At 32.8% G+C, this 144,179-nt stretch overlaps 4 protein-coding genes across 4 annotated transcripts in view; 2 read left to right on the top strand and 2 right to left on the bottom strand.

The window, feature by feature from the left end:
- Positions 1–4,736: 4,736 nt before the first annotated feature.
- LOC129227266 (mediator of RNA polymerase II transcription subunit 12-like protein) lies at positions 4,737–93,084 on the top strand. Its single transcript, XM_054861784.1, has 40 exons — positions 4,737–4,832; positions 20,293–20,355; positions 20,487–20,525; positions 20,854–20,961; positions 25,677–25,760; positions 25,857–26,016; positions 30,199–30,467; positions 34,891–35,001; positions 35,832–35,971; positions 37,092–37,212; positions 39,567–39,713; positions 42,182–42,281; positions 43,631–43,920; positions 44,037–44,163; positions 44,612–45,000; positions 45,607–45,715; positions 47,025–47,614; positions 48,592–48,755; positions 50,549–50,657; positions 54,217–54,347; positions 56,476–56,586; positions 57,480–57,621; positions 58,859–58,985; positions 61,049–61,303; positions 61,563–61,662; positions 65,475–65,685; positions 66,605–66,709; positions 68,770–68,969; positions 70,197–70,388; positions 72,264–72,396; positions 73,546–73,727; positions 76,352–76,481; positions 78,935–79,096; positions 80,052–80,306; positions 82,151–82,267; positions 83,366–83,504; positions 87,931–88,271; positions 91,833–91,917; positions 92,012–92,204; positions 92,552–93,084. Exons 1-40 carry the CDS (start codon positions 4,737–4,739, stop codon positions 92,940–92,942), a joined length of 6,918 nt encoding a protein of 2,305 aa, XP_054717759.1. The 3' UTR covers positions 92,943–93,084.
- Positions 93,085–104,355: 11,271 nt separating this feature from the next.
- On the bottom strand, positions 104,356–106,139 carry LOC129227510 (3-oxoacyl-[acyl-carrier-protein] synthase, mitochondrial-like). Its single transcript, XM_054862087.1, has one exon. It carries the CDS (start codon positions 105,804–105,806, stop codon positions 104,511–104,513), a length of 1,296 nt encoding a protein of 431 aa, XP_054718062.1. The 5' UTR covers positions 105,807–106,139; the 3' UTR covers positions 104,356–104,510.
- Positions 106,140–106,402: 263 nt separating this feature from the next.
- On the top strand, positions 106,403–115,532 carry LOC129227511 (transmembrane protein 17-like). Its single transcript, XM_054862088.1, has 4 exons — positions 106,403–106,838; positions 107,094–107,194; positions 114,843–114,956; positions 115,089–115,532. Exons 1-4 carry the CDS (start codon positions 106,745–106,747, stop codon positions 115,347–115,349), a joined length of 570 nt encoding a protein of 189 aa, XP_054718063.1. The 5' UTR covers positions 106,403–106,744; the 3' UTR covers positions 115,350–115,532.
- A 4,263-nt stretch (positions 115,533–119,795) lies between these two features.
- The window catches only part of LOC129227472 (ataxin-2-like protein), a gene marked incomplete at its 5' end in the record, with an annotated part of 50,814 nt that continues 26,430 nt past the window's right edge, over positions 119,796–144,179 (bottom strand). Inside the window, 6 exon segments of the mRNA XM_054862040.1 lie at positions 119,796–120,075; positions 122,266–122,344; positions 132,029–132,592; positions 133,767–133,869; positions 135,868–136,103; positions 139,752–139,983. Coding sequence (XP_054718015.1) covers positions 122,292–122,344; positions 132,029–132,592; positions 133,767–133,869; positions 135,868–136,103; positions 139,752–139,983 — 1,188 coding nt within the window. The 3' untranslated portion in view covers positions 119,796–120,075; positions 122,266–122,291.

The following is a 144,179-nucleotide window of genomic DNA, read 5'->3' on the forward strand; positions in this document are numbered from 1 at the left end:
TCAGAGCTTGCTCTCAGCAGGAAACTGTACGATAGTGTAATGATGAAAACAATCAAAACTAGTATGTTGTGGCCATCACGAAACTTTCTTCTATATTTTTCCTTTTTCTGATCCCTCCCCATGCTTGACGAAGAAGCAATATTCCTAACAAAAACAAAATTACACATGCAAAAACTTGACGACCATCCCAATGTCTGAATTATTGCAAAAGCAAAGCAAAGAGCGAAAATTGAAAGTTATTTTAAAAGCCTTGCTTGAATTAATTACAAATATTTTATTTGTTAACAAACATAAGATGGCAACAGTTAAAATTTTTAAATCATTGAGATAATATTTCCTATCATTTCCATACAATTAAAATCACGAGAAATACGCAGACGACAATCTATTACGATTTATCTTTCTTATTGTTGCATTAATAAAGCTATTTTTATTCGCAAAAAATAAATAAATAAATAAAAATCTGTGACCTACTTCCCCCAATTAATTCTAATTTGAATTCCGAAAACTTTGAATTCAAATTATGTTTTTCGCAATCACGAGTTGCGACAAGACCCTACTGATTAGAGTTATTGTTTCTAGAAACGGCTCCCCCCCCCCAAGCATGTCCCTCCTCCTGGGTGGTCACGTGTGTATAGTTGTGTGTGTAGGCTTACGTGTGTGCACGTAGGCGTGTGTATGTGTGTAAAGGCGTGCGCACGTAGGGGAGTGTATATGACCATGCGTGTGTAGGACATGGACGCCACCGCCCAGCAAAAATGGATTCCGGTGGACAGTGCTCAGGACCAGCCGCGCCGCCGCCGGTGGACGGTGGTGCTGCAGCCCTGGTCCAAGCTGAAAAAGGAACCGTAACATCAAGGACAGTCAAATGAAAGCAATAAGCAATCGTGATTGCTCAAAAAAAAAAAAAAAAAAATCAACACCGCTTGGAGCGATTGGCGTCAAAATTGAACCAAAGCCTGTTTACGTATGGATTCACATATATTCCAAATTTCAACTTGAACGTAGCATTACTTCTTGAGATAGGGCACTCACAATGGAAAAAAGGAGCGGGCGATTGCGCTACCCCCTTTTTAGCTGTTGACACCAAAATAAAATCAGCTCTTATACCCACTAAGGGCTACTTGTCTAAAAATTTTTGTTTGATTCCGTTCGTTATTTCTTGAGATACAGCAGTCGCAATTGACGACAAAAAACGTTCTATAACTCAACCCTCGTTTGAGCTACTGACACCAAAATTAAATCAGCACCTGCTCCTGTTAGGGGCAACATGTGTACTAAATTTTGTTTGATTCCGCCAGTTACTTCCTGAGGAATAGCAAGTACGCGTAACTCAAAAAACGTCCCATTGCTCCACCCCCTTGGAGGAATTCGCGCCAAAAACCAATGGGCACAAGTTCACATAGGGGCACATATGTGTACCAAATTTAGTTCAATTTCATGCGGTAGTTTTTGCTGTAGAGCGGCCACAAAAAACTGGTCACACACAGACGTGACACACATACACACACACACACACACACACACATACAGACATTTTCCAGAAATAGTCGAAATGGACTCAGCACACCTCAAAACGTTCGAATCCGTCAAAATTCGAAAATTTGCACGAATCCAATACTTTCTTCTATATATTAGATATAGAAGAAAGTAAAAATCAAAAGAGCATAGTACTGTCCGTTCTCGAAAGCAAAGATTACCATTCAGGACAGATCCCATTTCAAAAAGGGGTGATAGGTTGAGAATGAGCACTTTCAGCCCGCACTTGCTATCTAAAAATCGCTCTTGCCGCACTAAAAAAGTGTAAATCAAGTTTTTGGACGCATAAATTATTTGTCCCCATGTCCCCGTTATCGAAACATAAAGTCTGAAAGTCTGCCAAAATTTTGAGAAAAGTCGCCAAATAAGCCCGGTTGGGTGACTAATGGGAAGATATCTTTCACACGCTTTGCAGATTGAAATTTGGCACTTTTCGGAAAATTTCGGCAGATTTTAAGTCCTTACATCTCAATAATGAGGGAAAATCATTTTTGCGTCAAAATATATCTCAATATACTCTTTCACTTTCTACCTATTTTTTAATTCATTTGAAATATTTATTTATTTATTTCATTATCTACACTGTAAAAACGATTCAGAAACATTCTTGGAAATTAATAGGCAGCTGATGTGCCCAATTTTTGCCAGTAACATATCTTGCAAAAACCAGGAACATTTTCCGCTGAAATTCAGTAACCTTCCTGAAAAATCCAGAAATCTTTCCGTTTAATTCCAGTCGCGTCTCTGGAACTTCAGAGTAATCTTAGGTGGGCATAACATAACAGCTGGGCACCTTCCTGAGTTATCAAGACAATTCCAGCTCCTTATCTGAATGCAGTATAGCAAACATGGCCAAAGCTAAGACAGAGTTGCAAGTAAGTATTTCACTTGATTGCAATTCTTGTAAAGCTACGTAGTCCGTACTGATTCGCTCCCTTTGGGGTATTTAATCGGCATAGACGTGCCGCAACAGAACTGAAGCCGATACGCCTTATAAATAATCTCAGTTAATCTTTAAACTGGAAGCTAAGCATATTTTTTACAACAGAGAGGAGTCTGCATTCAGATAACTTGTAGCAATTCAGGAAACTTTTTGACAATGATACTTGATATTTCCAGGAAGTGGATAAAAACCATTGAAATCGCGAAACGTGACACGGAAATACTCAGTAACGTTTCGGAATTTTTTTACAGTGTAACTATTTGTGTGGTTCCCTGCACTGTGGCGGAGTGGGAAGGAAAATGATCGACAGAGATTAAAATATTAATTCCTTTTATGAAATTTTATCGTACTTTATTGCAAACAAGGGATGCGTACAACCTTAGAAATTCAATTTGAAAATCAAATTTTCAAACAGTTGTGATTTTTGAAGTAAGACCACCCAAAAATGTCATTTTTTTAATTTTAAAAAAGGATTAATTTGTTCCCCTGTAATGTTGAGCAAAATAGACGTCTATTAAATTTGGTGCTTTCAAATTTGGAGGCTAAAAAAAGCTTCCTTTCAAGTTCAACAGATTTCTTACTAGGGGGCTGCCCAGCTCGAGTGAAACCCATCCATATAGGGTTGACATCCTAAGTTAATTTAAGAGTTTATAAAACATATAAATACTTTATTTCTGAAATTGTTTCCCAATAAATAATCTTAAGGTAGAATCCATGCCAATTCAACCTTGATACTGTCTGACCACGGGTTGTATGGAAATAAGGCAAACATCCGGTTTACAGGCGGAAGTGGACGCATCTATAAATTTTTAGGAATGTCAGCTTTTGCAGATGTATGTTAGCCTCTAAATTAATCAGAGTCACATTCAAATAAGCTGAACACGCGCATCAAATTTTTACCTTTTCCCCTTTTCCAGATAGATTCGCCTTAACTGGACGTTTGCCAATTCCATACAATCCGTGGTTGGGCTGTAGTCTTGGAGCTTTTGTTTTTTATCTTAGGATCGGTACTGTGTACAACCCTCCTCCAATTTTTTTCGAGTCTAAATCTGACTCTATAGGAGTTTATTTTCTAACACTTTATCTTACGGAATCAGTAAAAAACGGTCTACGATACAACTCGAGCAGGAAAATAAATTTTATTACTATTGTTGCTATTAATGCCATAAACCCCAAACGCGTAGTGAGCATAGATTCTAGGCAAGTAGAACGGTTCTTGTTAAATTGAAGCTCCCGATTGAGGAGGAGTCAGACTTTAATCACGATAGATAGCAGCACCACCTCTACAGTTACAATACAAATACAAAAGTGACGACCAGCAACAGGCTCTGGGCCCAGTTAGGCTGGTCCTAGTCAATTTGCAATCCCAAGTGAAGATCAATGGCCCTCTTAAAACTATCTATTCCCTTGCTCATTACCACCTCTTCCGGTAAGCTGTTCCAAAGTTCTATGCTGTAAAAGGGAGGGAAAGTCTCCAACTCCGTCCTCATCGTACCTGCTTGCGACTGACCTCAGGACTTTGACTTACTGCTAAATGAGCACATGCCCAACGCGTACTCTATGGGTACATTCGGAAACAGGCACCGGTCGCACCGGTGCCACCGCAAGCGGTCGAAATGGTTGAGTACCTGATTGAAAACGTACTGCGAATCGATCGTTTCCGAACGCTAGCCGTGGCACCGGTGCGACCGGTGTCTGTTTCCGAATGTAGCCTATGTGAGTATTTTGGTGGCGTCGTCGGGTGGCTCCGAACTCGGAGCCCTGCCTTGAGCTATCGCGTTCCTAGCCATTCACTAGGTTCTAATCTTTTTCCAGTTCGAGTTTTCATCATGCTTCTGATAAGGAACCAAAGAGGCTTTTAGACTCATGAAAATACGATAATAACGATAGTATTTCGTATCAAATGAACTGTTAATCATTCTTTTACAATGTGTTTCTTAGTTAAAAACTTAAAAAATCTCTCATTTTCAAATAGAAAGAAGAGTTTATAAGCCGCACAAAAGCAAGTGTTATTAAACGCTGTAGAACCGGATTTTCGTCTGCTACAGTTCCCACAATACACTGCAGTGACGATCTTGACCCGCAGTGACGTCAGGTGAATACTGTCCATTAAAATTGTACAAAGGATAAGCCACATACTGCAGTATTTAAATGTTCTCAACTTAGTAACTGTAACTGTGACTTCCATTAAAAATGGCCACCACCAAGTATTGGTTATAAAATTTATACCCTATATTTTAATTAATTTGACAGAATGGCTGTGTCTTCTTGGCTTTTCGAAAAAAGGCCTCTAAAAAGAGCCAAGTTGGGACCGCCGGACGTCTATCCCCAAGATCCTAAACAAAAAGAGGTACTGGAAGAGATTTAATGTAACCAAAACATCTGTATACTCTTAAAACTGCGATCGCCGAATGTGTTTTATACTGTAGTGTCATGAAAATACGCTGAGTTTTGAAATCGTTTTTGAATTCTAAAACGATCAATCATAAAGCTCACCTCATTCTGACACTATTTGCTCTCATCAAAAACATGATTTTATTTTCATCATTTGTTGACATTCTAATTATCACCAAAGATGTGTTACTTCTTTACAAAATTATGACATCGTACTGTGCATATCCAACTAAATTGATTAAAATCTTGAATTTTATCCTACTTTTTCTAAACTTTTCTTTCCTTGCTAGATTTCCAATTGTGAATAAATGCCTTTTAGGATGTATTAATGGTAGTCTTGTCCGGAGGGGGGAAAATCTCATGGATCACAAATCTGGAATGGATCCTCTTGGCACAGTTTATTATTTAGTTAATTTTTTAGACAGAGGCTACTTTTTTTAAGGTTAAAATAATGGGAAAACTATCAGTAATTTTCTCACAATGCATTAAAGCTCATTTTTAACACATTTTTTATTAACTTCGCATCCTATGTATCTTGCTAACTCCAATTTCACCCACTTCCTTCAATCAGATTCTTTTAAAAATTTTCGTGCGACCTCAAACCCAATGACAATACCATATTCGATCTGATTAAGTAACTAATAATTATTAGTTTATTCTAATTTTAATCAATATTTTTCAATAAACACTAATATGAGGACAAAAAATGCTCGCAAAAATTAGAATTATATATCGATAAAAGCCCCTGATTTTTCTGCATCGGGTAAAATTTGTTCCAATGTTACAAAGTAATTAGAATATGATTTATAATTGTTTATAACTATTTTCATGCCAAAATGTAATGTAAGCATTCAAATGAAAATTAATTGTTGATCAGGGTCATTGTTGAACAATGATTTTATTAAAATGTATCTCAAATTGTTAAATTAATATTTATATGATTTCCACACACATACATTGATGACATAGACATACATAGCCGGATTAGACAATTCTTCGACAGGCAGTTTATTAACAGTTGAACATTTTTAAAGCCCCACTCTTATTTTAAAAAATTTTTTAGACAGAGCTTCTATATATTTTTAAAGTGAAAATAACACTAAAACTATCAATAATTTTCTCACAATGAATTAAAGCCAATTTTTATTTGTAAATTGCGCACTTTATGAATGTCAGTTATTTTGCAAGATTGATTGAATATTGCCAGCACAGCATGAGTGCTATATTTGGTGCAATATTTCTTCTCTTGTAGTAAGGAATAAATTCTATTAAGCAGTAAGCTTCTGGGAAGGGAAATCATACAATAGTGTATTATAATGATTTTTTTTTATAAGTAGCATTCAAAAGGGTATCAGTAAAGCATGTTTTTGAATGCTTAAATTATCTTCCCTTGTGTCACAATTATCGAAATTTGAGGTTTAGAAATCGGCGGAAGTTTTACAAAGCTTCTTTAAGTTTCAGCTGATTTGAAGACCTTAGGAGCCATTCATTAATTACCTAAGGGTCCTGAGGGAGAGGGGGGGTGGGTGGAAAAATCTCTATGTACCCTTACTTGAGGGGGGGAGGTCAGATCCATTCTTACATAATATTTTCCAAGTCGATATTTTATATAAGATATCACGCAGTCAAGTGGTTTAGCAGGGATCATATTTTATGGGCTACTGGAAGGTAAAAAACTTATTAAAAACATGTTAGGATGAGCTGATTTTTACTTGTTTTTCAAAGAATGAATAGTGTAAAATATAATAAAAGAATCGCACTGTGTATGGCATGTACTATTTTTAATTAGTATCGCCTTATATGCAAAAAATATTTGTTGATAAAACATGCCATCTAGATTCCTTTTGGTAAATATTTCTTGGCACAAAAAGGTTTTTAAAAAATAATTAATAATAGGGAATTTAATAACGATTTCACTGATGTGAGATTCGTTATTTTTTTTTTAAAAGGAAATGAAAACTTACGTAAGATAGATGGGGGGAGGGGGCTTTGAAAAATCGTACTTACCCTTACATAAGGGGAGGGGGGTCGAAATTTCCCAAAATCATCCTTACGTAATTAATGAATAGCCCTTATATCTCAATAAAGGAAACATGAGGGCAAATATTTTTTTTGTCCAAACCAATATCTCAATATGCTCCTTCAATTGTTATTTATTTCAACATTCTCTGTTTCTAACTTGGTAGCATTAAACTTTCTCGTCTCACGGAAAAGTAAAAAAAAAAAAAAACTTGTATTTTCGTAAAATTAACAAATATCTTAAGAGTATTTATTATCTTCTTGCCCCTGATATATCCAAAGTTGACTTATATTTAATTCAGCATTTTATTTGGCAACATCTAAAGCATCTTTATATTTAATTTATTTTATTTTTAGACTAACTACTAGCTACTACAGAGGTATCACTTGGCATGGTGACTTGTTTATATTTTGCCTTCACAAAAATTGAAAAATTACTTGTGCATCTTCGCATATTTGGTCCACTTTTTCTAAATTTTATATTTTAAAGGAACTAATAATATTTGTTTATGACTCAATGTATGAGCATTTCGCTGATATTCAGTAAGTTACTGCCCTATAGCCAGGGGTAAGGCGGAAATACATGAAATACACCGCCAGCTCAGTCAATTCCAGCCAAGGACTGCAGTTTCGTGCAATTCGTTCGAAACTGCAGTCCTCGGCTGGAATTGACTGAGCTGGCGGTGTATTTCATGTATTTAGCTGATAATTTGGCATGTAAAATGAAGTATTAAAAGTTAATTTTGGCAAATTATTTTGATAGGGTTTTTTTTTATGTTGTGTTTGATAACTTTTTTTTTTTTTAAATTTAGCTGATTATTTTATTTTTAATGATTTTTAAAATTTTTTTAGAGGCTTGTTTTGCTCATATGTGTTAAAAAGACAAAATAATGTATGATATCCCCTAAAAAGTAGTTTCTATATAATTTTGACCAAACATGGCAGCAATAATATTGTATCAAATATAGTTGCCAAGATTAAAAAAGTGACTTTCAGGGATGGAGTAACCCACAATAATTTTTATCTAAAGAATTAATTTTAGGGTTGATTTTAACAAATAGGAATGCTGTTTGATATTTTTATTTTTGTTTGTTAGTTGTATGATAGCTGTTATTGTTATTTTTTTTTAATTTCATTTTTTTAAATTTAAATGTTTACTTTTTACTGTCACATCAATCAGTTATCTATGGTTTTAAACACCATTTCAAATTTTTGATTTCTCCTATTCATATGAGTGGATGCATCTGAAAGCATTCAAAAGAACAAGTTAAAAAAAATGATTCATTAAAAAAAAGCTCTATGCAAAAAACAACAATTAAAAATGTATAAAAATTTTGAAAAATAAGCTCATTGTAATGATAACAGTAATTCTTAGTTTGTAATTTTCTTTCTGATATTATGTAGAAAAAACTTAACTATATTTGAGTGTTATACCAGCCCTCTCTAAAGATTCGTTTTGATATCAGGTGTGGTTCTTGGATAATAAGAAGTTTTTCCCTGCTGCATAGAAATGTGCAAAATTGCTTCTAAAATGTAAATGCTGTAGACCCTCGTTTTACAAGGGTTTATTTTATGTGGTTTTAATTATACACAGTTTAAGATTTGACACCTTTATTTGATGTGGCAATACAACAAATGAAATTTTCTTCTCTTTCAAAATCCTAACTCCTGAGATTGCAAAATTACACATAATAACTGCATTTTGGCGAGCTAATAATCGAGCTTGAACCACTGGCCCACTGCAGACATTTCATGCAATTGGTTCCAATGCATGAATGCATCTTTCCAAAAGTAAAGTTATTAAACTCACATAATGCAGAATTAGTTAGAAGAAAAGCTTTTAAAGGTGGCAAAACCATTGAGGATACCGTAAAGGTCAAGATTCACAGTCGCCGCTCGCCATGTGGCGACCTAGTTTGAAAAAGTGGCGACCTAAAAATATGTCCTCAGTCGCCATTTCACCCACTGTTGTTCTTTAAAAAAAAAATCTTGGGATGAACAGGAATTATGCACAAACTCAAGAGGGTGGAAGAAAATAAATCGCTTTGGAAGCATGCACCTGAGGATAAACATATCAAGGAAGATCGTTTTTTGACCAGAACGGCAATACTTTTCAGTTACGTTTGAAACATAGACGCCATATTTGGTCACTCACACGATGGAAGTAGGCAAAGTACTTACGTGGTTAAGTTTGCAAAAACAAAGCAGAATTTGATGTTTATTCAAATGCAAACTAATGAAAATGATGCAAAATTTGCTGTAAAGCATTTCATTTATTTATATATTTTTATTTAAAACAGTTTTCTTAAGAAATGAAAAATTTTGTATTCAAAATTTCATTTTATCCTTATTGCATTGGACGGTAATGTGCTAATAGCTATAACGGTTCAATTAAATTGATGTTTAATGAGGATTTTACATTTTATAATTATTTTTATGCTACAAATTCAAAAACCTAAATCTATATTTTTAGCGCAGTTGCCATATTCGGTCACTTCCAAGATGGAAGTAGACAAGATTCTTTAAGTGCCTAAGTTTCCAAAAATAGAATTGGATGTGTATTGCAATACAATGCAAACTATTGAACGTTCCACAAAATGTGCTGTATCCCCCCCCCCCCCCCCAATCCTGGATAATGAATTATTTTCTTGAAAAATGCAAAGTTTTTCCCTTCAAATTTTATCTTCAGAATATTATTTAATCCATATTGCTTTAGACGCTAATGTGCTAAAAACTGACTCTTTCATCGAAATTATTGTTTTTTGAGGGTTTTTAATTATTAAAATTACTTTCATATCTTAAATTATCTCGCCATGTTTGGTCGTTAGTAAAATGGAAGCACACAATTTAATTGCCTAAGTTTCCAGAAAGCAGAATTGGATGCCATCTCAGTGCAAACTACTGAAAAAAGCATAATAAGGGCCAGAAATTATGTCTAAAAAAAATAGTTATTTTCTAGAAAAGTGAAATTTTATCAGCAAAATTGTATTTTTTGTAAATTTCATCTAAAATGCAGTTTTTTGCCAACTTTTCATTGATTTATTTTTCTATTTATTTTGAAAAAAAAAAAGCATGTTTATAGCTTTTAAAATGTAATTCTGTAAAATTCTATTTATTTGTTTTTTCATGAAAGTAGTAAAAACTCCTCTCCCACACTGGTGGCCACCAAGCTTTTTGGGTCTAGTGGCCTTTGATAGAGGTCGAGTTGTAGCCTACCGGGATTGCGGTTTATTCTATGTTGCTGCTCACGTCGGTCGAGATCCAATGACGGTTAGTAGAATATGAATTCGATGGGTTCAGGAAGGTAATACAGATCGCCGTGCTGGTTCCCAACGGCTAGTATTCACTAGCGTCCGAGAGGACAGGCATGTTATCTGCATGACCTTAATGGATTGTACAGCCACGTCACGAGCCGGGCAATTCTTTGGTAACGGAATTACACATCAGAGCAAATTTATAAGTTTTGATTGGAATTAGACTAAGTTATTATTTTTTTTAATTTATCATACTATGCATGCATAACAAGTGTATGCACAGTAAACAAAATTTGCATTTGAAATAGTTCACAAACAATCCATACATTTTTTAGAATTTTTTTAATACTTGGTAACGGAATTACAGAAAAAAGACAAAGTTAAAAGTGATGCTAAGTCAAACTTGAATTACTGTGAATTTAAAACATGATTTTATTTATTTTTTCTGTGGTTCAATTGACCACATGTGATATTATAAAAAATATTTGTCGTTGAAAATATACTCATTAGTTAATCTTTTTATTTGGAATTTAAATGGAAGTAACGGAATTACATCAACAGTAACGGAATTACATCTTATTAAGCTTTTACTTTTTAATTCAGAATTTTATTTTTAATGAGAAATATGCAGCATAAATATTGATTACATTTTACTTTACATTGTATAATTTTACAAACTGATCATTTGTGAAGGATAAATGACCCCTGCGATCCATTTGTGGTTCAGAAATTGTCATCAAAACATCTTTTTCTTGAATATTATCATAGTCATCTTGTGGAGGCCAGATGAAAGTGTCCCCATTTCGCTTTACAAATTTTACAAGTAGCCCAGAAGATTTTGTGGTCATCACTTGTCCTACGTAATGATGTATAGTTTCCTTTTTTTTGCTTGAAGAAGCAGGCGTATATTTAACTAAGACTCACTGGCCATTACAAATTGGTAGATTAAGTTCACTCGTCGGCTCACAGAAACTTTTGGGATTAAAATTGTGATATGTATAATCACTTGAAAGCGACATATTTTTTATTTCCATGACACCTTCGCTCATAGCTTTAGCATAATGCACATTACGCACATTAGGAATGGGTAAAATATTTTCCCATATTTTATTATACTCTTGCATATTTTTTTCTATTTCCTTTGTTTCACAGTATAACACGGTAATTTTTTCACATTTTGCTTTAGCTACACGATAAAAATCTGCAGCACTTTGTACTTGCTCTTCTTTGGACAAACTGCGGTTGACACAGTTCTTTTAACAATCCCACCAATCCCATCAACAGCACCCTTACCATGGCTCGTGGCGAAAAACTCCCAAGTGATGTTTCTCTTCAGATGGGTGAGAGCACAAAGCAAGTACTTCTGCTTGAATTGACTTGATGCTCCATCGGAAAAAAATACTAACTCATCATATTGTTGTTTTATGTCTAACTTCTAGTTCCTTAATTATTATTTTTAAAAATGTTATTACTGCATATTTGTCATGGGACATATAATCGGACACGATAACAAAGGAGTGTACATTTTCTGCTTCCCAAGCACAAACAGTAAACAGAGTAACTTGATTGTGGGACCAATAAGAAGATTGAATCTCATTTTGATTTATTGTTGTAAAATTCTCTGCAAAATCAACCTGGATAATTACTTTGGAGCTGTTGTTTTGGACATCTAGTTTCTGAAATTTGAAAGATTCTGCTTGTCTCCTCTTAATGTATGTGTGACGGAGAAAATTTGGCACTTGTTCTTCTAATGCAGCAAAGCAGTTCTCAACAGTCCCGTTTTCAACTGTCTTAAGCACTTTGGCATTATCTGTTGTCCACTGATACCATTCTATTTTCAAATCTTTGACTTCCTCAAAAGCATCACAGGCTTTAATAAAGGAAAGCTGAGGGCAATTGTTACATTCAGAGAACATACATTTTTCATTGTCTTGATTGCAAGTAATAACAGAACAAAATTCTTTGAATGATACTGGGACTTGAGGTAAAACTTTTTCTAAAGCAAGTAATAACAACCTTACATTTTCGTGGTTCTTACATAAGCAAGTATTGTGAGGAACATCCTGCTGTAGCAAAACTTGCTTTGGGCGTAACATTGCAAATTTTGAAAAACTTATTTTCACATCATTATTTTGCTGCAGGAACATACTATGTGCTTCTTTTAAAGTTGAAAGCATGAATTGGTTTTGCATTTTCATTTTCTTTTTATCATTTTGTACAGTTACATAGTCTTTTTTCCCAGGACAAACCCATGATGTTTCAAGAAAAAACATTTTTACTTTACTTTTGATTTCAGAACTTAATGCAAGAGTATTTGTTTGTTTTGTCTCCCTTTGCTTACAAAGTAATCCAACATCAGAGGCAAGTTCTTTTATTACATTAATTTTTTTCCTTGGAGATCTTGGTAAATGCATCTTGACACGCTGTTTTGCTTTTCCTATTGACTGAGGTGTCATCAAATTTGTCACAGACATTTTTGCTGAACTGGGATTGTTTGTGTCATTTTCTGAAGATTTTTTCTTTCTCATTCTGTGCTCTTGAACACGCATTCTGTTTTTCACTCTTTCACTAGCCAATTTCTTCTTACCCATTCTCAATTTTGCCATTTTCTTTCTTTGTCTGTCTTTAAATTTTATTCTTTCAATTTTTTCAGGATTACTTTTTAATTTTTCTCTGTACCTCTTCATCTTTTCCTTAGCAGTTAAAGCCATTTTCAAGTTATTGTGATTTACAAAATATAATACTAAACTTACTTAGAATTGAAACACTGTATAACTAAGAACAACATCCAGGCAAAGCTCACCTTGTTAAAAAAACATGCGTGTTCTTTTTATTGCAAAACAAAAACAAACAAGTTGAGTTGTTTTGCAACAACTTTTTATTAAAACAGCTTAACTTTTTAAAGTTTAGTTCTTTGTTTTACTTCCCAAGAAGCAGTTGTATATTAAACTAAATATAGTTTTATGTTTGCACAACTTATAATGTCCGTTTTATTTTTATTTTTGAAAGAACAAATGAAACTGAATAATTATTTCAGATACAAAAAAACTTAACCACAACAAGAAATGAACTAAATTTGTTTACATATATGACATTACAACTACCTGGAGTTAATTAATGCATAAAAAAGTTCAATGTAATTCCGTTACCGTAATTCCGTTACCTATTTTGTAATTCCGTTACCGTTAATTTTACCACTAATTAAAAACATATTACAAATTTTTTTGCATCACTTTACTTCTTCAGTGTGCCACTAAGAAAAAACAGAACATCTAGTTTTTAACTACATTATTCTTAGAATAAGGAAAACTTTAATATCATTATGGTAACGGAATTACATTAAAAATTCCCATCATTATAATTTATTAATAAATACAATTAGAACATATATATTTTTAATTTTAACAATATTTCTACTAAAAGTAATCTCTTTGGTATTGAGCAGATAACAAACAAGTAAAAATTAAGCATATTTTATTATACATGAGCTTAAACTGTTTGCTCAATATGTATTTATGTAAACTGCACCCTTCTGGATGCCTGTTTAAACTTGTCTGTCTGGTATTACAAAAACCATAAATGTAAAAAAAATACTAATAAATGAAAAGTGTATACTTTTTGCTACAAATCTCCAAAATTTGATAAAAATTCGAGCTATTTTAGTTTTTGCTACCCATGTCCTGTTTCTCAAAGAATTGCCCAGCCCTGAATCAAGAAATGGGGTTGTTTGCAAGACAACAAGTGTCTGCACGAACATTTCGGTGACGTTTACACCAGCATGAACTGTCAGCTCGGAGACCATGGCTTCAGCTACCATTAACCTGCATCCCAAACAGGAGCGCATTCAGTGGTGTGATCAGAGACGAACCTGTGTGTACCCATGGCGAGACGTCATTTTTTGGGATGAATTTAGGTTCTGTACAACATCATGATGGTCGCATCTTTGTTTGGCGGCATTGTGGTGAACGCACACTGGCAGCGTGCAATTGTGATCGTCATAGTGCCCCATCCCTTGGCGTGATGGTATGGGGTGATATTGGATACACATCTCGATCCCCTTTTGTTCGCATTGACGGCACTATGAACAATCGGCGTTACATTTCTGATGTGTTAGGACCCGTAGCACTACGTTTTATTCAAGCCCTACAAAACTCGATATTTCAGCAGGATAATGCACAACCGCATGTAGCCAGTAATGTGCAGAAAATGTTTGACTGATGCCCTGAACAGCACGTACTCCAGATCTCTCACCAATGGAAAATGTTTGTTCAATGGTTGCTGAACAACTGACTCGTCAGCAAACATCAGTCACTATGGTCGAGAAACTGTGGCATCGTGTTGAAGCTGCATGGGTGTCTGTACCTGTACATACCATCCAATCTCAGTATGCCTCAATGCACAGGCATATAAGTGCTGTTATTGCTGCCAGAGGTGGTGGTTTCGAGTACTAATTTCTCAGGATCTATTCACCCAAATTTCTTGAAAATTTAATCATTTGTTATTTCCAACATAATATATGTGTCCAATAAATATCATTTTGTTGTCTGCATTTCTTCCTGGTATAGCAATTTTAATGGCCAGTAGTGTAATAATTTTACCATCTTCAACAAATTGGTGACCCAGACGTGATATGAACACGCAACCTTCTATCGAAATAATATGTATCGATATAAGTACAAAATATACTTATTACAAAATTAGTCATCACTAGAATAATTTTTTTTTATCTGTGGAACCTAACCCCTATTTTAACACTACTATTAAGTCTTAATTTAAGCGGCATTTCCATGGAACATAACCCCTATGTAAAAGGAGGATCTACTGTATAACAATGTAATTGTAATGTATTTATTTATAAGTTGCTTTTTTTGAAAGAAAACAAATTTTACAATATAAATGTTTGAAGGAACCAACTAAAATCTGCACGATTCTAAGATCCACCCAATTCTTGCTTCACTTGTAAACTTCAAACTTGAGAGAGCTGGCTGTATAAAGTTCAGCCTCTGTCAAATTACCTTTTTGAAATACTATTTTTCTTAATTTTAAAATTTTTCTCAGGTTTCAAATGACTTAAAACTTCTGGTTCTGCCATCTTTGTGATCCTAAGCAGGATCTAGATTGGCAGGCAAGGACAGATCTAGAAATGTTTCAAGGAGGATGTTGTTAATTTTTTAACTTTCCTCTTAATACAGCATTTCATCTTGTAACAACTAAAATATTGAGATCTGGATAAGAAGGCAGTCCCCAAACCTTCATGAAAAGTCTAAATCTTCGTTTTAAAAACTTCAATTTTGTAGTAATTCCGAAGGAATTTTTCAAAACCCCCTGCACCTAACATCCCCAAAGTTTGTCTAAAGTAGCACTTTTTGAACCTTCAGTTTTGAAAAAATATTAAAAGAATCACTGAACCCATCATTTTCCCTAACACTGTTTGAAATATCTAAAATCACGTTTTTAAGACTTAAATTTTGCAAAATTTTGTAGGGAAGACCTCCAGATTCCTCCTCCTAACATCGCCAAAGATAGTCTAAAACTGCCTTAAAACATCAATTCTGAACAGTAAGATTTAAACCGCATTCCTTTCCTTAACATCATCAAAGATGTTCTACACTTACGTTTTAGGACTTCAATTTGGAAAAATTGTCGGTCATATATTTTTATAATTGTCCCTCAAGGGAGGAGTGATCGCTCCCATCGACAATCCCTTGTATTCATCCTTGTTGGCAGGGGTGTCCACTCCTCTAAGAGCAAAGGTGCACCCTCCTAAATATCGCAAAGCCCACCTCCCCAAAGCAAGACAACCCCCTCCCTTCCCCAAGAAAGGAGAAATTATCCCTCACAACAACACCATCAAAAACTTTCAATGCCGCAATTTTTGGCATGACCTCGATCTCCCTACATGGATACCCCTGAGATTGGAAGACAAGTAGCAGTAGATTTGTTCTATGCCTAAACTTTTTTGTTCTTGAAACTGGACACTGTTAATCTGAGTGATTGCTCAGTTCTTAATATCCATCACTATATTCAAATTTTATGAGATACAATACTGCCGTGCTAAGCACAGATGTGGTATCTACACATTTTATCAAAATTGAGTTATTATCACCAGGTGGTTGATAGTAATTTAATTTACCTAAATGTCAAGTTTTTTGGCGATTTGTGAACGCGGAATATTAAAAAAGGCTTTAAGAAAAAAGTCGTAACTGCACAGTTTGTGGAGTTTGCTAAGGCAATTTGAACGTAAGTGACAAATACTAACAGGGTTCGTACGCCCTTGAAAAACCTTGAAAAGTGCTTGAAAAAAGAAAGTTCATTTTCAAGTGCTTGAAAACCTTGAAAAAGTTTTAAAACCTTGAAAAAGTTTCTTAGTGCTTAAATTCTCTCAAAAATCAACGAATTGTGCTTAGAAGTTTTAAAAAAGTATTTCACCAATGCGATTTTCTGAACATGTGTTCAGTATGCAACATCGCGAAAAATTGCTTCCGTGTTTGGGATTTCAATCCTTTTGCATCTTGTAAATATTTTGATGTTTTTTACAACCGAAAGATATTTTGACATATGGTACCTTAGATTAGTTTATTTTTTGTTTAATTTCATTAATTAACAAAGAAATTAATTTCGAAACCATAACAACATTGAACTTACTCGGGTTTCGCGGAAAATTGCTCTTGTGTTTGAAATTTCAATCTTTTTGCATCCTGCAAATATTTAAATATTTTGGCTAATCAAATGTTAGTTTCGCATTATGCTACCTTAGATTAGTATATTTTTTGTTTAATTTTAATGAAAAACAAATAAATTTATTTCATGGGAAACATGCCACGTCGAACGAACTCAGACTTTGCGAAAAATTGCTTCCCGTGTTTGAAATTTCAATCTTTTTGCATCTTGCAAATATTTAAATATATTCACTAATCGGATGTTATTTTCATATTTGCTACCGTAGATTAGCATATTTTATGTTTAATTTCAGTAAAATATAAGTTTATTTTATGGGAAACATGACAACATTAAACTTAATTCGCGGAAATTTGCTTCCCTTGTTTGAGATTTCAATCCTTTTGCATTTTGTAAATATTTTTATATTTTTGGCAATTAGTAGTTATTTTGACACTGCTACATCAGATTAGCTTATTTTATTTTTTTTATTTTAATAACTAAAGAGTTAAAGAACTTATTACCTTGGTCTTGTTTAATTATTTGCTTATTTATTTTTGCAATTTTGAATGATTATCTTTACCTAATTTTTGGTCATAACAGATTTTTTAAAAAAAAAACTTAAATTTCAGCAGTTGAGCACCTAACAAATTAACTTAAAGTTTGTATTTTAAATATAAAGTTGATTTATATAATTTTATTTATAAGTGCATCATTTTTTTATGTCTGCTAAAATAAATAAGGTGTATAACAGGGGTGGTTGTGTTATGATTATTCACTTGAAATTCAGTAGTGTTCGTTTTTATGCTTTTACCTCCTTATATCTCCAATTTTCCCCTTTTCCTCAAATGTTCAAAATTACTACTTCATTAAGGTTGTGGGTACTTGGAGCTTACTGAAAGAGGCTTTAATCAGCAAAGGGTAGATAGCTTAAGGAGGGTCTTTCATCTTCATTTGGATCTAATAAATTGACCAGTACCAGCCTAGCTAGGCCCAGTGCCTGTTGCTGGTTATCAACAGGCACCGGGCATGGTATTTCTATGCAGAATATTTTGACTTAATAAACTATTTTATGAATTGTATGCATAGCAAAAGTTATTGTTGTACATATGTATATTCAAGTAATAGGGGTCTTAGTTTTAAAAATTATTCCCCCCCCCCCCCCGCCCCATTTTGCTCTTTGAAACTTTCAGGTAATTTTTTATGAACTCACAAATCACAATTACGCCTGAATATTATTGCCTTTCTAAATTTAAATTCTAATTTCAACAATAACCCATTTTTTCCCAAAATAAAACTACTTTTGTCATCATACATGTCAACTTCTTGTGAATCTTTCGAAATATGGCTCTATAAATCTGAACTTGCACATTTATTGTCTATTGCAAGTTAATCAATGAAAGCTGAATAGGCTCAAGTTTGCATTCAGAGTATTTATCACTGCTTAAGCTGCTTTTGTATATTTTGAGGTGTAGAGACTGGACTGTGGACTTTCATAAACTTTTCTTACTTCCTAATTTTTAAATTTACTCGAGGACAGTTGAAATGCCTTATTGGCTGAACAGCTAATAAATACATACGAATAGTTGATTTGCATACTTATAAATTATTTGCAAACCTAATATTTTTAGAACTTAATAGTGCAAACTGAAATAACTTTCTGGGTAGTGTTTTTGTCCTAACCGCCCTTATATTGTAATAAACCACTGTATAGATATTGGAAATAAATGTTGAAACCGGGGGGGGGGGGGGGGGGAGTGACTTCAAAAACTCCTCTCTGGCAATGCCATTGAACTTGGGTATTTTAGTTTCTTCCCATAAAAGTTAAAAGCACTTATGAAAGGTTTTTTTTTAAGTATTAATTTGCTGATTCTGGAAAATATACAAACCTCTGACTGCTGCAACCTTTGAAAAACCTCAAAATTAAACCTCTTGGTATCTGCTTCTCTTTATGATCGAACTTTTCAAACATTTTCAGAAAGACTTTCAACGCAGTAGATCTTTCATCAAAGCGTCTCTTGTTGTAGAAAAAACAATTTTGTTTTCCTATACTTTTTTGTATTATTGCCTTATTTCTATGTGTTTGTAGTAAATGAAATCTGCATACAATATTTTTAGTACAAATTTATGATATTTCCTTGAAAACAAAATTTTTTACCTTGAAAAGTACTTGAAAAGTGCTTGAATTTTTTTCTGCTAAAGGGTATGAACCCTGACTAAGCCTTTAAAGTGGTATCTGCGCAGTTACCACTTTTATATCTTATCAAAGCAGCATATTTTATAATGCAGCAGTTTATTGTAACACAGAATATTGAAATTAGTTTACTGTTGAACAGTTGATACAGGTTGATAATAAAAACTAATACAACTTTGCATAATTGTTAAAGTAAATATTCAGCTTTTGCTATTTAAATGTTTATTTAAAATGCAAATTCTAAAAAATGAAATGCATGTGAAATATTCATATCTAATTCTTTCATGCAAAAAAAAAAACGCATTTCATTCTACGGCCAGTAATATTTTTATTTAAGTATCGTCTGCTGTCAAAATTATCTTCATGCTCGCTAAAAATGTATCTAAAAAATAAAACGTTATAAAGAAAACACATTCTTTGAATATAAAAAACAGAAAATTGTTATGGATTACAGTTTTAACTGTCCGGAGTTTTGAAAATGGTGTCTTTCAGAAGGTAGATTATGTTAGATTTTTGTATTAACAAAAGATTTGCATTAACAAAATAAAGCGAAACAGCTAAGTCTAAAGAAAGCAGATGTTTTCAGTATTATTTAATGATACATTGAGCACGTTTTACTAAGCTATTTTTGTCGTATCTGTGCAGATACCCCTAAAAATGCCTAGTAATTGTCACTTACGGTGAAAATAGCTTAGTATATGAAAAGGTTTTGAAAATAAAATTTGTCGTAGCTACATTTATTAATTTTAAATTAAAATGTTTACAAAAATACTCTCTTACGGTTTTTAGATAAGTTATTTACGAAACAACTACCGCAAATTGAGCATTTAATTAAGTCATAAATCAAAGAAACAAGATGTAAAACTTTGATCATCAATTTCTCATTTTGATGTCTACTGCAGATATCACATCTGTGCTTAGCACGGCAGAATACTCAGATACCTACACTTTTACATCTCTACAAGTGTATTTCATGTAATACCCCCCCCTTCCTGCTAGCTACGGCCTTGCTGCGTGGGAATTTGTGTTGGAGTAAGAAAATTTTCTATTTCCAACCCTAATGAAGTAGTAATTTGCCCTAACCTCCAGTTTTGCTTGAGATTCAAATAACTTAAAAAATGTCCTCTCCATAAAAAAATTTAACCCATTAGATATTCAATGTGCTCATGTTCAAACCTAGACATAGCTTTGAATGTTTCATCTCCTAGCTGTATTTTATAAAATATTCCAAAAAATGCTATCCATATCTGAATTTAATAATCCTGATGCATAAAAATATTTTTCCCCTTTAGGATGAACTAACTGCCCTAAATGTGAAACACGGATTTAATAGTTCACCACAGATTCCTGATGAAGTAAGTGTTTTGTTTCAGCAACCAGAAAAAAAAAAAAAAAAAACTTGTAAATTGTATTTATTTCTTATATTTATTTAACATTAATAATCATTTTGTTAAAAAGGATTTTTTAAAATTTTTTTCCCTTTCAGTATGGCTCTGCTAGAAATTCTAATATCACTGCTACTAAGGTAGGTGGTTTTCATGCACGTTTTTGTATTATTCTGTTCCTATGTATCTTTATAATAATTTTCATTAAAAACTGTTATTATTGTAAGAGACTCATAATATTTTAAGTGGGTGATTAATGTAAGAAAAAAGTGGCAAATGAATTAATTTCCCACAATATTTTATCATACTTTTTTATTTATGGCAGTTATTTTAGTTAGTGGGTTTTAATTTACATGACTTTAACGAAAACTGCTGAAATCTTTTTATTGTGTTCCTACTAGCATTTTATTCAGCTTTTTGAAAGCATAACTTATATGTTTGACTTTCAATTATTATTCTCTCTTTCAGTTTGGTTCATTCTTCAGTGCTGTACTAGGTTTAAAACAAGAGCTCAATCGATTTCAAGATAGTGGCCGAAAAAAGCAACAGATCAATCCTAAAGATAATTTTTGGCCTGTAAGTGATGCAAATATGTATAGTGTTATATTTTTTAACTTTTAAGTTAAAATGTTAATTTGAACTAGTAAAAATTTTTAATTTTGCTTGACAAACAATTTTTTCCTTGTTTATGAACACATAAGGTGCCTGTTGATTATATTTATTTTATGATAAACATAGACGTGAATGGTTGGTTCCCTGTGCATATTATCTTGAAACATTCTCCTTTAATACAGATAAAGTAGATGAAAGCTGAGCAGACTTATAAGAGCTGTGTTACAGGGGCGCCGACTTGCAAAAATTGTTGGAGGGGCCGGACATCACCGGGGGTTTAGGGGGTTATTTAATCTTTCGGAACTCCCCCCAAGAAAGGTCAGATTTTTTTTACCTTGAAAATGCCATATTTTCTGGTGTGTATAATTTTAACAAACAAACAGTATGTGACACGGCATTTTCGAAGTAAAAGAATCTAAAAATTGGTTTACAAGTTTTCTGGTTTAACTTTTAAATTATATCACTTGTCTTAGTAAGAGATTTTTTGTTCTATTTTATGGGGAGCTGTGCAGTGCCGTAACTAGGCATTGATATTATAAGGTAGGAAGGACACTTGACTTGAATGGAAGGGCACTCCCAGAGACGCCGACTTTTAAAAAAAATGGACCGGGGGGAGGGGAGTAAAACGGGGGAAATTGTCTAAATTTTAGATGAAAAATGGTGAGTTTTAAAGTTTTTTTAAGCATTTTAAAGTCATATAATCAACATTAGAACCCCGAAAACTCGACAAGCCTGACACATATTTTTTGGCTTTGAAAAAGGGAAAAAATAAATACAAACACGCACAGTATTTTCGTAAAAAGATAATTTAATTTACGCATGTTTTTCTTAAAGACCATTTGTTTTTTCATTAGTTATACTGGCTAACATATTCAAGTGTAAACGCAGTCTCTTAATGTCTAGGTTATTTTTGAAAACTCAGTTGATTTTTCAAAATTTGTTTCACCTCTGTTTGATAAAATGATGCAAGCACTCTTGTTCAACTGCAATGATCTGTGTGACTCCAGTTGATGTAAATTGCCCAACAATGCAAGATTGCACCATTTCACAAACCTCAATGTAAAGTGCCTTGTAGTACTCCTTTGGGATTTTGAAAGCGTGCGGTGAGGTGGCTTCATTGTTTTCATACTTCTTTGGTATACGTCGATTACAAGGAAGCGAAGGATCATCATTTTGAGAAGGTTTTTCTTTTAAACACAATTCCCAAAAGTATTCAAAACTATCACGCCTCCCATAATCCCGTATTAATATACAAATCAAACCCCCATATATTTTTTCCAGATCAGCTACACTTAGATGAGTTCGCCGCAGCGCGGCCCACCGGCAACAGATTTGACCCGTAAGTTCGCGCACTGGGACATATTCTAAGTGTGCTTGCAACGCTATAACACCAACATTATTCACACTACCTGCTTACCACTTAATCTGTATTTTACAAGGTAAACTAGCTTCAAAGAAGGAAAATAAAAAATAAATTTATGAGTTTAGAAAACTAACTAATACTTTTCATGATTTATTGGAGGGGCTCTGCCCCCTCAAAAATATTTTTGAGGGGGCTCGGGCCCCCTCAAGCCCCATGGAGTCGGCGCCACTGCTGTGTTACTTGAATTTTTTGATCATACTTATTTTCAACAGATTAAGATTGATCATTTGTCAAATTATTTGACCCCAATCTCCTGAAAGTGTAATCAATTTCCTAATGTTGCTGAGTTTTTTTTTTTTTTTTTTTTTGTCTATACATGTTGACTATTTTCAAGCTAACAAATGATAACTAATACAGTTGGTTCTCTATTTAACGACTTTCAAGAGACCACATAAAATTGTCCTTAAGTAGAATGTGTCTTTTAATAGAAAGCTTCTGAAACTACAGTGGAGCATTTAGGACAGTGATAAATCATCTTTAAGTATAGAGAGTCGTTGAATAGAGCATCGTTAAACAGAGAACCAACTGTACTAATATTCCAAATTGTAGTATACATACAATTGAAGTATAAATCTTAGGAATAACTTCTGTACATCTTTCACCAGTTACCACTTTCTTTACTTTTATTACAAATACAAATGTTAAGACCAGGAACTGACTCTGGGGCTGGTCCTCGACAATATATTAGTCCCCAATGAAGATCAATGACTCTCTTAAAGCAATCCACCCTCTTGCGCATCACTGCCTCTTCCGGTAAGCTGTTCCAAGTGCCCATAGCCCTTCTAAAGTGGTAGTTTTTCCTAATTTGTGGGTTAGCATGAGAATTGAATAGCTTAAAACAATGACCCCTTGTTCTGCTTTCTGTGCAAAAATTTAACCCATTAACATCTTTCACTTTGACAAATTTAAGAATCATGTCCCTACTGCCTCTCCTGTGCTCCATGCTATACATTACAATGACAATCTTTTTTTTTTTTTCATCTGTTTGTGTACTAGTTTATTTCAACACTATGCGATATGATTCATATCTTTATTGTTAATACTCTTTCCAATGAGAGGTTTCCTAATTCAAATAAAAACATTTTTTGCCCCAATCTACATTTTGAGTACGCAGCTCACAATAGTCTATTTCAAAATATTATATACTAGTGGTAGGTCGCACGGCTTTGCCCGTAATAGAAAAATTAAAAGGTCCTTTGGTTCGCCTGTATATTTACAAATAATGTATGGTGCCCAAGTTACGGTTCCACATTATAATAATTTCAGAATTTACTCGCCCATCTTATGATAATTTTGTTCTTAAAATTGGAATAGAAAAAAAACCGCATCGAATTTTCGAAAAATTGCTTTGAGGTGCACACCCCAATGCTACCAGGGTTCGTACGGGTCATGGAAAATCCTGGAAAGTCATGGAAAAAAATAACAGAATTTCAGACCTGGGAAAAGTCATGGAAAATTGAAATTTTCATTGAAAGTCAAGAAAATTTATTTCAAGTCATGGAAAAATATCCTGGACAAAGAGAAAGGAACAGTAGTTAAAGGAGCATTAGAAATTTGGAGTGATTTAATAGAATAGGACATAAAAGCTATTAAAAGTGGAAAATTGAACGATCCAAAAATCAAATCTGAATTTCGAAATCTCATTGCATCCACTTCTGTCGCAGCCGCTTGCCATTTTTGCAGTGTGATTTTACTGCCAGAACATCACTTATTTTTAATTTTCTGTTATTTTCAACACTTATTATGTTTCATATTCTGTAGTAGCAAAATTTCACGTTCTTAGTTTTGCCACGCCCATTCAGAAAAAAAAAAGCAATTCAATTGCATGCGAGTCCGATTCTATTACTTGTAAGGATTTTATTATTAAATTTATCAGGGTTTATCTTAATTTGTTGAATGTTTTAGAAAATAAAGATCGTAAGTCAGGCAATAGAATACAGAAAATACAGAAAAAGAGGAATTCTAATGCTCTAAAACAGTACTGCCCAACATACGGCACGCAAAACTAATCCATTCGACCCACTGCTACGTTCAATGTCAGAAATTAAATGTGTTCTGGAATTTCTGAACCTATTAATTTATATGCATTTGAAAATACACAAATTTGTCAACAAAACAAATATACTTTTGAATCAGAAGATTGATTCATTACTGAATTGTTTTTTCTAAAAAGATCTGGTTTAGAAACATGAAGAACTAAACTATGTGGCTTTACTTTAAAGAACCAAAATACTGTCAAATTACGTGGATGATTAAAGGCACTGTTGACACTAAAAGTTAACTTTTGAAGCAAATTTATTGAAACTTAGTGATGATTCATTCAACCTTTGTCAATTTCTATATCATTCTGCCTGTTTAAAAAAAAAAGAATCAGACATTTAAGCATCATCCTATTTACTTCACCGCATTTTCAATTTATTTAAAGTTATATGATGAAGACATATAAGAATAGTTTAGTTTTTTAAGTGTGCACTTATATTTTTTCCATTACGAGTAAGTGCTTCAATGAGGCTGTGGCATTCATATAGACGTTTTTCTAATGCTCATTTCCACATATTACCAAGTTTGAGATTAAATAGTGCTATTCTCTTCGTGTAACAAGGTCATGAAAATTTTCATTGAAGTTATGAAAAAGTCTTGGAAAAATCATGGAATTTTTTCATCCAAATACAGTATGAACCCTGGCTACAAACTAACTTTGTGCCAAATTTCCTGAAAATCGGCCGAACGGCCTAGGCGCTATGCACGTCACAGAGATCCAGACATCTAGACATCCTCCGGACATCCAGACAGAGAGACTTTCAGCTTTATTATTAGTATAGATGAATCATAGTTTACTACACCCTATCATATTACACGTCAAAACCTTCTATACTTTTTGCTGTGTAGCTTTAAATCTATTAAAAAACCCCAATTGGTATTTGCTGATATCAGAGCTTAAAGATCTCTCATTTTCAGTCACAATTGCTGGTTCTGACTATCAGCAAAGCAAATACAAAAGAATATCCAATTGGAAAACTTTTCTCATGCTTTTACAGACAAAAGTGATTACTTTGTGAGTTTTTCCAAAATGAATTCCATGCAAATTCATATTATTATCTTTTTTGGAAAATTGAATTTTTTGTCTGAATATTCAATGAATTTTGTCTATTTTTACAACTGATTAGATCTTTTCCTGCGTGAAAGTGTTTTTGATTGATTAAAGTAGCAGATTAGTCATCTTTATTTATTCAAATAATATTTCCTCCCCCTTTAGGTAACAGCTAGATCAAAAAATGCAATTGAAACCTGGTTCAAAGATTTGGCTGGATCTAAACCACTTACACTTCTTGCAAAAAAGGTATTTTACTTAAGAAAATTTGAGGTTAAAATTATGCATGTTTGAACTTTATCATGTGATTCCATTGATATAACTTTAAATGTTTACATGTTATAGGTTCCAATATTTAACAAGAAAGAAGAGATATTTATGACGTTATATGAATATTCAGTTCCAATGTTAAGGGCCGCGTGGTTTATAAAAATGTCATCTGCTTACATTGCCGCAATATCTGAAGCAAAAATTAAAAAAAGACAACTTCCAGATCCATCTCAAGGTTTGAAAAATATTTTAATATATTTTTCTTCTTTCTTTTGAAAACTAATTTATTTTGTTTATTTAAAACAATGAAAGAAGATATAAAAATATTGTACATCATTCAGTGGGAAAAATTGTGTACCATATTTTTTGGTGCATTAATAATTATTTTAATTTAAATTATAACACTACTTTGATCATTTTCCTACCTCTGCAATGTACTTCACTGATTGCAATCTTCCAATTATTTATTTTTTTTAAATCTGATTTTTGCGTGTGTGTCTGCTACATGTACATACAGTACTATGTTCCCCAAGAGAAAGAAAAGTACAATTTACTAATAATGATCCTAGATGTATCAAATGAATTTGAAATTAAAAAAAAAAAAAAAAAAAACCTTCTGCAGAAAATTAGTATGCAAGTATTGAAAATTTACTGATGATACATGAACAATGTTTGCTCCAGTTTCGGCACCTCAATTTCTATCGTTTTAAAGTTTATAAAATGCCCTGACAAGCACAGTATTTAAAATCTTTTTAAATAATTTATTCATTTACAAATATACTAATAAGAATTTTAGTTGCAATGTACGTTTATTTGAAAGCTTAATAATAATTTTTTGAAAAAGAAGCTCAAAAATACCACACTGTAGCAACTATAGGCACACTGTGCCTATTGTTGCTATAGTTATTTTTTAATAACAAAAGGAGAGAATACTTAAAGATGTTTTACTTATTACTGTTCATTCTTATTATTTTGATTGATTTCAGTCACTGTAAATATTTGAGACTTACCTAGTTTACAGTGATTGTTGCACTTAGGGATAAAATTATTAAGTTTTATTTTGGTTAGAATCATTCATACTTGATTAATAGACTGTAAGTTGCTACCATTAAGCCAGGGCTAAGGCAGAGCTTTAGTGCATTCCGTGAGAACTAATAGTGAAGCTAACAAAACAACGTGATTCTTGACGAGACAGTTGTCTGCTTGGCACTGGAATGATTGAAAACAATGCCAATCAAGTAACCGAAATGTTCATGAACAGAATCGCCAGTCCAGCGAGTAATTCATGACAGTGACAAGCGGTCTTGCCTATATTGGACAGACCTGCCGTTCTTTGAAATTTTGTTTAAAAGAGCATAAAAATTATGTGAGAAAACAACAATTTAATAAATCTAGTATTGCTCAACACTGCTGGGACGCAAATCACTCCTTTGATTTCAACTCATTAGAAATTATCCAGAAATGCCCAAATTCATCAAATCTTGATTTTTGGGAGTCTTTCCACATTCTGAAGAATCGTTCTAATCTAGTTAATGATCTTAAAGCCATTCTGTATTTTTCTGCCATGTGGTATCCATTCATTAATTGTTAAGTCTTTTTTTGCCCTCTTCTTTGATCTCGGGTCATTCCATGTCAAGTGATCCAAAATTTGGGAAATTTTTTCCCTCACCCTTTTGTATTTCTTTGAAATTTGGCTCATCGATTGTACCCTTCGAGGTAATCAAAAGTCCAAATTTTTAGATTTTTATATCAATTATTTTTTTATTTATGACACTTTGATTTTTCGAAAAACCCTCTTTTTCATGGATGTTTGAACATAAAATGGACGATAACTCAGCACCAAATATAGATAGAAAGATTTGGTAAAACGCGTTTTAAAGTACATTAGTTGCTGTTTAATTGGATATGCAACATGACTAATTTCAGATAATTTTTAATTTTTGAAAAATGAAATTTAAATTTTAAATTTAAATTTCTCAGAAAAGGTATAATGAATTTTTTTAAAAAATTCTCAAAAAATTGTGTGTATTTTATCTTTATTTGTGCAAAGTTTCAAGTTGGGATCTCAATGGGATCATATTTTTATGAATTTTTAAATAAAATTTGACTTATGAAATAATGACATTTTTCAGATTCTAACTAGTTAAATATGGGGTTTTCTTACTGGGGATGGTCTAGTAAGTAGTAATTGATCATGATTATGCTTGAAATCAGCTGACATGAATTTGTAGATTGGTAAGCCCCCCCCCCCCCACCACCACTTTTATTTATTTTTTTTCAAAATATTTCGAAAATTAAAATTAAATAAATAAATAAATAAAACAAAATAAATAGTAAACTTATTAAAAGTTGTTAAATAATCTTGTTTAAATCAAGAAAAAGCCCCCTCCCCCCAGCACAACCACTTTTATTTTTTTTTTCAAAACTATTTTCAAAACGCAAAAAATAAATAAGTTAATAAAATAAAGCAAAATGAATAGAAAGCATATAAAAAGCTGGTAAATGTTCTTCTTTAAAGCAAGACGAAGTACATTCCCCCCCACCCACCCACGCATACGATTAACACTATAATAGTATCACGCCTCACCTGACGCTTTTTTTTTTCTGACCAAGTGTTTCTTTTTCAATCCGAACTTCACAAAATGTACTTGATTAATTCACTATCTGATAAGGAAAGTTATGATTCATTTCATCCCCTACCCCTGCGCCAACTTTCAATTTTGGAGGGAGGAAAAAAATAGTTTGTTCCAAGATCATAGCAAAATAGGAGTGTTTCCCCCCATTTTATTTCATTCTTTTCACACTAAACTAAAAATCAATCTAAATATCAGATCATATGTCTGTCCGCATAAAACTAAACGTCTTTCCACACATTTAGAGTGCAGCTGTTTTTTTCTTTGCTTTAATGCTAGCTTTCTTTTAATTTCAGTTGTAAAAGAAAGCAAATATGTATCTCCGCATAAAACTGTCTTTCTACAACATTTGGAGTGCGGCGGTCTTCTTTTCTTTAATGCTAGTTTTCTTTTTAGTTTCAGTTGTAAAGGAGAGCAATGCAGCGAGATCTATTTGTGCATATATTAAAAGCAGTTATAGATCAAACAAATTTAGCTAGTTTGAGCATAACCTTCCATGTTGTTAAGCTTCATTCCAGATTGCTCTTCCCCCTCCCTTTCCCCCTCCCCCTATCGTCCCACTTTTCGAAAGAAAAAAAAAGCTGCAAATGAGTGATTCTATTTGTCTGTTAAAGTTTTTCTGAATTTAGTTTTTATGACCCTTCCCCCACATTTATAAGCCTTAGTCACTGCTGATGTTTAGCAGCGTGCATCCCAGTTTATTATGATTATAACTCTTACGTGCCAGCTTTTTTTTTTTTTTTTAAATACAGTTTTGAAAAAAAAAAAGATAAAAAGTGGTTGTGTGGCAGGGGGAGGGGGGTACCAATCTACAAATTCATGTCAGCTCATTTCAAGCATAGTCATGATCAATTACTACTTATTAGACCATCCTTAGTAAGAGAACCCTATATTTAACTATTTAGAATCTGAAAAATGTCATTATTTCATAAGTCAAATTTTATTTAAAAATGCATAAAAATATGATCCCATTGAGATCCCAACTTGAAACTTTGCACAAATAAAGATAAAATACACACAAATTTTTGGGAATTTTTTTAAAAAAATTCATTATACCTTTTCTGAGAAATTTAAATTTAAAATTTAAATTTCATTTTTTAAAAATTAACCATTTTCTGAAATTAGTCATGTTGCATATCCAATTAAACAGCAACTAATGTACTTTAAAATGCTTTTTACCAAATCATTCTCTCTATATTTGGTGCTGAGTTATCGTCCATTTTATGTTCAAACATCCATGAAAAAAGGAGGGTTTTTCGAAAAATCAAAGTGTCATAAATAAAAAAAAAATAATAGAGATAAAAATCTAAAAATTTGGACTTTTGATTACCTCAAAGGGTACAATTGATGAGCCAAATTTCAAAGAAATACAAAAAGGTGAGGGAAAAAACTTTGGATCACTTGATATGGAATGACCCTCTCATATTTTTTTCTCCTTGGTGTTGTAGGTGGTTATTGTAATGTCTTCCTTTGTTACATTTTTCTGTCTTTACGTTTCCATTTCATGTTTTATTTTGTACTTGTTTAACTTTTTGTTGTTTTTCAACTTCTTTCTGTTTTCCTGAATTATGTTTATTCTTCTTTTCGCTAAATGGTAAATGTGGCAGTTGATTGCAGTTGAATCGTAGGTAAAGCTTCAAAATGTGTGGCAATTTTGACCGAAAATTTATGTAATAAATGCCAAATTTTAGCAAGATTACTACAAATAAGCACATAAAAATAGCATCTAATTACCAAATTTGTAAAAATATTTACTAATGTTTTGTATTGATTATTCTTTCTAGAATGGACTCAAGCATTGTGCAAATTTTTACGAGAGCAGTTAATGAAACTTGCAGAGCATCATCACAGCTCTATGTCATTAGGAAGTAGCAGTAGTGGCAGCATTTCTTCGTCATCCTCAAACAGTGTTACAACAAATAGCTCCCTTGGTACTAGCAATACCTCAAATTCCAGTTCAAATTTAGGAAACAATTCTTTGAATGGTGTCACTGTAGATGTCGCTTATAAACAGTGGCAGTACTGCACACAACTAGCAAGGCATTTATATGAGGTACAAGTTTTTTCCTTTGACTTTTTTAATACACATGCAGCTTCAAAAATTGTAAAGTTTCAATATTTTTGCATCCTGTAAATTTTTTAATTATTTTGAAAAATTGAAGTTTTAAACTACGCTACTAAAATTGAATTACTTTATTTTCAGCTTAAAAATTGTTTTAGCTTTTTATTTTAATTTTGTACTAACAATTTTTATATCTACTCATTTTGGGGAGAATATTAAGTTTTGAGTAGATAATCTTAATTTTTCTTTTGTTTTCAAAGTAAAATGTATTTTTTTATTGTAAGGTTTTTTTCTGTATTCTGAATTGATTCTGATGTCTATTCAAGTCTTCAAGTGGGGGTAAAAATTTGTGCAGGTATGGGAACAGTGGGAAAGAATACAACATTTTAATTAGAATTTTGCAAAACCTATCAGCTCAAATGTTTTAAAAAAGTCCTTCAAATTCGGTGGTAGTCTAAATCCAGTCGGAAAAATATCTCGAACTGATATTTTTCTTTTAGAAGTTTAGTGCTTATAAATCCTGTCTGTTAAAGCTGCGATTGAAAAATATTGGAACAGCTTAAAATGCCCGGTGGCAGAATAGAATGTCTAAAAAAATTCTTTTTTCATTTGAGTTCAATAATTTTTCCCCTTTTATTGTGATCGTAAACTGCAAATTTTTAGTATTTTAAAATTTATTTATCCTTGCACGAGTTTCAGTGTATTTTGTGCATGACACAATGAAAAAAAAAAGAATCCAACTTATGACTTGTTATGCATTTTCATATTTAGGTGTTTTATTTTGTTGAAAAAGTGAGTAAAAAGTATTTATTTTGATTTCAAAAATTAAGTATGAACCCTGTTTTCTTGTTTGACCAAATTAGATGAATTTGATACCTGTAGGTTTTTATTTTAGTGATCACCATGGGTGCAAGACCTTCCGTCTCAGGATGGATTTCCGTCTTGACAAAATTTCCGAGACGGAGGTCGGGATGGAAAGAAATTCAATGACTTTCTTTTAATTTTTAATGAAAAAAGAAAAATTGAGTGTTTGAAAAATATTCTTTAATATTACTGGACCGTTCCATAACCACGAATTTACATCGACATTCTCTCGGTTTTCCGCCATGTGCTTGTTTTGTTTGCAACGTGCTTTTGGAGGAGTGGCTTTTCGGCTCGCACCGTTTGACGTTTTTTAGGTATAGCTTTGTTATTTCCAACTCACTGCATTGCAAACCGAGGAGTTGCTCGCTATCCTCCCTGATTTTTCGAAGCAATCGGCTCTAATTGAAAATTTAGCCTTTTCTCATGCTATTTTCGATCATCCTTTCGTTTTTTTTCATTTGTGGTTTTTTTTTTTGCAAACTTTACACGCATAAATGAAAATTATGTACGCTCTTAAAATGTCTTAAAAGTTGAATCTGCATCACCGATTGAAAGCGATTGCTGACAAGATGAAATATTTTCGCCACAGCAAAGGGCGTCCACATACCAGGTAAAACAGAAACTATCAAGGATTTTGAAGATTTTAATGAAAATGGGAATTTTGGAAATAATCGGGGGGGGGGGGGGATTTCAAGCTGGTTGGAAACACCGATGGGCAAACCGTTCCTGCATTTTTGACAGACTTGAGGAATCACTAAATTCTAATTTCATTGAATCGAACACTCGCTAGAATGGAAATACGGGTGGGGGAAGGGGGGGAGAGAGAAAGGAAAGGAGAAAAATAACGGCAGCACGAGTTTGTGAAAAAACGCTGCTCTTGCAAAGAGGGTAATCTGTCCGCAAATTAACCCACGATACTGAGGTCTTAAAACGTTGATATCTTGGACAATCTAAGGGGGGGGGGGTACCCATGGGTTACAGTATAAAATATCGAAAAACTGAATTGAAAATATTTTTGAAGCTAGGAGTGGTTCGATATTTCTCCACTGCAAACTCTTAAAAATTTAAAAGTCAAAAAGTTTTAGGCTGTCTCTGATGATGTAAGAGTGGGTTTTAAAAAAGAATCGAAGATTGGAGTTTTAAAAACACTAATTTAGGCAATCTTTGGTGAATTTATGAGAGATGGTTTTGGTGTTTTAACATGAAAATGTTTTGTAGCTGATGTATTAAAAACTATTTGAGGCTATACTTAAATGACTTAAGTTAAAAGGCATTTGCGACCCTCTCCTGAAAAGTTTGTAACTGAAGTCTTAAATCTTTTAGGCTGTCTTTGGCAATGTCAAGAGGGAGGCCTCTCTTTAGGCGAAATTCCGAAACTGGAGTCTTAAAAGCGCAACTTTGGACCGTCTTGGGGCTCGGGGTTCTCCTTTCCCAAAAAATATTCAAAGCTGAAGTATTCAGAACTCGGCTTTAGGTAATCTTTGGAAGACTTAAGAAGAGGCAATTCGAAGGCTTTCTCTCAATACGTTTTAGAATTTAAATTCTAAAATCTTCGGTGATGAAAAGGGGAAACCGCAAATTTAAGTAAAATTTAGTGAACTTAGAGGAAAGAGTTCGGGGGGGGGGGGGGAGGGGGTCTCTCTCCCCGAAGTATTGAAATGTTAGTTTGGCTATTTTTGAGTGAGGTAAGAGTTAGAGAATTCAGGGGTCTTTCTTGAAACATTTTCGAAATTGAAGTCTTAAACCTTTGGGTTGTCTTTGGCGATGTGTGGAAGGGAGTTGCTCTCTCAATAGAAAAATAAATCTTAAGCAAAATCTTACACTGCGTTTAGTAAACACAATGAGAGGGAGGGGGGGGGGGTTATTCCGCACTCCCAGCCCGAAATATTTTAGTTTCTGAAATTTTAAGAGCTTTGGTTTGGGCTATCTTTGGATGACTTAAGGGGGAAGGGTGTAGGAAGATTTTTTCAAAAAGTTTCCAAAATTAAAGTATTAAAATTTTTAGGCGGTCATAAATCATGTTTATAGGTAAGAGGGGTACTATTCCTACAAAACAATTTAGAAACTTTAGAAACTGAAGCCTTAAAAATTGAAATTTAGGACATTTGTGGTCCCAGAAGGAAAGGGTTCGGGAGTTCTATTCCGAAAATTCTTTGATGCTGAAATATTTAAAGCGCCACTTTAGGCTATATTTGAGTGCCTTAAGAGGGATGTGATTCGGGAACCCTGCCTGCAGTTAGGATTCAGTTCCCCTATTTCTTTTTTTAATTAATGAATGTTGGAAAGGGTACCTTGTTTAAAAAATACATCTACTTCATTGAAGCGATTTTTTATTGCTAGTTTCACCACCTGTTATCCTATAAAAGAATTCTTTTTCAAATGAAGACTGTGGGGGAATGATGACAGTTTATTATTATTAGTCGGTCTTACCCTTCCCCCACCTTTCCTTCTTTTCTAGTTTGTTGGCGCTACCTTGGGTAGACTTTCGAATTAGAACTGATTTATGATGCAAAAGTGAAAATCTTATGTCCTAAGCGATTTTATTGTTACAACAAAAATGTTTAGGATCAACAAAAAACTAATGGTGGGGTGCTGCAAACGCTTTTATCCCTTACATTATCCAACATCGTCTAAAATTGCGTTTTTGAAACTTCAATTTCGAAATATTGCCGAAGGAGGGTTGCTGAACTCCATCCCTTCAATAGTGCATTCAAAAAGAGTATAAACGTTATGAAATTTAAATTAAAATTTCGTTTTTAAATCTTCGATTTCGGGAAAGCCCCATAGCGTCTCCCCCCCCCCTCTTTCTTTAATATTTTTTGAAGGTTGCCCAATATTGTGATTTTGGGACTATCAGTTTGAAATAATTGATGTAAGAGTCCCTGAACCCCTCCTTTCCCTGAACTTTACCAAAATGGCCTGCCACAGCGTTTTTTGGACTTCAATTTGAAAAAATTTCTGGGGGAGAGCCCCCGGACCCCCCCCCCCCCCTTTATTGCCGGATTTTAGATTTTTTAGAATTATGATGGCAAAACACTTAAATATTACAATTTTAAGGCTTAAAATTTAAATCAAACAGATTCCAAAACTGGCATTGTTAAGATCTGCAACATTTATATATACAAATTTTTCCTTAAGCCCGCATGCGGGCGGGGGGGGGGGGGCTGAAAATATTTTCTGTCTTGAACACATCACCAAACTTGCACCCATGGTGATCACTTATATCGTAACTTTTAAACTTTGGGCATAACTTTACACATTTTGGCTAGTATTTTAAACAAATACAGTTGACTCTCTGTTTTACGATGCCTTATTTAACAACTTTCTCTATTTAACGACGTCTTTTCATGGTCCCAGATGGTCCACTATAGTGTTTAAAGCATTCTATTTAAGGACGCTTTCTACTTAAGGACGATTTTTTGTGGTCCCTTTAAAGTCGTTAAACAGAGAGCCAACTGTATAATGCTTTGGCCATGTTTACGTAATGTATAAATACTGTATTATGTTCTTATATATATAATTTTAACACTATCAATTATTTACCTATTAGGAAGGATTATTAGATCGGCAAGATTTTCTTACCTGGATTCTTGACTTATTAGAAAAGGCAAAAACTCCTGATGACCCAATGATTAAAATAATTCTGCCTTTAGTTTTGCAGGTATGAAAATTTTAGTTTTACAACCTAGATGCATTTAATTTCAAGTTTTTAGTTAACTTTTTGAATTCTGTACAAAATGTATGAAATGCACTCAAGCAGAGTTGTGTTGAATAGTTTGTAAATAAAGTAAAAGAAGTGGTTGGATATGTTGCTGATTTGTTTGAGGAAATTTGATAATGATAGCATTTAATATGTATATTAGAAATTTCGTTTGATGTAAAATAAGCACCAATATTTCGTATGGAGGGGAGGATAATGAGCAAGGAAACACTGCAACTTCCATTGTACTTCCATCATCTCACTAATCCTATAACCATATTAAATTATTTTAAGCAGTAATACTGTTTTGAGGAATACTGTTTAAAATATTTTTTTTTTCCCATTTAGTTAGAAGTTGTAGTATTTTTAGATTTTTTTGTGCATACATAAGGCAGTTTTTTTTCTCTATATTTTGTGAATTAATTATCTTCTTATTTTGGTAAAATGAGAAATAATATATTGCTAAATTCGTTTTCACTAATGCGACATTTTTACACATATTTTTATGCCCTTTACTCCCCGAATTTTAAACGTTTGCTTTTTTTTCTGTTTAAAAAAAAATAATGATTTTGCCTGCACGGTCACACCCGCAACAGGTGCAAATCATTATTTTTCAAGTCAGTTGATGCATTGACAATTCATTTTCTGGTTAGTATTGACTATATCTTTAAAAGAAAGAAGGTAAGCAGACCTTTTCAAAAAAGAAATTAATTATGGTTAGAGCTGTACACATGTTGTTCTGCAAAATATCTTTCTCCGCATTTGAATATTTACTTATTTATTTATTTCAGTATGTGGATGAATTCGTTAATTCACAGCTTTTATCTCGACGCCTTGCTCATCACTGTTCAAGAAAATTAAACTACTTATTATGTGAACAAAACGCAGATACTTCTCGAAGCCAAAGTCCTGTTTTAAATAACTCTTCCAAGTAAGTTATTTCAACTAGTGTTATTATTTTTTTATGTCTAATTTATTGAGTTTAATTAGTTATCAGCACTTTTGTTGATAGTTTGATTTGCAAACTACCTTTGGTTACATTTAAATCAAATGTTGTCTAATTTTTAATATAAATCCATTACATGTAACACATTTGTTTTTAAAACCATGCCTAGCATAAAGTCTAAGCCCTCTCAATTTTAATTTTTATGTAATTACAATGTTATGTGTAAGTTGTAGAGAGTTCACATGTATTGGTTCGACACAATATTTTAACTTCAGTGATTGAATCTGAGTCCAATAGTTGTATGAATATTTCCGTCGGTTGATATCCAATGCATCTAAATTTAGTTCAGTAGATCAGCCACTAAGGGTCAATAGGGGGAGAGCATAATTGGAGGCTGTGAACTAAGCCAAGGGCGCCCATATAGGGGGGCAAGGGGAGGATTGAGCCCCCCCCCCCTTGAAATTAGAACTTTCTTGCTTTTAGTACTTTTTTCTTTGCAAAAATGTAAAAACATTTCTTCTCCAGCCATTAATGAATAAGTTATTAAAAATGTCAAATTTTAATGACTCTCATCTGTCCTGAAATCAGTTTCCACGCGGAATATATTTGAGCCCCCCCTTGCAACTTTGCATATGGGCGCCCATGAACTAAGCTATACATATATTTGAAATACGCCGCCAACTCAGTCATTTCCAGTCGAGGACTGCAGTTTCGTGCTTATTAGCACTCATCAGCCCGACATAGGAAAATGACTGAGTTGGAGATGGGAAACCTTTTAAGCCGGGGTGATGAGTGCTAAAAAGCACGAAACTGCAGTCCTTGGCTGGAAATGACTGAGTTGGCGGTGTATTTCATGTATTTCTGCCTTAGCCCTGGCTAATGGGCGGCAATTTACTGAATATACATATATGTGTATGAGTGCATCAAGTGGGCAGTTCTGGAGAAAGGGTTGGAGATTAACCTTACCCTGGTTTTAATCTATATATTGCACATTTTAACCTGTCTTGAATCTTATTCTTCCACCCTCCCCCCAGCAACATTTAAATTTTGTGTTAACATTTAAGTGTCTAATGCTGTTGTATAAACAATTGTACTTTTCTTGCAGCTTACCTGCAGCAGCTCCCCCTTCCCAACCATCTTTTAATCCAATCACTGCTAGTATAGTTGATTATCTCAACTGCCCTCATCATCGTAGTGTCTTGTTCTGGCTTTCTGGTATACTGCAGGTATGTTTATGATTTTTGTTTCAAATGTTTTTACTAACAATTTCAAGTCAATGTTGCCACATAGTGCCAGTTTTTTAAATGTTATTTTATCTTTGAAATCTTTCATATGTATGTTACAAATTTCATATTCTAGCTATGTTATATGCATCAAAGAGTGTGTGCTAAAATATTGTTAAAATAAACAAGCGATGTTAATAAAGCATAACTTGTCGTGCATTATAAAATGAAGTTCAAAACATCTATTTCAAGACTGATAAAGCTGCTACATTATTGCCAATGCGTATTATTTAACCGGGAAAATAAGGCACTTGTAATTCGCTTGAGAAAACAAGTTCCTTAAAATGGATTGAGAAGGAAGAAAGGACCTGTGCTATATTACCAGTTTAGTGATATTTTGCCAATATGAATGTTTTTAAACAAGTTTTATTAAGGAAGATGAACATTAGGAGGATCTTAATAAACACTCCTATAGTTAAATGTCTTCAGCTGATCACTATCTAATTTCAAATATTTCTTTCCTTCATAAACAAAAGGTTAACCATCAAGTAGGTTGGATTGTTTCAAACTCTTTCCTTGCATTATTGGATTTAAAATCTGCAAGGTGAATTGGACCACTAACATTTTTTACAGACTGCAAGTGAGTCAATTCACAATTTATTTTTTAATAATTTCATCAAAACTTTCAATGAAAAATAGTTTAAATTGAATAGTATGGTATAGGGTAACGGCACCAGTAACAGACATACTTAAGGCATCGCTTTCAGGTTAACTCAATTTTTTGAGTCTTTTAATTTGTGTGAATTTTTAAAACTTTTTCTCTCATGCAACTACCTCTCATCTAGCATTTGGCTGCTTCTGGATCCTCTGAATTAATTAATTCTATTTTTATTTGCTCCATTTCGAAAAAAGGTCTAACTCCCAGTAGCAGACACCGACAGTTCTGATGACACCTAGTTACAGATAGGATGAGAAAAGGATGAGTAATGGACATAATTCCCCTTTTTCTCTTCAAAATGTGCAAAAATTCTTTATTTTTAGACCTAAAATCTTATTAAATTCAAATGGACATGAAACACCGGCAGACCTCGTGGTGGCCATTCATAAGCTTCCACCACTACCTCGTACATACCAACTGGCTCATAAAATTCTCTTGATAACACTGGATGGTTGCACTGTATTCATGGAGAGCAGCAACATCAGTTTTACCCGCATAAAATTCTTATTATTTGATTCCAAACTTACGACTGTCTGTTACTGGTGCCATTATCCTAAATAGTATCAATTGATACTGCATATGTGTTTATCAATTTTCCACATTTTATTTTGCATTTTGATAAACATTTATCCTTTTTCTTTTTCAACTTTTACTTTTTCCCCCACAATACCCAGTTTTTGGGCATTTAACCAAGCCTATGGTAAATACCCAGGTGAATAACCAAAAAATATCCCAGTTTCCAATTCACATTAACTATAGGAGAAGTTGCTGTTTCTGACCAATGGCTGCTGAAAGAGATAAAACCAAGACCCAACCATTTACTAGGAAAATGACCTGTCCAATGAGACATCTGCCTTGACCGTACAAAATTGAAATGTTTTAACTCTTTGGCTAATATTTTAATCCCTGCAAGGTGACATATTCAAGCTCTAGAACCAATACCACTCTTGCAAATTCTGTTCTTTAATTTTCCTTTGTGTATCACCCCTTCATGAATGCATCTGAAATAAGGCATGGTCAAGAACCATCTCTTGACAACCAGACTTTAATTGCTATGCTACAATTGATGTTAAAAATAAGCAAAAATAAAGTCAATGCTACTTTATCAAAAGTCATGTTCCAGGGTGCGTATGCGACCAGGAAAACCCTCCCTGTAAGTCCTAAAATTTTGTGATTTTTTTTTCTTCAAGGCCCTAAAAGTCCTGGAAAATAGAGATAATGTGCAAAAACATCTGAAAACCTTTAATTTTCTTACTCCTCCTACAAAAACAATTGTTTTTTTCCTGCAAAATTGAAAAAAAATAAAAATAAATGAATAAAAACTCGACTGTTATAAACTGGATATGTTTTATTTACTGGGACATGGCTAAGTAACTTTATTTAACTTATTTTTCAATTCCCTATGCAATACTAAATATAATTTAAATTTCACGTTTTATATGTGTTTAAAAATTGTGATTGTTTTGATGTAATGAATGTTTGTCTTAAGGCAACTATTTGTTGTATTTGTTTATTGATTCATGATTTGTTCATTAACAAGTGTTTTAAATTTTGAAATATTAACTTTATTTTAAAGTAGAATCTACATACATATATATTTATTTTACTATTACTTTTGAAACTTAAATTGTTTTCATAGGTTATTACCCTGGAGTGTCCAAGTGCTCTTGTCTGGAACAATATAGGTGAAGGGAAAAATGTCTCTGTCCTTAATGGTTCTCCTCTTGATATGTTACCTTGCGCTCCTTCTAGTCTTCCGATGCCACAGCGACCATTTAATGCTCAGGTAATGTGAAAATATTCAAAAGCTTTATTCTGTTATGGAGCCTGGAGAGGTTATGTTTCTGTTATGAAATGTATTGCCTGTTTCCCATAATATGATAAATTTATACAATATGGTGTGTGTGTTTTTTTTTTTTTTTTTTTTTTGTTGTAATAATTTTATTTCTATATCAATAAAATATTTTGATGGGATTTCATGGAAAGGATGATAAAAGCATTCAACTTTTTGTATAAGAACTGAGACTTACATGATTGATATCAATAACTTAGTTTCTTCTGGATTTATACATTGTCCAAGACATGTGTAGTCTATCCAAGATATTTCTGGATAATATTTTACTTGTTATGTCTTGTCTTCAGTGAATAACTCAGGGGTTTATTTCAAAACCAATTCTCCTCATTAATTTTCCAAAGTTATTTGTTTTTATTTACCTTATAATCTCGATTTAACGATTGTCAAGGTACTGGGAAAAATTATCGTTGAATCAAGGATATTGTTAAATCGAAGAGCATCATAGACACTTAATACAGTCAAATCCGTACCAATGAACTGCATCATTAAATTGAGGAAATCGTTTAATTGGGTATCGGTTAAATCAAAGTTATACTGTATCTACTTGTTTATGTTTATAATTTGGTACTTCTTGTTGGATACTCAAGCATGGGCGCCCATATGCAAAATTGTAAGGGGGGGGCTCAGATATTTTTTGCATGGATATTTTCCCCATAGACACCGATTTCAGTACAGATTAGAGTTATTAAAGTTTGACATTTTCGATAAATTACTCATTAATGGCTGGAAAAGAAATGTTATTACATTTTTGCAAAGAAAAAAGTACTAAAAGGAAGAAAGTTTTAATTTCTACGGGGGACTTGAGCCCCCCTTGCCCACCTATATGGGCGCCCTTGTACTATCATACTATTAAGGAATTTTGTATCCAGCTCATTCAGATCAATAACTGCTTTTTAAAAAAATGTTCTTTGAGAAAAATATTTCAATTGTGAATGTTTTATTCTTTCCTGTAAATTTTAAAAATGAACTGGTTTTGATACTGAAGGCCTCAATCATTCATCAGAGAAAATAAATTCAAGTGGATATGGGTTTTGCCAGGAATATTCTGGGCAGTCTTTTTGTAGTGTTTTCAAGGTACCAATTCGCTATGAGGATAACCTCTAGGAAAGTAATTTGTTGAACTTTTACTAAGAAGAAATAATTAGTAAAATATCTAAAACCTTGAACAAAGTAGTAAACAATGTTTTTTTTAATGAAAATTATGCCTAAGATTTTTTTTTTTTTTTTTTTGAACAAGTGGTCGAATAGAGGTAGCCAAAGCTAATGGAATTTTTTTTCATTAGCTTGATTACCACAATTTTTACATTCAGTCAATGATGATTTAAAGTAGAATTTTGAATATTTGCATTAGATTCATTCGCAATAACCTACAGGTCAGCTTTGAATGCTTTGCAGTGAACTATAAAAATGAATTTAATAAGTAAAACATATAAATTAATCTTCAATTAGTAAGCATTGATGTATCTTTGTATGTATGTAACTATGTCATCGCTACTCCTAGAGAACGACAGAAAACTGATCATCAATCCCGGTATTGATAGATTCGTAACTTTCTTGGCTGCATGTTTAGCTAGTTGTTATAATTGTAGAACTTTAATTTGCAGAGATATTTATTAAAAACTTAATTTTTCTATCTTCGTTCTTCCTCCGGAGCTGCTGGCAAAATGCCAAAGCGGAATTGACTCGCCAGCAAGTAAAACTTGTACGTAAAGTGAATGTTTATCGAGAGGTGTAAGTAAAACATGTTTTTCAATGCGCAAAGAAAAATTACGTTTCGAAAGGCTTAAAGCATGTTTCTCGATGCCATGATTTTCCTTCTTTTCTTTTAAAGGAATGTAATTTACGTCCCAAAAACGTCCATTTAATTTCTTTCACTAGCTTAAGCTGTCTGAGGGGGGCAAATACAGGGTGAAGCCACAAAAGTACCCCCTGCGGTATTTCCAGGAAAGTAAGCGCTGCAGAAACCGGTAGCAAGTGAGTTGAGTGAGCCGTCATAGGTGGTGAGGTCTATGCTGCACAGAAGGCAGTGGTGAAACCCCCGAAGTACAACTCTAAAGGTGGTGTACATCAACCCGCTGTAGGCAGTTTGCATGAGCCGGACAACGAAGGCGGCTAATCTAGCCGCCCTAGCAGATAGCTTATAGGTAAAAACTGAGGAATAAGAACAGAAACTTAAATTGCAAAAGATGGCTGACCCTGATTATTGTGCTTGCTTTGGAATTAAAGTCACAATACTATACAAAATAAAATTATATTTACTGTGCAGTTGTTGATGCTTTCAAAATAATGCAAAATTAATTTAATAAAAAATCAAGTGATCAACCTCATATCTTTTTAAAAGAACTTAAAACTTACAATGTTATAACCTACACCTAATATAAATTGTATTTAATGTGTAGATCCGTGCTGAGCTGAGGCAGGCCGAAGAACAAATACGACAAAGAGGCCGTGCAGCAGAAGTGAGGTGGTCATGTGATAAATGGCAACAAACTGCTCTAGGTAAGTATCATGTTAATTAAAGTATACGTGCACACACGGAACATTAGGAAAAATTTATTAGTTTTCTAATATTTCAATAAATTTTATAATCTCTAAACCACAATGAATATATACAGAGTTGTCCTGAAATAGGCATATTTATTTTCTACATTATTTTAATTATGACTGAATCTTTTTTATATGTACTTACCTAGAAGTCTTAAGAGTCATAAGCATTGGTAAAATACCATACATGTCGTAACATTGATTTCTACGCTATGTTCTCACAAATGTTTTGTAGAACATAGGGGATTCAAAGATGTTTTGCCGCAAAACATCTTCGAGAAAATGTCACAGAATTCAGCTGTGTTTTGAGATAAATTGGGTTTTACCAATGTCTAGGAATCTAGGTAACTTTATAGCAAACATTCAACCATGACTAATATAATGTTGAAAATAAAGCTGGGTTTCACTCATGTCTGGACCTTTCTGTATGTTTTTATCTATCCTCCATGAAGGTCAATATCCCTCTTTAATCTATTTATCCCATGTTTGATACAGCTTTTTGTGGTAAGTTTGATTGGATGACTGAACTCTCTATCTATTCACTTGTATTAGATGTAATTCAGCAGGGTGAATTTTTTTTTTTTTTTTTTTTTTTTTTTGTTATCCCTTAATTTTGGGTTTTTTAAGTAATGAATTCTGTATTCCGGTGTTTTAAAAATGTTTATGTTTTGAAATGAATAAAAAATATACATGCTGAGTGTTGAGTTGCATTTGTAAAACTCTCAACATTTTTCTCTTTGAAAATAAATACAGCTGATATTCAAGCTACTGCAAACAGGTCGTTTTTAATAGGAAATCAAGAAGAATCACAAACTGCCAACAAAAAACAACTTCCCTCCTTTCGTATCCTACATTGGTAACCATAGAATGTTCAAAACCATATCAGCGGCTGACTGTGTCTGTTCTGGTGCACTGCTACAGTACTTTCATTGTGTTCTATCATTTTTGTGTGATGCATTAATGTATACTCTTATGTACATTATTTGTCAGAATCTGTTAATAATTTTGCTGTTAAGTTGCATATCAGTTTAAAAGATATTTCTTTAAACAATTTTGGTAATTTTTTTATGATGAAAAAAGTTTATATGTGTTGCCTCCATTTTTTAAAGACATCAGTTCCTCTTTGAATTTTAATTATAAAAATTTAGTATTGGTAAAAATGATTTTGTCTTTGCATTAATCAATTACCTTTTTGCCTAAAATAACATCTATAATTATTCAAATTGTATTTTTATTCAAAACTAAACATGAGATGTAGCAAGATGATAATAATGTCTAAATGGCTACTTATGTTTTTATTTCAGGTTCTACTATTCAACAAGTTTTAAATGCATTAGATGCATTAGATCGACATAATTTTGACAAAGTTGATAACATCAACTCTCTTGACGTTTTATATTCTAAAGTTTTCCCAACACCTGCCAATAAAGAAAAGTGTGCTAGCTATGGTAGCCTCAGTGAAATGCTTATTCAAGATGAAGCTATTGTTCGTCTTCTTTGTGAGTGGGCTGTTACCACAAAGCGTTGTGGGGAGCATAGAGCTTTAGTTGTTGCTAAGCTTTTAGAAAAAAGACAAGCAGATCTGACAACTGAGGTATAGTTCTAGTTTTGCTTTGTCTCCTTTCTTTAAAATTTTCATTAATTTTGTTTTAAATATGTGATAGGATCAAGTGATGCAAACTATGCTTTTTTTATATTTTTCTAATTCAGAAATTTGGTGAAGCAGATACTGCAGATGAAAAAGATTCACAAGATTCTACTAGTGTTTTACCTTTTGGCTTGCCATTGTTTCAAAATTTATTAGTTAATTTTTTAGATACTCAGGCTCCTGTTATTGGTAAGTAATTTTGTTGGTTTTGGTAATTTTTGATGATTTCTTTGTTTTCTAGTGTATCAGTTTAAGTGTATGCATCAGTATGATACATTGATCGTTGAAATACATTTTCAAATTTCAAGTGTTTGTAAGTTAAGTAATAATGTGGTATCACAACTGTCTGCAGCATTTCTTGATGCACTGCAAAAAAAAAAAAAAAAAAAACTATTCACTATATCTCTGGTTGATGCCCAATGTTTGCCAAATGTGTTTTTTCCCACGTGCCATATTTCCCAATAATTTAAACTAAAAAAGTTTAGCAACATTTTTTAAAATCAGGTATTTAAGGGTTATGCAAAACAAAAATAATCACTGATTAAATCTTACTTATCTTAAACTTATTAAATCACTTCTTATGTACTGAGAAATTTATGAAATTGTTGAATCTCTTTTTAAACTCACTCTTTTCCAGATGACAAACCTTCGATAGAAAGCAAAAATGCTTTTGCTAATTTAGTGCTTCTCTTTGCCGAGCTAACCCGTTATGATGTCTTCTCACATGATGCTTATATGTGTACATTGATATCAAGAGGCAGTTTTACAAGTGCTGCTGGTACTCAGATGGGCTCTGCTGCTGGCATACCCCAATCAAATAAATCTTTGTCAACTCCAGAACCGTCTCTTACTGGATTCATGCCCGACCCCTCTCGAGGTATCTCTCCTGGCCCAGGAAGTGCGGGATGCATTGGAATCGGTAGTATGTCGGGACTGGGGATACCTTCTATTGGTGATACTGGACGTCAAGAATCTCTGCCCATGTTTGAGCCACCAGATAATAGGCCTGGATCGGTAAAACATGAGGTATGTATGAGGGACAATTCTGCCAAGGGCAGGTAAACAGCAGTTTCTGCAGAAATGAGTTTTCTTTCAAAATATTTGAAGAAACACGTTTTAAATTCCATACTAACTATAAGGAAATGTCAGAATTTTTTTTAAACTTGATCTTTACCAAATGGGCAAGCTTGCAAAAAAAAAAAAAGCTGAAGTTAAATAGATGGCACAAATGTAAAAATACTTTAAAAATGGAAAATGGGCAAATTCTGATGTTTACCTTTCCACCACAGTGCAGTTCACTCCCTAAATTTTCTGATCAAAAAGGTAACTAGTATCCTATGCAAGCAAAAAAAAAAAAAAAAAAAGACCAAATCCTTGAGTATGGCATTTTTATGTCACAGAATAACAGAAGATTCTGAAATAATTTAAGAACAAAAATTGGTCATTAGCATTGTAAAATATGCTTAAAAACATCATGGCATTAGAAAATCATTAATTACGATTTTTTAATGACAGGAATGATCATTAAACTTTTGTTAACACAGCAGAGAGGTCTTTTGTTCTCTTTAAAATTAACTAGGTGAAATTTAAAGATTCATATCTGTATTTTATTTTATTTCTTTTTAATAATAGGCTTCATGGGATGCTGAACTGGATATGGATGAGGCCAGAATCGATGCTGACCTGGGAAAATTATTGCAGCACATCAAAGAAGGTCAACAAAATATGAGTGATCAACCTGGTTAGTATCTCCCTTGCACTTAATATTATTCAAGTTTGATTTTTAAGTTTTATTTTCGAAAAACGTTCGTAACTTTTTAAATGGTAGAAAGCTGTGTCCGAACGTAATCATTCTCATTCAAATCATAGCTAAGAATTTTTTGTTTCTGAAGCCTTGATTTTCAGCTTAATCCTTTTCATTAGTTTAACCTAAAAGTTTCATGTTTTTGAATGTAAATTGGTAATAATTCCTGATTTTTGTCTTGTGAAATGTGTTAGAATTATTTTAAGTATTAAATTTATATTTTGTGCAAAATTGACTGGGCATTTGTCCCTGTTATCAAATCCTACGCACTTATGCTGCTGAGCTATCAATTCAGGCAGGTATTCAGTCAGTTTCACTCAGATTTTCACAAAATGTCTTAAATTTTGAATCTGTACAAAGAATTGTGATGCTTAAAGAAATGAAGCTTAAACATTTTGTGCTTTGAATCGCATGACGCTTATTCATGAATTCTTGTAGATAGTATTACAGTAAAACCACTCTAATGCGGACACTAACAGGACAATTTTTTTTTTTTTTGTCTGCAATAGAGCGGTGTCCACAGGACGAAGGTTTAATAATGTTACTTATCTTGGAGAATTCCGCATAAAAGGGGTTTTCGCATCTGAGGGGTGTCTGTTAGAAGAGGTTTTACTGTAATATGTCCTAATATTCCTTGATCACAAGAGTGCCCTGATGAGAGGTCACTGACCTACCAAAAAATATCCCTATTTGGCAAATATTGTCCGACAAATTTGAAGAAAGTAGTGCAATATATTGGATTTTTTTATCAATACCTAACTTCTCTTCTTGTTAGATTTTGGTGTAAGAGCATGCTCGTAATTTTAACACTTGGTAAAATTCGGAGCTTCATTCAGTAAGCTGATAGTTCCTGCCTTTCAAAAATTGAAGTTCGGGGCACTCCTGCTGATGCAAATTTACCTTTCATTGGATACTATTTTATTAAAAATGTACAGCTGGGCTTTTTTTTTTTTTTTACCAATTTTGATTTATTTACTACTATTGCAAACCAAAAGTTTTGTAGATTGCAACATTCCACAACTTCAATTTCAAAATTGTAGAGTTGATGTATTACTTGTAGATATCGCCAATCACTTTAAGCAATTTTTCTATTGTCACCAAGGTAGAAAATGAACAAGTCCCCAGACCGAGTAACATACCATTTAGTGGAAACATATCTGCCTTTCCATGAATGTGAGAAGATTTTGTTTGACAATGATAGAAGTGAACAATGAGTTATTTATTTTACTTTTTTTTTAATTTTCAGACTCTGTAGGCTCTGATAAAGATGAATCCACTCCTTTAAACGCCTCTACACCATTGGGTCATCCTCCTCTGGTTCCCGTGTGCACCCCTGGCTCTGAAAATGCAGCTTCGGGAAATACAACTACCACTGTCACTACCCTGAGCAACACGGCTAGACACTTGCTGTACACAACTCACTTTCCCCTGCCCCATGACGAAGCCGCCTCGCACGATTGCAACCAGCGCCATGTCCTCCTCTTTGGTGTCGGCAAGGTAAGAGATGAAGCCAGGCACGCCATCAAGAAAATGACAAAGGAAATCATGAAACTGTTTAACAAGAAGACGTGTATGGATATTGCCGACAGTGCCAAAGTGAAGAAAAATGCAAAAGATGGATTCAACTTCGAAGCCACCGTGAGCCGCTTCCAGAGCTTGTCATATTTTGACCAACATGTCGTGACGTCAGTGTGTGCGACTTCAGTGATCGAGATGCTGAGTGCCTTTGCCACGGGAATTTCTAATTACCTTCCTCTTGTGGAATACATTGCCTTCCTTTTTGAACTGATGGAACTTGCCTTAAATATTCATAGCCTGATTGAATTTACGATTCAGGTAAAGTAGGAAGACTGATGTTTTATACTTGATTTATGCTCCTAAACTGACCTCCTGAACAAGAATGGCATGTCTTAAAATATTAAGCTTTAAATGGCTGAACCTTTTGAAAGATGTTCTTTGATTTTTAGAACTCTAACTGAAAAAAAGAAAAAAAAAACATATGTTATTCAATTATCCTGAAACAAGGGTTCCCAAAGTGGCTCCCTGGGGTACCACAGGGTCAAATGAGAGATGCCATAAAGTGTTCTTATTATTAATATTTACTTTGATAATAGAGATAGATTAAGGTGCCATGAGAAAATTCTAATTCTTCAAAGGGTGCCATGAATCGGAAAATTTTGTGAACTCCTGTCCTAAAGCATGGTTAAATATTGTAAAAATACCTTGCTGTTGAAATGGTAAATTTTTATTCTTCATAAAAGAACTGAAAATTCATTCTTACAAGCATACAAGACTTACATAAATGTATTTTACATCAAATGCTGGGGGAAAAAATCACATTTTATTATTTTCTATCAGCACTAAAGTTGCTATCTGTAAGTTAAAAACTGGTTTAATAGCATCTTCAGTGTGTATTTTATAGGTTGTCAGCAACAATGCTTCAATTTTGTTTTCGTAGCATTTCAGGTTACTCTATTGGATATGTTACCAAATGAAAACATGCAGTGTTTATGAATTAACTTTTGGCTATGAAACACCGTTTTAAGTATTTATTTCATTCCTTTTTAATAATTACATCTTTTTTATCCCAGTAGTTGATGTATTCATTATTTGATCTTATTTACTTACATGCAACACGTTTATATTTATATTTTGAAACTGGTACATTGTTCTTAAATGAAAAAGAAATATTTTGAGAAAAAATTGCAATGTCCTTCTTGCTTAGGGGTGCAGTAATGATAAAACTAGACTGAATTTGTTGCATCCTGATCAAATTTGATTAATCATTTTTAACCTACTTATTTTTCTTCCAGCTACTTAAAGAGCTGGTTGATGTTGAAGCTCAGCTAATCCAAAAAGGCTCTGCTTTAGCTGGGAATTATGTATCATCTGTTGGCTTAAGCATTGTAGGAGTTTTATACACGTATCATTGTTGCTTGCTTGTTTCTCAAGAACAAACAGTTGCAGTGTTTGATGGGTTTGTATAAGTTCATTCATTGACTTCTTATTGTAAATCATCTAAGCCAATAAAGTTTTTTTTTCCCACAAAAAATTGTACTTAAGTTTCACATAAAGTATACTCTCGGTTTACAAAAATATATGTCTTTTTATTTTGCACTCATAAATGGTGTGATTTTTCTGAGTTCTGAGGACTTCTGTCAGTACCATGAAATGCTTTCTTGATATTTGATAAGTTATATTTAGTTTATTTAAAAGCAAGTGTATGAAATTTTGTTTGTTATAGTTAGTTTAAGTTCAGTTTTTGACTTACAGTACCACCTCGTTTATCCAGATTAATTGGGATCAACTGAAAATCAAAAATCCTGATAATATAGGTTACTAGCTTTACCTGCACGGCGATGCCCTAGCAAAGAATTTAAAAGAAGTCCTTTCAATAAATGAAAATTTATTCATTGCACGCGCGATAGCGAACTTTAAACATGCTTGCTGTTTGAGATGAAGTCTTCAGTTCAAGCCATTTTTTATTTATTATTTATTCATTTGTTTCTTACTCCATCTAGCCATTGACAAAAGGTTTGAAGTCGTCAAAGTCCCTGGAAGAGAACAAGTTGTAATAGCCGAAGCCCGCCTTTGTATTGGTCATAACAGATTTACTCATAGACATTAGTTTTAGCTATCTCTTGTGTCAGAAAAAGACTTTTTAAATCCTATTACCAATTAGGACAATGTTTTCACGTGAAAAATTATAGTCATAGAAGCAAATGAAATGGTGAACTTAATGAAAGAGTAAAACTGGCAGATATTTGAGCCAAACTTTGGGCTTCTTTATTCCACAACTATCCCATTAAGAGTTTTTTCGAAGTTGAATAAATCTCAACAAAGAATGATTACTGAGTGTTTTTTCTTTGTTGAATTTGTTTTGAAATAATTTTCTAGCTATTATTTTAGTTTATAGAAATATTTGTGTTTTTATGTTTTGCGATGATATTTTCGTTCTTGTTATAAACTGTTGAACAATATCACTAAAAAAAAAAGTCTCCCAAATTTTATTGTGCGTGCGATTCTTTTTTCCCCCTTTTGCTTGTTATCTATTACTTACTTCACAAGGGGTTCGCCAACTTCTTTTGGATTTTGGAAGGGGTTCACAAGGGAAAAAGGATGGGAACTGCTGGTTTAGAAAAAGTTTGGTGACAAACACCCATACACAAGATATTTATATATAAAGAAAGATAAGTAAAACAAATCCTTAACCTCTTCGTCTTCGGTAATGCATCTATCTTGTTATTTATACATTTTTGTGTATAGTCAAGGACGGGGAAAGGGTTAAATAAATAGACTTACCATCTATTATGATAAAAAACACAATTTGGGACAAAATTGCATAGAATTGTTTACAAGACATTAAATATATAAAATAGTTTTGCACCTCATGTTTTAGCAGAGTTAGTCCACTGTTTTTCGTTTCAAACACAATGACATTTTAGTGAATTACAGTCGTATTCCTTTACATCAATACTTTAGGTTTGTTAAAATATTGTTCAATCTATGCTGGAGCTGTGTATTGAATCAAAATAAAGAGTCAATGTTTTTTGTACTTTAAGTTTTGTTATGGGCGTCAGAATTTTAAAATTATATGAATAAATATTTTTTAATGCTTACAAATTTGCTCTTGGTTATTCAGTAAGGTCAGTATCTACGAGGGCCAGATTGACTTGGTTCTATTGTACTTTTAAGGCTTTTGTCGTCGAAAACTAGTTCTATTGTGCTTCTATTTTAGTTAATTATTTGTTTTTATTTTATTTTTTGCAGATTATGTAGGATAGTTAAACATATCAGTGTACCCACAGACTGCTCATCTGCAGAGAGATGTATTCTGTCATATCTGTATGATCTTAATACTTGTTGTATTTATGTTAAAGTAAGTATTGTGCATCATATTTATAGTTACAAAAATATTAAAAAACTAGAAAGACACCCGTCATGGTATGACAGGTGAAAATTGTTTCTACATTTGAACGAAGCAATTTGTTTGGTGATATTTTGATAGTTGAAATTTTAACCTTAACACCAGTGGATTAACCCTGAGAACTCCAGTAGATAGCATTAATTCACAGCTCCAGAGCTCGAATACGCTACTTTGCGGTGATTAACAATACTACCGGAAAAGGTAAAACAGTCCATTCCACGTGTTTTCTTTGGGGTATATTACAGGCTTCAGACAGTTTGTGGTGTAATGTAATTTCAGAAGAATAGAAAAGAAAGCTTCCCACAAACACGATAAAAAATTACTGTCATTCACAAAGTGTCAAAGCAAATTATAAGTTACATTTGTTTGTTTTACCCTTTTCATCCGCCATTAGACTGGCCGCAGTGCCCCTATAGTTTATTGGAGTTGAGAAGTGTTTTGGTGCTTTCGTTTTCCTAAAATGACAGTCTTGCCAGTAAAACTGTTAAGTTGCCGGATCGAGTTCAGCCTTGTCACAATAAAGCTTTTCCATGCATGTTAAACATTACCAAAACATATTATCGAATTATCATGCTGTGGCATGAGTTTCATTGTTGAAACACGCGGGTTACTTTATCATCGGCTATTATTTATATGAGGATGCTCACAACCATTTACCACATTTCTCTGGAAAACTTGGCCAGCTGTCTAAACTTGTAAAAAAAAAAAAAAAAAAAACTTCAGATATGTCACATTGGATTATTTATAAGAAAATAACTCACTCATATGAAATATTGACATTGTTCTAAAATAATGATGTACTGTGTACTCTTGATTTAATGGCTCAAATAAGACAGGGAGTGATGTGGTTGAGGATAATCCTAGTTAAGGCAGTAAATGAAAAGAAAATTTTCTAATTGATGAAAGTTTAAAATAGCACTAAGCTATTGAAGAGAATTAAATTGCATGAAACAAACAGTTACTAAAACAAATAATTATCATTAAGTGCATAGATAAATTTAAAAAGCTTTCTACATAACTTTTTGATAAAGTCTAAGGAATTAAGTCATTTTATTTTTCTAGAGGTTGGAAATTCGACAACTCGCTGCATAATTTTGCCATATTTTTAAAAGTCACATCAGTAGAAGAAGTTGATGTCTGGTTTTCCTGGTAGCATAATGCCATTTCTAAGGAATTTGCTCTTTACATTATATGACAGGAATCACATTATCATCTTTTGATGTCATCAGCGTCATTGCTATCTTGAATCGTGTCAGTGCGACCCTTTTATTAGTTTGTTTTTATTTTAATAACAGTACCCACACAGCTTTGCCTGTAGTAGAAAATTATAAGATCATCTGGTTCGCCTGTATATTTACAGTTAAGGTATTCTAATCCTTAAGTTTTTTTTTTTTTTTTTCCAAGATCTCTTCATATATTTGGTAGATTTAAAAATCTGAGCATGTAGTTTAACAGAAACCAGCCTTAGAAATAATTTTGAATGGGGAAGAAAATTTCCCTTCCTTGCTTAAAATGCAAAATAAGACATTTTCCCAAAATTAAGCACTATAGAAAGGGTGTTGTGATAAAAACATTTTTATGTTTTACTGAACATAATTCCATAAAAACTAAGAAAACAAAAGCAGACGACTTTTTCTTAACAGTTGAAATATTTCAATTTAATTTTTTTCATTAAAAGAAAAAGTTTTGTATTGCAAAATAAGCACGTTTTTGAAAATGTTAAAAAAAAGAAAAGAAAAAAGAAACAATCAAAGTGAATAAAGGACCTAATCACAGTAACAAACAAAAAATGAATGGAATTTTTTTCAAAACTGAAATTATCTTTAACTTTGGACTTTATTCTCGAGCTTAATCATTTAGAATCGTTTGACTTGCTTAAAGTAAGCCTTGGAGTTTGGTTTTCGTAAAAGATTCCTGTAGCTCTCTGAATGCTCGTAGAAACTTCGAACAGATTTCATCTGATGCAGATAACTTGAAGCTTTCGAATGACCAAAAACTTTTCTTTCCATTTTGGTGCTAAAAAAAAAAGCCATCTTGTCGATTTCTTGCAGAGACCACATAACTAAGTGTTAACTTCTATCGAAGTAGACAGAACAACTTATGAGTAAACTATTGGGGAAAAAGGTTAATGGTGCAGAATCTGAAATTTTTTCATTTTCAAGTGTTTTGCTTTTTTTTCATCTAATGTACTTTAGTTTTATAGTACAAGCTTGCTTATTTGTTTTCTGCTGAAAACAAAGCAGGGAAAATGCATCAAATTCCAACATTTTTCTATTATTAGTATGGAATCCCGAGCACTCTACTTTCAATTATCTCAAAAACTCATTTCTGCAGATACTGCCCATTATCTTCCCATAGAAGTAAAGCCGTAAAGTGTGAGGTAATTTTGAATGCTGGAATAAAAGTGAAATTTAGCAGTATCGTAACCAATAAAGCACATACATGAAAGCTATCGTAAAAATATCATTTATTCACAAAATTTAACAATACTTTCATGAGCTCCTGATTAGTGAAAAACATTGTAGAGTCAAATCCAGTTCTTGTGAAGTCCATCACAGAGAAAATCTTGGTTTGCAAAGATTTTGGTAATCCTAGACTCAAATTACATGGAAACAATGTCAACCCTTGTAATACAGTAACTGGCACTTATAAAATAAATGGACTATAAAATTAAGCCATTTTTTAAAATCAAATCTATAAGAACAGAATTATTGCAATATCAAAACATGTTAAAACTATCCTGTGATAAAATCACTATCACCATTTTATAAAGTTGAACTTTTAAACAGCATGTGTAAAAAATTGATAAACATAATGTAATAAAGATGATAATATGTTAAAAATTGCAACAAACAATAAATTCCGAAGTTATGTCACACCAAAATGTAAGAAATGGAGGACTTCATCTCGGATGATGAAGAAATCCCTGTACCTTCAATAAAGAAAAATGCCTGATGTTATGCTACGCACTTTAGAGCCAAGATCAGAAAATAATGTCCAAAGTTACAAAAAACTTATAAGCTTTCAAATGATATTGAATTTTTACTCTCAAATTATGTTAATCAAGCAACAATATGCCAATATTTAGAGACCCTTGTGCAAAAAAAAAAAAACATCATGTTTAGTTAAATGTTGATTGTATTTGAAATACATAAAATAAAATAAGTGAAGTAATTCATTTAATTTTTTTTTTTTTTTTTTTGAGTACTCAAATTTCAAAATATTTTATGTTTTAAAGTATAGGTATACTGGTTTATAAAATCTGCTGCTTTATAAAACCAAACAATCTCACAAGAAATGCTATTCCAATAAGTGACAGGCACTTTATTGGTATAACACACTTTCATTACAGCAAAATGATTTTACTGGTCCCTTGAATTTTGTTAAAGTGGAATTTGGGGGTTAAAGAAAAAGAAACATGAAAGAAAGGGTATCTGAGGTTACTATACTTTTAAATGTTCTTTAATACATTTTTTTTTTCAGTTATTAATACTTATTTGTTATTTTTCAGCCAAGACATTCAGAGCAGTTTGGAAACATATACCCAAAGGTTAAAAATGTTTTACTTAGTTCTGTCCAGCCTCCGGTGCATAATTTAACGTGGAACCCTAAGTTCATGAATGAATATATCAATGACCCAAGGTAAACAGCTATCTTCATACATTATGAATAATCTAGCACCATATGTATTGTGATTATCCTAAAATTAAATATTTGTCTTGTTTTACTTTTTATGAATGATAATTACACCATGCATTAAATTAATTTCATAATCACACAATGTATGCACAGTAGGGTGTCTCAAAAAAAACAAAAAACAAAATGAAAGTCGATTTTTCAAGTTGCACACCCTCATTTTCCTTTTAGGTCAAAACAATTGTAAAAAATGCTTCATGTTATTTGGACAATGGCAACCCGTGCCGACTTGCGCCTGAAAGTGTGAACGAGCACTGTGTACTAGGCCGAACCAAAAGAAAAATTTCTTGGACGTTCGAAATTTCATGTTGATGTAATGTTGCCCGTATACCACAAAAATTTATTCAAATCAAAAAGTATTTATTCAAATTAAAAAATATTTTGGTATCCAACAGGAGTCCAAAAATTTGTAATTTTCTTTAAAAAATTATTTTTTTTCTACATATTTTTTTAAAAAAAATGTAAAGTAAATTTTAAGAAGTTATCAAGCAGAAAAATATAAACAGTAAAGTCGATAATTAGCACTAAATAGAAATTTTTGCTATGTTGCAATATTGTTGCAATTTTTAATTCTACTATATAATACTCCAAATGTGGATTTTTTCAAATTTTTTTCAAGTTTAAAATAAATTTTTCATTTTAACTATATTATTTTTTTCATTACTCATTTGCAAATATTGATTTGAAAATGTGTGCACTAATAATTTTTATACTTGATATTTTATTCAAATGTATTTGTAATTTTTTAAAAGATAAATGGAAAAAAATCAATTTTTTGAAGAAAATTACAAATTTTAGATCTTTTGCTGGACACCTAAATATTATTTTCATGAATTTTCGAGCTTCCAAAAAAAAAAAATTTTTTTTTTTGATTCAGCTTAATACACAGGGCTGTTTTACACTTTTAGGTGCAATTCGGCGCAGTTTGCCATTGTTCAACTAATTTGAAACTTTTTTTTACAATTGTTTTGACCTAAAAGGAAAAATATAAGAGGGTGTACCACTTGAAAAGCGACATATGTTTTTTTTTTCGAGTCCGCATAATGTATATACATTTTTGCTACACAATCAGAAAGAAAAATGTGTTTGTAGGCAATATATTTTTAGACTACGGTTTTTATGAAAATAATGTAAAAAACTATTACAAAAATTTTTATTTTAATTTCATTCTGAAGAAATATACAGTAAACTTCCGATTATCTGCTGGCGGCTTATCCACAAGGAAGATTATCCATGGGCTTTCACACTTTAAAAAATGTTTTGTTTTTTTTGGTGATGGTTATCGTAACAACTGCAAAATTTATCTTTAGACATTAATATTGTTTTCTTCCTCCTCCCTTCCAGAGACAGTAAACCTTTTAAGGTCACTGAAACCTGACTAGTTGAAAACTGATTTTTTAATTGACACTACTTACTGCTTTACATCTGCACTACTTACTGATTTTTAGACCTACCCTACTCACTGATTTTTAGATTTATACTACTTACCTGTGTAAACAAATGCCTGGGCCAATCTAGAAAAAAAATCTTCTTTGAGTGTTTGATGTAAACTAGATTGATCTATTTCTGTTAATCTGCGTACAAGATTTGCTCAAGGGCAACTGAAATCGGTTTGAAATAATGACCAATCCTTTTCCAGATTTTACATACACTTAACATATCACTTAAATGTGTGTGTTATTCATCTTTTTAAGCACTATTTGCATCACTATCATCGTTTTTACTTAATTTGGGGATTATCCGTGAATACGCTTTTCCGCGGTTGCCGTGCCATCGAGGATAATTGAACTTGACTGTTCTTTCAACATTTTGAACTACTGAATATTTTATCTATTTTTGTATAAGATTTGAGTCATTTCATGTTTGCTTTTGTTCAAACAATTTTTTAAATATTCAACAGTATATTAAGGTGGTACTTTTTTTCTTGCTGAATATATGTGCTAATGTTGATTAAATATGTTTAAAAAAAATTGTTCAAAACATTGATTTATTAGTGTGGTAGCAAAGTGTTCAATTTATTTTAAACTGTTACTTTATACAAGTTTTTGTGTGCAACTATTTTACTTTATTTTAGGCTGAAAGTTGACCCTCAGCTTATAAAACAGCTAAATGAACAAAACCATTTGAGGTTCAGTTTTGTTTGTAATGCTATTCATGCAATTTCCATTACTAGAGATCCTGACAGGTAAGAATAAGATTTTTTTCCTGAAATTTTGTTACTTGCATTTTATCATTTTAAACATTTTTATGTATACTCGTTTTAAGTAAATGTTGTGATATTTATTTGAAGAAAATTTTGGATTATTATATAACATCTCACTTTCCAGTTCATAAAACATATTATTGATATTAAATACAATTTTCTGGAAAAAGAAAGGAAAACCATAACTTTTATTCATATTTTTTTTTTAAATAATTTATTAGGTAATTTTAGTGTTCATTATTTGGTTCTTTGCAATGAAAACTTTTTGTGAAGGAGCAATATTGACTAACTGATTGGTATTTTTGAGGAAGCGAGATTTTTATGTGAATGAAGATCAATTAGAGCTTTTCCATCCATTTTTCCTTACATATGAAAAAAAAACAAAGGAAGTGGTTTCATTCCAATTGGTCAATTTAAGCAGGCAAAGTGAGTAATGCTGAAAATAACTGTCAAAAATATAAATATAGATTCATATGGTTAGAAAATGGAGTCATAAAGCTGTAAAAAGGGGTTATGATAGAAATGCTACTTTTTGGAAAATATGTCTTGGTGACTTATTGTGGTTGAATAGTGGTACGATGCATTTTTTTTTTCTAACTTCAAGAGTGCCCCCCTCAAAGCAAGAACCCTCCCAAAAGCAGATCAAAGACCCTCTCAAATTAACCCACCTAAAAATTTCAATGACAGTATGGACCATAGACCCATAGGTGCCTTCTCCTAAGCACTTTTTTCATACAGTATTTTCTGTTTTTTTTTTAAATTTAATTGTTTTAAAATTTTTTATTTATTTAAATTTTAATTTCAAATGCAATTTGTAACAGTTGTTAAAATGTCACAGAATGGATATCAATTTCACATTTTTACTTTTTTTTCAGATTAAATGAAATAGCTGTTCTGTGTGCTGAATTGACTGCCAAGTGTTGTTCCCTGAGTGCTGAATGGATAGGTGTGTTTAAAGCTTTATGCTGTTCAGCTAATCCAACTTTAGGATTCAATGACATTCTCACTCAAATCAGTGTAAGTATAAGTGATTTAAAAGACATGTACTGTTACTTTTACTATATTGGATTTTTTTTTATTTTAATTATAGATTAATCTAATAATTTTAATTGTATTTTAATCTTTCAATTTTCTTCAAATTATTGATAACTTGTCCATTTTCTTTAAAACTACATGAACAGTAATTTAAAATAAGTAATTATTTCTGTGTAACAATGGGAAGACATTTTTTGAATTTAAAAAAAAAATCTTGAAACGATATATGCACATACGTACATCCTACAACACAACCCACAACAGTGGCAGAACTAGAAAATCATTTTTAGGGGTCATGATAGGAAAAAAACCTCATCAATTTGATTGATATGATTTGCTCATCAAATCTCTTGGTTTTGAAACTTGTAGTTTTAAAAATGCATTTTTAGATGGTCTTTGGTGATGTTAGGGGAAAGAACAGTACAAGGGGGGGGACTCCTCAGAAATGTGTAGAAATTGAAGCCTTAAACAGTGGTTTGTAGACCATATTTATTGATGTTATAGATAAGAGATGAGGCTCGAGGACTCTCCCCAATCATTTTTTTTTTCTTTTCTTTAAAAAAAAAAAAAAAATAGAAATCAATTCCTTCTCCCCCTTCCAATTTTTGGAAATTGCAATTCCAAAAGCCCAACTGTAGACAAACTGAAGATTTTTACGGGAAGGGGTTCTAGAGCTTTCCCCTGGAGTTTTTTCCAAATTGAAGCCCTAAAAACTTAAGCACAATATTCTATGACATTATAAAAAGGGGTTCCGAGACTATCCCACTTAAATTTTTTAAAAGCTTCTGTTTAAAATAAACAGAGATAATCCACGTCAGTATATATAATCCGCTCCTCATTAATTTTACTTCTTCAACAGATAATCCACAAATTATAGGCAAGAAAATATGGTACAATTCAATTTTTTTTTTAATTTCAAGCATGTATGCACAAAAAAAAAACTAAATAAAAAGTTTTAAATTATTATCTGAAAAAAAGTGAAGGGGCCCAGGCCCCCTCTGGCCCCTTCCATGAGCTGCTGCTGACTAGGATTAGTATGGCTGAGCCCAGAGCCTAACAGCCACATCTAGCTGTTTTTTGTATTTGTCTTATTATGCTGAAGAATCACTTGTGCAATAATTTTCACAAATACTTTAAACATGAAATTCACATTGCCTGTGAGTGGAAACTTGACTTTCATTGATAAAATTAAGTTTTCCATTTATTAATTTATTTTCAGATAAGGGATCTATCCGTGCATGATAATCTAGCTGTGCTGTTGTCGATACTTGTTGCAAGGCGTTGCTTCGTGTTGCAAGATTTTGTGCTCACAGTTGCTTTACCTGCCCTAATTGCTGCACTACCAAGTATGCTTTTATATATTGTTATTCCTGTATTAAATTTTAGCTTTAGGTTTATTTACTTATTTATTTATTTTCAAATAATACCTTACATTTTCCATGTAGTTTGTTTAACTATAAAATAGTATGTAATACAGTCGACGCTCGATATAACGACCATCTCCGTCCCAGAGAAAAAGGTCTTTATAACGAGTGGTCGTTATAAGAGGTATAAATTTAAAAAATGTACACCGTCATCATGCATGCCCAAGTAAATGCCCAAATGTTTTTTATCATAGGAATTTTTAGAAAAGTACTGTGCAAAATATTATGACAGAATATTAAACAAGTTTTAAAGTAGAAAATATAGGGAGGAAAATGTTACACACTTTCAGATCTGCTATTACTACTACTACCACAACAATTTCTGAAGATAAAACCAGAAACAGAGGTCTGCCTTTTTAGCAGACGTGATTTTTGCAAAACATTATTTTCTGTTTCAGATATAGGTGATAAATTGTGTTTCTCTTGCTTTCCAAAGAAACATTTAAAAGTCCCTCGAGAACCCCAAATCTTTAAAACCACTAGATTCAAACACCAAACTACCAATACATCTGTCAACTCCCTTTTCTTAGGAATCTGGAATTTTCTCGATTTTTCCTCCCATTATTTTTTCTGTGCTAGCTGTGGTGAATGCTAATGCCCCCCCCCCCCCCCACCCCCTCTTAAAGTTGGATTTGACATTGAAAACTTCAGGCAGATGTCCGTAAACAATAATCAATGTCATTTTAAGCTACAAATTTGTTTTATTGGAAAGAACACAAGAAATAGCGTCTGCTGATTCGGTCGCTGTATTGGATTAGACGATACAGAACGGTCGTTATAACGAAAGCAAATTAACATAGAGTTTATAGGAACAAAGTTGGGACTTCTACCACTGGTCGTTATAATGGGACGGTCTTTATAATGTGTGGTCGTTATAATGAGCGTCGACTGTACAAATAAAGTGATCGTCGCAAATTTAAAACTGTTTTCAACATTTATAAGTAATTTCATCTAGGGCTGCGGAGTCGGAAGGAAGATGATCAACTCTGACTCAGGAAATTTTAGTCTCTGACTCCGAATCCTTTACTCTAAAATCAGTCAGACTCTGACTCCGCAGAACTGGCAGAAGTACTCTGAGGGCACATGACCTTGTCTGACTCTTGGAATTTTAAAGTGTTTGACTCCTGGCTGCACCTCCTTTACCCCAAAGTCTGTCCTACTTTGATTCCACAGCCCTGATTTCATCTTTTTATTTTAACTTTTTGTTATGATTTTATAATACATAAAGTTGCAAAATATTTTGCCCGGAGGGAGGGGGAGGGTGGCATAATTATGCAAAATGACAAAGTATGTTAAAAGGCTTACTATTATCTCTCTTTTTTGGGGGGGGGGAGAATTGACTAAAGTTAAGTTGACTTAACTTGCATCCTAGTGTAGGGCTGACAAGTTTCTTGCAATGTGGGGAAAAAACTTGCCTCTATTTTTGAGACTATTTTTCCAATCTGGAGCTATGAAAAGAAAGTTTTAATCTTTAACTTCATTGGCAGTCCTGCTTATGATATGTTGAACATTAATAAGCAGTCATGACACCTTTCAAGTTTTCATATTTGTTATTCAGGTAGCAAATATGAATATTCGCTACCTGAATATAGTTCTGTCTATTTTCAACAAAACAGACGAAAAAAAGACAGTTTGATTGTAACCTTTTAGTTATTTTTTATCTTAAGGCTCTTGATTAAGACTGCAAGTTTTGAGGATCTTTCCACTTGCTATGTTTCTACATATGTCTACATGTTAACAATATTACACACACCAAAAAAAAAAAAAAAAATCATGCTTCAAAACATTCTAAATATGGTATTCAGAATGTTTTATGATAATTTTAATTATTATTTTACTTTCATCTTTTCTTGTTTAAATGTTGTATATTTTATGTCATGTTTATTTTAAAACACCAATGAGTAATTTTTAAATTGAATATTTATCTTTTTATTAATAAGCAGTTGATTAAGTTTACCTGTACATAAAATGTAAATTGTATTTAGATGCTGGTGTCAATGTTGACGCAGAAGCTGGGGCAAGACTAACTTGTCATTTGCTTCGCCGTTTGTTCAAGAAGGCCTACTCTCCCCCTGGATTTTACCATATTGGAAATGCTCCTAGTACTCCTGCCTCTGGTACACAAAGGAGGCATACGTACTACATTAAATACCCATGTGATCGACATTTACTATCTGCAATCCACTCTGGAATGAGAGTGGAAGCCATCTTAGCAGTTCTCAAGGCGTTCTTGGTTCTAGGTAATATAAATTCATAATTTATTTTTTGGTGAATTTCATATATTCAGGGGTTAAAAATTTCTGGGCCTATTCTTGTCTTCTATGGGTTTTTATGATGAATTTCGAAATTCATAGTTTTGCATAACCAACTTTCCATCTAATTTTTTAAAAATATCTATTTCTATGATTGATAAATATTGTTTCTTATGTTTAACTTTGTCTTTTAAACCAGAAGTAGTGAAGGATTAATTAATTTTGTCATCTTTTTGATGAATTATAGGTGATTCATCAGCTGCAGAAGCTAAATCTAAAGAAAAAGGTTTAAACATCTCCGACCTTATAGGCTCTTTAGATGATAATGAATTTGATCTTGGTTTGCCGTAAGTGCACTTTCTTTTTTTGTCTCTAGTGTAATTTGTTTCATTTTCAAGTTTTATGAAAACTTGTTTCAAACAGCAGAAGAGTTAGTTGATAAGTTTGTATTGGAGTTAAATGTGTGGATTTTTTTTAAGGACTCTAATAAATCAATTTTATTTGTTTGTTTTTTAATTTTTGATCACATAAAAAGCTCTTACTTTGCACAAGTATGTAAAAGATGCTTAGTTTCATTGCATTTTTTAAAAATATTATTTATTGGTCTGAATTTTTGATTAGATTGACTGCTTTAACTCTCCAATGGTTTTGAACTTCGTATCAAGCCATAGCAATCACATTTCAAAAGCATTTTACATTTATTTTTCTGACACTTAAAGCTCATTGTCAAGCGATCCAAAGTTCAGGGCGGTAGCTGGGCATTGATAGAAGGTAGGGCACTTGACTTACATGGCAGGTTACTCCAAAAAAAAAAAAAAAAAAAATCATTTGTAAGAATTTCAGGTATCTTACTCATGGCCCAGGACCGTCAGAGGGTTAAATTGGTGGCTTTGTTTAGAATAGCACCACCCAACACCAAAAATGCATTGGATCCAAAAATAGTTATTTCCAAAGTATTATCTTTTGCTAAACCCAAAACCCACCTTAAGAAGTTCAGATTAGCTCTTGTTTTCAAGATACAGAGCCAACTGGGGTAGTAAAATCTCATTAATGCTCATTTTTCCTGGTACATTGAAGCATCTCTTATGGGTCTGACCATCTATTCAACTTCGATCCCTGGTGGCGACAGTAAAACTCCCTACATGAACACGAATTGAGCTCAAGAAGATTTTTTTTTTTGGGGGGGGGGGAGAGAGAAATTTTCAAAATGAGTCTGGGATGATATCCAAACAGCTTCTGCTTCCATCCCTGCTCATTCCGCTGGGAATAATTAAAAACTCCGTGAAAACTGTGAACAAAGATCGTCTTTCAATATCTTAGAGAAGGGGTTCTCAACCTTTCAAACTCTGCACCCCCCCCCCCTTGAACATTGATATAGAATTGTGAGATCAGGTGAGTCGATTGCCCCCTTGACTTTGAAAAATTAATTGGCACGGTTTTTGTTGTTTTTTGATAAAATTTGCATTGAGTTGACCTTTACACCTCCCTTCTGGAAAAATTTGAAAAATAATGGTACTGATTGACATGTGACTAAAAAATGTAGTAAATCGGTAAATTGTAGATAGTTTTTCTGTTTAACTTTGTAACTTAAAATATTCATGCCCACTTGAAGCTCTTCCACCCTTCTCGTGTGGCACGCCCCCAAGTTGAGAACCACTGCCATAGAGGGAAATTTCAAAGATCGATTCAAAACAGACAAGCAAAGGTTAAGGAGGGAATTTTAAATGGCCTTTCAAATACACACAATTATAAAAATCCCTGTTTTGGATCAAAAATTTTGGAGGGTAAGAAAAAATACCTGGGTGGCCTTTAAGGATTTGTTATAATTTCTAGGCACCAGAGCAAAAGAGGCCAACAACTGGTTAAAAATCTTCCACAGAAGATCTGTGTCTATTGATGCAATATTTGTGTGTGAAACTCCCTTTCTTCTACATTTTCTAAGATTTTTTGCCAATAGACTGTTGAACTGTAAGCAACGAACATGGAGAAAGGTTTCAACAAGATATTTTTGCAATGGAACACACATAGTATCAGAGTCATTGGATTGAGTTAATGCCTGCTGAATAATGCTGGATTATTACAAGAGATGCTCTTTCTTTGACATACAAAAAGTTATCGAAAGTAAATGTTTACAGAAATAGGCTAAAAGCAATCTCTGCTTTCTGAAGAATAAACAGTATTTAATGAAACAAGACTTATTCATTCATATTTATTGCACCATTTTTTTTTTCTTTTTCAACTTACATAATCAATGGGGTGGGGGGGGGGGGTTGCGTCTCTCTCATGTTTGCTTTTGTGTATCAGTGTATCTTGAAAGCAAGAGCTATAAAAAAGTTCATAAATATAATTCATTTTTTCGGTTCAAAATTAATTGACTATTTAGAACCAGGATGCAGACAAAATTTTGTGTTTTGTTGCACAGGTATAATCATTAAGTAACAGTCAAATGTCTAGGAAGGTTTCTGAGTTTTTCTTGTCAGCTTTACCATGACTAAGAAAGCCTATTGCATTAAAAAATTTGGAGATGTTGGAGGTTTCTATTTTTTAAACCAGTCTATGACTTATAAAATGCTGCAGATTGCCAAAAATGCCATTTTAATCTCTTTTGTGTAGCTATAATGTTTTGTAAAATGAAAGTACAACAAGGATCACAATCATTTCTAGTAATAGTGAGACCAAAACAATCTTAAAAAGTAGAAATTAGCAAAAACAAGTTGCAGACCTGCATTTCGGGGGTTTCTAGGAACCCATTTTTCAATGAAAGCTGTAAGCTTATAAACGTAAAGTCCAACAAAAGCTTAATATTTTGAAATTTTGCTTTTGATGTATTGGTCTTACCCTGGTAGTAGGAGCATTGCAGTCTGTTTCTTAACTCTTAGCAGGGGAGGTGCGATCTCACAGACCGCTCAAAAGTTCATCCGATCACCCCTATTTCATTTTCAGTCCGATTGAATGGTTTTTCCCGATAGCTTTTTGTTTTGTGACCTTGAACATCCCCCTTGCTTATTAGTATTTAAGCAAGTACATCTGGTTTAAATTCCATTGCATTCTTTAGAAGCGGTCTGTGAGACCGCACCTCCTCTTCAGTGTTAAAATTTTCGGCAGTAGTAGACATGGCTCTTAATGTTAGAATTATGGATGTAGGTTTGTTTTTCTTATCTGTGTTAAGCCGAAGCGATGCAAAATATTCTAGATGAGGTTGAGATGTGTTTGAAATGTTCACAAACATTACACAATGATGTTCTAGGGACTATTAAGTCTGAATTATTCCTCGAAATACTAATAGGCTGTCAACATTTCCCCTGTAACGTGATATAATCAATTTTCTGGTACCAAAATGTTTTGTTTATATTAAAGAACTGAGATGAAATCATTAATAAATAATAAATTTATTTTTTACGGGTAGTTAGTTATTTACTGCAGCATATGATTTTCTCGAAAAATCTTAAGACACTAGCAAAATTTCCTTGGAAAAGGTATATTTCGATTCAAAATTCAAAAATATTTTTCCCCGTACCTATAAAAGTTCAAAGAACATCTAAGGGAAATTACAGAAATGTATCTTAATTACACAATTCAAAAAAAAAAAAAATGTAAATAGAGCAGTCTCTTAGTCCTCACGTCCCCTGTTGCGTCCTACTTTTTCACCTCCCCAGTTACTGGTTAATTGGGAGAAAAAAACTAATATTTTAAGAGAAAAAGGAAAATGGACTCTCTGCAAAAGGTAAATTAACATTATATCAATCATAAAATAAAATCAGCACCACGTCTTTCTTAAATATAAGATGCTAAACCTAAAAACATTAGTTTAAGAAGTAAGATATATTTAAAAAGAATAGGAACTTTGCTTCATACTGTAAATGTTTATTTGAACTGCAATAAAAAGCAGGTTAAATCATTTAAATTCATTCACTTTTTTGTCCCATTAGTTCTGAATTGTCTATTTTCGCAGAAAACTTTATGTATTCATATACCATATTTTCCAACTGTAATTCATGGAAATCTATCGTCAGTTTATCATACTGTTTTGAGTGTTTTTTAATTTGTGTTGCTGACTTTTGGAAAAAAATCCTGCTGTTGGGGAGGGGGAGGAGGGGTGTCTTACCAATATACTAATCTTATTAATAGTATTTATTTTTTAATTCTTCATTTTTTGCAGCCCCTCACTTGGACACCCTCAAAACCAAAGTACTAATGCAAGTACTTCTAACACCAATAGTGGCACAGAAGCGACTGTAATAAATGAATTCGCTAAACATGTCTTGAAGCAAATCTGCTGCCAGGAGTGGGTTCATGAAAGGTGCTTGCGAAACCCTGAAGTACTTTGTTCAGAAGAAGTTATTCTAGATTCTGTTCTTACTTATCAGCAAGTATGTCTTCTTCATAAAGAATTTTCATTGTGCAAAATTTTTGTTTAGTGGCTTACAAATGCTTTGTATTATAGTATATTTTTCCTCTCATCCATTTTACATATGATTTTACTTATTAATTCTATTTCCAGCTTTAAAAACTATATAGTCTTTAGGGTTATTATTTTTTTTCCTTTGAGCAATGAAGGATTATGTATCGTTCTCTATTGTTATTTTTTAACACACTTTTATTAGCTTCACCTGTATGTATGTATCTTGTAACGGAATTTTGCAGCTCAAATTTCGCCCACTTCCTGCGATCGGATTCTTTTGAAATTTGACACGTGACCTCAGACTCGATGAGAGCCTTCAGTTGGAAATTCATTGCTGCTCAGACCATTGTTGAACAAAACTTTTATTCAAATACATCTCAAATCTTCAAAGTAATGTAGATATGATTTCCGCACACATACATCGATGACTGAGATGGATTAGCTGGATTAGACAATTACTCCACTGGCAATTTATCAGCGAAGTTGAATGTTTTTAGAGCTCGGCTATTACATCCCACGGTTTTTTTGTATTACATTAAAATTAAGTGATTGGTCAACTACTATCATCCAAAGATTATTTTTCACTTTTTAGTTCATTTTGCTCCGTAAGTGTGCTTTTTTAGTTTTTTAAACTATTATTTTATTTTTTATTGAGAAATTCTTTCTAATATAACAATAAACTTAAATTTTGTAGGTGCACAAATCATTTACTTGAAGTTGAATTGTCATTTTCTATGTCCTTGGTTATATAACATTTTCAAATGCATCGCTCTTTTCTGTCGCCTTCCTTCAATCACAATATAATGAGGCTCTACTGAATAATTATGAGCAATTTTGTTAAGTAATCATTTGTCTGTTCTTAATTTCAATATTTGTTCATTTTTTAGTCTCAACAATTGTTAAGAATGATATGTCGACCACGAGAAGCTGATATTCCTCCTAATATATTTGACCCAGCTGACCAAAAAGTTTTGATTACTAGTATACTACAAGTATGTATGAAAAGTTTTATAAATTTTGCTTTAACCTTTTGGTACTTTTTTTGTTTAAATGGCTGAAATTCCTACTATTGCATGCATAGTATTGTACTCTATTGTATATCCCAAGAGTAGGAGTTATCCTAATTTTCCTAAAATTCCTCATTAAAGAAAATTGTCCTGAAATTCCTAATACTTTGAACTTAGTTCTAAAATCCTAAAATACTTTGTCTTAAAATTAACACTTCTATCAAAAATTTTTTAACTTGGATTGAATAAATGCTTTTCTATTTGCTTTGTGCAAAATTTATTTCTTTCTCCTTTGTTTTGAAGTGAAACTTTTTATGCGAAACTTTTGAATTTCTGATCCCTAACCGTTTTCTGTGATGGAAGTGACGTCATTGGTTTTTTAATTGTTTCCAAAAACAACGAAAAATGTTATAGTTATACATGTTGTTCTTAAAGATCTTTAAGCGGTAATTATTCTACACAAGGTATCCATCTTGAAAAGTCGGTTACCAAGTTCAAAAAATCAGAATGTTATCTTTTCAATGATGCATAGCACATTAAAATTGATTGAGTTTGAAATTTTGGCTTACAGGTTGACATTTTCATGGGATGACTCACCACACTTTTGCAGAAAAAGAGAAAGTTTCACTGAAATTGATTCAAACCATTTTTACTTGTCGTGCACTTGTGTGTGGCAAAATTCATTTGCCTGACAAGAGCTGCTTATGCTAGAACGGGATTTGTTACTGCAATTTGAGTGCATAAAATAGTGAATGGTGGACTTGAAAATTAATATTTTTTGTTTGTAATCAATGCCCAATTGTCTTTTAAACCATCTTTTTATTGCTAGTTGTAGCCCCTCTATTCAGGGCTCAATTTTTTTAATGAAAACAATTAGGAAATCTTAAGACCCTACATTATATGGTATTGTGGGGGAAAAGTATGGAATTCGAGATTTGAGACCTGTTACTACATGCATGCATACTATAAAATTAGAAAAGGAAGCTTAAAGTTTGTCCCTACCATCGGATATTTTAAAAAATGTTTAACAAGTGAAAAAGTGAGAAGTTTACATGAAAATTGTAAAAGATAGACTAATTGTATGTATAATTAGTTGGGTACATGTAAACAGTGAAAACCAAAACATTTTTGCTCTATTCAGAGCATTCCCTTAACAGTTATTTAGGCGAGAGGAGGGGGGCAGGACAAAAGACACACCTCCTTACTTCATATAATATTTTAGTGGTGCATTAAAAGTGACTGCAAAATCTCAACAAGTATTAGCATGGTTCAAAGAAAAACATATTGTGCGGATTGACCTCAATAGAAACAAAACACAATTTGTTTTTTACTCCAATTTCTCCTAGGCGTTGTGTAATTGAAAGTTGTTTTCATTAAGAATGTCTTCTATTCAACATCATATTATTCTGCGGTTTTTTATTTAAACTGCTGCCAAGATAACAAATCCTGCCAATATGGTTTCTTGCCAAGACAACAAATTGCGCCAACCTGGTTGGCATAAAATATAAAACTGAAATGCCAAGAGATCTCAGTAATTGAAACAATACGTGAGGAGCAACAATACATTGATGAAATAGAAAGAAAAAAAGTCATGAATGACAAAACATACTAGGGTATACTGTGTTATTTAAGTGCATTGTTTTTATGCTTGCTTTTCAGATGATTCTGAGACTAGATTGCACAGCTTGTTAATTTTAATTGTGTGTGTAAATAAATATGTTGCTGTAAAAATAAATAATATATAAATAAATAAAAAAAAGACTGGATATAATTATTGTTTTTTAATGTATTTGCAAGTGCAAGAAAACATATTTCTTTTGCTAGTAACTAATAGTTCTCAAAAGATTTGGGAATATGCACTCTCGGTTCTAAAATTTTAATCAGCTTTTACTTTTGTTTTATTGGTGTCAGCTCTGCATTCCTCCAGTGTTGACACATCATCCACTCATTCACTATTTGTCACTGTTAGGACATTCTTTATTTTTCTTACCTTTTAATCATATGTCTTTTGAGTTTAATTTAAAATAAAAAGAAATCATTTTCAGAATTTAGATTTATGGACGTTAAGAGTATCCTGGCTAGAGTTACAATTTATGTACAAGCAATGTGAAGCTCAAAATCCTCCTCAAATTAGTACTTGGCTTGAAAGTGTTGCTAAAGCAACGATTGATGTATTCCAAATGATGAGTGAAGAAAATCAAATGCCAATTAAAGGAGAATCGTTGAAAAATTGCTCACCTTCCACGTAAGTAAATATTGCCATCTTCTTTTAGATTGTATAAATAATTAATTTAATAATTGACTAATTTTTTTTCCTGCCAGCATATTTTATAGAAATGCCACCCTCAGGCGAGATCATGTTAGTGGTATAATATGTTGTAGGGTAGACTAACCAGTGAATGAATAGCTCGAAACTCGAAAAGAACAAAAAAATTTTCAAAAGTTTTTCTTTGATGAAGTGGCAGTATCGTTTTATACATGTCTAAAAAGAAAATGACTTGAAAATGCTCTGTTTGTCCACTGGTTGGGGGCAGTGGTGTGCTGCCCGGAGCGAAATTTTGCTGCATCACTCCCCTCCCTCCATCAAAAGAAGAGAAAAAAACATTAAATGTTTTATGTAAAAATGTAGTTTGTACAATTTTCGGAAACAACACATTTTTATTTTTGTGATGTATCAAAAGTTTAAATTAAAAGACAAGTTCAAATTAAGAAGGCAATTATGTAAAATCCCCCTCCCCCTCGCAATGCTGTGTTTCATTTTCACTGAAATTTTGATAGATTAAATATATTTTAAAATCTACTGGGGGACTTTTTCAGGATTAAAGTATTTATGTTTTTATGAACTCTTAAATCCACTTTGGATGTCATCCCTCAAATGGGTGTCACCCAGGACCACCTCCACCTCCCTTAGCCCTGTAGTGACACTGACTGGGGTGTTCATTGGATTGGTGCACCTTTTTTCATTTTCAACATCCGAAAGTATCTAAGGCAAAATTGTAGAATGTCTCCCTGTTTTTTAAAAATATTTACAAACATCCATAAAATGTTTTCAATGTCATATTATGCACCAAAGTATTCAGACTTACATTAATTAAACATTAAACTTTCTTTAATAGACATTAAACTTTCAGAAATAAAATTGTGCTTGTTCATTCACTGGTCGACCATCAAATGCCATAGTCAAAAAGAATTTCAAGAAGAAAAATGTTAATACTGTTCAAATACCGTCTTATAAATAGTTATTATTTCCTGTTGCTTTTAAAGATGAAAAAAAAAAGTCCCTTTTAATTGTACATAAATAAGTGGGAAACATTTACATCATTAATAGCAAAGACTGTCTTGAAAACTAAAATGAACTTTTTAAGATACCATACTATCTTTATTTTTCCATGTAAATTTTAATTGCTTCGTTCAAATCAACGTATTTTCAAATGCTTGAGTTGTTTTAAAGTGTCTTTTTCTTGTGTTTCAGTTTTGAAATTGATAAACCCAGTCGCATTTGGCTTGTAGCACCACTTATTGCAAAACTTCCTGCAGCAGTCCAAGGTAAAATGTTACGAGCCGCAGGGCAAGTTCTCGAAAGTGGTTCGTGGTCTTCCTCTACTTCAAATTCCTCTTCTTCTTCCTCTAAGAATAAAGATAAAGAAAAGCAAGCCCAGAAAAAGTAATTTTCTTTCAATGTGATTTATGTATGTATTGGGAACAGAGAGTTGATGTGAATACGTCTACATGTAAATGTGGTATGCTTCATTAAGATATTTCATTTTAAGTAAAGAATCTCAAAAAGAAAAAAATCTCAGTAGATGATGGTATAAAACCTACCTCTCTCCAAAACTTTCAGAGCAAAGATCCTTTTACTTTTTTTTTTTTTTTTTTGAGCAATCACGATTGCTTATTGTTCTCACTTGACTGTTTTGAGGTTCTATCATTTTATTTTCCCGCCAGCACCCTCTGCAGCATCACTGTCGACCGGCCGCCTTATGATGCTGCTCCTCTAGCGAAAACCCTCTCCAGGTTGCGTCAATATCCTACACTTACACGCATACATACACGCACGTACACACAAACACATACACACACATACATATGCCTACACACATGCACATACACACACACAAAAACTTACACACTCAAACACTTACACACTCAAACACGTACACACACTCAAACACGTACACACACGCATACATACAGACACTTACACATACACACAACTACCCACACACTCATGCTTGCACACAGACACAGACACATATGTGTACACACACGTACACATTCCCCGCCCCCCCCCCCACACAAACACTCATACACACTCATACCTGCACACAGACATAAACACACATGCTTACACACACCCACATAAATATTCCCCCCCCCCCACACACACATAAGCACACATGCCTACATACACACACACACTCGTGATTGCGAAAAACATAATTTGAATTCAAGAGGTCAAAATTCAAATTAATTTTTTTCTTTTTTTTGTAGTTGTGATTTTGGTACTTTTTTGTTACAGGTACATCATTGACTCTTTTTTAATCTTATTGATTATTTTTCATTTTATTCATTGTCACCATATTTGGTCCAAGTTACATTAAAACTTTTTGTTAATTGATGCCATGCTTTATTTTGTCTTTTTAATGAATTTTTAAACTAACCAAGCCAGTATATAAAATTATAAGTTCCATTAAGGGGGGAAACCAGTTTAGGAGGCCAAAATTTTAGTGTTTTTCGTGAATTATTTTAACAGGAAAGAAGTAATCAGAATTTCTTTAAACTTGGAGGATATTTTATTCATCTTTTGTAGTACACCTTGTAATTTTTTGAAGTCATTTCCACCAGAATTAGTGGAGTTAGAAGGTGCTGTCCATGGGCGGTCGTCATCAGAACTTGTTGCTGGTGGGCATTACCCTAGCCACAATTTTTGTCTGTAATTATTACAATTTTTGTCTCTCGTAAACAACATATTTCCTAAGAATATAAACCTAATTGTGATCAAAAAAGTTGAAAATCGTATGTTCCTGAGGAGTTTGATTATAATGTTATGTGTTTCACCCGCCTTTTTCTTATTTTCTGCTTTACAAATTTTTTTTTATTAATAATATGATCAGAGTTAGGTTTGCATTGAGTATAATTGAATAAAGAATATTCGCACAAATTTTCAAAACGATTGACCACTAACTTTTTGAGCCAGAATGCCCACCAGTTGAAAAAAAGGTGTTTAAAAAAAACGTGTTTGAAAGAAAAATGCTGTGAACATTTTCGACTGTCCGCAGTCACTTTAAGTGCTCATTGCATCAAAACTAATCGGAATTTTTCACTGAACTTTTCACAACATATTCTTGAATAGTTTTACTAACATTTTATGACCTAAAAAAGTGGATGTTTTGACCTGTCTAAACTTGTTTCCCCCCCTTAAAACAAAAATATTCCTCCAAATGATTAAATTGCACCATTAAAATGTAAAATAGTCTGCCAAAGAACATTAATTTGCTTTCATAATGTAGTATTCATTTTTTTTTTCTTCTTTCAATAGTTCTTCCTTATTGAGCCATCAACCCTTTCTCTCTCTTGTGCTTATGTGTTTGAAAGGTCAGGATGAGCAGCGTGAAGGATTACTGAATTCACTTCATTCTCAACTGTCTCAAAGCATATATGTAGCTAAAGATGTATGTATAACTTAATATTACTGCTTTTGACATACGTTTGACTTGGTATATTAAGTAAGTTTATATGGGGGCATTTATATTTGTCTGTCTGTAATTGATTTTCTAAAAACATTGCTTCTTTCTTTTCTGTTGGAACTATGAGTGACTCTATAAAAAGGGCATAAATAATAGCATATGAAGCTTATTAGTCCAACCTGAACCCCTTTATGGTTGACAAAATAATCTATTGACACCTTGGTGTTAAAATGTCAATGTTAATTAACAATGTAAAAAAAAGCAAATTTTCAATAAAGTGCGCACACATGTTTCAGGATTTATAGAACATATATTACAGATTGCAAAAAGATGCAAGCTTATGGATTTAAAGATGTCCATAACCTGGGATGTAAAAATATGGATGTACTGACATCTTTTATGAAATGTTTTGTACAATGCAATTTTTTTTAATTTACTTTTTAAATGTTGTTTTATGTCGATAACAGCTTATTGTTTCATCTCTAAAGGTAATTTTAATTAATTTTTTAAAAAAATATCCCAAATTCCCCTGTCAGTAAAAAATTGCATTTAATAAGAGCATTCATAATGGTCAATAGATTTAAATCTTTTATAATTATTTTCGATGATACATAAATTCAAATGTTTTACAATATTGGTAATGTATCTTTACACAGTTTACATTTTCTTTAAAATATTAATTTTAAATTAGTTGAAGTGTAAAATTGATCTGTGTTTCATCCTGCTTCTTATTCTTAAAGTAGTTCATAATTTAGGATAGGACAACTTAACAGAAAATAGGGCCAGGAAGTGGAATTCTGTCATGATAGAAAGGTGCATATATTGCTACACAAAACTATTTGGCATGTAGTCTGATTGTTTGATTGATATGTGCTAATTAGGTATAGCATCCTTATTTTATGATATTTATAGAGAATCATTTACACAATTATTAAATTTAAAAAAAAATCTGAAAAAAAATGTCTCATTTAGTATATCTTAATCCATAAAAAGTGTTTACATTTGTTGCATAAAAACGTATGCAATTGATATTAAAGTCTATTGTGATAGTGTGATGGATAAATTAATGGGTAAATTATTCTAAGGAATGACTATAAGGTGTTTAAATTTATTTTTGTTACTTATACTTTTTAGGATAAACATGGACTAGAAGAAATTAAAGCTAAGCAAGCTATGCAAGAGGCTTTGCAGTTGAGATTGAGCTTAGTGGGTGGTATGTTTGACATGATCCAGAGAAGCATAACCTTTACTACTGATTGGGCTGTGCTTCTTGTGCAGTTAATTAGTTATGGGGTTGTAGATCCTCAAATTAATTAGTAAGTATGATTTTTTTGGACTGGTCTCTAAAATGACTGACTTAAAAAACATTTTATTGTTTGAAGCTGTTCTTTTTTTTTTGTCTTTTTTCTTATTAAAAATAGCTATTCACCCTAATATAAATGTTTTTGTTTTACGGGACTAATTTAAAAAAAAAAAAAAAACATTTCATTTAACCTCTGAGGCAGAAAATACTGAAAAGTATAGAGTATGTCAAAATAACTTCTTATTCCAAAACTCAATAAGACCCATTCTGTGAATCAGAAGGTTTAAAAAAAAAAAACAATTTAGATACTCATGTAAAGTTTTCTTTAATGCAGTTTTGAATCATACATAAGTAGGTGACGCCCCTGTTGTCTGTGCACTGAGTAAATCGGTTCATGACATTTCTCATGACCCCTTCTAACATTGCAGTGGGTACATTGACGATTTCGTCTCGGATGTTAACCTTCAGGCCTTATCCCAGGATGGTTTTCATAACGTGAGATCAGGGGTCGATCCAGCGCCAAATTGGGGCCGCTTTGCTGCCCCTTCACAAAATTCCGCATGGCAAAAGCGGCCCCATTCACAAAATTCCGCGCCACAGAAGCGGCCCCATTCACAAAATTCCCCATCGCAAAAGCGGCCCCATTCACAAAATTCTGCGTCATAAAAGCAGCCCCTTCACAAAAAGTTATAAAAAGGCAGCCTTTTCACAATATTTTTTAACCGCAAATGTGTACGCATCTACGCGGGAGCCTCTTCAACCTTCCCCCATCTTATCTTTTTGCTTGCTGCGTGAGGTGTTTTTGCTTGAGAGCGTCAGAGGGGGGACGGGAGAGGGACACTTGTGATTGGTAGCTTATTTTCAGGAAAATCTTAAATTTTTCTTTGATTACGCAATATATATTTAGTATTAATTTGTGTTGAGTTTCAAAATCAAATTCTAAAATAACTTTACTTAAAATAAAATTATTTTACATGCTGTTTTTATATTTTTATTTGTTTTGAAGATCTTGATTTCCTTACATCGGCCATGGTAAACGAATTTTTCGCATTTTTGATGTTTACTGTACCTTGTTAAGAGGAAAACAAATAAAATTTCTTATATATTTATTAACATCATTAAATTGCAAAGTTTTAAACGAAATACCTACTCTGTAAGAACGTCAAAAGTCAAAAAATGAAACGCTGAATGCTGGTGCAGTATTATTTTGGGTTTTAATTACTTTTAAGTTTTTCAAACACATATATGGAATCTTTAATGAGTATTTCACTTCTGTGTTAAGAAATATGTGATATCTTTGAGTCTGTTCATATTGTATTTATTAGGAGTTATCATTACGTTCAGCAGCATGTGCAATTTTCATTGCTCTTAACGTATTTGAGAGGGGCAAACAGGACATCTGTTGTGAGACTTTCACCTTAAGAAAGTGTGCCTTGCATATGTATATTGGTAAAAAGCAATAAATGTAATGTATGTGTCAAATTACGAATAAAATGTTAAGGGTCTTACTTCCCCCCTCCCCAGCACATTTTCTCTTGACAGCTTTCAGGTATTCTTTAAGAACTTGCAATCACCCCCGAAACCTGTCTAGGGCTTTTCTACAACGATACGACAGCTAAAAATGCTTTAATAGAATCTTTTCCAAGAAAAAAATCACGAGAAGGTCTTTTTTACAAAAATAAAGAAAATTCACAAAAATATTTTGCTTTTTCACAAAAATAACGAAATTTCACAAAAATATTTTGCCTTTTCACAAAATGGGGACCCAAAAAAATAAAACCTGGATCGACCCCTGGAGATACAAAATCACTCTCAAATCTCAAGGTGGTAAATTAAGGGTGCGGAAAATACACCCCAAATCGCCTCTTATTGAGGTAAGGCATTTTAGGAAGTATTTCCTCAAAACTGCCAATGATACCCTTGATTTGTGATTCAATTTCTGTTTTGTTGTAACCTAATGTCTCTTTAGTCAAAGTCTTCAAATCACAGGGAAACAAAGGAATTTTTTCAGTGTATGGGCGATGGTGGCAATCACCTATCTGATATGATTTTAAAAACTTTGTCAAACAAAAAGTTAGATATGAATCTAAAAGTTAAAACATTCTGATTCACATGTAGCTTTTCTTGAGTTTTGCAAAAAGGAAACTATCTTTACTATTGGCCGCATTTGAAACAATCTGTAATGATCTACTTTGTTTTTCAAATTCACCTCTTGCCAACACTAGGTGATTTCTTGCTAAATTAATGTCCAAAAATGGAGCCAGCTTGGCGATGTGATATATCACCAATTTCTCTCCAAGCCCATTGAATGCTGTATTATTAACTGCTGTCTAATCAGAGAAAACAAACTGCAAGTAAAGCTTTAGAAAGTGACTTTGTTTTGAATGAAAATTAGTGGAATCAATGTCAAATTTAGCAAAATTGTAAGAATTTGAGCGTAAAGACTTGATAAAAACATAAAAATAATATTTATTCACAAAATTTGTAATAATATTATATGTTATGTGCACCATTCCATCTTTAAAGTAAAGGTTAATAGGTAAGTTTTAATACCAGTTGTGATTTATCTAATTAATTGAGCTGAAAAATATTTGTTGCAAATATGTAACATAGCAATTTCTTCTTTTTCTTTTTAAGTGAATTATTTACCACAGTTTTGGATATGTTAGCAGCACTTATCCACACCACACAATCATCTGACACATCCAACAGTGACAGAGGAGAAGAAAATCGAAAGCAATACCTAAATTTAGTCAAAAAAGTAAAAGTGAGTGAAGCTCATCCATTTAAGTTAACTATAATTTGACTTACCTCTGTTAAATAAGCCAGTAATTTTTCTTAGCTCATAATTATGATTTATCACTACTGTCTGATTTCTGATTGAGAAAAATATCCTGAGTAACTGTCTTCAGAAATAAATCTATAATAAGCTTCTTTACTAATAATAAAGCAGAAAGTCTCTCTGTCCGGAGGATGTCTGTAGGATATCTGTAGGATGTCTGTGACGCGCATAGCGCCTAAACCGTTCGACCGATTTTCATGAAATTTGGCACAAAGTTAGTATGTAGCATGGGGGTGTGCACCTCGAAGCGATTTTTCGAAAATTCGATGTGGTTCTTTTTTTATTCCAATTTTAAGAAAAAAACTATCATAAATTACGAAATTATCATAACGTGGAACCGTAACATGGGCACAAGCCAATTGGCGAGAAATTTCACCATACATTATTTGTAAATATACAGGCGAACCAAAAGACCTTTAATTTTTCTATTACGGGCGAAGCCGTGCGGGTGCCACTAGTTACTAATAATAAAGCAGAAAGTCTCTCTGTCCGGAGGATGTCTGGATGTCTGTAGGATGTCTGTGACGCGCATAGCGCCTAAACCGTTCGGCCGATTTTCATGAAATTTGACACGAAGTTAGTATGTAGCATGGGGGTGTGCACCTCGAAGCGATTTTTCGAAAATTCGATGTGGTTCTTTTTCTATTCCAAATTTAAGAACAAAACTATCATAAGATGGTTAAATTACGAAATTACCATAACGTCTGACCGTAACATGGGCACGAGCCAATTGGCGAGATACGAAATTATCATAACGTGTAACCGTAACGTGGGTACAAGCAAATTGACGAGAAAATTCACAATACATTATTTGTAAATACAGGCGAACCAAAAGACCTTTTAATTTTTCTGTTACGGGCGAAGCCGTGCGGTACCACTAGTAATCTATAATAAGCTATGTGTATAGTATGTAAAAGTGATCTTAATTTTAAAAATATTTTAAGTTTGGCCCATTCTTGATCATCCTGGCAACTTATAGAATTGACATTTTCGTACCTATATGATCACTGTTGTATACCATGTGACAGAAAAATTTCCTTATTGAATTTAAATTTGTCTCTGCTTGCACTGCTCTTTTTGCTTCTCACTGCCTCATATAATGATTGGTGATTTTCTAGAATAGGTAATAGAAGGCATATCCATAAAAAAGAAATGATGATTAGGGTGTGGCAATAAAGTAAGATGAAGATTTTGTGACTGATATCCAACAGTACACTTATCATAAAGATCATTTACAGCATATAACATTATGTATTCATTTCTTATCAATCTGAAATGATGGGAATTAGCAATCTGGAAATCTTGTATTTAGATGAAGTATTGCCGTTTATATAAGTTCATCTATATTGGTGTTTTTCCTGAAAAAAAAAACGTAATTTTACACTCCTCCCCTTTTTAAAAGCAAAATCTGCTGAAGTTAAAGCCTTGAATGAATGGTAGCAATTTGTAACCATAGCGACAAAAAGTTGTCCTTTTAATAAATATTAAAATAACAAGTTAACTTATTCTCGTTGTCATGGCAATCTGAAAAATCAGAACTCTATCACCTTTTGTCAAGTGAGGATAATAAGCAAGACAGATGCAGAAAATATTCAAGGAAGGGGGCGATTGATTTCAGATACTTACCCTTTTATAAATTTCCAAACCTGAAACCTCTGTTCCCCTAACATCATGGAAGATTGTCTCAAATAAAAACTTTTTTTCATTAAATCTTTGAACTTCCATTTCTGAAAAAAGTCATCAGAGGTGTCCGTGATTACTCTTTTTGGACTTCAATTTAAAAAACATTCCAAGGAAGAGTCCCCGAACTCCATCGTGTATCATCTAAGATAGTAGATAAGTCTACGATAGCAAAATTGAGTTTTTTTAACTTCGAAAGTCTTCTTGCGCAAAGTTCTGATCCCTATCACTGAAGTGTGAGATGTGCCACAATTATGTTTACAAGACTACAATTCAGAAAAAAAAATCTGAGAGAGAGCCTTTTTTTTGTAACATTATTAGTCTAAAAAATTACGTTTTTCAAACTCCATATGCCGAAAGGGAGTTCTTGCATATTGGCTCAAGGAGTGGACGATCGCCCTCATCGCCCCTCCCTTGAATCCGTCCTTGATAATAAGCAATTCATGATAGCTCAAAAAAAGGAAAAGAAAGAAAAAGGAAAACTGCTTATTGCCCAGAAATGCTCAGATTTTTTGAATTTAGCCTAAAAGATGCATTTATTTTCAGCAATAAAAAAAAACTTCTAGTTCTGAAATTTAACAAAACGAAATCCGACCAAAAAAAGGTTGTTTTAATAGATATTGATTAAAGTTGTAAGACTTATTCATCAAAAAATACTCTATCAAAATGTAATTTTATGTTCAAATCTTGATTTTCAGAAAGAGCTTGCTGATAAAAATAGTAAAGCAATACTCATGGTTCGACAGTTGCTTCCTCTACCTAAGCTTTTATGTGAAGTTATAACTTGTGAAGCTATGGGTAGCTTAATTGATACAAAGGGAAACAAAATTGCTGGATTTGATTCTATTGACAAAAAACAGGTGCATATAAATTTTTGTATTCTTACAAATACATAATAATTAAGTTATTAAATTGTTGAACTAATCTGTTCCTTTCTAAAAGCTGATGTTTCCTCATCTTTTCTGCAATCATCCTCAATCAAGATATAAAATTTTTATTCACTTGTTCTGTTTCATTTTTACTGTCATACTTAGTGTTGCATAAGTAATTCTTAAAATTAAAAAAAAAAAAGACTTCGAGAAAAGAAAAAAACTTATTAAGAAGTTTCTTACTTGAGCCTTTTACTTGATTGAGTTTTCTTAGCTGATAATTATTATTCAGTTGAGATTATCTCAAAATGATGTTTATTCAATAATTAGTTTTTGATTAAAATAAAACATTTTGTTGCTTTTCCCTTTCATTTTTAATTTTGAATCCTCTTACAAACTTTTTTTTTTTTTTTTTTTGTAAACTATAAGCACATGTATTTTGTTTATAAAGCATAATTAAGTTGAGCATTGCATTTAATTTTTCCTCTTATCATATATTTTTAGTAAAGCATAGCTGTGCAAAAGTAGTCAAACTGAATGCTTTGTCATTTTTGCATTCTGTCTTTTTGAGACTGCTGTTAAGTGTGTACCCAGAACTTAAACAAAAACTATCCTATTTTAAGTTGTCAATATTGTTAGGGCATTCTTCTCCAGAAAGTTTAAACTAAATTTTTGACTTTTATTTTTTTTTTGGAAACATCATGTGTATCATTACATCTCCTCTAGAAACAAATTCTTTTGTGCCCTTATAAACTTAGATACTGTAATCCTATTATTATTATCATTATTATTTCAATTTCATTTTTTGTACAATTTATATTCTAGCAAAGCAATTTGCTCAAAATTTCTAGAAAAATCATTTATGCTACTTACTTATTTCTTATTGCTGAATTCTAGTAGCTTTGTTTCTACTTTTTAATATGAAAATAAATGAATGTTCACTTAGGGACTGCAAGTATCTGAGAAACAAAGAGTAAGTCCATGGGATTTATTGGAAGGGCATAAAAACCCTGCTCCACTGTCTTGGTCTTGGTTTTGGGCTGTTCGCATGGAGAGGAAGCCTCTGCGCCATGAAGAAACGCAGCGTCTTCTTCTGTGGCACACACATTCTTTGAAGAAACCTAGTAGCTATTACCTAGAGCCTCCTCCATTACCCGCTGAAGAACTGGAACCAGTTCCAGAAAAGCAGCCACAAGTACTTGTAAGTGTGCCTCATTGTTTGTTTTTTTCTTTTTAAATATGAGAATAACTCTTTTCCTACCTTAATTTATTTTTATTATTTTGCTTTTCTTTTAAGAATAGTTTTGTTTAGTCCTCAAATTCATATAATAAAGAGTAAAAGCTTCGTAAAATTAATCACCAATTAGCTTTTTATATAATTTTAAACAGACCCAAGTGAATTAACTATTCAAAAACTCACTTAGGAAAGTAACTAATTTTGAGTATACAGGGTAAGTTCCATCAAATCCGCCATACAAGAGGGGTCTGATAGAAGAGCCCAAGCGGAGCATAAAATCTCCCATTATCGTGTCCAAACCTTAGCCGTAACCAAGTTATGGTAGATATAAGGAAAATGAGCAAAAAAACAAAATTCTGTGAAAACGACCAATTTCTGAGATTTCTGTAGGACGTACACACAAAATAAGTACATATTTGAAAAGAGCAGACTAAATCCTACAAAATGACACTTTCCCCATCAAGATAGTCACATTTTACAACAAGCTAAAAGCTTTGAAACATTGGACACACTCAGAATTGAAATAGTGTTAAAGTTTTCAACCAAGATTTTCAAAAACAACCGTATGAGTTATCATCGGTCAAATCTACCGAAAACTGGCCCATTTCACTAGCTTTCACATGATACAACAACAAATCATATTGGGCTTCAAGTTCAGCAGAAATTCAGGCTTTTGTTTGAAACAGTAAAAATCTGCATTCAATTAAAAAGGAAAACCAACGAAGAGTCGTACTTTTCTGTTTTAAATATTTCGCTTCATGTAAGCATGTTGCTTTCTTTGTTTAAGAAAATGATATTTTTAATAAAAAATAATAATTTTATCATTTTATAAAGTGAAAAAACGCAAGAGATAACAATAAGTAGAAATAAAAGAAGCATTACTTTTCCATGTTTTTCTCAAAGGAAAAATCAATAATAAAAAAGTTGCTCTAACATCAGTGAGTACATTTAACCAATCTTCAAAATTTACAATCGATGCTGAAATGGGACAAAAACCTGCAAACTGGCTTCTTATGTTTTATATACTTCTTGTTTTAAGAATCCCCAAACAAAGAAGTCCACTGTAGTCAGGTCCGGTGGTCTAGGTGACCAACGAAGGGGTCCCTTACGACCAACCCATTAGGGATACTGTTCAGTCAGAAAATCCCTAACGGCATTTGACGAATGGGTAGGGGCTCAATCATGTTGGAAAATGATTTCCACTGTCTCTGAAACAGGAATAGCATCAATTTCTCCAGGCAAATAATGTTCATTGAACTCTAAATATGTGTTTCCTATTAAGTTACCTCGAAACACGTACAGACCAATCGAATGATCTCCGATTACGCCAAGCCAATCATTTAAGCTGAACCAAGTTCGGAGCAATGAACTTCGGGTTAAAAAAAGGATAAGGTTTTTAGCGTATTGACGCCAATTATGCCAGTTTTGTGATGCCCCCTCTAGTGAACGATGACTCATCGACTAAATGAATACTGAACCAAACATTATAAAGTCTCAATTAATGTTTAAAATGCAAATAACAAGAACTTTATCATTTTATAAGAAAAAAAAATAATGTTTTACGTGCAACAAAATACTACTTTAACTTTCGGCACTATTTTTTTTTCTTGACTGGAATAACCAACATGTGCCACTACATAGTTAAAATATTATCAGATAGGTGGCATTAAAAGCAGAGTAAATATTACAGCATTTCACTTTGCCCCACATTTCCCTACATACTTTTTTAGGGAATGATGTGTAATTTCTCATTGCGTAATAGTTTTAAAATTTGACCATCATTGATCATTATGCCTTTGTTTTTATAGATAGAGGACATAAAGAGAGGAAGAGATACTCCTCTTGAACAATCTCCAAGAGGAAATGCAAAAAAACCAAAACAGCAACAGCGTCGACGTAGAGCTGCTAAGATGGTGAATGGCCAGGTAATACTTTTAAAGAAAAGTTTATTTTTGTTGGAAACTTTTATAACTATTTTATCACTTGTATGCATATGTAATTAAATTATTTGTCATTAATTCCTTTTGCATTTTTTTTTTTTTTTGAAATACATTTAAAGGAAGGAAAATTTAAAGAAAGTGTACAGTTAAAATCTTTCTTCTACCCTCAAAGTTATGTGTTGTAATAAAATCTCAATTCAAATAACGACAACTGTGCGTCAAAGTCCTGTCCTCCAAAGAAAAATAATTTTAATGTAAAAACAAGTACTGCAATTGGAAAAAAAGGAAAACCCTCATCCCTCCAAAATTCTTTTAATATTAAAATACATTACAAATAGAACAAAGCAAATCTCCCCTCCATGGAAAAAAGAATAAGTTCCAATGTGCATTGCATCTAGAACAAGATGAGAATTCTGCTTTCCTAAAAGAAAAAGAAATGATTGAAATGTAAATTGCAATAAGAGCAAAATTGACATCCCCTCCTCTAGGGGGAGAAAAAGTATTCCTCAAAATCGTCGTCCGCTTAAAAAAAGAAATTTAATTGAAACATACATTACAGTTACAGAACAAAATGAAAATACAGCTCCTCCTGTAAAACTTATTTAATTGAAGGATACAATAACAGTTAGGACAAACTTAAAATTCTCTTATCTTGAAGAAAAAATAATTTAATTAAAATGAGCATTACAATATTAGAACAAAATATAACTCCTCTGTCCCCAAATTAAAAAAAAAAAAGTTTAAATATACATTACAATTTGATCAAAGTAAATTTCCCCTTTCTTTTCAAAGTAAAAGAATTTAAATATGAATAACAATCAAATCAAAATAAAAATATCTCGAAAAAAGTAATTAAAATTAAAGTATTTGACAACAGAAAACTTTATTAGAAACCTTAATTTATTTTGAAAAGTAAATAAGGTACCAAATCATCAGCTAAAAGCATGAGCAATGTCACTCTGATCCTGTGATGAAATGGCTTTTACTAGGAAGAAAAATAGGAAAAAGTATTGTTAAAACTGCAAACGCCAGACTGAATTACTGCTCAAAATTTATCGATTTCTTACTTTGGTTTTCCAGCAGCAAGCACATGGTATTCGTCCAGGAATGGGTTTCCCTGATCAAATGATGTATCAACAGGGTCCTCCACAGTCTTGGTACGGTCAGCAACCACCAATGCAACAACCCCCTTATTACTCACCCCAACAGCAACTACCTCCTGGTAAGTTGTCTAAGAAGGTTCTTCTGCCTTTATATAGGAGTTTAGTAAGACCTCATTTGGAGTATGCTCTGCAGTTTTGGTCTCCTTATCTCTGGAAAGATATTTCTGTATTGGAAAGGGTTCAAAGAAGGTCTACTAAAGTAAGGGGACTTTCAGATTTAGATTATGATACCAGACTTAATAGGCTTAATATTAACCCAGTAAATTTAGGATTTTTTGTACCACAAATTTATAATTAAGAAATATTTGCAGAATAAGTTCCTCAGAGCTTGTAGAGTAAATCCTAAAAAGTCCCCTAAGATCACATGTGAGCTTCCATCCAAAATGGCAGATCAAAAGATGGCTGCCTAGTCCTTTTTTTCCCTGTATAACTCAGTCAAAAATTAAGATTTTCCAGGTCTAAAAAAACCTGTATGATATAAAAGTAATACTGTTTCAATATATGCCCTAAAATAATCAATAAAAAAGTTCAAACAATTGTTTTGACATCAAAAGCTAAAATTTCTATTTTCTACTTAATATACAGCAGAACAAATAAGCTACTAAAATAAAGAATTTTTTATGGCATTCTTTTTAAAATATGAACTGCAAAATGATTGATTTATTCCATTTATTGAATAATAAAGTGGCTTTTATTAAATTTCTGAAAGAAATCTTGCTAATTCTAGCTTTGGAATGAGAGTATGATAAGAGAAAAAAAGTGACCTTACAATGAATTTTCAAAAAAAATTCAGAATATTATTTATTTAGTACTTTAAAAACTGACACATATCTTTTTGAAAAGCATGTAAAATATATAAAGAGAAAATAGTAATGAGAGTAAAAATCTAGGGGGAAAAAAACACCAACATTCCATATCATCATCCTCATCTTCAAAACTGTGCACTGAAATTGAAATTTTACATATTTCACCTAAACAATACCTGCAAAACTTGGAACATTAAAGGTGTGCGTTTTCATTGGCGTCTTGATCACAGTCTCACAGGATTACTGTTAATTTGTATATCACAAAACATTAAATGCGGAATTCCTTCGGAGCTTCAGGAAGTGATAAAAGCATTGTAAACAGTCCACCTTCTTTCATGACACATCTCCATTAAATTCGATTCATATTTTCTTTTAAACCACTGTTTTACTTTTGGATAAACACAAAATGGATACTGTGAAACTACTGCTGCACTTGTGGATGGAAGAGCCGCCAGGTTTTAAATTTTAAAGAAGGAGTTTTGGTTACTTCATTTTTATAGTGGTTCATGTCGTAAGATGGTTAGAGAATTAAGTGTTACTCCCACCAAAAAGATGTTTCAGCAACGCTTCTGCAGTTTGGTTGATCTTTTCTGGGTGGATCAAGCTAAAAATTACTGAGCTGTGAGGTCAGAGAAAGCAGTTGGAGATTTTCCTTCAGCAACTTGAAAGCTCAAGATTTACCCTTTCTGAATATAGCTGACAAGGAGTCGGAGTCACATCCTGTGGCTGTGTGGAGCAAAAGAAGAGGATCCTTCAAGGGACCCAAGGCTTCTTGTACTTTCAATAAATTGTTACATTTTTTTTATATTAAAATGATTCGGGGGTAAAAAATACAGTGATGTTCCAGACATACCTCTTTCATTTAGAATTGAGAGCAAATCTGTATCATTACCTATTACTGCGACTGGTCTGGAGCTGTTCTGGCATGGTTTTATTGTAATTGATTTATTAAATTGGCTTCCCTATCCACTTGTACAACAGTCACTCCTCCTAATCAGAAGTAATCCATTACAATTTGAATTAGTCTTGATTTGTTCCCAGAATTCGGCAAAAAGTTAGTCCATATAGTCATTCCCTCTACATTTTCTTCAAAAAGCAGTAGTCTCAGACATTTTCGACTTCACTCTTATTTGTTTCTTCTCAATTTTAGTTGACAATGCATCAGCGTATCCATTATAAAACACTGCTTCGCATAAAGAGAAGTTTTTCTGAAGACACCTGAAGTATTTGAGGCATATGTCTTTTTATTATATGTCTGACTCGTTCCATGCCAATGAGTGCATAGGAAACCTTTCATCTTTAATGCAAAAAGAGATTGGTGGTGAGTGGCTTAACAAAAGGCTCTACTATTTCAATGTCAGCTGCCACGCTTGTGTTTTTCCCAACTAAACAGCGAGGTAGTTGAGGAACTAATTCATATTTGAGATATTTCATAAATTATTGTTTGATTTGAAAACAGCAGTATCCTGGTCAAAAACTGGAAGACTGAAAAGAACACTCATTTCTTAATAAAAACCCCTTTTTCTTCTGAAGTTTAGCTTCCCCAAAAGAACTTCCTAAAGTTGAAGGCAGTTATCTTTCATCGACATTTTTTCCATAGTCACATAATTATATGGACACATACTTTTTAAACAAGTCATTCATGAGTAACTATTTGCTACCTAACATCAAAAAAAATACCATTTTGAGATATATCAATGATCTTTTTATTAAAAAAAAAAGAGATTTTTGAACAATTTTTGACCAATTTCTATCGTTACTGTGAGTGTTTTTTTTTTTTTTTTTTTTAATTCACTTAATGTTACAAAAAAAGGAGCCATTTTACGGTTTATGGTAATTTCAAGAATCTAAACAGATCAGCATTGAGTTTTCACACCGAAAATTTTGCATTTCAGATAAAAAACACAATTTGTAGATCATATATGTTAATAGCTTTTTATGAGGAAATACCAGTAAAACACAAGCACCAATTCAAACACACATAGCATTTTTTAAACTGAAAAATAACAACTATTGAGTAATATATGAGGGAAAATATTTTTAAAAAAATACCACAAAAAATGAAAAAAAGTTATTTATTTTAGTAGCTTATGTGTTCTGCTGCATGTTACATAGAACACAGAAATTTCAGTTTTTGGTGTCAAAACAAATGTTAGAAATTTTTTATTGGTTATTTTAAGTTATGTATCGAAACAGTATTACTTCTAAAGCCTACAGTTTTTTTTAGAACTGAAAATTTTTCATTTTTAATCAAGTCATAAGGTAAACAAAAAGTACTAGGCAGCCATCTTTGATCCGCCATTTTGAATATGAGCTCACATGGGAACTTGGGGACATTTCAGAATTCGTTCTACACATGTTCAGGAACTAATCCTGAAAAATTCAGTTAATTATATTTACTGGGCATATGTATAGCCTGAAGCAAAGAAAAGTCAGGGGGACATGATTCAGTTGTTTAAATTTATCAGAAGGAATGATGTAAATGGATTAAATTTTTGCAGGGAAAGCAGGAGGAAGGGTCATTGTTTTAAGTTATTCAAATCTCAGGCTAACCTGGAAATGAGAAAAAACTACTACTTTAGTAGGGTTGTGGGCACTTGGAACAGCTTATCGAAAGAGGTGGTAATGAGCAAGGGGGTCAATAGCTTTAAAAGGGCCATTGATCTTCATTGGGGACTAATAAATTGACTAGGACCAGCCTAGCTGGGCCCAGAGCCTGTTGCTGTTCTTCACATTTGGATTTGTAAGTATTTTATCTTGTGATAAATAGAACTTCTTTCAAGTATTTAAAAATATGTTATTACAGTCTATGGTTGTTACACCTTAAAAATAGCCAATGAGAATTTGAGTAAAGCATCACCTGATCAAATTTTGCAAGTTAACTGATTTCTTAAGTTAAATAATAGTTTATTGGGAAATGTTTCCTGTAAAGAATGATTGTATTTTCTACCTCAATTGTTTTAAATATGAATGAATAAAATCTTTTCCTTTTATAGACTAAAATAATCTAACAAGTATAAACTTATTTTTCCAGAAAGAAATTTAAAATATGGTTCTCATACATATTGAGGGATGGTGAATCTGATTTTGGGGGTCTAATTTTTCCTATCTTTCTCTTCATTGAGATGTACGCAATTAAAATATAGCATAATAATGGTATATAGTGGACCCTTGTTTCATGCAGGTATATTTTACAAGGATTCGATTCTACCTGGTTTAATATTTGATAGATTTATTTTATTTTACGCAAATGAGTTTTGATTTTACGCAGATGCGGCACTGCAAGATGAAATTTTCCCCTCTTTCAAAATCCAAACTCCTAACATTGCAGATAGAAAGTAATAAACTGTATTTTGGCGTGCTAACAAGCAAGCTTGGGTCACTGGAGGCATTTTTTTTTTTTTTTTTTTTTTGCATTTGGTTCCAGAGCTCTTTCCAAAAGTAAAGTTATTCAACTCGCACAATTCAGAGTTCACTGGAAGAGCTTTTAGAAGCGACAAAACAGAACGAAACTAACAAGGATATCGACATCGATGACACACAACCAAAAGGCTTTCACACTGAACCCTGTTAAAATAATCCAATTTCATTTAAATATTTTGATTTAAATTTTGATTTGTTTGCATAGTTATTGTTCACTATATATAAGAATTGTATTAAAATTTCCTTTTGTGAATAGCAGGTGGACCAAGATTTGAACGTCCCCTTTCTCAGTCCAAACAAGCTTTGAGTTCTATGCTTCGAGCTCGGCATCCGACTACGCAATTCCTACCAGGCCCTGGTGGAACAAACCAGCACCAACCTACAGGTGTAAATACTGGAGCGGGACCTGCTGGGACCTTGCAAGGCAGCATGAGTGGTACACACATGGGTGGCTCTGGACCTGGTGGTCCTATGCCGGGACATCCAGGCAACCATCCTGGTAATACTGGTCCTTCGGGATACACAATGGAAATGCTGCAGAACAGACGCATGTTAAGTATGCGTAATCAACAGCTGGCTGGCAGACAAGGGATTCCGGTATGTCTGGTTTCTTTTTGTAAAATTTGTACTACTTATGTTTGAAGATAAACAATGCTTCAGTGCTAAAAGTTATGAAATATAATGGTAGGATAGTCTGACAAGTAAATAAATACTTAAGCAATTTCATTTTCAGAAATTTATAACATGTAAATATTGACATTTACATGACATTAATTTTTTTAGTTGACGTGTAAGGTAAAGCCACAAATAGTTGTTGGCACATATGAAGATCAAGCTGAAAAGTAAGCATTGAAAATTTAAATGCTATTTTATAATTTTGATTAAAAAAGCATTTAGTTCATTGATTTATGCCTTTTTACTTCAAATTTTAAAATGATTCTTCATTTGCAAAGCTTACCTTTTAGCTTATTCTTTAAAAGTGTCTGTCAACTATTAATGGTTTTGCCTAAACTGTTTGGAAAGGGGAAGGGGTATAATTTTTATGATTCTTCTTCAGGTTCTTTGGATGTTAAAGTGGAAAAGGGTGCTGCAACCCAGTCGATGAACATGTTTAGCTAGTTAACTCAAACTTTTCTAGTTATTTCTTTTTAAAATTGCGTACAAAGCAGTTGGTTACCAATTAATCTAACTACCAAACGGCACGACCTTAAGTGTCACGCATCTGGATGAAATCCTAGATATAGGTCAGTTCGCATTACATATGAACCCTGATAAAGCAGTTTGACTGCATAGGCCCTAGTTCGGCCACAATGGGGGATCCAAAGTTTAGCTCCAGAAAAGCAATGGTTTTTCCTTGGAAATCAAATTTTCTTATCCTATTCTTGCTATTGCATTGCAGTATCACCCAACTGAAAGCATTCACAATGTAGAATCAACTCCCCCGCCCCTACATTGTGCTAACAAGAGAAACGAAAGATGTTAGGAGAACAAATATTGTGCCAAAGCTTCAAGTTCCAAGGAAAACGCTATTGCAGTTCTGGAGCCAAACAAGCATATTTAGACCCTCTTTACAGCCAAGGTAAAGCCAATGCACTCAAACTATTTTACCCGGGCTCATATCTAGTACGAATTGACCTAAATCCAGAAGTTTATCCAGTTTTGTGACCCTCAAGTTTTTGCCTTCTGCACCAGACTGAGTTCCAGTGCTCCAGAATTTCACAATGGCGTTTTCATTGGAATTTGAAACTTTCGGACAGTATTTGTTCTCCCAACACATTTGGCGTCTCTTATCAGTAGTTAGTTAGGAGGAGAGATTTATTTTATGTTGTGAATGTATTCAGTTGGCTCATACTGTAATGCAATTGTAAGAAAAAGAGGGGGGGGGGGGTAATCTCCAATGAAAAACATTGCTTTTTTGGACTCAACTAGCAATTTTTGATCCCTGTTGCAGCCAAACTATGGCCTATGCAATCAAACCGCTTTACCTGGGTTCATATCTAGTGCAAACTGACTTAAATCCAGAAATTCGTCTAGATCTGTGATCTACAAAGTCGTGCCATTTGGTAATAAGAAAAAAGTTTTGCAACCTTTTAAAAAAAGAAACAAACTTTTCATTAACTGTTCAGTCAATCCTTCATATACCATTTGGCTTCCAGAAAGCATTCAAAAAATGTTTGAATAGTGGATGCTGCTTTTTTAAATTAGCTAATCCTCTTATCTGTAGGACTGGGAACAGAAACTGCATATCTTTCTAAATAAGATCACTGTAAAAACTTTGAAAGCCTGCTTCTCCCTTTTTATTTTTCAAAATTTTTTTAGAGTATTTGAAATTCTCTAGAGAAATATTATTTCTGCACTGCTAAACCGTAGCTAATGGTAGTAATTTTTGTAAAAAGTTCTTTCTATCCCTGAAGCATATGAAAGCATAATTTTTGAATATTTATGCATCATTTTATGAAAATATAATGCAACATAGTTGAGTCATGTCAGGATTTTATTTTGATCACATAATTACTTTATTCCAGTAATAAAGCAAAATGTATTAATTTTGTTATCAAAATGCTCTCATACTATTGTATTATAGAGTTGACTATATAATGATTCAAGTACACTGAAACCTCTCTAACCAACCACCTCTATTCCATGTCCACCTCTCCAAAGAACCAAAATTTGATGGAACTGAATTCTCCTTAATTAGTTCATTGCTAACGTATCCTCCAAATTCCTTTCCCCCTTGAAATGCCCACATTTTCTTTCTAATAAATAAATAAATAAATAAATAAATAAGAAAATAAAGGGGCGGGAGGCACTTTTGTGACTTTGCAATTGAATTTCTATACAATCATAAAATCAGTTTGTGGGGTTTTATTTGTGTGTGTTTGTAATGTACAGTCGGATCCCGCTACAACACGATCCGACTTACGCGAAATGGCTATAACGCGAATTTTTCATGGGTAATGAATTTTTTAATGCAGACACAAATTACTCGCTTGCAACATGAAATTTTTCGGAAAAGAGCAGCGGAGAGTTAGTGGGCTATGGTTGACACTAAATATTGGTTTTGTGAATAGACTTTCATCCCTTTAGCATCACTGAAAGTGGAAGTTCACCCACTGTATTAGCCTAAACAATGCTTTGCTTTAGTTGATACAAATAACCGCTCCGATTCTTAACTTTTTTTTTTTCATTTTGCTTATGAATGTTGAAGAAATACAGTCTGATAACATTCTGATCGCGCTGCATAAACCTTCTTCATTTTTTAAATTATAAATATATTTACTATATCTATACTGTTAAGTGCTATAATAATGCTGTAGTGTACATACTGTAAGTACCATACTGCTTTATTTTAAGTTTCTCTCCTCCATTAATCATTGATTTTTGGCTAAATTACAAAATTTTATGTCAAATAATAACGCCTTTTCTAAAATACAGAAAAAGTCGGTTATTTGTAAAAGATACTGCAGTATATAGTTAATAAATGGTTGGAAACAATATGAAGGGTGTTTACAAACGTCTGAAACAAATGGGTATGCTTATAAAAAATTGCTAAACATACCTTGTTCCACAACACGAAATTCCGACTTACGCGAGGTGTCTTGGAACGCATCCCTCGCGTAAGTCGGGACTCGACTGTGTAGATAAATAATAGTATCCCCTTGAAAACCTATACACTATGATTAAGAACCTTTTTCTTAAAAAATCCTCTAGAAAGTTTACAGAAACGTGAGATAAAGCAGTTATTCCACTTCTGATTGCACTTCTTCCCTCTCTTTACTTAATTAAGACTTAACATTTTTCTGTATTTCTGAAATTAAAAAAAAAAAAAACTGCCAACTATTTTACTTTTATTTTAATGAATAAAAATAAGTATAGAAAGTCTGAAAATACGAAATGTCCAACTGCAGTTGCTTTTTAGAAACAAAGTAAAAAGGTATTTGTTAAAGTTTTTGTTAAAATACATTAAATTCTTTCCTGTTATAGCACTTGAAGTAGGTGATAAACAATATTATTGACTTAGTTAAAGCTACCTCCCTTAGCGGCTTATTTTTGCGGGAACCAGTGGTGGTCGGTTTAAAGAGGTTTCACTGCATTTACAGTTTAAGAAAATATATTTTTGCTGTTAATGCAACATTCTCTCCTATCATTATTTTGTAGAGTGGACCAGGTGGACCGATGTATCCTCATGGAATGCAAGGTAATTCAGCACCGACTGCTCCTCTTCATCATTTGCCACCTCAGAGTAAGAAAATTCATTTATTTGTGCGTTACCATGCAAGTCATTCTTTCTTTTATTTTTCATCATTTATTTATTAATTTTCCAACTCTCTTCAAAGGCATGAATCAAGGTTTTGGAAATTATGGAGGTTCAAATATGCAACCAAATGCTGGAATGATGGAATCGAGAAATTCTTCCATGATCCCATCTAGTTTCAATCAGTCTTATGCAAACCCACAGACTGGTCCAAGCATTATGGGACCAAACACCATTCGCAATCAACAAGGACAGTATATGCCACAACCTAACCGGTTAGTACTTCATTTTTCTTGTGCTTTCTAGAATGTAGTTTAGAAATTTGACATTATACAGTTGAACCTGTACAGAGGTGAAAAATATTGTACATTAAAACGTTTTTTTTAAAACTCAGTATAGATAGCATTTTATGAGTAAATGTTTTTGTAAATCTAATATGATGTAGTTTTTTGTTTGGTTTACAAAATTTTGTGGATCTTAGATTTTGTAAATCAACTACTGATGCTTTTCTTTAGCAAATGAGTTTATCATATACTCTGTATCTTTGACATGTATCTTTTGAAAGTAATTTTAAACTTTTTTCAAGAGATCCACAGATTTATGTTATTTTTATTTCCTGTAGACCTCAATATGGCATGGGACAAGCAAGTATGCAAGCACCCAATGTGACGGTCAGTCAAATGGGGGGTGGATCCCATTTACCAGTATCGGGTTCCCAAATGGTTCAGAATACTGGTGGTAGTTACGGCAACCAGTCCAATCCCCAAACAATGTCGGGCATGTCTGGCGGGCCCTCTAATCATATGCACATGCAACAATTGTGTCAGCAACAGCAGCTAATAGCCATGCAGAAGCAACAGCATCAGCAACAGCACCAGCAGCAACACCAGCAGCAGCACCAACAACAGAATGCAGCTCTTGTTGCTCATTTGAGGCAAATGAATACGAATAACCCAGGCCCTCCTCATCCTCAACAACAACACCACCCATATCATCAGCCAGGACCATATTGAAATAAATCTTTAAAATGAATTTTAATATAATATTGAGTACTCTTCCCATAAGCTATTTAAATCTGAAGTGTGTCAAAATGATCAAAATTTTATACTTTAAATTATATTTTATAGAGAGTATATGAAGGCACAAAAGGTCTAAAAAAATAAATATGTGCTAAATATTAAAATAATTTTTATAAAATTATAAGTAGTGTCAGAAAATTTCTGAAGTTTATCCTTTGTTTTAATGTAATATGTTTTATTCATATGTATTTTAAAAATGGAACTAGATTTTATAATTTCTTATTATGTGAATTGTACCATCTCATTATATACTGAATTTTATCTATTGTTTCAATATTTTATTATATTTTTTATTTCCAAATTTAATTCAAAATTTATTCAATTAAGATTAATAAACATCTTATTTATTTTATTAAAATGGAATTCAATTCCATTCCTAGTGAAATTGTAGTAAAATTCTTAGTTTTCAAAATGTTTGAGGAAATTTATGCTTTTCTCTGATGTTATTGGGGTGGAGAAATCCAAAGAATGTTTTAGCTGAAATATTTTACAACAATATTTAGAACTCAAGTCTTGTGAATTCTTGAAGGTAAATGATGCATGAAAATCAATTTTTAAAATGTTCATATTTAACTTTAAAACTAAATGCAATATTTTTATCTAGGTTTTTTTTTATGTTGCTTAAATAAGTGGTGAAATTAGTATTTAATTATGAAAATTCTTTATCTAGGAGCTGTGTGTTCATTAAAAAGTCGAGAAATTATTTCAATTGTTTAAACATTAATAAAATCATTGGTTAAACATTTGGTTAAACATTAATAAAATCATAGCATTCTTTTCCTAGGAAAGCTTATAACTTGATTCGTGTACTCATGTTAAATATCTTCCCCTTTCACACTATTGTTTTCTTTATTATTGTTTGTTAATGGATTTAAAATTAAAGCTTTGTAAAAAGAATTCAAATATTATATTATAAATTAATTTAATATACTATTCGAATTTAATGTACTATTTGAATATTCATTAAAAATTCGTTTAGTTTTTATAAAATATCATTTTTAGAATTAGTGCTGTATATTTTGTAAATAATTGTTTTTGTTTGCCTTTCTTCCAAAAAGAAAGAAAAAAAATCTGCCTCATTGTTTGTGATTAGTTATTTGTGTTTTAAATGGTTACAGTTTAATATTGTCTCCTCATTTTTTTTAATATCCTGTGTTGTTGTACAAGTTTCATAAATTTTCTAATCTTACAATTCAGTTGTAAATATAACATTAATATTTCTTTACCGCCCTCCCTCCCATCTTGCAATTTGTTTTAAGATTTATTTATACTCATCTAAAATCAAATTGCAATGTGTTCAATTAAAATTTCCTGCTGCAATTCTTTTACTTCTGTTCTATGAAGCAATGGTCTTAAGCTAACAAAGATGCTGGCATCTGGAGCACTTTTATGTGATTTGCAAATGCATTTGAGTTATGTTTTTATTGCGAGTGTTATAACAGTTCAAAGAAATAGAGGTAGATTGGCAGTGACTTTTGAAAGAGAAATATTATGGAATAGGCCATCTTAGTCTTTTTTACTTTGTCAAACCTTATTCGTGTGACAGTTCATTTTGCTAGAATAAAATCAAAGTCCTTTTTATGCTGATCTAGTCAGCAGAGTTTCCATCCTTTAAATGAATTTGTTTAAATTATGTAGTTTTCTCCCCAAAACAACCAATTGTTACTTTTAAACCTTAACTTTTGCATGAGACAATGTATGTTTCAAAACCAAGTTTTCAAAGAACATAAGATTTAAATATGCATGTGGCCCAACATTTTTTATCCTCTTTTCAAGTTTTGCATTCTCCTGCAGTTCATTGTTGAGGTAGTTGGTAAACATCCTCCTTTAGCTGGTACGCCCATCAAGGCAATATAATATTCAATTAACACCTGGTTTTTAAAAGGGAATTTTGTGTGAGCTCATGGTTATTTTGTAAACAAACAGCAAAGTGTCTATCACAGAACATTGATATCACACTTAAAGGAAAAGAAATTTAATAAACTCTTGTTTCGTTGATCCATTTTCTTGAAACTCATTCTGTTTGGAAAATGTGAGACAAAGGTGAAAATCTTCTCTAGCTTATAATTTTTTTATACTGACCCCTTCAAGCTCTTTACTTTTCATGAAATATTTTCTACATCTGCTGTTTTATTAAAATAAAAAACCTTGTGTGTTTTTACTAAATCCAAAATTGTGGAAACTATTTTGTTTATCCTAGTTTCCTTTTCTAACAACAAGGACTCGTACTATTCAGTTTATTGTCCATGCGTATATGTATTGTATATACATTATATATCTCTCATAAGAGACAATAAAGGCACAACTACAAAAAGTAAACTAAAATTGGAGAATGTCGAGGTTTTAATTTTTAACCGATATTTTGGACAGTATATTCAAAAATCTACAATAACTTATAACTGCCGATTGTTTTTTCAGTCTAAATATATAGTGTATTTATTAAAGTTTTCATTTTTTTCTCAGTTGGAAAGCTTTTAAAATGTGTATGGTTAATTGTACCATTTATACTCCACCATGCACCAGTTATACAAAATGTTTCAAAATTGTTTTTTTTTTTTTTTTTTCAAATCCATTCTTTACTAATATGGATTAGACCTGTATTCAATTCGGACTTAAGACCACTGCTTTAATGTTGAAAATTTAAATGCTATGCTATTCAACTCTTCAAAATTAAAAATAATTAAATAAATAAAAGCATCTAACCGTTTTTCTAAATTTTGAATGTAAATAAGTCCATCTATTTATTTACCTATGTATAAATAAATATGTATGCATATAAATGTGTGACTTATAGAATAAATTATTGCTTTAAAATAGTACATATTTTTAATTTATAATGCTTTGTTTCTAAACAAACTTTTATCATACTTTTACTTTAAAGCAAAATTCAGTCCTGGTGATTAATCATGTTTTCTTGGAAAAACTTTTAAATTTTATTTGGCATCCAATTATTACATGTTGTTCATTTATGTTATCATTAAAATTATTTATTATTATCTTTGTCTTAAATTTTTTCAAACTGCATGCAGAGCAATATGCATATACAAGGGTTCATTTAGAAGAAAGTTGGGTCCATTTACAGACTTTTTACAAAGTTCTAAACTTTAATAACAGATCTTTCACAAAATTCTAGATTCTAATAATAGTCTTCACCAATTTCTATTTAAAAGCAGAGTCAAGTAATATCGATCACTAAAATAATTCCATTTTGTCTCCACATTTCCATAAAATTTACTTACGATTATTAACTTTATTGTAAAATAAATAATGTTTTTAATATGAAGCTAAATTTCGCTACATTCAATCAGTTTTTCACAAAATTCAAAAAGGGTCCCCATTAAAAATATCTAATAATCCCCGACACAAAATGTAGATTATGTAGTGAAATAAGGGCAGTTTTCAGATACAATTTTGCGTGTGATTTAAGCATAGTTCAATGCTTAGTAGAAATAAAGCTTGCATTGGATATTGATTGTCCACATCGTACGACTATATGCTGGTGGTACAAAGAATTTGAAGGGGGCAATTTCACTTTGGATGACGCTAAGAGAGAAAGGCAGCAAGTGTAGGGAGCAGAGGAAAACATTTCTGCTGTGAGGAAAATGCTTGACAAAGACCAGTGAGGAGCATACTAACAGATAGAGGAGACCTTACAGTTTCATGCACCAGCGATTTGTTCGATTCTGAGAGAAAATTTAAATGTAAAGAAACTTTGGGTACACCATAGGTGGATGGAGCAGCAAATGACCCATCGTGTGATGTGATGCTGAAACTATTTAACAAGGTAGAATCTCAACACATTAACAGCATCATGAAAGATGACGAAGCTTGGCTGTACTATTATGATGTGCAGACCAAGGCTCAAAACAAAGTGTGGATCTTATAAATGCCTCAAAATCTTGATCTAAATGGTCGCTGCATTTTCAAATAGAGTGAAATTGTAGCGCGTATCATTTTAGACACACAGACATGGGCGGATTTATGGGGGGGCGGAGGGGGGCAATGCCCCCCCAGTTTTGGGAGGACTTTATGTAGTAACAACACATCTTCCGAAAGTTAAAAAAAAAATATTATTTTTTCTTTTTTGAATAGTTCAGAAGGGCATGGGTAGATTTATAGGGGGGGGGATATGAGGCAATACCCCCTCCCCCAGTTTTGGGAGGACTTTATATAGTAACAACACATCTTCCAAAATCTTAAAACAAAAAAATCATAACTTTTTCTTTTTTGAATAGTTTAATGAAAATGAAAAGAAAAGCGAATGTCCTTTTCTGATGGAAGAAAAGAAAAGGGAAAAAAAACGAACATTAAATACAAATAGTACATCTGTCACTGGGGTGCTGAAAATGTGTCTAAATTCACTATTTTGGACTAATATAGGCTAAAATGTATGAAAATATAGGCTAAACGAGCTATACATTAAGCTGCAACACTTAAAATAATTGACGATTATTTTAACAAATTAGAACCTAAAGCAAAGGGGAAAAAACTCCCCTTCTCCCCATTTGCGCTAACAGAACGATCTACTCTTTATGATTTGTGTCCACATTTCAAGTATATTTGTGCATAATATTTATGTTCTTGGTTGATTAATTGGCCTTTTGGAGAAATTCTAAAAAACATATTTTTTTTCCCTTCTCTCTCTCTTTTTTTTTAAGAGAGCGAGAGAGAGAGAGAGAAAAAATAAATACTATCGCAAACTGAATAAATTTCAGTCATCTGAGTGTTCTGATTAAATGAATCTTTTTACTTAGAGGGAGAGTACAATTTTACTTACTTTATAAATACTGTTTTAAAAGTAAGGTAAGTCAAAATCATCTAAGTCTAAATGAGTCAGTCCTTGTCAACATTGAAATCTAAATAATTGAGTCATCAAAAGTTTTTTAAAAATTTGCTGAAATTTTATAAAAGTCTATAAAAACCTAACAAAGACTGGTAAAATCATAAAAATCCTTTAAACATAAAAACTGAGGAATTTTCGTAAAAATTACAAAAAAATCAAACAAAAATTTGCAGGTAAGAGTGAATTACAAACAGGGCCAAATTTGCCTTCAAGATAAACAAGCTATTGCTTAGGGCCCCTGCTTTGAAGTGGGACCCTAACTCCCAAAAAAAATTCACGATTCGTTCCTTAAAAAATAGAAATTGCTTGAAAAAACTAATTTCATTTTTAAGTGCTTGAAAACTTTGAATATTTGGAGACGTATGGCTACAAACCTTAAATTTAAAAATTTCTAACAAATGGTAGAGGGGGAGGAATGCCAACATATGTCAAATTCAGCTCTTTGCCACATCCTGTATTAAAAATGTAAAAATCGTGGTTCTTACGTTTGTAACATATTATTTGAAATAAATTTTTGTGACTCACATGTTTCATATCTTGCTATTTATTCAATCCCGAATGCAGTATTTTGGAAATTCTTTTATATTGATTCCTTTTATCGTATTTCTTCTGCATATTGTCTATCTATTTAGCACAGAAAAAAATACACTATCTCTACTCCTTTTCGTTTTCTGCCCCACTTGCAACTGAAGAAAAGTTGTCATGAGAAATCTATGGTTTCTTTTTTCTTTTAAATTTAAAACAGCTATTTCTCACAAAGTTAGAACAGGACTGTAAAAATTTACAATCAAGTATTAAAATATCAGACACTGGAAAGTACAAATGAATTGTGTTAAATAATTTTATTTATTCTAGAGTAATTGAAAATAATTAGATAAGTCTTTGAAAATCCTAAGCAAAGTGAACTCCACTTACTTCTACTGCATATTGTTAATCTGTTTAGCCAGGAAAAAAAAATGATACACTACCTCTATTCCTTTTCATTTTCTGCACTACTAATAATTTAAAAAAGGTTGTTGTAATGAGAAATCTATAGTTCATTTTTTCTTTCAAACTTAAAATGGCTGTTTCTTACAAAGTTTGAACAATACTGTACAACTGTATAATCTAGCTATCAATTTCTATGTCTATCCAGTTAACCTTTATAAGGCTTCATAATGCAGAAGTTCATATCCATTTTTAAAAATTTCCTCCGGGGGTGAAACACCCGGCCCTCTAAAATTGGAGATAATCTGTTTCCCACTTAAAAGGGAGCCCTGCGTCACTCTCTCGATACCAGCTCCATCTCTTAAGGTCAATTCAAAAAGGACAGCATGAAAACACACATTAATGAAAACGACACACAAAAAAGTAAAGCATGGACGTATGCATCACAGGAAACAGACAAAAACATGGAAGTGGGGGGCAATAAAAATGTTGCTAAAAAAAATCCTGCCCCCCCAGGAACTCAGTCCTAAATCCGCCTATGCACACAGAAGACAGTCAAAGCTAAATGGTGCACTAAACAGTACCTGCCTAAAGTCATAGAGCCCATGAAAAATCTGCGACCAAAGTCAAGAACTCTCCAGTTCATTGTGCCAGACCCTGCACCGAGTATTCGGCAACTACTGAACTGAAACTTTTTGGGCAGCCTTCTTACAATCCAGCTGAAACTTTGCACTGTTACTGCAATGAAGCTAGAAGGAAAATGTTTTTCTTGTGACAAGGACCTCTGTGCGCGGAAAATACTTGCAGAACAGGTTTAAGGGCTGGTTTCAACAAATGGAGAAGTGTATTGAATGCGGTGGAAATTACTTTGAGGAAATTAAATAAATAAAACTATACCTTTTTATGTGTAAGTATACAAGGGTGTTCAAAAAAAAGGGGGGGGGGGGTCATGGTGTAGACTTCACCATTAAACCTTTTTGATTTTTTACTTGGGGGGGGGGGTGAGGAAGCACCTCTGTATGTGTAAAAATTTGACTCCATATTAACTCCATGCATCAATGAAAGGTACATAGACCAATGGTGTAGTACTTTCTCATCACTTGTAAAATTTCCAATCCTCAGTTGAAGTTCACCGAGATTCAATTCTCAGTGATACGATGCTACACACAAGTTGTATTTTTAAATAATTTTTTAGTTTCATGTATTTATTTTTGAGGCAAACAAATCGTCATTGAGTTTAAGTATGTACTTATCATGCTTTTTTCAACTGAAAGAAAGTTAGTCTGTTGTCACTTCGTTCATAGTAATTCTTAAAAAGTGTATATTTACTTTTTACAAATAAAAATAAAACTGAGAAAAGAGGCAATGTATGCGCTCTGAACAGTTTACAAAGTCAGAAAATAAAATTTGGGAGGAATATGGTCAGTTTTTTTTTCTATGGTCAAAACAAGAAAATTTTCATGTTTCAGAAGAGAATGTATATCGAATTCACCCCCTCTTCTTGGTATGCCCCTGATCTTTATACTAAAGTATCAACAGAGCAGGCCCGAATCTACGTACTCGCAGTGAGGGGATGGGCGGAGGCACTGCATTAAAGAGGCCCATGGCTTTTTGTGGTGTAGAAATCCTATAGGCAGTCAGGGGCCCTGCTGATTTTTTACTGGGGAGGGCTGCAAAAAAGCCGACCTGTTCTAAAAAAAGCCAGGCCGGCCGGCTTTTATTAAAAAAGCTGGTCTTTTTTGGCCTTTATAAATCATGTACTATATTCTTCATAATAATGATCTCTATACATTTTAGTAAGCTAACAAATAGCAATTTAAGTAATAAGACAATACGTTTGCTGGAAGTAAAATAGAATATATTCCAAAACTGCAAATCATTTCTGACAAAACTCTTTTACTTTTGTAGGATGATCCTCCACCTAAGCTGATGTTTTTAACACTGAAAATAGCATCCTTGTAACGTTAAAACACTTGTATGCAATAATTTTCCCTTTTTCATGCCTTATTGTTTTTTTTTTTTTTTTTTCAATTTAAAGTTGTTCAACTAAAGTACTTCCTTCTTCACATAACAAGTACTTAAAAAACCCAGATAATATTAAACTACCAGTTCCCCCTACTATACTCCCTGAAAGTAAAAAAAAAAAAATAGATGACTTAGTGCAGTGATCAGTTGACTCAGTTTTTAGCAGAGGCAACTATTTGCATAAGTACCTATTACAAATTGTAAATCTATATCATTAAGGCAGAATTTAAATTCATTCACTAATATGATCTTGCTGATATTTTTTACATATTCTTACATTTATTCTTATGTAGGAAACTTTTTTTTAATGTTTTTAGATTTTCTTCAGTAAATGAGAAACAGTTTTGGTGATTAAAAGAATAGGTTAATTATTAAAAGCATTGTTAAATGTGCTTTGTTATTTAAAGTCTGAACAAAATGACTGGTGTGACAGCAGCATTGTCATGTGATCTTTTGAACTTAATTAAAATTTATTTATAATCATTTAAATTCTATTGAACTAGACTAATTTCTTAGTACAGTGAAACCTGTGTATAACAATACTCCCTATAACAATATTTTTTTATTTTTCTTTGGCCCCACCAAAATGTCAGCATGAATAATCAAACTCTCTAATAACGATAACCTGTCTATTACAATATTTTTTTTAGGTTCCAACAGTATCGTTGTAGACAGGTTTTACTATACTTTTTTTTTTTTTTTTGTACTGAATGACGTTATATATATATATATATATATATATATTTAATAACTACCAAATTTTTATTCTTGTTTCATGGAATTTGATTTAATACACAGGGTTGCCACTCCCCTGGGAAATATGGAAAACCTGGAATTGTCAGAGAAAATGAAAATTACCTAAAATGGTCAGGGAAAGTCACAAATTATTGAAATTTCTAGAAATGTCAGGGAATTCCTTCTCAATTTTTGCATCTGATGAGTGAAACTGTTGCATAAAAATGTGGAAGTGCGATAAATGTTACATTCCAGATAAGCGAATTTTCCTGATAGTTGAGAGGAAGAAAATTTAAGCTCATTTTTAAGTACTAAATGTATTAAGGCAATAAAGAAAAAAATCAATACAAAACTATAAAGCTCTGATTTATACAATTACATTTTATTTTGTTTCTTTTGAAAAAAAAAATCAGGCCATACTCAGCTGCAAATTACTAGTATTTTCCACAGAGTACGCGTGGTCTTACTAGTATTTTAAGAACCTTCATTCTATTTTTTTTTTCATGAAATGAATTATAAAAATTTAAAGTCTCAAAATTTCAGGTTTTATAGGTTAAAACTTGTTCTTTAGAAAAAAATGCCAACATTGAAAGTAACTTCTGCCGAAAATTGCTTAGTATGTTTGAATTTTCAGTCCTTATGCATCCTTCAAACTTTTCTATTATTTCAATGGTTGGAAGTTATTTTAATTCTGGATTATAATGACTTCATTTATTTATTTTTGCAAACTTAAACTGTATTGAGTTAATTAGCAATTACATAGTTTTTGTAAAAATACTAAATTGTAAAAAATGAGCATTTAATTTTTTAGTTCTTCATTTGTTTTTAAAGCAAAGGATTTGTAAAAAATCTTTAGAATAGTGTAATAATTTTCTATATTCTTATGGATTAAGAATATAAATTTTAAATTGGATCATCATTGCACAGAGTATTTAGCATGCATTTTTATTTTTGAAACAGAATGATCTATGATTTTTATGGATCCTTGCTTGCCAAAGGAAGATGTTACAATTTTATCCCTTTATCACAATGCTGATAATTTTTTCGCTTGTTTAAGTTACAGTTGAGAATAGTGGCAATGTCCTCAATGTTTTGGAAACATCTATCGTGGTTTTTGTTAAAACATTGATGCTTTAATTTTGAACATATGTTTTTTTTTTTTTTTTTTTTAACAACAATGTTTTGTAAAAAGATGTCACACCACTTGTTGAGAGTGTAGTATCAACAAGAGCATGTTTGTCAAAAATTTGAAAGAAAAGTCTTGTAGCATTATGGACTGACTGAATGCTGTTATTCATGCTGCAAGGAGGGAGGGAGACTTAAATCAAATGAGATTTCTTACAATATGCTCAGTTCTGCTAGAATGGTCCCTAGCACAATCATCTTGCAATAGGAAAAAGATGCAAAGTAAGAAAAAGAGTTAAAAAAAAGTGCTAACAAAAAGTTTTGAGCAAAATAAAATGTTTGCATTGAAAGGGAAACAAATGTTTGCACAACACAATTGCAAAGGTTCAGGTTCAAAAATAAAAGTATTAATTGGAAATATCTGGTCTTTCAAATCATTTGTAAGTAAATTTTAAGTTGGTCTTAACCCAAATTTTGATAACAATTATTGATAATCTTTTAAAGCAATATTTGGTTAATAAAGTAGGTTGATTTACAGTAAAAATTATAATGTATCGATATTAAATAATGTAAGTTAACATTCATTATCCTGGAATTTTTCCTAAAATCGACTGGAAATGTCAGGGAATTTTATTCTTGAACTTCTGTGGCAACCCTGAATACAGTAGTAATTACATTAAGAATACAAAGACAATTTTCATTTTGATTAAGTTACTATAAAAATAACTAAAAAAAATATTTTTCTTAAAAAAGCCGGCTTTTTTTATCGGTTTAAACCAAAAGATACCGGCCGGGCTTTATTGGCCCGGCTAAAAACGAACAGCCCTGACGGGGGGGGGGGGGGGGGGGGGGGGGAGAAATTTGTAGATCTGGGTCTGCAACAGAGTTAACTCACTATGCATTAAGCTAGTTCTGTAAACATGCACTCATGGCAGCAAAATTTAGGAGAGCCAAATATAAAAAAAAAAATTTGATAAATAACCAAATATAGCGAGCTTATTTGGATTAACAGTAAATATTTCGACCACAAGCCCTATGTCGGCTCCATCAATAAATACATCAACTGGACTCCAAATAGGAAACTATGGGTTTTTCTTACTACACTCCGCACTAGAACTCTCCTTGTCAACAAGACTCTTCATCGTTTTAAATGTAACATTACCCCTCTATGCACCATGTGCAATCAAATTAAGACTATCGACCTCTTTATGCTCTAATGCCCCGTTCGTCCAATTTCTGTCATGCCCTCTTCTTTTGGATGCTCCCCGCTTTCTCGTGATTTCTGCACTTTTGTTATTAGCTCCAATCACTTTTGATCAGGTTTTTTTTTTTCTTTCTCTTCTACCTTCCCATGCATCCCTCGGTCTTTTTTTTCCTGCCGTGATACAAGCCTCCCCTCGCAGGATAGGTGAAAATCACTTCAACAACATTCAATCAATAGCGACCTTACCTTATTAGGAACCTAAGAAATTCATGAGATTGGAATATTGCAGTGGTGTTTTTTTCCTGCAGCTTCTTGTACCCTTGCAATTAATCCCCCTTAATTGACAGGCCTGATATATTTCCAAGGTTTGACTCATAATTTTGCAAAAATATTTCCACAGATATACTAAAGACAGCATAGGTACAGTGTCAAAATTACTTAACTTATATGTTAAGAAAATATTGTTTCTAGTGAGAGTTCTGAAAAATTGTTACTTTATTATAAAACAAAAGAAAGAAAAAATATTATTGTGATAAAAATACACGAATACTTATGCATTATTTCCAGGGATTTGAAAAGTATTGACTAGAAAGTATTTGAATATTTACAGAAGAAAGTTTCATTCCATTATATATAGCATAAATTAATTTACATAGTTCGAAAATAGAAGAGAAGCATTTGTTCCTCCAAACCCAAATGAATTCGTCAGGGCTAATCTTTTCGCTGCATGATTTTGAGGCCACAGCTGGGATTTTTTTCCAGCGAGTTTTACATTCTGCTCAATATCTGAATCTTCTAAATTAACATTTGGTGGTATCTGTTCAGTGAAACATGCCATCACAGTAAATATAGCTTCAACACTCCCGGCAGCTCCCAAGAGATGACCGATTGCACCCTTTGTCGAAGATACAATTAAACTACTATTTTCTCCAAATAATTGATGAATGGCTTTCACTTCTATGCTATCGCCCAAAGGTGTAGATGTAGCGTGAGCATTGATGTAACCAACTTCGGAAGTGTCGGTACAACTTTGAACTAAGGATTGTTTCATGCAGCGGTATGCACCAGACCCATTCGTGCATGGAGACGTTATGTGATGAGCATCTCCGGACAAACCGTACCCGAGAACTTCTGCGTAAATCTTTGCTTTCCTTTCCAAAGCATGAGGAAGAGACTCCAGCACCAAGATACCAGCTCCTTCTCCCATCACGAAACCATCTCGCCTTTTATCAAACGGTCTGGATGCTTCCTTGGGGCATGAATTGAAGTTTGTTGCCAAGGCTCTCATACGGCAAAACCCTGCCAAAGATAAAGGGCTAATGATGGCTTCAGCACTTCCACATAGCATGACATTTGCTTGGTTATTTTGTATGAAATTAAATGCATCTCCAATGGCATGAAGACCAGTGGCACAAGCAGTCGATACAGAATGATTGGGTCCTTTTAAACCATACTTGATTGCTATATGACCAGCAGACATATTAGAAAGTATGCGAGGTACGAAAAATGGAGATACTTTATTGTATCCTTTACTTTTAAGAACATTTCCCGTACTGACAATGTCCAGTAAATCTACCATTCCAGTTCCAACAGCTACGCCTGTGGTCACTTGCTTCAACTCCTCGTTTGGTAACCAATTGGCATCCAAAATTGCTTCTTCAGCAGCGACTAAGGCATAAGCAGTAGCTAGTGACATTGTTTTTAGTTCTGTTGGTTTAAAAACATCTTTCACATTCAAACTACCCATTTCATTACCAGTTGGTACATATGCAGCTACTTTACAAGGAATGCTTTCATATTCTGGATCGGTAATGGATTGAATTCCAATGGAGCCTTGCAAAAGTTTATTCCACACATGAGTGACTCCAATACCGAGGGGAGTAACTAATCCCAATCCAGTAACTACAACTCTGTTTTTTACAAAAGGGTGTTTAAGCATCGTGTGAGTTTAAAGAGTTTTTTTTTTTTTTCTTTTTACAGCAGTCAATTTTGTAGATCAATCATTTTGTTATATGTCTGAAACAACAAAGCTACAAGACAGTATAAACGAGTTTTCAAGAAGTAATTTATAAATTCGTTGTGATATGTCGCTTCAAGAAATTAGATATTTTCACATCAGTTATGACTTCAACTCATTGCAGCGGTTCTGGTAGATATTTCTTAAAATTTAAAATTTTTGGTTCATGTAAAACAATGCTTTACTCCCTAATGTCTACTTTAAATTCATTGGAAATAAGAATGTAATATTTATTCATCACTACATTTTGGCAGTTTTGCCGCATCACGTTTGTTTGTTTACAAAACGTAAGTTCGTTATTGCCAGATATACATTGTCTTGTTCAGTTTTAACTTGATATAAGTATCAAGTCTGAAATAATCAAAATATTTTTTCCACCTCTTTTAGCGCTACTATTTAAATTCGTGTTCCTAACTATTTTATCAAAGATTTTTATGTTTCATCTATATTTTACGATAGAAACTGAAGTCAAACAACTCAACTTACACTTCGTTGCTAAGAGATAGCTGACTGTTTTGTTTACATGCAAACTTTTGGCTAAAGTGATATCAAATTGCAAATGCCTCATCTTGAACTAAATGATATCAACTTTGCAATGCGATAAAATAAACATTTTTCGTACCTATCAATTTTCAAAGTGAACAAAAGTTGTGGTGTTGAATGAACTACTGTTCTTACAGCTTCGGTCTGAAACGGCTGTTGTTGATTTTGTTTCTTAATAATGTGGAGCAGTAATTATCAACATACGATAATGATTGGTGCAGTGTCGAAGTTAGATATTAAATTTCTTTTGCAAAAGAGCTAGATTTAATTAAAAATTCATAACCATTTTGCATTTTTCTATTTTCGAAATTCAAAATATGGATACAGTAAGATCTGCTGTTCAAAGAATGTCTGAAGTTGTGTTTCCAGGCATTAAGATTTCCTATAAGCATCAGATGACTCGAAAATCAGGTAGTAAATTCTCTTATTTTTTTAAAACTTAATTGAACTCTAGTGATTAAAATTCAGTCAATAAAAATGGGCAAAAGAATGAAGAAAATTAGTCTATAAAAAGTAAGATAATAATGCTAATAATCACCAAAATTTAAACTTGTTTGGAATTCATAATAAAAAAAGTCTTCATAAGGTGAAAACATAAAAGTTCAAGCATTTTACTTTTTGTAATAATGAAATATACGTGTGCTGAACATTGATACATTTTTTCAGAGGAAATAATGTCAAGTTTACCACTACAAATGTGCCTGTATTTTAATGCTAATTATTCTCCATTGTGGATTATTAGTCGAATTGGATGCCTTACGTATAAGGTGAGCTTTTTTTTTTTTGTTTCTAATTATTTTTTAAATGATTGATACTTTCCACTCACAAAGATCATTTTGATCCACTTGCATACCCCACAACATCAGCTACACAGTCATCCATAACACAGGTGCCCACCACCCTTAAGAGCAGACCCCCCCCCCCCTTAAAAAAAGCAAGAGCCTCCTCCAAAAAAAGGGGGAAATACCCATAAAAAAACTTCAATGCCGCAGTCTGCGTCCTGCCCCCCTCCCCCCGGTGGGCACCCCTGCATAACACTTACCACACTAGGACTGACATAACATCAACGCAACCTACATCTTCAAAAATAACTTTTATAAGTGTGGATGTCATTTAAATTTAAAATCGTTTTAAAGTTGGAATTTCCAAAATATTTTAGGTATTTTTTTATTTGGAATTCGACTTATTTCTGTATAACTGGAAATTCCTTAGCAGTTGGAGGGTATGCAGTTGACAACTTAATAACTTTGATGAAAACAGAAATACATCCTTATGCCACTGCCATGTTTCTCTGTTCCATGTTTTAAAATTCCCTACCTTCAAAATCCAAATGTTTGCGATTGTAGACAACATGCAATATACCGCATTTTGGCATGCTAATAAACAAGCTTGGGCCACTGGAGAGAACTTTTGTGATTAGATCCAGAGCTCTCTCCAGAAGTAAAGTTACTAAACTCACACAGTTCAAGGCTCGTACGAAGAAGAGCTTCTAGAAGAGACCAAGGTGGACAAAACAAACGACGATACCAACATCCATGAAACACAATATCAAAAACTTTCTTTGAAAATTTTGATCCATTATTTGACACTTGCAAATTAGAGAAGGAAGGTTCTGTCAAAGAAGTGATGCAAGTGATCCTGCATGTGATAATGCCCTACAAAGAACTACAGAGAAAAATAATGACTGCCAACAGAATATCATAACCAGCTCTTTTTTAGCCTACCTTCCCAGTAAAAGTTGGAGAAAGAAGAAAAAAAGCATGAAAAGGTTGAATGCATCTTAAAAATATTGCGAAAAACAAAAAAAAGTCAAAAATAATGAAATATCGAAAAATTAAAAATAGGAAAGTTGAGCATTGAGATGGGGGAAAATGTCTGTCTGTCCCCCCCCCCCCCAACTTTTGAGTGAATAGTCGCATTTGAACAATTTTTTTTTGTTTGAAAAATCTCACAAGGACGCTTGATTCCCATATTTCACTGTAAGATTTGAACAATTTTTCATAGAATTTTGCTCATTTCAAAAAAACTTAACATTAGCGCCTACAGGGAAATTCAAGGCAATCCCCAACTTAAGATGCAAATTTGCTTTAAAAAGCGTGATTGGAAAAGGCTTTTGTGTGTTGATGAAGAACATGTGTAGAAAATATCTTTTTGATTTGAACAATTTTCTGTTCAATTTTGAACAGTTCAAATCCCTTAATATTAGCGCCTACGGGAAAACTGGAAGTCAATATGGATTCCAAACTTAAAAGCAGATTTACATTAAACCAATTTCGTTGGAAATAGCTTTCGACGAACAACTCGTGTACCCAAAAAATAGTCAGACTCCACGACTTTGTAGCTTTGGCAAAAATTTATACACGGGGGAAAACGACTGACTCTGCCTCTCTGAAATTCGACTCAGACTCCTTTATCCTAAAATAGAAGTTCAACTCGGACTCCACAAACATTGGCCAAGTTGCGGACTGTAAGGGAAATTGACCGATTCCAATTCCGAGACTTTGAATTTAAAACCTTAACCTCCCGAATCTGACTCTTTTATCCCAAAATGAGATTGATTCCGACTCCGCAGTCATGGTTTTTACTTTGAAATAATTTTTGTTGTTATGATTTATTATTATTTCCACGCTAAAGTTTTAATTTATGTATTCAGTTTTCGGCAGATAAACTCGAAGTCCTTTATGTTTCTATACTAAAATATGCACAGAGGATTTTTTTCTTTTTTTTTGACAATGAAAATTATTTCATTAAGTTGACATTTTATTGTTTTAATTTAATTAGGAAAGTACATTGTTTTTTGGCAATAGGGGAAAAGCAAACTTTTTTTTTTTTTTGATATGCATTTATTTTATTTTGCTTAATTTTTTTTTTTGACTGCAGTTAAAGATTTTTTTAAATGGAAAAAGTGTATTAGCTGCTTTGTTTAAAAGGTGCTGCTATGTTATTTGTTAATTTTTTTTTTAATGCATCTCATTCTTTCGATGAGTAAGGCATATTTTATTCCTAGAAATGAGCTTAAAATATTAAAAAATTATGTTTGAAATAATTTAGCTATTTTTGAGAATATTGATCAGATACCAGAAAGTCGAAATTGGTATACGGGAGAGTAGGCTCATTAAGTTCTGGACGGAACTTCTTGTTATAAACACTAAGTTAACTCATGTTTTCTTTATAAACTTGGTGCATATGTATCAAATTAAGTACACAATAAGCTTATTATTTCTTTATCACTAGAATGAACTATTTTTCTATCTGTGGAACCTAAACCCTATTTTAACATTACTATTACATCTTAATTTACTTGTCATTTATGTGGAATGTAACCCCCATGTAAAACAAAGGTCTACTATATCTTAAAAATGAAAATAATTTTCTTCCATTTTCAAGATCTCTTAGTATCTGAACTGAATTTTCTTAATTTCTACATTACAAGTAAAACCTAAGTTTTGGAAGTATGCCTAATGCTTACATCGAAAAAGTGCTTTGCCAATAATTGCATGCTGCATCCTAATTGTTTTTTCAATGCCTTTGGAAACTGGAAAGTTTTCTAACCAGTAGGGTAACAGCACCAGTCGCAGACATGCTTAAGACATCACTTTCAGGTTAACTCAATTTTCTGAGCCTTTTAATGTCTTTAGACTTTTTAAACTATTTTTCTCTCATGCAACCACATCTCATCTAAGTTTGGCTGCTTCTGAATCCTTTGAATTAGTAAATTCTATTTTTATTTGCTCAATTTCGAAAAAAGGTCCAACCGCCAAGTAACAGACACTAAAAAATCATATGATACCCAGTAACACACAGGATGAAGAAAGATGAGTAAAAGACAAAATTCCCTTTTCCTCTTCAAAATGTGCAAAAGTTCTTTATTTTTAAAACTAAAGCCTTATTAAATGGAAATGAACATGAAACACTAGCGGACCTGTTCATAACCTTCCACCACTGCCTTTTTAAAACCAACTAGCTCATAAAATTCACTCTGACAACACTAAATGGTTGCACTGTATTCATGGACCACAGCAACATCAGTTCTACTCGCCTAAAAGCCTTATTACAGTAAAGTCAAACCTCATTATCGTGACAGCCGGATTTCACGACACCTTTTCAAAGTACCCAACTTATACTATATAATTTAAATGTTAAATGGTTCCAGATTTTTAAGAGTTTTTTTTTTTTTTTTTTTGTGCAACTCCAGTTACAACGAGGCTTTGAGCTGTGCAGATTGGATCGAATATTTCTTTGCAATTGCAACATTTTCAGTAAAATAATGAAGACATCTGGAAATGTTTGTTGTAGAAACTTCGGACTCTAACAAGACTAGGCATGACAGAATGGTAAGGGGTGAGTAGATTAGTTCTGGAAGGTACAGGTTTCAGACTTTGACAAGATGGACAATAGAAAGGAATTCAAAGCAGGTGGATTGTAATAGTAGATGAGGAAAACAGCAAGATAAGAGAAAGACCATAGCTACGTTAAACTGTAGGTGGTCACAACAAGCTTCTCCCATGAGAGAAAAAGAGATAAGGGGCTCCTCATTGGATTGAAAAGGAACACACAACTCTTAAAAAGATTAGAAAGGTTTTTTTTTTTACCTTCAAAAGGTGGGGCTTAGCTGTCAAAATCTAATCAAGTTACGGACAAAAGTGAAGAGTTTTGAATTGGTTTCGTTCTTGCTGGTAATTTCGTGGAAGGAGTGTGACAAATGTTATTCAAAAATTTGTCAAACATTTTATTGGAAAGTATTGTAGAATTGGAAGGAAAAAAAAAATTAGTGAAGTTTTTTTTTTTGAACTGGGGGGCTCTGCCCCCTGCTCGTTAACGTTCACAAACCCCCGAAGATTGCTTCCCAATCTTATTTGATTCACAAAGATTTAAATCGTCAATTAAAAAGAAAGAGATTAAAAACGCTCCCTTTGTATAAAAAAGCACCCCTTCCCCGGGTTTCAAAATTACTTGTACCAACTTGCAAAGCCGTAAGGGCTGAGCATTGCAAAAAACTGCAGTTTTGTACGTTTGAAAAGTCGCTTTCATATTTGTGGTCTCTAGAAATATATTTTGCTCTTTAGCTCGGGGCTTGAATTGAGTTGAGCCTAAGATTTTCCATTAAAATCGAAACCCTTAAAGTTTGAATAAGAAAGAAGAAACATGCAAATCGAAAAGACGTAACTATGGGAACAATAAAATAAAACATCAATAACTTTAATGGAGATGATATTTTTCAAACTTGATTTTTAACGGCTTGTAAGTTTTTTGATAGAAACTTAGTTTTCCAACCATACGGTCGAGTTAAATCTGAAGTAAAAAAAGCTGCCCTTTCCAGTGGTGTCAAAAAGAAAACTGTGACAATTCCTTCGCTTTTTACTGATAGATTTAATGAAGAAAGTAGTGCCTAAATTTTAGCTAAGCCTAAAAAAGTTCGAGCTAAAAACGCAAATAACTCTCGCCGTATTTAAGTTAGAGCATTGAAACAAATTGCGTAGAACGCGGCTCGGAGTAATTTTGTACAAAATTTCAAGGCTGTAGGTGCTATGGGGTCTCTTGGGCGCAGGTCCACCAGACTTCCTCCAGAATTTCTTGAAACCTTACTTTTATTTACTTTAAATAGATAATTTTTGTAATATTCACCAATAATTCAAATTTACATTAGTTAAATCTAATTAAAAACATATATAAACAGTATTAATTTTTCATGAAATCCAATTTTATAGTTAACTAATGTTTAATTATGAATTTTTTAATCTATTCTGGTTATGACGTCGCTACGGGTATAATGACACTTTGTTGACAGTCCCAAAGGTGTCGTGATAACGAGGTTCGACTGTATTTAAATCCAAACTTATGACAGTCTGTTACTGGTGACCTTACCCTACTACTTTTGATCAGCATATTTTAATATTTCCTTAAAACTTGATTTAACATTGCTTTTTACATCTTCCAAAAATATTACTGCAGTAAGTATTTTCTAGTGTACCAGATTTCTATCAACTTTGAGAACCAAATAATCTTTACCATTTTGAAAATAAGATCTCTAATATTTGATCTTAATTTTATAAATTTCTACTATATCGAAGAAAAAAAACCTATGTTGTTTCTGATCCAAACAGATTATGAAAACTGATTTTTGAACTGAGAATAACTTTAAAATGGTCTTTTTTTTTTATTAGTGAGTACAGATTATTATTTTTTTCTTTTACATAAATTAAATACATAATTCAATTGTTTCTAAATATGTGTAATTATTAAATTTTTGGGTATATTTCCACGCTTCTTGCTGTCATTATCCATGTTCAAATCAAATAATTTTCCATATTTCTATCAATGATTACCATATTCCAATGTAAAAAAAAATTAATAACTTTATCTAAAGACCAATTATGGAGAACAATCACTACTATTTTCTTCCATTATAGCAGACAAGAAAAATTTTATCAGCCACACAGAAATTGAAAAGTTAAAATCTTAAAAACTGTTTTTAACTGAAATTAACCTAACCATTATTTGAGGGTTACATTTAGTAATTGTATGCAAAGGTGCAGCATAGGAGATTAACCTCACAAGGCAGAAGTCCTAGTATGTTAATATGTATACTAGGGTGGTTTAGCAATACATGTAAATAAAATAAATAAATCTCCTAAATGACACCTTGAGGGGTGGCACACACACACACAAGCCACCCCTCAATTTTTTTCGACTTGGGGGATAATAATATTCTGGAAAAATTTCAACTAGAAGAAAGTACTCAACCCTCCCAAACTTCGAAAGTAACGTATTCTACAGAAACGTTTTGATAAATTGTTTTAAAAATATAAACTTCAAAATGTATGCATCGATTCTTACTTTACAACTATCTGTGTTGCCCAGCTTTGCACGGTGCACCTCAAAAATAATGGTTATGTCTAGTGACGCATGTTCAATTAGGCTTGAACAAAAAAAAAATCAGTAAAATTTTGAGGCAGATTGCGGGAAAATAACCAAAAAGTAAACATTTTAAATCCCCCGATTGCAGGAAAAGCCGCAAAAAAAAAAAAAAAAATTGTTTATATTCGAGAAAAAAAAGGCAACAGATCTTTCACATTTAACGATTTTCTTCACGTTTCAACTACAAATTTTAATAAAAGCAGTGTTACGGAAAGTTGAGATGAAGCACTGAATAATAATTTCAATGGAGGAAAGCCTTCGAAAAATAGGGATTTTATTTTGAAATATAAGTCATAATTAAGTTTTTAATTGATATCTCCGCTAATTATTATCGGAGGATTATGTTAAATAGCCAAACATGAAGACAGGAAGATTACGAATCTATCGATACCTGGCTCAATGGTCAGTTCACTGTTTCGGGAGAAGAAACTTGGACATATAGATACGCTCAGTTTTTAATTATATAAGAGATCTATTACAAATTAATAAATCAATAGTAAAATAAAAATGTAAGTACATTTATACTATGATATTACAAAATAGTGTCTAAAACTTTTTTTTTTAAAAATAGTTTCTGATGGAATGCATTTTCTATTTCCTTCTGCCATCTGCAGCAAGCTTCGAAAATGTCAGGTTCACCTCTTAGATTACACTTCTCCCAAACTTGCATTGCAGTTATTGGCTCTACGATTCTTTGTTTTTTCTACCAGTCTGAAAAGAGCAAATGCTAGTCCTACCAGTTCATCAAATAAACACCACCATATGATGCTACCTTGCTTTACTAGCAGAAGTGCTCTCTCTGTAATTTTGATTGTTAATTTTCAAGATCTTTCAGAAATTTGAAATATATTTTAAATGTTTCAATTGCAAGATGGGCTTCTTCCCATCCTTTAAATAAATAAAAGTTCACCAAGTTGTACAAAGTTTAAAATATAGTATATCCCTGATTTAACGATTGTCAAGGGACTGGAAAAAGTTAGCATTAAATTAAGGATATCATTAAATCAAGTTGTTGACAATCAAGTTATAGACATTCAATGCAATCAAATCGGGACCAGTGAAATGTATCATTAAATTGAAGAAATCCTTGAATCGGGTGTCGTTAAGTCAAAGTTATACTGTATGCTTTTCTTCCATCTATGTTAAGATTTAAAAAATGTCTCACGAATTTTCAAATAATTTTCGCAAATGCATTGAAATAAGCCATTCATTGATCGTGGTGAATTGGCATGGAATTCAAAAATTAATTCTTTTGCTGGTGGGCATCCTAAGACAATTTGATAAGTCAATACTGGATCTCTAAGAGACTAAGGGTCACAGGCTCCTTTAGTGGAGTGACCCCCCTCCCCCTGTGGGTATGTAGATCCGGGCCTGAATAAGAGAGTCAAGTATATTTTACATTAAAATACAAAAAGTCTTTAGGAATTTGGGAGAATCAGTTAAAATTTAAATAGTTGATAATTTTGGTAATGAGAAGTGACAATTTTATTTTTCTAGTTTTCAGAGCTGTCCCAATTGTATAGAATTTTATTGACCGGTGTTGTGATTGTAATGGCTGTGGTTGAAGTGGCTCGATTATACCTTGGTTATAAAGGAAATCTCACGGAAAAGGTAAAAATATTTTTTTAACTAAAGTCAATGCTGATGGCCATGAGTGGCTATGGTGTGCTTTCATTTCATTTTTAAATCATAGAAATAAAACTAGGTTAAAAAGTTCTCACAAAAGATGCATTTTATTTATAGGTACCAGAACTGGCTGGATTTTGGATGCTTACTTTATTCTTACAATTCCCTTTACATTGTTTGTGTACTTTTAACAGAGATTACACTGTTCTACCATGGGAAAGAGTAACAGACGTCATACTGATGATATTTATTATCTTGGAAATTGTGACTGGTTACCTTGCTGTTAAAAACATTACAAATCATCAAGCGTTAAAATTTAAACTTCAGATGATGAAATATAATATTGCAAGTCAAAGTGCAGAAACAATTCTTGAATAAAATAAATTGATTTTATATTGATTATGACTGAATTTACTTTTAAAAGTGGCTTTTTTCTTTTCTTGATTTAAAAAGGAGATATATATCTTTGTAGTATATGCAATAAAACTTGAAATTTTATTAAAATATTTCATTTTTATACACATGAATTTTTTTTTTAACTTTATACTTTAATCTAGTTTCAAGTCTCCTAAAATGCATTTGGATTAATACATTTCCCAAGCCCTGAACTTTTTAACAAACCTTGTAAAGTAATATTTTGATTCTTTTATTCAGTAAAAAGGCTAGGCACCTTTTTTAGCTCTAAAATGTATTTTTTTTTTTTTCGTGCAAACAATAAAAATTAAAACAAAGCTAGAATAGTATAGACTTATAGTAGAAAGACGCTTTGAATGAAATGGGGTGCAAAATAAAAACTAACTATTCAGTTATTTTTAAGTCAGTCTGAAAAACAAAGATAAAATTGTAATGATTGTACCAAGTGTCTACTACATTTTCAGTTTTCAAATCTATGACTTCTGCTCGTAACTTTCCATGACCAACAAGAAACAAATGTTTCACAAGAATATCAAAATTAGTATTTTGTAAAAATGCAGTTGCAATCACATGATCAATCTGCACATATGTATCTAAAAATTTCGGGTAAAGGGAAATGTAACGCAACAAGCTACTATTCTAACCAAAAAACAAACGCAATAATGACTAGTGATGCAATAAATGTAAATACAGAGTTTTAATATTAACATTTTACTACCAAAACCATGTATTTATGAATCTAAAATTTTTGTAAGTATTTTTTTGGTTTCTAACAAATCATAAAAAAGTTTTAAATAGGTACATGTAAACTATTTTTTTTCCTCAAAGAAAAGAAAATTTAAACTATTATTTCATAGGGTGTTAGTCCAATGGATTTTTGTAAGACTTACGCCTTTTCTGAAATAATTGATTCAATTGTAAAATAAGTTTTCCAAAATAAAAGAATCTTTGAACTTGCAGCAATAATGATTTAAAACTACAGACGAATAGAAAACAAAGTTTTAGGGCAAGCAACAAATATTTAAAAACAATTCCAAATATGTGTGATTTGCAAACTTTTTTGACTGTTTACTAATGAAAATTTCCTCATTTCCATATTCTATCATCGACCTAAATGTCCTTAATTCTTTAGACAAATTTTATTTTTGATATCTTCATTAATTTACCACACTGATAAGAAGTAATGATAACTTTTGTGTGTGTCTTGAATTAACTCGGGAACAAAAGAGTTACAATATTCAACTTTCCACGTCGTGTTTTGATAATAGTCAAAATCCATGGTTTTCCAGATAAACAGATACTTTGAAAGGTACATGGTTCGTACATAAAATTGCAACTTTTTTTTCAAGGATTTAAGGATAAAATTAACTTTTTCAAGGACTAGTTAGGAAATTGACAATTATAAAATAACTAGAAAGTTGCCCGTCACGGGTATGACGGATGAAAATTGCTTTTACATTTGAACCTGTTTGATGATATTTTGATAGTTGAAACTTTAACCTCAACTACAGTGGATGAACCCTGAACTGCAGTAGATAGCGTTCATAGTTGACCGCTTTTTCGTTTCTTCATTCCCTTGAAATGAAACAGTCAACAGTTAAGTTACTGGAATGAGTTCAGTCTTGTCACAATAAAGCCTTTCCCTGCATGTTAAACATTACCAAAACATATTATCAAATTATCACGCCGTGGCGCAAGTTTCATTGTTGACTCACGCGGGTTACTTGATCATCGGCTAATATTTATATGAGAATGAGTGTTGATTAGGTTCAAGTTCATACAGAAGGTTCAGCATTAGACAAAACCTTTTACCTCACACTATAAACAGCAGTAAAAATCAGGTTGACTACACTGAACAACAAAAGTATAATATTTAAAAATTCAAGACTTAAATGTAGTACAATCAGTTTAAAAAAAGTCAGAAAAAATTTCAAAATTCATTTTAAAGTTTTGCTGCAATTGTATTATCAGCACGGCCGTTCTTTGGGTGGGGATGCCGGACCTATAGTACTGGGGCCCGGAGCTGAGGGGGGCCGTTAGGTCATGAAACTGTTTTTCCAATAATTCAACCCATCTCCTTGCACCATCCTGGATTATTGAAAGCACTCGATCGTTTGGTGACATTCAGTGAAGATCTAAATCAGCAAATGGACAAGGCAGACTAAATTCTGTAGCTAGTCTTGGCATTGAGCATCAACTCGCAGTACGAGTGAATTTTAACTCAGTCAAGTTTGTAACAAAGAAAGTACGTAGGGTAAAAATATGCTAGTGAATGTTACAGACAAAAGAACTAAATGCCCATTTTGTAATCCAGACAGATATACCTGTATTCATTGGAGTCATGGAAACTTACGTAAATTAAGCCGTAGAAACTCAATAATTCCTCCTGAACTGCTTTAATTTTTCCATAGGTAACTTTTAATTTCGAAATTCAGAATATTTTCCTTGGTCCATCCGACTTCACCTTACTGAAAATTCATAGCATGTCATGTTACCTTACTTATCTCAGACAGGACAAATTATCCAATTTTTACTGGATAAAGGTACTGTATCCAAAAATACATTTTTATGCAAACTTCAAATTAAAGTTTTTCAATTTACATTAAAATTTTAAAATAAAAAATGCAACTAGAAACTGCAACATCACATGTGAGTGCAATTTTAGATTATTTATTTTGAAGTGTGTGAGTAAGAGTAAATGAAGTGACTGTATAATAAATGCAATGGGTCATTTCCAATATTTTAAAAGTATTTTTTTTCTGAAAGAATGTGCTTAAAAACATAGGATCTAACAATTTTTTAAATAATTTGTTTAAGTTTAATATTTTTTAAAAATTACTTAAATCAGTGCGCTTTTATTGTTTACATTTCTTGCCGATGACATCACAAATGATGAAATGCCATTCTGTGTTGCCATTCACAGAGCAAAATATTTAATTGGCATCTTTACTCATGTGTATTGGCAACAATATGGTTGATAGCAAGCAAAGAGCGCAATTTTAATTCGCTTCTTGATTATCATAACGTGGAAACGCGGTACAAAGATGCGCCAACAAGCATCATTTGTGACGTCATCGAGATCACGCCTTGTTTGAAAAATTGGACATTTAAAAAACTTAATTTTAAAAAAAAACTGTTGGAAAAAATGAAAGAATTTTCTGGATGCATGTTATTTTTTTTGCTTAATCTATCAATTTCAGTGACTAAAAGGACTACTTTTGACTGACCCCATTAGGGAGGGTTGGTCATAGGGGGTCAGGAATTAAAACTGGTACCAGGCCCCATTGCTTGTAGCGGCGGCCCTGATTATCAGGAAACATATGGTGAAATATTTTCAAAATGCTTGTTTGCTCTATGCAAAATGTGATTTTTGATTTTTTAATGTGATCAGAAATTTGGTATCTAATACATTGTTTTCAGTAATGTGAGATTTAAAAGTCGATATTTAATGATGCAAATTCGGTAAATAAAGGAGCTGATTGCCGTGGTCCACAATTTAATAACTTGAATTGAATTTTAAAAAAACCTTAAAATATTAAACAAAATAAGCAGATTTAATGTAGCAAACATTAAAATGGCTTTCAACTTTAAAAATAACTGAAAAACTCATAAGATGCAAACAGATTGAAACATCAAATACTACATGCAATTTTTGACCAGGCACAAGCTCAATATTGGCAAATTTCCAAAAGTCAGGTTTTGAATGAACGAGTTATCAACTGTAAAAATTCAGTTGAAGTTTTAAACAAGACAATTCCTTCAATGCAACAATGTTTAAAAAAGCAATTGAATTTTTGGTGTATAAAAATTAAATTAGAACTTTCTTTAAAATAAAAAGGACAAACTCAAATAAAAGGAAAAAATTAAGGATTAAAGTTACATTTTAACATTTTTTAAGCGCTTGAAAATAAAACTTTTTTTTTCAAGCAGTTTCCAAAGTTTTTTAAAAGTGTAAGAACCGTGTCATGGGTGCAAGTTTGGCAAAGTGAAATATTTTCGCTCCTTGTTTACCCAACATTTCAACCTAACATCTTGAGAGTTATTAATTTCAACTGAATCAGAAGGCTGAGGCACATTTTTTGACGGTCAGACTTGGACCCAGTTAAAAAACTAACCCTTTCAAAGATTGAAGGTACTAGGAGAAGATAGCAACCAGCTACAAGGTGGTTGGACTGTGTAAAAAAAGGTCTGAAGATTTTGGGAATAAGTAGGTGGGAAAACGTAGCAGTCGTACCGCCTGGATGAAGCAGAGAAAGCCTTGGCCTGCACCAGGTTGTAGTGCTGTTGAAGAAGATGCATTTTTATGCATACCTGCTCTACAGCTATGCCTCCTTAAATTATTTTCATCAGCTGTATAACATGTGTGTACTTGGAAAATCAAAAGTAAAATACAAAACAATAAATGTGTGTGTATATATATATGTATATATATACATATATATATTAGAGCTCAATTTTATTATATTAGTTTCATAGCGCATTATTAATCTAAGACAGCAGTTTGTTAGAAAATGTTGGTATATCTGGTAACAAAAGAAATGTTCTATTTTTTGTAACTATTTCTATGATGTAATGGCTATTCTTGCAGACTATTTCTCACTAGCATTTTACAATAAGTTACACAGCAGCTCAGCTTGTTTTCATGTTGCACATTCCCATCGTTTTTAACTACAGCTACACCGACTTCACACTGAAATAGAAAAGAAATGATATGAGCTGAAGATAGTCGAAAATAGAAGAAAAAAATGTTGAGAAACAATACAATTTTTTAACCCTAAAATAAATGATATGACATTTGTTTCACTTTACTCATATACTTTATAACAGGTAAGTTTAGTTTTCAAAATAGTGCTGCTTTCAATAAGTTAATAATTATAATAATGGTAAGGAGACTTTGGCCAGCTGATCGTATATTTTAACGTATAATTAAGATGTGTTGTCCACTTCACCAAAAAAATAAATAAATAAATAAAATGAACAGTTTTCTGTGCGTAGAGTAGTATGGTACAGTGCCCACTGCTTATTAAAATCATTCATTCTGAGGACATTTGATTTTATAAAGCGGCTGATTTTATAAACCAGCATTTCTGCAGTTGAAAAAATTTAAATGTTTTAAGGTTTAAGTACTCAAAAAACGATAAATAAATAAATAAAATTAAAATGAATCATTTTATTAAAATTAATTTAAAGTGTTTTAAAATACAGTTGACATTTTATGGAATCAAGAAGTATGTTTTTAAAATTTACATAAGGGTCTTAAACTATTGATGGTGTTGTGTGATTAAAAGAATTTAAGTAAAGATTCGACACTGTTTGAATGTTTATAAAAACTTTTGTAAATTTTAACATTCTGTCCGCTCTCTTAATTCTGAAGTGCATCGTATAACCACAAAGCGTTTTTCTAACATCTACTGAAAATAGAAAAAATGACACTGAAATTTTCTTATCTTCCGAGAACAATTTCTCAACTTTTTGTGCAACATAACTTTGGAATTTATTATGTCTGCAACAATTTGTAACATATTATAGTTGTCTTTTTCAATTTTTAACAAATAATCTACCTAAGCTTGATTTCAAAAAATTGTGATAGTGATTTTATTAAAGGATGGTTTTTACATGTTTTGGCATTGTAATGATTCTGTCCTTGCATATTTGATTTTTAAAAGCGGCTGATTTTATAATCCAGTGATTTCATAAGTAGTGGCTACTGTACAAGGGTTTTAGGCAGAACAGAATGTACATAGGCAAGTATTAAATACCAACTGAACACCAGTTCTAAAAATTTTGTTCTTGGGCTAAGCAAACTAAAACTGTTATTTGTGAAAAAAAGAAAAAAAAAAAACTTCACAAAAATGGCATGTCAGCAATCATGTCAAACCATGAGCAGTAAGTTACTGCTAAATACCCAAGCTTTGCCTTCAATTCAGGTGTTGAACTGCACCGTGCTGCGGACACTCGCTGGCGAGATAAATTCACTTTGTCGACCTGTTTGTTGGAACTCTCAGCTTCAATGCGATGACATCTGCCTACAGCTTAGTTATTCACTAATCCAGACTGCTGAGTTCTGATAAGAAAGAAACTGCAGTCTCAGGATGTGATAACCTGGCTGTCTGGTATACTGCATGTAGTTCTGCCTTAGCTTTGGCTTAGGGTGGCAACTTACTGCTAAATACTCATATGATATTTATATAAATAAAATTAATATTCTATTTTATGAGTATAAATAAAATTTACATTTTAAAATGCAGATTTTTTATTTTTTTTAAGTGCCTAATTTTCAGAATTGTTTTTGTGAATGGGACAATGTTTTCAAAATTATTTTTGTGAAAGGACTGATTTTATGACATTATATTTGTGAAAGTACCCATTTCACTGCATGATTTTTTAAAAGTAATCAAAGAACAATAATAAAATTAGACTGTATTGGGCCCTGAATAAGCTAATTTTATTTTTATGATTATTATTTTTTTTTTTTACATCAAAGATAAAATGTAACAAGCAAATTAAAAGCATATCAGTTTTATTTTTTTACTTACTTTTTTCTATTAATGTTATTTTTCATTGGGCTGAAATAAATTTTAATTAATTCCTTATTTTAAGTCACTAACCGAAAAATTCAACAACAAAATAATAAGTTTCTTCTTCATAACATAAATACATTAAAGATTAAAATGGCATGTGAAAATTTGAGGTGAAGATTGAAATCAATTTTACTCTCCTTGCAAAATCAAAGATGGCAAGTAGAAAATTCAGCTTTGCCTTGTTACTTCAGGTCGACAGATATTCAACAAAATCAAGAAAACCCACAGGATTATTTAGAGAAAGTAAAGTACTATGGTAACAAAGAAAAAGAAATTTGTAAGAAGAATCAGACACAAACCTAAAACTCCTGGACACAAGTCAGGATCAGATGAATGGTTTTGCAGAGATCGAAAAAGACGTCCTGCCTGCAGAAATACCTACGGATAAAGACGTCACAATAAATTAAGAATGTAGGACAAGAGATCAAAATAAAGTAGAACTAGTATATGAAGGAGTTCTTGAAATGTAATCTCCAATGAATTTTTTTGTAAAACAGAATGCACATTGAAATTTCAACAAATATTGATAACTGTTGATAACACTACAGATATTTCTAATTTAAAAAAGCCAAAACCAGAAAGAAAAAGAATGAAAATTATGAGAAGAATACAGCAGTTTGGACACATGAAACACAAAAATTTGTTAGACAATATTAATTTTTAAATGCTTACTTGAACAACATAACTATACTTTATTTATTTATTTATTTTTTTTTTTGAGATTAACCAGTAATGGGGGAAAAAACAAATACTAAAACAGTACGAACATAGAGGAATATCTAGAAACATGTTAAAAATAATGTCTATTTATTTCTATTATCATCATCATTTTAGAATAGTACTTTGGGTTGTACGTACTTTCTTACACATCATAAGTTTTAGCAAATTACACCGTTGGAAAAAAATATATAGGAGTTTAAAAGGGTAAATAAATAGGAGTGAGGTAGAAAAATATATAGGAATTTAAAAAGAAAAATATAGAAGTTTGGTAGAAAAATAAATAGGAATTTTGAAAAAAATATAGAATGTAGGAGCATGTGCACACACAAAAAAAAAAAAAAAAAAAAAAAACACAGTGCCATTATCAATACGATTCTACATTGCACGAAGTCATAGCAATGTGATGAGTAACAGATCAGACCAAATGAATTTTTGAACCTACAGGAATCAGTGAAAGTGAAAGCACTCAAACAAGCAAGTAAACCATTGGAGCACACTTGGAAAATCATCAGAAAGTATAACTACAGTGACCACCTCTCTTATGAATCATGTTTGTTTAAAACAATTTTGATTCAATGAAGCAAAAATGCGTGTGTATATGTATGTTTTTTTTTTTAAACGTGGAATTCTACATACAATTTAAGAGAACTTTAAAATTAATTTTTAGTCAACCAAGATATCATTAGAAGTATACTGTTCATCAAAATATCCATTCTGATTATTAAAAGAATTTTATCATAAAACAGTATGAAATAGCAATTACAAAATTAAATTTTTTGTTATGTGCTTTGAAAAATGCATCTCTTAATGATTGCTAAAAATAGGTAAATATATATATATATATATATATATATATATATATATATATATATATGTGTACAGGGGCGGACTGGGTGGCTTTGACCCAGCCGGCAAAAGAGTACTTTGGCCCACCTCTGTAAATTTAAAAAGTTAAACTAACCGGTACCGGTTCTCGATTCTTCCGAGTCAAGCACAGGTATTAAACTACCGCTAGTTCCTATTTTCTGTTAAGTTTCTAAATCAAGTTTTAAAGTTCTAAAAAAAGAAAAGTGTGAACGTAAAATAAAGCTAACACTGACACATTCAAAGAAGGATACTAATGAATATAAGTCTGAAAAGGCACATCTTTAGGCTTCTATACTGGCAACATAGGAAAGACGCGAGGAAAGGGAGGAATCAGATTATTCTATCAGAATTTTTTCGAAATTGGTTGATCTGTATGGGCCCAAGGAGAAAAGAATCAGGAGAAGGGGTTCTATATAGTTCCCTTTCAAGCGTTATTTTCAAAGTTGATGTCAAAAACCACAATTTTCGTTAAAGTTGAGGAGAGAGAAAAAGGGTTCCCCTACAATTTTTTTATCTTAACTTTTTTTTTCTTTTTTCAAATTTGAAGTCTATTTTAGTCTATCTTTGTTTTCAATAGAATGTGGAGGGCTCTTCCCAGACATTCTAAGAAATTAGAAGTTTTAAAAATGCAATTCTAGGTTACCCTTGGTAAAAATAATGGAACAGGGAATCATCGGGCAAGGCTGTAGCCGTGATTTTGTTTTGGGGGGGGGGGGGGGGAATTTGCGACAAAAGACGAAAAAGCTATGATTTTTGAAGCATTGGGCATTGGTAGACATATGGCAGTAAGAGGGGGGAAGGCAACACAGCAAAGTGAAAAATATTTTAGAAGCAGACCTGTGGGACTGATGGCAGCGGTATTATTGGTTGTTTTTTGGAATTTTGGTGTCGCAATTGCGAAAGATACCAATGACATAAAGACCTTTAATTGGCGCTCAAGTTGGACATGAAATAGTAATATATACTTATCATGAGCTCTGAGTATCAGGAGCGTCCAAATGATTGTTTGTATTTTAAGGGAGGAGCAGACCTAGGAGTATTTTTAATATTTTGAAATCCATGCCAAACTGACACTGGGTTCAGTATCTCATTTTAGACGCAACTTCAAAAGACATTTTTTTTAAACGCAATTTAGGCTACATTTGGTAGTAAGGCAAGGGAAATGATTTGGCTTGCAGATAGTCCCTTGGAACTTTTTGAAGCCTTAAAAACGCATTTGGGACTGTCCCCGGAAAGTTTTGTTAATGAAGTTGTTAAACGCAATTTTGGGATACATGTTGACATGTTAGAGGAGGAGGTGGTTGCTCTAACTAGGAAATGTTTTTTAAGCTATAAGACCTACGCTTATGACGCTGGGGGTTCTCAAAATGGGAGATGATTTGGGAGTTCTCAAATTTTTTACAATGAGACTAAACGCCACTACAAATTTTCTTTGGATGAGTTTACGGGAAGGAGATGGAAATTTAGGAGTTTTCCCTTCTTAAAACACATTCTAAAGTTCTCTTTGGCAATATTAGACAAGGAAAAGAGGTTTCCCAGGGAAAACTGTTTGCAATCGAAGTCTAAGAAATATTACTTTCTATTTTGTTTGGTACGACGGCATAAGGAGTGGGTAAGTGGCTGCTGTCCTCCCGTGAATTTCAAAATCAAAATTCTGAAAATGAACTCTGAAACCTTGCCTCCGCCTCCCCCTCCCTTAGAATTAAGTCCTAAATCTGCCTATGTTCAGGAGCTCTCTCTTCTAAGTCGAAATTTTGTCCTGCTACAGATTCAGTTTATCGTAGTCCAGACTTGCTTTCCCGTTTGCGATTCTGAGATGAAAAGTCACGTATAGCCATAATTAACTATAGACCAATAAAATATCTTGCCAACTGACAGCATTTAGTTGAATCTGTCACAACTGGTGAATACTATGAGACTGCACGGAAATTTTGGGGACCGTCACAAATGGCTTTTACAGACTCACCTTTATCTTGTTTATCCATACGTCCCTACATATATTTCACCCCTCATTTAAAAAATCTCGGATCGGACCTCCTTCAGGCTCGGAACCGGGTCAACAGGTGTCCCTTTTTCCCCCACAGCATGGCCCACGCATTTATAGCTGGGATGGGGCCGCTTTGTCTAATGGTGCAGGCCCCTTCATTTTTTATTAATACCTGTACAAGTATAAATTTTTAACGCCCGGGCCCGTTAAATTTATGTCCCGTGCCCTCTTTCAGGCCTCGTCGGACCCCAATTTTTCTGGCCCCCTCTCGTTTCTTCAATGCGGAAGCCAGCACGGCTCCCAGAGCTCTAAAAACTAGAGAGAGAGAGTTGATAAGAGAGGAAAGCATACGCACGTGTGAACTTCGGCTATTTACTTTGGTCCCTGCTTAAGATGAAAAAGAAAAAAAAACCTGTTTCCAAACGCTTTTTCACATAGTTAGCGAATTACATTTTTTTTTTTATTATGATACTTTAAAGAATGTTATGTGAGTTTAAAATGTATTAAGTTCAAGGAAAAAAAATGCTTGAGGTGGCCCACTCGGTGGTTGGCCCAGTCGGGGATCCCCAACTAGCCGACTTGGCCAATCCACCCCTGTATATATATATATATATATATGTATATGTATACATTCATTTTTTTAACGTCATAAATCCACTTTTAGACCTTGGTATTGGTACCTCATTGCTTCAATGCTAACACTAATAATGAAAAAGCCGAGAGCACAGGAGTCTTGTCGACTCCTTATCTCTCTTTGTCTCACTGGTTTTGTTGGACTTTTCCTGCAAAAAACCGTCACTGTAAAGTGCGCAACCTTCTGCCTCCCCTTCGTTTCACTATTCATAGAAAAAAAAACTGCTCTAATGCATCACATGTTTGTGGAAAATGGTCAGTCACATACGCTCGATTCATTTAAGCGGTGTTGGACTCAAATATCTGGCAATTTTTAAATGTTAAAGCTGGATTTCGTTGTTTCTAAGGAATTGATTCATTAAAGCAGCTGATGCAACTACCCGGAGCTCACTGTAATGGCATTTTTAAGTCACCATTCATAACCTTCAGTTAATGTGTGCATATATATGTGCACACATGTATGTAAATACATGTAACAAGATTTTTTTTTCTGTTAAAAAGAAAAAATAACAAAGATTTCATACATCTTCAAATATTGAACATTTTTATACAATTTTAAAATGTAAAAAATCAATTGCTCCAGAAAAAAAAAGGGTTTTTTTTTGAGCAATAACGAATTACTTATTGTTCTCACTTGACCGTTTTAGGCATTTGCAAAAAAAAAAAACCCTTTTTCTTTTTAGAAAGGGTAAGAGTGCACAGTGCAGGGGAAAATGGAGAAAAAAATGGCTCAAAGGTTTTGCATTTTTAGGCAGCATTTAAGGTCCCATGAAAAAAATATAGGAGTTAGTAGTAAGAAAATATAGGAGAATATCTGACAAATTGTAAAAATATAAGAAACATAGAAGGACTATGAGTTCTGAATACATTAAGTCAAAGCATAACAAGAGGAAACATTACAAAACATTTGTGTGAAAAAAAAAAAAAAAAAACTCTGAAATACTTATCCAAAATTAAGAAAAAAACATTATTGATTTTATTTAAAATGAGTAGTCAGTCCAATTCGAAGCAATTGAGGGTCACTTTGAGCCACATCAAAAATGGGATGAAAGATTAAAGCTATTTTAACCCTTTAAACGCCGCTTTACGTCCTTAGGGTAAAATATTGAATTGCTTCATAAAAATGGGACTCTTAGGATCCTTTTAAACAATGCAAGAAGAAATTAAAAAAAAAAAAAATTAATCTAATATTTTGGGCATGTTCCTGTTTGGGAACACTGGCGTGTTACATTAAGTTTTTTTTCATAAGGTTTCTTTATCGATTATGCTTTACGCTCGCTATAGCTTCAGTTTTGAATTTGATGCAGAAACGCTTGATATACAAGGTACTATTTGTTACATTCACTTCAATTTCAAATTTAAAAAAAAAATCAAAATATGTATAAAAATAAGGAAAAAAATCAATGCTTCTTTTATAAACAAATTCATTCAAAACTTTTAACTTAATGCAGTAAAACCTGTTGACCACTTGCGGTGCACTACTTTAGTGGTCAACTTATATAAGGTTGAATTATATGGTATAGATCTAATTCTTTGCTAAAAATAGCTGTCATCTTTACAGGTTTTACTGTACATAAAAGCAAAAATAATTCAGAGGAAAAAAAATCTAAACTAACAATTGAACTACAAACAATAACTGTAGACCACAATAGGTAATAAATTTACAAAAAGCAAATTGCCTTATAAAAAATGTTCTTCTGATAATTATATTTAATTTTGCATTACTGTCCATTGATATTTACAGAAACCAATATAAAATCATAAACAATAAAAAGAACAAAGTACATAAGTGAAGAAGCTAAATAAGACTGGGATGGCTGGTAAATACAATAAAAACAGCAATTTTGAAAGTTTTTAGGCTGGATATTTAAAGTCCTTTGCTTGAGATATGAGTAGTGACATTATTTTATGGATATTCGTGCATATAACTGGATGAGATAGAATTTGTGTAATATTTTTGGAAAAAGAAAAATTATGATTGTAAGTGCAATGGAAAGAGCTGGTAAGAGGACAGTTGAAAACGTAATGTTCAGGAGTTCCAGGTTGACTGCATACACATAATGGTTTCCAGGCTACATAAAGCAAGAAAGCATTTGAAAAAGTAAGTTTTAATAGGAGTTTCACTATCGCTTTCCTGCATCAAAATCAATATTCGTTATTGTCCGTTTTTTACAAGAAGGCACTTGACACCTCCCTCGTCACTTGGTATCCGATGATTCTATTTTGCTGGTTTCGGCAGAAGGTATATTCAGATTATAGCATTTTGTTGTAAAAGCGGCAGTTTTTAAAATGTAAGAATAACTAAAATGACAACAAACAAGTGAAGCAAGTGATGTAAAGGACACTTAAGACTTTTTTGCACATTAAAATGCAAGCCCTAGTTAAGCTGTCTGGTTGTCAACTTTAGAAGCGCGTGGATTGCGTGCCGATCACTCCCACGTAAAATGGAACTCTGTGTTTGAGGGGGTGTGGTGAAGCGCCTTCTTCTAAAAAACGGACAATAGTTGCCCCCTTGCCCTTCAAAAATTGCTGAATGATTCCAAGAAAAGTATTTCTATTTCGGACAATATGGATACAATGTTTGGAAAACAATCCAATATTTTCTAACTCAAATTAGCAAAATTATTTTTTTTTTGGCTGTTAAAATAATTTGTTAATTCGGGGTTTATTATTCGGTAAATGGGGTTTTTGCTTTCATTTTAGTTAGGGGAAAAAGAAAAATTTGTTAAATCGGGAAATTTGTTAAATAGAGGTTGGTTAAATTGGGGACTGAATGCAATATGCATATATTGCCATAAAATAATTATTTACAAAAAAAAAAAGCTGGGGAAATAAAATGCTTTTAAATTTGTAGCATTTTCTATGCTACGTCTAATGTTAAATTAAGGAGTCATTGAGAACCCTCTTAAAATTTGAGTAAGAAGCTAAAATTTTTATAGCATAATGCTATTAATAAGTCTAAAAAAAATAGGCTCCAGCTGAAAAAAAGTTTTTTGAACCACCCTAAGGTTCATGTGTACTGTAATTTGATGCATTGCAACTACAGCGTTATCATTCCATCGGCACGTATATACTTTCCCATCACATCAAATTTACCTCTCTCACATTTGGACACTTCCTTTGATGGTTTTAGGGGGGGAGGGGGGCAATGTTCTGTTCTTTTATCCTGAATTGTGCTTGTTGCTTTAAAAAAAAATTCCTACAAATCAGCTATTAGCTGATAAGACGTAAAAAATGTGTTGAAATAAATTTCATGTTCATTGGGGTTTTCCACATCCGACAAAAGATTCAACACTACTATTGAACCTAGAGGAAGATTTTTTACTTCAGAACTCTTTCCGCTCTAAATGTTCATTGCGTATGGAAAACCATTTGCAGAACAAAGCATCCAGATTTTGAAGCCAAAGTGTATGGGCTTACTCTTCATAAACATTTTTCCAAATAATGGCCATAATATGGGACAATGGATTCATCAATGCTTAGCTTTGTATGAAAAAATCTAAACTGCTGACAATTTTTTTAAAGCTTTTCATTAAAAAAAAGAAATTTTCCCTAATTTATCCCCTGGTTTTAATTTAGTTGAATCAATAATGTGAAAATTTTTTTCAACTTTCAGAACCGACTTCTTGGCATAACTGAAGCGATAATTGGAATGCACAAATCTTCAAAGGTGCTCCAATACAAGTCTTCGGCTTGAACAGTGTGATAACCGCTGAAGAGTTGCAGCCCGAAAAATTGTCCAATACTTCCTATCCACATCCTCTCTTTTCTGCATTGCATAAATTTCTATCATTTTAGATAAATGATCTAAATATTCCATTGGTAAAAACTTCAGGAAAATTTCTGCTGGGGATAATATTACTAATTCTGGGAAAGTCTTGCACAGTTTATTAGTTGTAGTATCTAAAAGTTTTATTGAAAAGTGCATTTTTTCTTGAATTCAGTACCAAAATCTCTTTTTTCAGATTATTTTCTTCTTCTCTTAGCTTTTGGAAGACTTTGATGTTGATGGAGCATAAACATTTGTCTTGTGATTTGAAACATTTGGTGATTTTCTAATTCTCTTAGCTTTTGAAAGAGTTTTTGATGCAGACAAAGAGTTCATCTGGGGGTAATTTACAAATGTCTATAACAGAATCTGCCTATTCATCTGTGTCACATAAGGCCTGAAAGCATTCAATAGCTTCTTGTATAATTAAAAACTTTTCCTCGAAACTAGAGACGTACCGAGTACTCGGTAACTACTCGGTACTCTGCCTACTCGGCCAGTTTGCCGAGTACTCGGTACTCGGCCAAATTCTGATCAGATACTTGGCCAATACCAAGTAGTTGCAAAAAATTGAATATTGTCCAAGACAGATACTAAAATTTATATAAAAAAGAGCAAGCATTATATTCTGCAATCATTTACAATTAAAATTTATAAGTCAAATTTAAATTTTGAGAATAATGAAGTTTGTAATGCTTCAGTGGAATAAATCTTTATTTTAATGTCCCCAAAGTTAATAAAACTTATTTATTAAAAATTACGCAAAAAAGGTAAGTATAGAAAATATGGAATTTTTATATTAAAAATGGATTTTTGCTACAAACAAAAATTAGTTATAAAAAATGTAAAAATACCTTTGCTTAAAAAATAAAAGGAAATAAAACAACGTTAAAAGCACAGTGCAGGAACACTGCAGACACGTGTTTTGGCATTACAAGGAATTCCTTTTTCAATGCACAAAATGGGAGCTCGTAGATTTAAAGGCATCCGACAAAAGTCAGATTTTTTTGTCGAATGTCTTTACGTTCTTTAGCTCACATGTTATGAACTGAAAAAGACGTTCCTTGCAACGGAGTGGGGGGGGGGGGGGGGGTGAGAGGCAGAAACACGTGTCTGCAGTGTTCCTGCACATTAGTTTTATCTGCTTTTAAAAATTATTTATGTTTGGCGGACTAGAACTATAATTGATTGGTATACTAATTTGTTTTAATTCCAACTTGATTAATGATACCTTTTATTTATTTTTAATTTTAAAAATAATTTTTTTGTAAAATTTTTGACACAAACAAAGATGTATATATAATGCGCAATTAAATTTCAGCAGGAATTTAGTTTTAAAAACTATTATATGGACAAGGAGGTCTATACTACTATTCCAATAAGTTCAAAATTCCTCACATGGTTGTCGGTGGTTCTTCTTAAAACATAATTGGCACTTGGTAATTTGGCCGAGTAGTGAAAGGACGAGTACTCCGTACTCGGACAAAGTGCTACTCGGTACGTCTCTACTCAAAACCCATAGTTTTAAAGACTTAGCTACACTGCCGTTATTACTTCCAGCAAAACAGAGAGCAAAACTTTCACAAGGAGAGGAAAAAAAGAAAATCATTGATTGGGTGTGACATGTGACAAGAAAGGAAAATTTATTGCCAACAGATTGTAGCATAGGCGGGGTGTTAGAGAAGAGCTGTAAACATTTTCATTTCTATATACAAAGCGATTTTTCGACATCACTCCCACACTAAAACTGGAGAAGGGGGCATAAAGGGGAAGAATGAAAGGCTGAATTGTCACCCACCTGCTTTTACATGCATCAACAGGGGTTGTTTACAATTCTGAGGCTTTCACTAATCACATAACAGAACTTACCAAGCAGTGTAAACAGCCAGTTTTGTATAGCAGTTAACGCCAATGTTCCTGATCGGGAACGAAGACGTTTGCTTGCTAATAGGATATACATTTTTATGGAAAATTATTATCTGTCATGCTTTGTCTTCAAAACGATCCCTATTTATTGTTACTCTGAAATATCGAAACAGTTTCGCATCGAAGATCTCTTCTTAGATGTAAAAGTATCAAAACTCACCTTGAGAGTGCGGCACATAATGCCCGGTACTGATGGCAGTCGGAGTGTGAACCATAGCTGCACTTGTGGGTATCATCGCCATCTGGGTATGCGGTAAAACATGAGTGGGAGTGCCGACATGACTTCCTGGTGTCTGGCCATGCAAAGGATGGCTCTGAAGGGAAGAGGCAAATGTTGCCGGATGAGGAGCATGGGGCTGTTGTTGAAGCAAGACAATCGGTTGAGGCCCACCTGCATAAGATGCCGCAGTGGCAAAAGGGTGACCTTGACCGGTAGAGGGGTGGTTGGCCGCATGCAGAGGATGCTGAGCAGATATGTGTCCATGGGTGGCATACATTACAGGTTGCGGGGTGGGGGCATTGCCGGGGTGACCAGTGGGGGTGGGGGGTTGGCCGTGGTTGCCAGAGGGATTCTGTTGAGGAGGTGGGGGTGGAGGCTGATGAACTGGAGATGGAGCAGGGTGGAGGTTTGGAGTCTGGGACTGTGGTGTAGATGGAGCCGAATGTTGCCCGCTGTTGGCAGATGCCATTGCATGCTGGAGACTAGGAGTTCCTGGATGAGGCACTGCAGAAAACAAAGCATTAAGTTATAACATGAAAGTCATTGCAAAACCAAAAAGCATTTTTGAAACTTATCTTTATTAATTTTAAGCATCTTAAATACTGAAAGAAAATAACATTTTGTATTGGTAAAATTTCAAATATTTTGCAAATACTTTTAGGGGGGAGGGGGGATCAAGTTTTCCTCGTTTTAAACACTAGTAGTACTAGCCGTAATCAATGGATTTACTTACTGTCTAGTAAGTAAAATCAAAATAATGGTTGGTTGAGCTCATGGAGGCCCAAACTTACAAACCTGGGCCTGGTCAGGGCCATTTACTAGCAAATGTTGTCACAAATATTCACTTTTGCTGCTGACAAAGATACACTTTGCCTATGACAAATTATCCAGCCCAAATGTTTAAAAAATATTTCAAATCGTCAAACTATATAACATACGCAAGAAGCAGTAAACTAAATTTCTTATTATCTTGATCTTAAGTTTCAACAAAGTTTTTATATTGAACAACAAGCATTCAGAATTCTATCTAATAGTATAACAAACTTAAAGACAATGCTTCCTTTGAAGCAAATAACAATGTATCTGTTAAGGCAGGCTGAATGAGTAAAAGGGTACATCTATCATTTTACTGCACTTTCCCAATTATAATCAGACTCTGCAGGGATGGGACACCATTTCCACTTTTTCAACTAAGAGTTTCTAAAACAGTGAATGGTTTCTTTTTTAATCTAGATATGGCACAGAAATTCTAAAACAGCTTTCCAGGAGATTGCATAGTATTTGAACAACTCAATAATGTCTACTGAAATTTAAATTTGTAAAAAGTATGAAGTCTCATAGTGTGTGAATTAAGTTTTACAAAGAAAGTCTTAGTATGGCTAATGATAATTTGGAGTAAATTAAAAATTTCAGCATTTATTTAATTGGTTTTAAGAAAGGTTTTGTCAGGTATTTATATGACACATATTTTAAAATAATTTAGTAACTTTTATCACTTTATTTTAAGAACTGCATTTTTTCTCCCAAATAGAACCGAGAGGTTGAATAAGACTCCGAGGCAAACCCAGTGACCTGAACTTCTCTATGAGAAGTAAATAAAACAAAATACAATAATAAAACACAGTTCACATAGTACAAGAGTCATCTTAACATAGATAAAAGATAATCTATAACTTACTGTAAACATGAGTAGGGAGCTGAGGATTATCTCCATATGCTGCTGATGTTGGCACCATTCCAACTGGTTGTGGAGTTAAAACCCTAGGCATCAGCGAGTACATCTGGACAATGGGAAAAAAGGAAATGCATAAATTGCATCTTCTTTGCAAGGCTGGTTTGTAAATTAACAATACACTCATTGGCCAATGAATTAGAAACCTTTGGGATTTGTGTTTGAATGGGTGCACTGTGCAAGGGCCTGGAGGGAGTATTGAATTTTTAAAATTTCTCTTTAGGTGGACTCTGAAACTTGTCCTCCGACCATCTCTAACACCTGCAAAGGTCAACTAAAACTGCTTTTCTAAGACTTAAATTCGGAAAATGTATTCCGAGAGATTTCAACTGATCCGCTCATCTCTGTCCCTCTTCTGATTCAAAGACAGCCTATGACTTTTAAGGAATTGTAACTTTTGGTATCTACTTTTTGGCATGAGGAGGAAAAAGGCCTGAGAGCATGGCTAGAAACCTTCATCTTGTTGAGTCCTGGCTTGCCCCTCAACGTGAGTGCTGGCTGCGCTCATGCTACTGAGCGCTTATTCAATGGGAAAATAATTGTGGGTTGAGTGAGCATGGACAAAGCCATTTCAACCAATGTTGTTGGATTGCTGGCCCGCCTTGCCTTCAAAGAGTTAGAATGTGGCTCAAGAGTAAAAAAGGATGGAGATCCCTGATATGGAGCATGTTCTGTTGCCATGGAAGTGGCGCCTTGTGTTAATCGAGGGTAAACAAAATCATGCAATACCTAGATATAGTGACAGATCAAGTGCACCCTGCAATGTTGCATTTTTATCGTGATGGCGACAAATATTTCATGGATGATAATGCAACTATACATTGTGTCAAAAGTGTTGAAAATTGGTTCGCTGAGCAGCAGTCTGACTTCCAACACATTTCCTAACCACCGCATAACCCAGATCTTAACCCCATAGAAAGTGTGGGACATGGTGGAAAGACACATCCAACAGCACTCTCCTCTTCCATCTAATTTACAAGATCTAAAAATCTGCATAGCCAAAGCATGGTATTCTTTGGATATAAATGCACTCCAGAAGCTTGTAGATTATGCTGAAACGAATCAGTAGTTATCCTTGCAAAAGGTTGTCCAATAAAGTATTGATCTTGGGCTTCGAATTCATTGGCTAGTGAGTGTATCAAATTGTAACACCTCGTCGGTACCATGCGAATGTGGAAATTGGCACTTTTCAGGTGAGCCAAAACACTGAACATAATTTTTTTAACTTGACGTGTATAGTTATTTTCAATGTTTACATTTTTATAGGTAACTAAGTGTAAAACTATCGTTTGAAGTAGTTTTCAATAATTTTTCCATCATTTCCTTTGAAGGAATGTAATAAATTTACGTATCGAAAACATCATTTAAATTTCTTATGCTAAGCCAAATCTAAGGAAGTACAGTGTCGAAGGCGCTGTACTTCAGTACTTTGGAAGAACAGAGTTGTACACCAAACCGCCGGAGACGTATTGTGTGAGCCGTCGTAGAGGCGAGGCCGAGCGCCACAGGCGGCTAGTTTACTCTGAAAACTCCTGATGTGCTATTTTCTCTTTCTGTATATATATACTAGTAGTATCCGCACGGCTTTGCCCATAGTAGAAAAATAAAAAGGTGTTTTAGTTTGCCTGTATATTTACAAATAATGTATGGTGAATTTTCTCACCAATTGGCTTGTACCGATGTTACGGTTCCACGTTATGATAATTTCGCAATTTACTCGTCCGTCTTATGATAATTTTGTTCGTAAAAATTGGAATAGTAAAGGACTCACATCGAATTTCGAAAAATCACTTTGATGTGCAACCCCCATGCTACAAACTAACTTTGTGCCAAATTTCATGAAAATGGGTTGAACGGTGTAGGCGCTAGCGAGTCACAGAGATCCGGACAGAGAGACTTTTAGCTTTATTATTAGTAAAGATATACACACACACGATCAATCTGAAGAAGGAGATCTCATTACAGGTAGCCAACCCAGTGCTTAGAATTAGAAACTTTCTGTTCCCCCATGTTTACTTCTAATAAAAAAAAATTTGGTAAAACTAACCTGAGCATAAGCAAGCTGTTGTGGAGGTCCAGGGGGGTGGAGCATCCCAGGCGTAGGAGCGTACTGAATTGTAAATTGCGGCGCAGAGAGTGTAGGCTGAGCCAAGATTGGTTGACCCGTAGCTGCTTGGACATGGACCGGCTGCGACAAATCATGTCTTTGTAGAGTCATGGGCATAGCTGAAAAGATCACGTCTTCATACTGATTAAGTCCCATATCTAAACCATATTCTTGATCTTTTTTAACCAAAGGATTTTTCAAAAGCAGAAAGAAAATTGGCAAGAATGAAAAGAAAGAAATTAGTCTGTAATAATAAGAAGGAGTTGAAACAATGCAAACAGAAAAGAAAATATAAAGTGAATAATTTACAACTAAGTCAAGGGGAAAAACATGCATAATATTAAAGTAAAAAAATATACATATTTAAAGGAAAATAATCTTAAATCATAGAAACATGCAAACTGTAACTGAACAAAAACTCAAGTGTAAAAATTGGCAATATTTACTAAATAATTTTATCTTGAATAAGAAATGAACATTCTCTCTCATCCATTTTTAAAACTAAAAAATATCATTTTTTGAAAATAAGCATTACGGGCCTTTCATTAATTACATAAGGGTGATTTTCGCAATTTTGACCCCCCTCCCCCCATGTAAGGGTAAGTAAGATTTTTCACCCCCCCCCCCCCCAATCTTATGTAAGATTCCATTTCTTTTTCAAAATTAGTAAAATAATGAATCTCATGTCACTGGAATCATTAAATTCACTATTATGAAATTAAACCTTTTTGTGTAAAGAAATATTTACTAAAATGCTAAAACGTTGGAATTCAGACTGAATGTTTTTTCGACATTTTTTTGTATATCTCATATCTTTAAACGAGCAATTCTTGTGGGTACGTATATATATTTATATTTTGTATCTCGAAAACGGCTCTAACGATTTGGATGATATTTTGGATTTAATTATTGTTTTGCATTCTAAGTTCATCTACATCAGTATTTTTTTCTGTAAAAACGCAATTTTTTACAAAAAACATTTTTCAAACATAAATTCTAATTAAGTTAAGCCTTGAAAAAAAAACTGAATAAAGCAGAGGATTTGCAACCATAACAATGAAAATTTGTCTCTTCTCGCTTTAAAATTTTTAGGGTTGCCAGCTTAGGCTGATATTAGCCACTTTGGCTAATTTCAATCACACTTGGCTAAAAACAAATTTAAAAGCATTATGTCAGCCGATGTAAGTTTTTTTTATATTTTTAAGCGAAACTATTGTTTGACTATTATTTTATTTAGATTTTTTTTTTATTTTATTTCAAATAGTTTTATGTGTTTCTTAAATCACGCATCTAAATTTTATTTCGAAAAAACATGTCTTGAGGCTGTTTATATTTTGTTTAAACAGTTATTGTTATAATTTGCTGGAGTGGTTTGTGGATCATCATTTTTTTTATGCATAGCATGCGGTATGTAGCATTTCCTGGTGTAAAGTGACCAACGACACTAAAGTACTTATTCCAAATTAAAATATCGATTGGGATAAAATCGTGAATTGCAACATAGTATGGAAGGAAGTATTGGGTTAAAAATCAATTTCACCATAGTAAAATTCGCTCCAAGTTCAAAATCTTTTAATTAATGACAGGAAAATTGTACAGTGGAAACAAAAATGTAACAGATAGTTTAAAGCAAAATGTGGATTTAAATTGCATCCAGAATCTTCTTTGTTTGGTACTTTAGAGTTATAAGAAGGTCGCGGCACATTTTCAATCCTAGCAATTTTTTCATATTTATTGTCGCCATGTTTGATCTTAGAAACAACTTTTCTGGCAATACTGTGCGTTGAATATTTATAGGCAACCAGAGCTTCCCTAGGTGGGGAAGAGGAGGCCTATATTCAGTAGTAGTCTTCTGATAGCTGAAATGATTATAATGCTGATGAAGAGTTTACATGTATATTCTCCTTTCTCGAAATCATATCCAACGACTAGTGAGAACCTTAATATTTCGTTAATGTGATGCTTTTCAAGTATATTTGAAAAAGTATCGAACCTTAGAAGAACACGAGTTCACAAAAAATAATTCTTTTAAATCCGAGCGAGGCTCGATCTTCCAGGTACTGATGCAATATTAATTAAAAATAAAACATGCCAGTGCGATTCTTTTATTATATTTTGCACTAATCATTCTTTGTAAAACAAAGAATAATCAACTCATCTTAATACGTTTTTTACCTTCCAGATGCAAATGAAATATGGTCCCTGCGAAACCACTAGACCGCACATTTTGTAATATAAAATATCGACTTGGGAAAATATTAAGTATGGATATGTTTCACCCCCCCCCCCCCAAGTAAGGGTATGTAGAGATTTTTCCAACCCCTCTCCCCCTCGAGACCCTTACGTATTTGATGAATGGCCCCTTACAATGAAAAAGGACAATAAACCATGCATGAGAAGTAGTACAGGTGGAAGTTCTTTAATCACTGTTGTATTCAACAACTTTTAGCTTTTTTTTTTTCTCTCTTAATAATTTGTTTAGTTAAGATGTTGAACCAAAACTATTATAAAATTCATTTTTAGCTTAAAGAATTTTCTATGAAGAAAGGCAAAAATGGGTTAAGATAAATCTCCTATGTTTGTGAATCTCTCCTGTTCCTTCTACAAGAAGTGGGATGAGTTGTAAAAGTTAGCAACAGAATCATCCTTTTATATTTTGTTGCTAACTTGATGTACTTACTTGTACTTTACTCTTTTATATATGAACTTTGAATAAAGCTATTTCATTTGAAAAGAAACATTTTACAAATAAAATATAATGAATGTTTTTGAATGTTAATGAAAAATACATTTATTGTATTTGAAAAGGCATACGATTTGAGAAAAAGAAAGAATGCATTGACAAACAAGATATTCTTGTGGCAGAGTTTACTTTTCTGAGACTATAAAATACCAGATTAAAATGCAGATGTCAATAAATTCAACCACTCCTCCGCTCAATTAATTAACAGAACCTTAAAAGATATCTAATAGAAAGCAGAATAATTAATAATAAAATATTACGCTCATTTATAAAGCTACATTACTTAGAATAGTTTTTAAAACTTTTTGTGTGACAATACTGCTTATTCCTGAAACACTATTTTCAATATCCTTAATTTTAATCTAAAAAAACTAGGTATAGTAGTCTACTTTTATATGTTTTACACTTATGTGATTTTATTGCTCAAGACTGGATTTTATTCAGTTATTTCTAACCGTGGCTATTATTTTGACTTTGAAACAATGTGACTGCTTCGTGTAATGGCTTCCAAATATAATTTTGACCTCGCCTTACTAGTTTAAAAAGTCTCCTATGAACATTCCAATGCACATTCATGAAGGTATGAATAAGAGATAATTAAACATTGCAGCAAATTATGTGCATTGTGTAATTTATTGGCTCATTTAAACTGCATCAGTTGCTTTCAAAAAGTAATAATGTTTTAACACTGTTGGTAATAACAGGATTGGTTCAAGGAGCCTAAAGACGACAATTCTTAGTGAAAAAAAGCGTCCACAAATATTAATTTCATTAAACATTTTGGAATGAAGTTGAAAAAGGGCTTAAGAGGAAATTGATCATACTTCTGAATACACAATCACACCATTGTTACATTACTACACACACAAGGTTTCAAATCATTATTATCATTCAACCATTATTATATCAATGGTAAAATAAACCTTATGAAATATCAATATAGTGGTCAATACAAAGTGATCAAGTCATACATATACTTATACAAATACTAGTGACTTAAGCCAATATTAAAGAAAAATACATAATAAAAGCATTCCAGCATTTGGACCTTTTAAGATATTAAATAATAGCACTTTAATACCTTTTCTAAATCGGGGAGCCTGAGTAACCGATGCCGCAGGTGTAAATGGTGGAGCCATGGGAACAGACACAGGGTTGGCTGACACAACATAATGAGGAGCCATGTTGAAAACAGTTTGAGCCATTCCAGGCAACATGTGGGGCTGATGCATGGCCATTATTGGACTTTGCGTGTGAAGACGAGGCGGAGGTTGAACTGGAGGAGCCACCACAGTCTGCATGGGAATTCCTCGCTAAATACATAAGTAAATACAAACATAAATAACCAATGGAAACAACGTACTCCCAAAGGAAAATTTGTACAATGAACCCCAAAATACATATCATTACACCAACATGCTGATCTAAAATCTGCCGTGTGCAGGTAAACGGCAGCATCTGTTATAAACGAGTTGTTGAGATATTTGAAGAAATGTGCGGTGGATTCAATACTAACAATAGGAAAATGTTGGAATTGGGCATTTTTTTTTTTTTTTTTTGCACAGATTTTACAGTGGAAACCAAATAAGCAATCTTGTACAATAAAGATAACGTACAATAGATGACAAAAATGCAAAAACATTAAAAATTTGCAGTTACTCTCCTTTACCTGCATACGGCAGAAATATATTTGACGTGTCTAAGTCCATACAATAAAAGTTCATGTCCAATTTTGAAAAAAAAAAAAACACACACACAAAACTGGATTTTATTTGAATAAATCATAAGTGCAGGTAACAGTTATTTTTAAATTCTATATCCCTTTAAATGTCTTCAAGAAATTTACTTCTTTATCCATAAATAGTTATTGAAAGTAGATACGTTACACAGTAAAGCACTTTCTGACCTTTGTTTGCCATGAAATTGGCAAGCGGCTAGTTACGTAAAATCTATCTAAAGTGAGGGGGAAAAGAAAGAATTTGATGCACATGTTTCACTCATTTCAATCCTGAAATCTAATTGATGAGTCCGTTACCACTCGTAAACAGGATATTGGCCCTTCCATCTAATTGGTGGTCAAACAGTAGAAGTTAAGGATGCAAGAATTAGAACAATTAATCTTTAAAGCATTATATACATCAAAAGTATCAGCACTAAACTATATAAAATAAAGCAAAGAATATGTGTGTATATATGTGTGGGTGTGTTTATGTTCCCTATACAAATCCACAGTTTACATCGGATCTGGACTAAATTTGGCAGGGAGATACTTAGGCACCCTAGAAGGAACATGGAGGGGGGGGGGGGTCGAACGTCAAAAAAAAGAACCAAACTGTTTAAATTTTAATTTTAGGGCCCGAAAATGGCATTAAATGGCTCTTTCTATCCGAAATAAATATCTAATTCTTTTATTCAGCTCCCATTCGAAAACCCTTGAAAAACACCCATACAGTTCCTTCGAATTTAAAAAAAAAAAAGGCTGTAAAGTCACCGGGGAAAAAACTAAAGAGCACAGCTAAGTCTAATGGAACAGAAATTTTAAATCGGAAAATTATCGTTTGCATGATTTCATTTTAAATCAGCATGAATAAAGTTTTAGAAGGTTGCCACATTTTTTTTCTTGACTGCGACAAAATAAAATTTTGTTTTTGTTTTGAGGTAAAAACTTCTCTTTTTGATTATTTGGTGTTTTATCTTAGTTTTTTTTTTTTTTTTTTTTGCACCGCCAGAGAAAGATAATTAGGAAAGTTACGTTTAATTTGTTTGGAATTTTTGATTTAATGTTTCCTTTTTTCAAGAATGATTGTTTGGATGGAAATTTTAGTCCCCCCCCCCCCCTCTAATTGAAGCCTGATTGTTGAACATGCGTCACTTGACGTAACATTTATTTTTGAGATAGACCTTGCAAAGCCAGGCAATGCAGCTAGTACATGAATAAAATGAGGAGAAAGGACGATAATACATTTAGCAGCTTCAGCCTCAAAGCAAGAAAAAATTTTATTGACTCAAAAGGATGGGTGCATGTACTCAAGTATTTATATTAGCAAAACTTCTTAAATGAAAAGCTCTTTAGAGAATTTGCTACACACATACAAGTATGGTAAACATAGAGAACCATACAGGGGCGCCGACTTGCAAAAATTATTGGGGGGGCCGGACAACACCGGGGGTTTAGGGTGTTATGTAATCCCTTGGAGGTCCCCCACCCGAAATAAAGGTCAGATTTTTGAACCTTGAAAATGCCATATTTTCTAGTGTGTATAATTCTAACAAATAAACAGTATGTAACATGGCGTTTTCGTAGTAAAAGAATCTAAAAATTGGTTTACAAATTTTCTGGTTCAACTTTTAAATCATATCACTTGTCTTAGTAAGAGATTTTTTTGTTCTATTTTATGGGGAGCCGTGCAGTGCCGTAGCTAAGCATTGATATTATAAGGTGGGAAGGACACTTGACTTGAATAGAAAGGCACTCCCAGGGACGCCGACTTTTTTAAAAAATAGGGGGGGGGGGGGGGAACGGGGGAAATTTTCTAAATTTGAGATGAAAAATAATGAGTTTTAAAGTTTTTTTTAAGCATTGTAAAATCATATAATCAACATTAGAACCCCAAAAACTCGACAAGCCTGACACATATTTTTTGGCTTTGAAAAAAGGAAAAAATAAATACAAACACGCACAGTATTTTCGTAAAAAGGTAATTTAATTTACGCATGTTTTTTTAAGATCAGTTGTTTTTTCATTATTTATATCGGCTAACATATTCAAGTGTAAACGTAGTCTCTCAATGTATAGGTTATTTTTGAAAACTCAATTGATTTTTCAAAATTTGTTTCACCTCTGTTTAATAAAAGCAAGCACTTTTGTTCAACTGCAATGATCTGTGTGAGTCCAGTTGATGTAAACAGCCCAATAATGCAAGATTGCACCATTTCACAAACCTCAATGTAAATTGCCTTTGGGATTTTGAAAGCGTGCGGTGAACTGGCTTCGTTGTTTTCATACTTTGGTATACGTCGATTCCGAGGAAGCGAAGGATCATTATTTTGTGAAGAATTTTCTTTGAAACACAATTCCCAAAAGTATTCAAAACTATCACGCCTCCCATTTAATATACAAATCAAAACCCTCATATTTTTTCCAGATCAGCAACACTTAGATGAGCTCGCCGCAGCGCTGCCCACCCGGCAACAGATTTGACCCGCAAGTTCGTGTACTGGGACAAATTCTAAGTGTGCTTGCAGCACTATAACACCATCATTATTCACACTACTTGTTTTCAGTTAACCTGCTTACTGCCGCTTTTATCTAATTTAACCTGCTTACTACCGTAATAATTATTTGTTTTAACTCATTACTGAATGTATTTTACAAGGTAAACTATCTTCAAACAAGGAAAATAAAAGATAAATTTATGAGTTTAGAGAACATAATATAACTAACACTTTTCTTGATTTATTGAGGGGGCTCTGCCCCCTCAAAATTATTTTTTAGGGGGCTCGGGCCCCCTCAGGCCCCATGGAGTCGGCGCCACTGGAACCATACTTTGAAATGTAGAAAAAAAGTGATTTTGTTAGCATCTTTGATTAAAAATTGCATGAAAATTGAATGGAACGTGTATAAAGAATAAAAACACTACATAACAACATGGTAGAGTGAGCAAAAAAACTCTTTAAATAATTAGTTTGTCACTAACAGGTGCAAAAAGTTTAAGGAGATTCATTTTCCAAACAATTTTTACAGGACCCAATGTATTTTTAGTTAAATATTGAAAATTGTACCAAATTGAATACCAGATTTTAAAAAAAAAGTTGCTAGCTTGTTGATGTTGGCAACAAAACCCTGAGCACCATTAGTTTGGTGACATATCACCAAATCATACAATCACTTAAGTCTACATGGAAATTAATACTAACTTGCTCCAAAAAAAACCCTTTAGGAATATTTAAATGCAACCAAAAGAGAAGGTGCACAACAAGACCCCATTCAGAGTCTACATACAAAAGTTCAACCTTCTACAGGGCACTGTTTTTGACTTTTGCTAGATACATATGTGTGCATACACAGATATCTCAAGGAAACTAGTGAAAAATAACTTAGGTGTAATCAAGGAGGATGTTTCAAGGGCATGTAAGTTCTTATGTACATATGAACATGCGAACAGGACAAAAACCTACTCAATATTCATCGAGGATGACTAAAATAGAATTTAAGACCAAAATTCGAGTGAAAAAATTTTTGTGATGACAATACGATTTACAATCGTTTTTGGATATTTACCAGTGTATATAGGTTTTTGGAAAAAGTTTCACTTTCTGGGATTTTCAACTAATTCGAATTTTAAGAAGAAACTTTTCATTCTTTGTAGATTAAACTTGATTAATGCATTACAACAGTTTGCAGTTATACTGATCATGCTGACTAAGACACTATGATACTATGCAGCAATAGAGTGCTTAATATGGAACCTACAGCTTCCACTAAATGGAGAGACGCAGTTGAACATTA

The sequence above is a fragment of the Uloborus diversus genome, chromosome 8 (genome assembly GCF_026930045.1).
Source record: "Uloborus diversus isolate 005 chromosome 8, Udiv.v.3.1, whole genome shotgun sequence".
In the NCBI taxonomy this organism is placed as follows: Eukaryota; Metazoa; Arthropoda; class Arachnida; order Araneae; family Uloboridae; genus Uloborus; species Uloborus diversus.

Bases quoted from the DNA above. Each gene is read 5' to 3' on its own strand.
- LOC129227266 (XM_054861784.1), top strand. From the start codon at position 4,737: ATGGCTGTGTCTTCTTGGCTTTTCGAAAAAAGGCCTCTAAAAAGAGCC. The intron at 42,282-43,630 runs GTAAGTATCATG...TTTTTATTTCAG, and splicing joins ATGGCAACAAACTGCTCTAG to GTTCTACTATTCAACAAGTT. The intron at 79,097-80,051 runs GTGCATATAAAT...ATGTTCACTTAG, and splicing joins ATTCTATTGACAAAAAACAG to GGACTGCAAGTATCTGAGAA.
- LOC129227510 (XM_054862087.1), bottom strand. From the start codon at position 105,806: ATGCTTAAACACCCTTTTGTAAAAAACAGAGTTGTAGTTACTGGATTG.
- LOC129227511 (XM_054862088.1), top strand. From the start codon at position 106,745: ATGGATACAGTAAGATCTGCTGTTCAAAGAATGTCTGAAGTTGTGTTT. The intron at 106,839-107,093 runs GTAGTAAATTCT...ACATTTTTTCAG, and splicing joins TCAGATGACTCGAAAATCAG to AGGAAATAATGTCAAGTTTA. The intron at 114,957-115,088 runs GTAAAAATATTT...TTTTATTTATAG, and splicing joins AAGGAAATCTCACGGAAAAG to GTACCAGAACTGGCTGGATT.